Here is a 121,103-nt window from a genome sequence, read left to right on the forward strand (position 1 = left end):
CTATGGAGCTCCTTAACTCAATGCCAGCTTGTCATCGGGAAAGTGTAGCAGGGTCCTGCATTCCATACCATATGAACAACAGAAGTCCATTTAATACAGATTGAGGGTAGCAACCAGAAAAGAGTGAGAGCGTGCATGGGTATATTTTGACACTGACAAAGGAGATCCTGTTCAGAGACTTGGAAGACAGAAGGGACCATTGCTATCATCTGGTCTGACCTCCTGCATAATTCAGGCCAGAGAACATCCACAGAATAATTCCTAGAGCAGAGTTTTTAACGAAACATCTAATCATGATTTTAAAATTGCCAGTGGTGTAGGCAGGAAGTAACCAATTATCCTCTAACACAGGGGTTCTCAAACTGGGGGTTGTGACCCCTGAGGGGATCACGAGTTTCTTACATGGAGACTGACAGCTCATGACCCCCCACCCCAAACCCTGCTTCACCACCAGCATTATATTATGATAATATATATATTATAATAATGTTTGTTTTAATTTTGGGCGGGGGGGCAGATGTCACACTCAGAGGCTTGCTGTGTGAAAGGGGTCACCAGTACAACACATGTGGAACCGGCCCTCCTTGGGGCTGCCAAAATCCATACTGCTCCATTACTTCACAGGTTGTGCCACGATCATGTACGAAAATGGCCCTACAGCCCACCAGTGCCAGGATAGGCTGGGCCATTTACTTTCTGCTGCATGGCTGGTGCACTATGCCTGGCTGTACTAATACCATTCAGCAACAGCCAAGCATTTGGGCACCTTTACACCCTGAAGGACAAAAAACTACCACCACCACCTTAGGCCATGCAAAGCGAGCTCTAAGAAGTAATAAAGGGTGGGGGATGGGTAAGGCTCTATTCCTATAAGGCACAAATGCTCCTAGGCGTATTCTGTATTTGGACCTTTGGACACCATCTGATAACCATAGGATTCATTGGCCATGGTAGTTATCCTAGGTCAGTGTGATAATTACACAGTTATCCATACCCTGGAAAAATGAGCTGATATCGACACTAAAGTTAAATACCAGAATGGTTGCTACCTGTGTTGTTGGAACCTGAAGTGGATTCATATGAAGAGGAATAAAATATGAAGGAAAAAGGACCTCTAAGGAATCATGAGGTTTGAGACAAGGTTATGAGTGAAGGGAACCACTCTCTCCTCTGATGCACATTATGGATCTCTTATTTACAATGCATGTCTCCAATGCCCACCACGTGTTGGTCCCACGCACAGCATTGCCTTCAGTAATAGTTCCAAAGTTGGGTTCAGAGCTGGATTTGCCAGAGAGATATACAGTGTGGGTCAGAGAGGAAAAACAATAGTAATAGACTAAACACCGTTCCCTGCAATTCAGCGAGGACCTGATTTTCAGAAGTGCCGAGGCATCCACCACTCCAGCTGCAATAATTTGGGAGCTGCAGGAGCTCAGCCTCTCTGAAAATCAGGCCCTCAGTTACTTAAGCTACACACTCATATTAAGCTTTTTTTCCCTCCTGCAGCTCAGTCCAACCACATCCAATTTCTTCAGGGCCCTTTAGCTGTATCAGCATGGTAACTGATTAGCATGTAGAGCAAGGGACCTTGGCAAGAGAACAAATGAAAAGTTTGTTTCAACAGCGTGCAATTGTCAGTGGTTTGAGTGGGTGACTCCATGTCATAGGGCTGTGTGAAATGAGCCATGGGATGTTACTACACGTTCCAAGGGACCTTGTCAATCCAGATGGTTCCTTGAGGAAAAAGAACAGCCAGATGGACTAGAGCTAAGCCAATCCGGGGGACTTTTGTATCCTTCTTTCTTACTCTTCTCTGAAAGACTTAACTTCACAATGATCCACTGGTGGTCCAGGTGAGAGATGAAGGTAGCCTTTCTAGAGTCCAGGAAGGAAACCACATGCATCTGGGTGGGGGATGTGGCTGGGGAGCTTGGTCCATTCCTGCAGCTTGAGGGCAGGTTCAGGACATGAGGTTGGATTGCTTTTAAATATATAACTGCAACTTCCTCCTTAGGAAAATGAGATGTTCCCTAAGACTGAAAAGCAAAGTCAATTGTCTTCAGAATCACCCAGCTGCTTGCATGCATCTGTCTAGCTATGCATGTGAGTGTGTACATGTAAAACAGCATGGAGAGAGAGTATATATGGATGTGGTGTCTAGATACTATGGTGATGCCTGTCTTAGACATACCAAAGAGAGAGAGAGCCATGAACACAGTACTTATGTGGTAGAGAGAGTACAATCAGTTGTTTCTCTCTTTGGGCTACTTGTCAATAATATTTTTGACTCTGTGTGGATGTGAAAGCACAGAGCTAAGACAGATTGCTCAACTCACCTCGATTAATCAAGGGATCATTATTTTTAATCACATTGTTTAGGAACCAATTAATATTAATCTTCAGATGTCTTTCAGACCCACTGAATCTTAGACACTTGGCTTGACTGAATTTTTAGTCTCATAGAAACTAGAACATAAGAATGGCCATAGTAGGTCAGACCAATGGTCCATCTAGCTCAGCATCCTGTCTTCTGACAGTGGCCAATGCCAAGTGCTTCAAAGGGAGAAACCAAGAGATAAAAGACAAACAGAGTTAGGTTGAATTTGGGGTAGCCATATATTGATTCCTTGGAGGTCTGAAAGAAAAGCAGTAACCAGTGTGAGAAACCTAGGCATGAAACCACTAGTACTTTTATTTGATAATGATATGCATTTTTGTGCTGTTTTATACATATCTAAATATTGTACTGTGTTTGCATTTAAATATGTAACCGGCTTCTGTAGGTATCTGTGTGTCATGCACTTACTGGAAGGTACAAAAAAAGTTCTCTAGAATCTTTACAAAGAATTGCAAACAGAATTACAAAACACATGTATGATTTCCTAGGGCTGCAATTACATTATGTCGTTATTTGGTTCACTTAAGGTCTGCAGCAACCGTTCAATAGTAAAAAAGATGAATGGGGGAAAAAAATGAAGATGGACAAAAAAGATGGACTGTTCCCCTGGAAACAAAATGATCAGAAAGGTCACTAGGCTCGCATTATCTGCCATTCATTCCTTCCATCCCACACCTTCTACCCAGAAAGGAAAACCAACAAGCAAAGGAAAGAAAACGGCAAGACGGAATGAGCGTGGCCGTTTAAGAAAAAGAACCGAATTTAACTGGCACATGCGCTAATCTTTAGTTTATTTCTGGTTAAAAATAGAGCAATCCAGTGCAGTGTAATAAAGAAATCTGCTGAAAAGTTAGCAGAGAAACAGCTAAAATGTAAGCAAAGCAAAGCCAAGTCCACAAGTCAGGTTGTATCCAACACCCTGTATGTAAAATGACGAGACGGATTTGGTCACAGATAAAATCTAGGTTTGTATTTGGGCCATATATGACCCTCATGACTCCCCCACCCCTCTTTTTCCAATGGACTTGCAGTTGGTGTAATTGTGGGTCAGAGAGGGTTCTGATATATCCTGTATCAGAGAGAGGCAGTTAACCCTTTGAAGTGCACAGTTGACGTATCAGGCAAGGACAGACTGCATGTGGTCTTGGGGATGGAGGTAGGCAGGGAAAACAGTTACATTGTTTTTGGAATGCAACAGGACTTCAGGAATTTCCAAGCAATTGAGCTAAAACCATGCTCTTATCATTGCGACCATAACAGCTCAGGACTGGGGTACTGCATCTTTAATGAATGTGTATTATTGGGGCGGGGGTGGGAGGGATGGGGAAAAAATCAAGGCAGGCATAGACTTATAGAAGGGTAGGATTGGAAGGCACCTCAGTAGGCCACTTCCATTACAAAGATGTTAAAAAGAACAAAATTAAGTGACGTATAGAAAAGAATACATCCTTAAAGGCTGCCGTTGCCAATGACGTTTTTTTTACAGGGACATGTCGGAAGCTGGAATATACATCCTGCATACAAAGTGCAAAAATACTACATGCTCAGAGCCTAAGCATGATGTCTGAAGCGGTCCATGGCGAGATGTAACAGGCATGCTCAGCCGCACTGCTCTGCTCCTGCAGCTGTTGCAATGCTCCTCCCCAGATGTCCTTTGCTGGATCAGAATCGAATCTCCCACCAGACAGCTTCCTTGCATTCTGTGTGAACGCTGGTGGTGTTGTGTAGGTGTGGTTACAGTTCAGGATGAGATACCTGGTGATTGTTTTAGTATCACCGCTTCTGATGTGTGTGTATGGGGGAGCTGGGTTGTAATAAGCTAAAAGGCAATTTATGGGGAGAGTTGGGAGGAAAGGGCAGATTTGTAGCCAGGAGAAATCAGCTTTGAACAGAAAGAGGGTGGCTTTGGGTGGTTTTGCTCCGGCTGAGTGAGGATGGGAGGGTGGCAGCAAGTACGATATTTACACCTTGTAATTCCCCCCGCTCACTACACCAGAACTGAGCAAAATGCTGATTGCGTCAGAATTTTTTTAAATTGTAACAAAAATGGGCCACTTTTCCTTCATCCTCTATCCTCTGTACTTAGGGGGGCCTCTTCTCCTCCCTAAGCACCTCCTTTTCTCCTCTTCATTCCTGCTTTTTTTTTTTTCCTGGTAGCAGAGAGGGGAAGAAAAAAGAGGGTTTTTTTGTGTGGCGGGGGGGTTTGAGGAGGATGGGTGAAATGAGATTTCCCCCCAGGTCAACTTCACAACAATGAGGTTGAGTGTTTACACCAGAGACTCATTCACCCGCCTTTGTGCCCCTGTTCCATCTGCCCACCCTGTTACCTCCATTTTGCAATTTTTGTTGTTTATTTACTTTGGAGGGGGAAAAAGAACTGACTTTTATTTTGCTGGGATCCTGTCTCATCCTTTCTGGTGCTGGGAGGGTCAGAGAGTTGTTAGCATTCTGGCATGCCACACAGCATAGTGTTGTACAAGCAAAGAATTTTGGCTAAAATCCAAAAAACATTACCCAAGAAAAAAAGGCAAACTGTGAGTGAGACTCAATCATTTGTTGTTCTTCTGTGAAAAGACTTGGAAGTTGTCATAGGACAGTTCAAGTTATGATCTTTCCCTTTTTTTGATTTTTTTGTTTGGTTTTTTCCCCCCCATTCGTACACGTAATTCTTATTTTTGCAAACAAGACAGTCTCGAGTTAGATGAAAAAGTTAATAAACAAAATGGCGACGCCAATGTTCAGTAAGATCACCATGACTACCAGAATGGGAGCCGAGCCCTAGAACAGAGAAAGAGAAGGAAAGGAGTTACAAAGCATGTTGAAATTTGGTGGTTAGCCAACTGTTGGTAGGAAGGGTCAAAATCTGTAATTATACTGTAACCCAGCAGGGCATGGTTTGCTGAGGTGCAGAGCACCTGTAACTTCCACTGAAGTTGTGGGCACCTCTAAGCATGAGACAAAACAGGCTGAGGGAGGAGTAAATAAGTACTTTGCACTTAGGTAGCACCTTCCATCCAAGAATTGCAAAGCACTTTCCAACCGTTAGTGACTTTTGCTTCACTGCCACCTTTTTGAGGCAGGTTAAGGATTCTACACGTGAGGAAACAGAGACACACAGCAGGTTTGTGGCAGAGCCAGGAAATGACCCCAGATGTTCTGACTCCTAGGGCTTTGTTTTAACCATAGGATCTCTACCCCCACCTGGCTTTTGTCCGTGTATAATTCAATGCAAAGTCAGCTTCTGAGACCTCAGAGGAGCTTGTTGTTGTCTTCTTCATGATATAAACCAATTCTGTTCAGCTAGGGGCATGCTATGTGCACCCCAAGGGCCAGATGCAGCCCCCGGCAGTCCAATCCTTGTTACTGTGCAGTGAGGACAAAGCTGATAGAGTATGAGACACCTCATTCGGTTCTCAAAAGGGGGGCATTGGACAATCCGGGGCATTGGACAATCCAGTGAATTGGTGCCAACTTGTGACCATGACGGGAGGTTGACTGAGGAAGCTTATACTTGGTGGATCAATAAGTGAGGACAGCACCTGAGCTTGGATTCCCTCCTGTCATGTACATGGTGAATCCTGCCTTAAGGGACCAGCTAAAACCAGGTGCCTATCTGAGGTGACGATCTAAAAAAGATGGCGCAGAATCGTACTCACTATGTTTTGGGACACTTTGGGTGGTCTCTTCAGAGAGTTGGTTGTCTAATAAGTGTGAGCTCCCATGCAGGGTGCAACACACCCTAGAGATGGGCCAGCGCTTGGACATCAGTCTTCTGTGCTTGGCACACTAGGCTGCTGCTCCCTCCTTTAATGCTAAGCCTCTGCGTGGGACTGCGGTGTGGCACTGCTGCTTGCCTCTACCAACATCGTTCGGAAAAATCCAAGTACTGAGCAGGCTAGAGTGCAAAAATGGAGGTGGCGAGCACTGGATGGACTAGCTGGCACCTTTGTCTAAGCTGCTGCAGTTGGGTAGCACAGGGAATGGCATACATAGTAGGAAAGCCAGAGGCCTTGAACGGCCCCCATTCATAGTCATTTTAATTATATAGATTTGTTTATTTCATGAAAAGGTGCAATTAGTTCCCTGCTTCTCCCTCTTCCCCTCCCTTCTTCACTGTAACAAGGCTCATCTGCCTATTCCCACTGTAACAAGGCGGGGTGGATGCCCTCATTAAGCCAGTCTTTGTACCACAGTGCAGATCTATTTAAAAACCTCCTTGCGAGACAGAGATCGTTTCTCCTCCGGAGCTGCTTGATTCATTTCACATTTGGAGAGGTGGGGGCCTAGGGGGAGGAGGACAGGGAGAACGGGGCTCTCCTTTGAAAAGCTGAAGCTTGCTGGAAAGGCATATGCTGTTGCATAGCAACAAGGTCAAAGGAAGCCAACGAAATGGAAGGATTTCTGAGGGAGCCTCCTGGCAGCCAGGTAGCTGCTCTGGACAGGTTTGTGCAAATCTCTTTGCCTGTGCTAAGCCAATCCTTTTGGGTGCCGAATTCCTTCCCTGCTTGCTGCCAAGTTGGAGCGAGGCTAAATACTGTGATGCAGAATGTTATTCACTGTACTAGCTCCATTTCAAAGGATTATTGGGTTTCCTGTGCTTTCCCCTAGGATCAATAGGATAATAGGCTGCTGATGGTTATCAATCTGGTTGTTTCTGCTGGCAGGGCAGCGCAGTGATGCAAAAACCCACTGGGTCTCAGCCACCCGTCAGCCAGTGCAGGATGGCTCCCTAGTGTACATTCTCTAGCCTTTGGTCCAGTCTCCATTTAAATGTCCCAAGTGACAGTGTTTCTGCCTCTTTTCCTATTCAGGTGCTCGGTCTAGTAGGTCAAATCAACCACATAGAGGAGGCAAACTTACATGCCAGCCTGCCAGTCTGAATGCTGCTCAGGTAGATGGCATGTGGTACCCTCTGTGTGCTTCTTTCTCATCTCCCTGAGCAGAGTCATAGAACAGGACCAGATGTGGCTCACCTAAGCATTACTTAATTCTCTGGTCACCAGAGCTTTCCCTTCTTAAATGCGAGAAAACATAACTCTGCAGTCCTTCCTGAGACCAAACTCCAATGGAAATCATGGAGTTCAAGGGAAAGTTGATTGGAATTTTACCTGAATAAGGGCTGCAGGATTAGGCCCTTAACATGTGCACAGGGATACCAAAGTCATGCCCGTGAGAGGTCTGTGAGCTTGTGGAACAGGTGAGCTGGGTTTAAAAATCACCTCTGCATGTCCAGTTGTCTTTGGGGATTCCTTGCAAAGGGGGCAGCCGATGTCTGACATCCTTTCAGCCTACAGCTTCTCTTTGCTTTTCACATTTGCCCTTTCTCTACCCCTCCTGACCTAACTCCAAAAAAGGACTATCCATGTAGTGATCTCTCAGCTCAGAATGGCCCACCCATTGTAAAGATGTTGGAATGTCTTAGCAGAGGGGCCAGATTTCTGATAATATGCTGGCTAATCTAATAAAAAGCTTTGTGACCTTCCAGGCTTTTGCTTCAGCTCCAGTTATAAACTTTTAAATGCTGCTTATGCCTGGGCTTCTGATTAGACAGCTTTGTGCTTTACTCTCCACCAAAGATCTACTCATCCCCTTCCCATCCCCTGCAATCACGGGAAGCTGACTGTCCTGGGATATGTGCCATCTTGCCTGATTCCTCTCTGGTGCCCTGGAGGAAGATGAAACACTCTGATGTGAGTGAGCCCTGGAGGAAATTCAGGCCTGTCCTCAAGCTGGCAACAGGTTGGTAAACTCCCGTGAACGGCAATGTTTTAGAACCAGCAGATAAAGTGACTTCACTGCACTGTCGACCACGCTGGACCTTTAACAAGGGAAACCCACATTGAGACAAAAGCAAAAATCCCTTTTACCTTGAGGCCTTGTGATTTGAGACACCACACACAGCTCTAGCCGCTCAGTAGCATTTTATTTAAGTCTTGCCCCACTTCAGCTATGTGGTAACTGATCATTCGATTGAGAGACAAGCCCAAATAAAAACTTGGGACTGACACGCCTACAGACTTTGGGGAGATGGGACTCCAGAGCCCGAGCTGTTTTGCAGCTAGGACTCACACATCATTTGAGGGCATAGTACTTTATCACAGCACCTACAAAGAGCCACTGCGCAGAACGGTAGAGAGAGATGTGCTGGTTCTAGGCACTGACGCCAGGAGCTGCAAGGGGTTGTTTATAATTTCCAGTCCATATCCCTTGTAAAGTCAGGGCACAGTTTCAAATTTTCACTCCACAGCCCAGCATCAATGCACAGATTTCCAGACTCTGCTCTACCATGAAGTAGCAGTGTAACTACATGCAGGGTGAATAGCTGGCTGACCACATCCTCAGAAGGGAATTATTATATTGAGCCTCCTTTCACTCACTCGCCTTTCCACGCTGGGGATGGTAAATTTCAGCAAGAAGGTGAGGCAGCTGAACAGCTCGGGGGCCTGATTCTCATTTATATGAAGACCTCTTTACTTCTCCCTGGCAGTGTAAAGGGGTGTGGAAGGAGGGGTAAATTCTATTACTGCCAGAGAGGTGTAAATGGGCCTTAGTGACAATCAGGTCTTTGGCTTTTAAACTCATGACTTCCCAGGCACTGGGGCTATGGATCAAGAGGGGGGCTCGGTGAGAAATAAAATGGACCCCTGCTATGAAATAATAATTAATCATATTTTGGTAAACTTTATGTTTTGAACGGAGCTTCCAATCTGTCTGCAGTATCAATGTATTAATAATCTCATCACTGCAGTATCTAAGCACCATAATTTCTGTCTCATTATCCTGTTTGTTTCTAACTGTTGTACAGCAACCCAAGCATCGTTCTGGGAATATGGGGGGCTAGGGAGATGTACCTCACAAATAAAACCGCAGCATTGTTAATTAAAATATTAACAATCCATTGTTATTTGTTATCACATAGTCCGACCTTTGTTATCTCTGCCATGGAAACTGTAGTGCGGTTACCTAGGAATCCCTCTGGGATCTCTTGAGTGTAATTATCAAGGATGCTGCTCAGCAGAAAGCCCCAGCACTGGGAAAATGCTGAAAAATCAGCAGCTGGATGTCATTTTTGCTGAATAGTAGACCCCGTTCAATCTATAGGAACAAGTCCCTGCTAAGTAGTTAAAGAGCATTTACCAAGTAAAACATGGAGGTAAATTCTTATTTACACCCATGCAAAGAGGAACGCCAGTAAGTGAGCACAGGAGTAACCAAGAAGAGAATCTGGCCCCAAATGTAGTTACATAAAAGAAGCAGTCACTTGGCACCAGTGCACAATAAAATAGGGCATTACTGAAAAGCCATATAATACTGCAGCAGAGCGTATTTAGACGGCAAGCAGATCCATTATGGTTTATGGTCTCAGTAAGAAACACTGTCTGCCATTCTATGGGATTTGTACTGATGCCCATCACCTGTGTGTCTGAGCACCTCCCAGACTAATGGCTTGGCATAGCAAGGTCTCTTGTGTATTTTATGGAGTCCACATCCTCTCTCTTGCCTGGTTATAGGAAGGGCTGTCTGGGGTATGGTGAATCGGTGTGTTTCTCCGGAAGTAATGGGAGCCGTGTAAGTAGTAGAAGCTGATAGGTCAGAATCTAGAGATAATAGAAATTTGATCCTCCTGCAGTCCTCACTCAGAAAAAATTCTCATTGAAAAAAATCCCATCAGCCTTTAGGGATTAAGCCCTGAAGCCATGACAGCTATTATATATTTGGGGACCCATCCTGCAAGGTGCTGAGTACCCTCGAGTCCCAATGAAGTCAGCACATCACAGGACGAGAGCCTTACATAATATGCATTTTTATATATGTGAGAATATGTTTTATTTACATAAAAAATTTTAATCTAAAAAAAGTCATCCTGGAGATTTTTACAATAAAACAAGAACAGATTAAGGGGCTACATTTTCAAACCCGTGCTCCTAAATTGTACCTGTGACATTTGTGTGTCTGTGTGTGTGTGTGCAAATGTAGTGTAATTCCATCCTACTTATGAGGGTTGTATGTATTAGTGCACCTGCACGTTCTGCCAGCGTGACCTACATGCCCTTGTTATGAAGATCTGTAGAGCTGGATGTGAGCTGCAGGTTCTAGATCCAAATGCCAATGTTTCCGAAGTTTGGGGGTGATCCAGGATTTTAGTCTGTTGAATTAGCAGGAAAAGGAGCCATCCATGAAGTTGAGATCCAGATCTGGATCTCACTTATTGCATGGTTGGTGTGGGGGTCGGGGAGTGTTCATAGTCAGGGGTTGGGTGAGGCCCATCTCTAAATATTCACCTCGAAAAGACTAAAACACATACACGATGACAATGACAATAAAAATGAGGCTAAATCCTTCAGCTACATCAAAGGCCTCCTGATATCAAAAGGGTTTTAAAAGGACAATGTCAAGTTGAACATCACACTTCTGTCTGAAAACTATTTACCTAGAGTTGTTACAAGTAATCCCTGAGATGGCTGTACATGAAAGAGATTAGAGGAAAAAACAGTATTTCCTCCCCTCCTCCCCCTGTGTTTGCTCTGTGCATTGACAGCACTTTATGCAGAGGCAGTTTATGGATAGTTTTATGGATAGTTCTCCATGCCCACTGATGGGAGAAAAAGAAGTAATGAGCTTAGTTTGTAGCAAGGAAGACTTAGATTTGGTATTAGGAAAAACTTTCTAACTTTAAGGACAGTTAAACAATGAAACAAGTTATGTGTGCCCTCCCAATCAATGGAGGTTTTTAAGAACAAGTTGGGCAGATGCATCAGGGATGTCTAAATACCCTTAATCCTGCCTTAACATATGGGGATGGACTAGATGACCTCTTGAGGTCCCTCCCAGCCCTACGTTTCTGTGATTTTTATAATTTTATAGTTTGTTGTGTGTAGTCGCTGTGACATAGTATCCACTAGCTTTAAAGGGAGCTCATAGAGAAGCCCTAAACCAGGGCATTCTGGGGGATGTATAGCAGATAAGGGGACTAAGCCAATGGCCTGGAAGACAGTGGAAGTCTTTCCATAGATTTCATAGGGCATTGGTTTAGGCCCAGGCAGAGATACAAATGTGAGTGAACTGAACAGCCATTCAGAGTCCAAACAATGTTCTCGTTGACCAGCCCAACCTGCCAAATGACAGTGGTGGGTGGGGGGTGGGAAGAGTCCTTTACGAGCAGCAGCTAGCAGAGATTCCCTCTCAGTGGCCTGTCTTCCTAAACATCAGGTGGAAAGAGTCTCTGTTGGCGCAGGGAGTGGGTGTTAGTTCATTACGGAGGCAGCAACCGGTTGCTATTTTTATCACTTGTTTCATATTCTTTGGGACTCAAGGTGACTAAGTTTTCAGATGCAAATTCTCCATCCCGAGGTGCAATCCCTTTAAAATACTTTGAAAGCCCCTGAAAGAGCCGAGAAAGGAACATTTGTCACCTACGTAGGCCGGGAGGTTCTATTTCTGGGGAGAGCTGCTGGATTCCATCCGCCCCGCTTCCTTCTCCCTTTATGCATTGACTCATATCACCTTCTCCTCTCAGGTATCCTCCCCCTGGCTCAATACCTGGCCAAGCAGCCTTCACTGACACCCCCATCACTTCCACTGTGATACCTCAGCACAGAGGTGCTAATTACAGGCTGGCTGGCTCCCTTTCACTTTCCCCAATGACAGTGAAACATGCTTAGGATATCTCAATAGAGAATGTGCCTCTTAAAAAACCAAAACCTGGCTGCCACTGGAATTTCTTTCTCTTTCTGTTTATAATGCCTTGCCGGTAGCTGAAGTTTAACAGGGACATTTCTGTGGTCTTTAATCAAACAAAACTCCCATAACCTTCACTGAGGATCTGGCTCCACTGAGGACCACAGTCAGGGCCAGCTCTAGGCACCAAATGAGAAAGCATGTGCCTGGGGTGGTACGTTGTAAAGGGCGGCATTCCGGTCAATCTTGGGGCGGCACATTCTGGCAGCCCTGCCATGGTTTTTGTTTTTTGTTTTTTTTGCTTTGGCAGCCCGGTCTGCAGCTCCAGAGCCCCTAGCCGGCTCCCTGTGCTCTGCCAGTCCCAGCCCAGACCTGCAGGGGCACAGACCAGAACTAGCGATCCCCACCGCTCACCATGCCGCCGGGCTTCCCGGGACGCGCAACTCCCCACCACCTGCACCGGCCTCTGCCTCCCGTGCTGCTGTGAGCCCAGCCCGGCTGAGCCACCCTTAAAGCAGCGGCTGAGCCAGCACCTTCTGCAGTCCCCGGGAGAGGCACCCCAAGGCTGGAGGGGGGAGCTCTTCTCGCCTGGCTGCCCATGGGTGGAAGGAGCGGGCACGCGCCGCCCTTCATCCCCCTGTGAGCTGCCTTGACCACCCTCCACACGCTCCCTGCGGCTGATGTTTTATTTATTTATTTTGCTTGGGGCGGCAAAAAAGCTCAAGCCAGCCCTGACCATAGTAGTTGTCCTTAAGTAGTTTGAAATAAGACAAGATTTTAGCAAATAACTGAGAAAACCAAACCAGCATCTGACAATGTCTAAGGGTGAGGGCAAATGTGTTAGAGGTGAACACAGATTTTTGGTAGCATGGGTTGTACCCAAAAGTGGACAGGGCTTTACTAACGAACATCTGTGAAAGGAGAATGTCAAAGGACCAAGTATTGGGCCTGCTGAAATCAACAGGCAGTTTGTCATAGACTTCAGTGAGACCAGAATTTGTCCTTGTAAGCACTTCATCTAAATAAATGTGATCATTCCTGCTAAATTACAATAGTCAAATGAAACTTTTTGGTATCAGTTCATGTCTGAATTCTGGCCTGACTGAGGTCCCAGAGCACTCATTAGCTTGCCTGGGAGATGCAGATGTTCACCCCCTTTGCAACTCAAGTCATGTATTTATTCTCCCCCTCCTAAAAATATGATGAATTTTGTGTTGATGAGTAAAAGGGCTGCTGGCATTTTAAAAACTCTCTCTTCCTCCATACCTCCCCAAAGGTTAGTTCTCTTTTTCAAAGACTGGTCCAGAGGATACAGAAAGCTATGGACCACCCAAATGCAGGACAGATTTCTGCATCATATGGTCCCTGCAACTTGACGATACAGGTGCCAGTACTCGCCCATCCATAGAATCATAGAATATCAGGGTTGGAAGGGACTCATCTAGTCCAACCCCTTGCTCAAAGTAGGACCAATCCCCAACTAAATCATCCCAGCCAGGGCTTTGTCAAGCCTGACCTTAAAAACCTCTAAGGAAGGAGATTCCACCACCTCCCTAGGTAACCCATTCCAGTGCTTCACTACCCTCCTAGTGAAAAAGTTTTTCCATGTCTATATTCCTCTGCCCAAATGGTGGCAATCTACTGCATGTTGATGTGAGGTTGGTCTGCGTGTGCAGGTCCGCACACACGCAGAAACATCAAGGTTTTTTTAAACTTTTATTTTAAATTTTTCATATGAGTTGAGTACTGGCTTGAGAGCCCTGAAGACTGAAATCCCCTGACTACCCAAAGAAAGCACACGCCAAAGCAGCGCATGTTTCCCAACCCCCGCCTCTCCCCTCCTCACACACACTGTTGTTCAGCCCTGGCCTGGAAGGATCACATCTAGACGGAAGGCACAGCCTTCACAGCACTTCAACCCCTTGGGCGCGCCTATAATGCTAATAACAAGGGGTGGGATTAGTGCCAGCTGTGATAATGCCTTCGCTGGGAACTGACCTGAACCCACCCTGTTCACTTCACATAGGCACCCAATAGCTATTGGATGGTCATTACTTGTGGTCATTACTGAGCTGGGCTGGCTCTGGACTGATCATCCAGAGGAGAGAGGCTGCTGCAACTAGGAGCCGGTATTCTGGTTTCATTAGCGGCTCATGCGGAGCTGGTTTATGGTTGATTATTTTTTAAAACCCTCTGTCTTGCAAGGGTGATGCTCAAGGATGTTCCAGGTAGGTAAAAAATAGACCTGCCCAACGAACAGCATCCCTTTCTTCTGCTTTCGGAAGTGGTCCAGCTGTCTTTGAGATGAGAAATGTCCTTTTCAGAAAACAGCTTCACAAATGGCAATGCTGAGGATGGCAGGAAAGCGTGGCCGGTGCGTGGGAGCGCTCAGACTTTTGCAGGAGCTGTGGTTTGCCTTTTGCAAAACCTCTCTACCAGGAGGCTCTGCATCCGGGCTGTCCACATGCTGGAGGCAGCCTCCTGGAAATAGGAAGGCTTGTCTAAAACTGGCACCCTAAGTTGTGCTCTGGGGAGGCTGGATGGACTTAAACCTGCTTTGAAGAACTTAAAGCCTGTCTGGGAAATCCAGAGCGGCAATGCTTTGCACAGGTTTGGGGTTCCCATTCATTAACTCTGTGGCTCTGATGGCACAGAGCTAAAAGGTGCTATGTCCTTTTCCTAGTTCTGATACTGCTTTACTGTGTGATCTTGGACAAGGGGCTTAACTGCTCTGTGCCTCAGTTTTCTCATCTGTAAAATGGAGTTAATCACACATGGCTACCTTTGGGTAAACTGAGGCTAAACTCCCTAATGCTGGTGAAATGTTTGGAGATCCTTGAAGGTGCAATAAGCTATATGTATGCAACATTGTATTGTTGTTATGCTGTGGATGGGTGATGCTTTGTGTCCTAGATAGACTCACTCAACAAGCTCTTGCTGATGACTCCCTTCCTGTCCATGCCCCTGGAATCAAATCCTGTTAATGCAGCAAAACTTTCTAGAACAAAGAGTCGCCAGCAACATGGGTTATTTAAATCCACATATCATCTATCACTCTGTATTTCATTAACTTCAACTCAAACCTTCACCATCTGTTCCACCCTTGGTTATGAATGTGAGAAAACTGAACATGCTGCTTCACAGTTACAGCACTTAGAAATATGATGTGCATTCTAATGGCTTGTCTGTGCATCTTTACATCCAGGCTGTAACTGCTAGTTAGTCAGTAATAACTGTCTTGTATTGATGTTTGTTTAGATCTGAAGCCAGGGTTTGAGTGCCAGTTCCCTGCGTGTGTGATCTATATAGTAACTATATCTCCAGCATGTAGGTTGGGTTCAGCTCCTGCGAACCGCAGAAGCTTGCCTAACTCTGGGGGAGTATATGATGTACTGGGTTTGTGTGAATAAGTAACGTCACCCGCTAGGGCCTAGCCCACAACAAGGGCTGGATTTCACTTTTAGCTTTTGTGACATTGTTTTTTTTTTGTGCATTGGTGCTAACAGATCAGTTGTTTAGGCCCATCTCCCTGCAGATATTTAGGGCCAGACAAAGCACCTACGCGCTCCTAGTGACTTCCATAGGATTTGTGGGTGTTTAGTGCTATGCAGCTCACTCCCAAGAGTTAAACTAGAATCAGGATCATCCCTTATCCAGAAATTCAGAGAACAGTCCTAATTTTCTTGGGCCTCTTCCATGACTGTCGAATAGCACAATTAAAGGATCACATTTATTTCAGGCTTTGCAATGCAACAACATTATGGCACAAGAACATTGCATCACACTTAGTGATACACTGTGATGCAGCAACATAACATCACTGTACATTGATGCAATGGCATGAGGTAAGGATTCAAATACAGAGATGTTGCAACTGGGTTATTTCATACTGTTGGACCAGTACAAGGGTTTGACAGGCCTACTGATAAACTGTATCAACAAGAGCTGCATGGAGCTGCTCTTTTTTGCTGCGTGAATTTTCATGCAGGAACCTGATAATTATTTTGTCGTTTCTGAGGGTGCTGGGTTTTTATTGGGTGGAGGGAGGGTGGTTTGCAATGTTTCATGCATTTGATCAAGTCTTAGTCCTGCTGGGATTTCACTGTGACAAAATTTTACCTTGGAACAAATCACATTTCCCTGTTTATACCCTCTCCTGCCCAATGTGGAAATTTTGCCATTTCCCCAGAAACATTTTGCCAGTAAAGCAAGCTGCAAAAATCACCTTTCAATGTACTTGATACCTTGTGTAGAATGGGAGGCGGGGGGAATTCAAGGTACTAAAGGTGGTTGGTGGTGAGGGGGCAGTTCTTCTCATGGTGTGAATTTTCTTCCACACCTTTCTAACACTACAGTGGTTCTGAACCAGCTCAGGTTCACCTTGGCATCTGCTTCCTGAGTCAGGTTCAACAACACAAGTTTGTCTACTTACCGTACTGGATTTGAGCTCATCCCCATTTTCCTCTTCGGATTCTAGTGCAACAGGTAAGGATTTCTGTGGCGGGGAGAAGGTTAAGTCCCACCTTAATAGCCGGGGTTCTGCTTTGTCCCCGAACCTCAGATTTTCCAGTTTCTGCACTGTGGGCTCAGCAGAGGAAGCTGGCCTGAAATTCTCTTTGTTCTGGGACTTAGACCTCAGTCTCTGAACCCCAAAGCCCCGGTCTTCCCCACGGTGGTCCTCAGCCAGGCTCCTGCAGGGGCCTGTTTTACTATAGTGTCTTTTTTGGGTGTGAATCTCTTGCATATAAGAATCCATCCTCATAAGGGGTTTCATTTCCATCTCGTAATTGCTCAGCTTCTCCTCATCCAGCTCAAGCAACTTGGCACTCCCTGAGCTGTGGTTGTGGGATCGGTGGTGGGAAGTCCAAGAAACTGTGGCTGGGGAATCTGTCCACCTCTCTCTTTGCTTGTGGTTGGAGGCCATATGTTTGTGTCCTCCACTCCGGCCTCTGTAATCTTCAGGAATGGAGGCAGATCCCAAATGACTGCTGCGCAGAGTCCCACTTCTAACGCCATGCGTCCCGCCTGCTTTGTCTTCATTCCAGCTGTTGGGTCTCAAGTAGTCTCCACCTCGTCCCTCCAGCAACATCTGGATCTCCCCACCCCTCTCTTCGTCCACTGAGACCTGTCTGGAGAAATGGGCGCTCTTGGTCCTGCAGGTGGGGCCTAGCGGCGGGGTGGAGGAGGGGCTGGCAGGGAAGCTTTGCAGGGGGCTGTCGTCAGGAGTGAGGTCAGAAGGGGTGGTGCCTTTTCTATACAGCTCTGGGCTTTCTTGCTGGAGCGGGGTCCCTGTGGAGAGGACCTCAATGTCGTCGCTTGAGTTCTGACGCTTTGGCCTCTGGCACTCGAGCCCTTTTAAATGAGGAGAGAGAGAGAGAGGGTTACTGCTATCCTGTGAGAGCATCACAGGGCCTTTCAGGGTAAAGAACAGGACTGACAGTATCCGACACCAGAGGTCAGGTCCATGACAACAACTTTTCCCTGCTCCTAGACCAACAGAATAGACTCGGCTGGTTTCAGACCGTGCCTGACACTACTCACAGCATCTGAAGTGCTGCACATTACAACGAGCTGGAGCCTGGTAGGGCAGGGAGCATGCAGACAGGCCCAACAGGCACCACCCATGTTCTGCAGTGGCTCATGTCCTAGCCTGGTGTGGGATGAGGGAGTGCTGGCTGGGGCGCCGGGGTGATCTGCTAAGCATGTCAAAATACCTTCTTCGGACTGGCAACTCACCAGTGATGGGCAGACTGGCACTCTAACAACATTGATGCTTTGTCCTTGTTATCTTTCCTTTGAGGCCCTTAAGGCACCTGATCTACATGAATGAATTAAGCCTTAAGGTCCCCTGTGAGGAAGGAAAGTAATACCCCTCCTCCCCCATTTCATAAATGGCAGAGAGAGGCCCCCAGGGCAAAGCTACAAAGAGTCCTGTGGCACCTTACAGACTAACACAAGTATTGGAGCACAAGCTTTCGTGGGTGAATATCCACTTCATCAGACGCAATGTTGTGGCTGGATCCCCGATCCTAGTCGTGTGCACTAGCCACATGGCCATTCTCTGCCCGTGTCTCTGAGCATCTCATCCACAGGATGTACATGAACACCCCTTTCTCTTCCCTGCTACTGCACATCCACAGGTGGGACTGAAATCCATTAGACTAGTGGGCTACCTGTCTGAATTGGTTTGACAATACATAGGTCATTTTTTGTCTGGAACTGGCAGGACTAGAGATGAGCTTGAATCAAAACCCCAGATCCAAACAGCAAGGAACTTCGGGAAAGTTCAGAGGCAGATCTGAATTTAACAATTTCCCCCGGTCTCTATGATGGATCCAAACATCCCTGCACTTTGAGAGCATTAAGGTCAGGATTCAGAGCTGAACTTTACTCTGAAGATAATCTAAAGTTGCAGGCTCCTGGAGCCAAATGTTGAGCTCCTGGCTGAGGCAAGACTCTTATCAAGAACTGGGTCCCCGGAACTGGCCCTAGTTTTTTCAGGGGCTTGGCAGTTGTTGCAGACTTATAGGCAGGGCAGTAGTTCATGACTAGCATACTGTGCTTTCAAAGCAACGCACCTGGTGGCCCTGAGTGCCTAGCAGACATGAGACTCACTAGGATGAAATGCCTGTTCACGGTCCATGAGAATCCCTCTGAGTCTCCGTTATCGCTGAATCTAGTTTATAAGGAAGTAAGCAGAATGCACCCCTATGCCACCCCACACAGCATACCCTGAAAAGCGCATTTCTGCATGGCATCCGCATCCTACACACACCCTCATCAGCCTATCAGCATTCAGGTTCCCTCCCCATTCCAAATTTTCAAGCCCTACTGTTTTGCTGGTGGAAGGATTTGGTGTCTTTGATTTAAGTTGTTCAGCTGAACCAGTACTCTGGTCAGTTATATTAAAAATAATACTTTGTACTTACACCTAAGGATCTCAAAGCCCCTCACAAATTAGTTAATTCAGCCTCATAACTCCTCTGAAGTGCCCAGTTTTTATAATACCAGTTCTGCAGTAGGGGGAACTGAGACACAGTGTAGCTTGGCCAAGGTCATGCTGAATCAATGGCAGAACTAAGACTAGAACCCAGGTGTCCTGCCTCCCCATCTCCTGCTCTACCAATTTAACTTTGCTGCCTCCATTGTTTACAGACAAATTGCACACTGCTTGCTCTCCCAATGGGCTTCTCAGAGAAACCAGCATCATCATACAGGACGGCAAGAGGGAAAATGTGACTTTGCCATGCTTGGGCTATGCTGGTGACTGCATTTTCCAACAGGACCTAGTCAAGGGTGTTGGGACAGCAAGATAAATTTCACATAACAGGCTGATTACCCGGCTATGAAAGCAGCATTTTGTTAATCCCTTAACAAACACCTATGAGTCCAAGGAGGCAGTGAAAACCAAAAGTTCTTAATGCTTGTTTAACACAGCAAAAGCATATTTGTTCCCAGCTAAAGTCATGCTAAGTTACATGAAAGATTTGATATATATATTAACTTCCTGACACCCTTCAAATACACCTAATTGCAATTGCTATGGCTAGATGAGAAATGAGTCTCAAAAAAGGAAGAACTCAATTTTCTTGCCTTGGTTTAAAAATAAACACTATGAAATGCCTGCTTTAATCTCTGCCTGATCCTGCTGGATAATTTGCTTTATGTCCTCAAGCACACGGAGAGATACTCTGGCTCAAGAAGGCAAGTCGGGAAAGAAATTATGGTCAGGAAATAGTGGAAGTCTGTTTGCTGTTTCTGAAGCAGTATGGAACCAGACTCAAGCCATCCCCCAGATCAGGGGTAGGCAATCTATGGCACATGTGCCGACTGTGGCACACGAGCTGATTTTCAGTGGTACTCACACTGCCCAGGTCCTGGCCACTGGTCTGGGGGGGCTCTGCATTTTAATTTAAATGAAGCTTCTTAAACATTTTAAAAACCTTATTTACTTTACATACAACAATAGTTTAGTTATATATTATAGACGTATAGAAAGAGACCTTCTAAAAACATTAAAATGTATTACCGGCATGTGAAACCTTAAATTAGAGTGAATAATGAAGACTCGACACACCACTTCTGAAAGGTTGCCGACCCCTGCCCCAGATCCAAGTTGTCTCCCTAAAAGATGTCTCCAAACAGAGGTCACTTCCAGAGCAGAATCTTTAGCCAGGTTTTTGGGAATAGCCTGGATAAGTGATGTAGTATGTTAACATTTTATTGTAATCTTGTTCTAATAAAAAAAAAAAAAAAAAAAAAAAAAAAGTGCAGTGTGAGTTCACCCGAACAAAAGGAAGGCACTCTGATTTCATAGCTTAGACTTGGCAGAATAATCAGATGGTCTCTAGCTCAGCTCAAAGCAGTCTGTGAGCCCATGGTTCCCCTTTTAGCACAGACTTGGATCCACAACGTACCCAGATCCAAATCTTGATGTTGTTGCTTAGAGATTATTATTATTATTAATATTATTTATTATTATTGCAATAGCACATAGAGGCCTCAACTGCAACTAGGGCTTGATTGTGCTAGGCGCTGTACGGACACAAAGTCAGAGACAGTCCCTACCTCAAAGAACTTGCAATCTAAATAGACAAGACAAAGGAAGGATCATTACGAGGGCTGGTTGAAAATTTTCTGTTGAAATTGGTTTTCAGTGGAAACCTGGGTTTTCGATTCAGTGACATCTTTTGTGAAAAGTGTCCACTTTCCACAGAAAATTGTGTTCTGTTGAAAAATGTTGGCTGAAAACTGAAGTATTTCAGCTGAAAATGGGAGCTGTAGTGCCTTAAAGGGGTTGCAGTTTGCTCCTCTTGCCCCCGTTCTCCTCTAGGGGCTGGGATCTCCCATAATGCACGATGAGCAGGGACTCTGTGATGCACAGCTTAACCCAGTGAAGGGGGGGAACCATGATGCATTATGGGAGATATAGTCAAGCTGAGGATCCCAGCCCTCCGAAGGGAATGGGGACAAGAGAAGTGAACTACAATTCCATGATCCCTGAAATAACTTTCACTGAAAGTTGCCAGCCCAAATTATCACTCCTGTTTGACATACGGGGAACTGAGGCACCAACAGATTTAAGTGACCACACAAGAAGGCTGTGCCAGAAATAGGAATTGGACCCAAGCCTCCTGAGTCCTAGTCCACGGGATTAACCGCTCTTTGATATCCTTCCTTCTTACTCTGTCTCATGAGAATTCAGTGAGAATTTGCTTGAGTTCAAACTGAGCAGGGGGAGCTCTGGGTTGATTCCGTATGCAGCGAGAGTGAGGATGTACATCTCACATAGAAGTCCCTTCAGACTGCTGTTAGGAATTGTCAGACTGGGTGAGATCGAAGGTCCATCTAATCCAGGATCCTGTTGCTGAGATGCGCCAGCACCAGATGCTTCAAAGAAGGTGTAAGAACCCTGCAGTAGCAGGTAGGTCTCATCCTAGTCTCTCATACTTAGACATTGGCTTAAGCCCTGAAGCAGGAGATTTACTGTTCCTCCCAGAATGTTTGTTTATTAATTATTCCGACTCTGGATATTCTCATTGTCTGTATAAATATCCAGCCCCTTTTTGAACCATGCTAAGTTCTCGGCCTCAACAATTTGCTGTGGCGGTTAGTTCCACAGACTAGTAATGTGTTAAGTGAAAAAGTATTTCCTTTTATCGGTTTTGCATTTGCTACTTTTTAATTTAGTTGAATCTCCCCTTGTTGGCCTCCAAAGGGTGCAGCTCCTGAGAACAGTCAGCCTAGGCATCTCCCTCACCAAAATGAACTTACCATTGGTGCATCTACAGCATAGAAATTGGATTCCTCCACTTAAGCAACAGAGGTCAGTCTGGGTGAGTAGAGTCAGCTTTTACCCTAACCTCTTTGTTCTTCCTGACTAATCTCTAAAGCCTCCTCCCCCAGCAGATGCTTCTTGAACATCCTTTTCTAGCGAAAGCTTAAAGAAAGGGACAAGATTTTCAGAAGAACCCAGAATCCAGCAGCTCCCTTGGTGCTCAGTGGAGGAGTGGGGAATGGGAATTCCCCAGTGTTCTCCAGGAGAGTCAAGGGTGGGAATTCCCCAATGTTCTCAAAGGGGGGCAAGGAAGAGGCAGGAATTCCTCATTGTTACAAAGTGGGGGAGAGTTGGGAATGGGAATTCCCCATTGTTCTCAAGGGAGGGAGGGGGTTGGGAATGGGAATTCCCCATTGTTCTGAAGGAGAGCTGCTGAGTGCTAAGCACTTTTTAAATATTTGTCCCAAGTAAGTTTCCTTTGAGAGCCATACTGCTTCTTTGATCTTTCATGGACAGGCAATCAGTGTGGCAGAAAGATGTAATCTTGGGTCTTCTTAGACCTTGAGCTTGTACCCACCTTAGTCTGCCAAGCCACTGGGCCCACTCCCCTCCTCCACCTCCCTCTCCCCCCCCGCCGCAAAGTGTCCAGATTAATTTGTTTAGGTTGGGAGTTATTTGGTCAAGTCTAAACAATGTTCTCCATATTGCACATCCAAGTTGCCTGGTTATTGCCGCCTCTTGTGGGAGGTTTAGGTAGCCTTGAAACTTCCTTGTAAAGTTGGAGGTCCATTTGGGAAATCCATGCCTGCTGCATTGGGGTAAATTGTGATTTTCACTCTGTGACGGGGTCGACTAGGTGTGGAGGCCCTCTGCTGGAGCCCTCACAGTCCTATACCACCCATCCCAGAACAGAGTAGCAGAGAAGTCCTCCAGGCAGACTAGAGTGTCTGCAGAGAAGCAACCAATCAGAGGGGCTACTGGAGTGACCAATCAGGGGCCGGAAGGCCATATAAAAGTCAAGCAGGGAAAGAGACAGTGTAGTTGCGGCCTGGAGCTTGAAGAGGGAGGATCAGGTGCATTGTTGGCTGGCTGAATGAGCAGCAGACCTGTGGACAGGTCAGTGCGGGCAGGCTGAGCCTGGGGGACTGAGCCCAGAACCTGGCCTGATCAGCTGAGGGCACTGAGGTGGGCCCAGCTGCTCTGGTTGCAGACTGAGCCCAGGGAGGGCTACTGAAAGGACACCAGCTGTGTGTACCAAGATGGGCCCCGACTGGATTACTGAATGACGCAGGGCCTCTGGGAGGAAATCTTAGAGCTATGGCCCCATACCAGGGCTGGGGAAGAAACCCGAGACTGTACCCCGGAACGAGGGACAGTGAATGCAGCTCAGCCAGAGGCTCGGTTCTCACTCAAAAGAACTGTGATTGCAGGCACTATCGGCCAGAGAAGAGGGTGCTTGCGAGAGGCAGGTGTGGACCTTGTTACATGCACCCAGAGCTGTAATGCTTTACTAGATGATGTACGCAATACAACTGGAGCCAGAGAGGTCTTTGTGCCTCGTGTTACTCTGTTACACAGCATATTGACTCAGCAATCTCTTCCTGATGACTTCTTCCAAACTATTTCAATGGAACAAAACCCTATTACCCCAGCAGATCTTTTGCTAGAGCAAAGCACTGCCAACAGCATGGGTTATTTAAATCTGCATATCCACTCTTCTGCATTAGCTTCAACCAAAACCTTCACTGTCTGCTTCACGCTCAGCTATGAACATGAGAAAACCCAAATGTACTATGGCACCTACAAATCTGGAACCTGGCCCTGCACATTTTTACTCTGTGGGTAGTCCTATTGACTCCACTGGAATTATTCCTGTGAGAAAGGCTTTGCCAGATTGAGTGATGGCCTTAAAGGATTGTCCACCCATGGAAAAACTATGAAAGAGACGCTTATTAAGTAACCTCCCATCTTAGGAGACATCATTAATATACATTTTACTGTATTGAATATAATTCTGCTGCCCTTTTTACTAGCTCAGTTAAGCCACTGCTCTTTCTCAGTACCTTGATTAGTGGTTTAAGACAGGTCTCATTTCTTAGTATGATATTCTCATCTTTAGCCCTTATGTAATATCCAGCATGCCAGACGAATGCACTTTGTCAATATTAACCCACCACCCGGGGTAAAGGCATTCAGTTCTTCTCTGAAATACAAGTGTTGCCTTTAAAAGAAACTTAACAGCAGCACAGTACAATCTTGCCTGCTTGCAGCATCCAAGAATGTTCAACAATTATTATAAGCTAAAATTAGCAGTGGAGCATGTGGTATTCCTGGAAGAACCACTGTGAAATTGCAGAAGAGAACACACAACATTCATGTCTGGATTTCAACGTGCTAGTGGATTTGAAGCATCCTTGGCTGGCATTGATATCTAAAGCCAATGAGCAAAGCACTGAAATGTGCTTTGGCCACCTCCTGTGAGGTGACGCTGAACCCTTTGGTTGTTGCAGTTTCAGCAGAGCGGTTATGGGTCCTGGAGAGGCCAGGCCTTGATGAAGGGAGGTTGGCAAGGGGACAGTGTGGCATAACCTTGTACTGCCATTGCCTGGGCTGTACCTGTTCTAGGAATATAGTGGGATCAGACTGAGACTTGGAATCCCCGGGTTCATTTCCTGGCTCTGCCACATACTTCCTATGTGACCTTGGGCAAGTCACTTAGGCCCAGATCCTCCAAGGTATTTAGGCTCCTGATTTCAATGGAAGGGGGCTGGGAGGATAAAGCTAGGAGGTGTATAGGTACCATTGTGATGAGACATACATACAAGGCTGTCTGCCTGGCACCTTTGACCAGCATTGCTTTCACTTTTTAATAAAATGATGTCCTCTGCAGTTCCTAATGGATGCTAGCTACACTGAAAGGAATTCCACAGTGGGGACTGAATGCTGGCCTACAAGAATAATAAAGGGCATTTCACCTCTAGTTCACTAGCTCAGCCATAACTGGCCTAGATCAGAGAGGTATAATAAAGCCCTGTGTAGTTTGGGTCTTAGCACTAGCCAGGTCCCTCACAACTTCCAGTAACAGCAGAGAGAGCCATGGGGCGATGGAAGAGGCCACCAAACAGATGGGTGGGGGCGCATGCTGTTGGGTGGAGACAGGGCACCCCTCCTGTGCAGGCTGCAGGGATGTATTTGTTTAACATTCTGTGATACTTTACAGAGCTTTAACTAGACAGGAACCTGCGGCCTCCTGTCTCAAGGAAGCGCCACAGCATGTTCTAGGCTGCTGTAGCAGACTGCGTGCCCATCTGTCAAGCGCCTGTGTCTGATAGGAGGAAACTGCAGTTAAGTTGCGTTAGATCAAGTCACATGCTGGGACTTCACACTCCTGAGAGGTGTCCAGGTGTCCTGCCGCACCTGCAATGCAGTGCGCAGCAGCTGGGCTTTCAGGGAGCGGGAGGGGCGAACGAGGGACCCGGTTCCCACGCCAATGCCTGGAGGCAGAAGTGAGCAGTTGATGCCATTTCACAGCCTTGTCTCTGGAGGTTTCACAGCCCGGGAATATCCCCTTCACTTCCATATCTCTTTACATCAATAGATCTGGTGAGATGCTAACCTTGGGTGGCTGTCAAGGGGGGGAACTTGCCCCCCCCAGGTGCATCTTAATCCCAAATTCTAGGGCTTCCCCTAGCCCCAGTTATGTCCTCTTTGTCACCTAAACCTAAACCAAACCCTTCATCTATGCCCAGATCATCCCCTGTATTGGCTAGTGCCTCATCCTTGGCTCTGGCACCCCCATAGCCTCCTCCAGTTCATTCAAAACCCAGCTGTTGAGATCATCTCCCAGCATGTCACTGTCTCCCCCATGCCCTGAATCCCTCCACTGGCTCCTCCTCTTCCCACCGTATCTAGCTCAGGTTTTTTGCCCTCGCCCTGAGCCCCTCTCTGTTTATCTGCTCTTGTGGCTCATTGAGTTGCCCCTGCCCAGCCTCCCCGACCCCCTCATCTGCTTCACCCACAAGCCTCTTGGCACCTTCTTTCCCACCACCGCTGAAATGTTGACTATCCTCCCCCAGCTGCTCTGTCCTTCAAATCACTTCCCAGAGCCACCGCTCCTGTGGTGTCTGCAGCTACCGATGGACCTGTATGACATTTTCATCATCACCCTTATCTCCCTTTTCTCCATCCCTTCTCCTGTTTGTCACGGTCACTTGTCACATCTCGTCCCACGGTTGACTGTAAGCTCTTCGGGGCAGGGCCCCTATTCTCCTATGTGCCTGTGCAGAACCCTTCACTTCAAGTCCTGATTGGTTCATTTGATGCTGCCACAATACAAATTCCTGACCCCCTCACTAAACCCAACCTACCCAGCTAACAATTGCCACAATCTTCTTTCCCATAGAAACGGTCTTATTCCATGCCAGCTGTCCTCCCCAGCCTTATATAGCATCCCCATGAGACAACTGCAGCCTGCCAGTCTCCCATCCACTCACCTGCTAGGGACCTTTGCTGTAATTTTCCCTCTCCCCCAAGCCAGCTGCTTCATTCTGCCCCACAGCTGTTCCTACATCACACCACAATGCTATGACCTCACATTCCTATGGGTGCCTGAAAAAGGCAGGGCTCTAGTGTTGGGTTAAGTGACAGTGATTTTGGACTTTTAAGGGAAAGAAGAGGGGAAATGTAGGAAGAGGAAATCAGGCTAGCTGTAGAAAGGGGAGGGAAGCCTTTTACAGATATATTTTGTTTTGTATTTTAAAAGTTCAGTTCAGACAATAACCAATAATATCACCTGTTTCTGTAGAACTTTTCACCCTAAAGGATCCAAAAGCCCTTGGTAAATAGAGGGATCACTGCACTACTGGAATGCATCCACCTCTGAGGTAGAACGTGGCAGCTGTTTCACAGTGGCTTTGTTACATGACACATTACACAAACATCTGAGGACAGGAAGTGGAGTAGAATGCCACTTCCCTCTGGAGGTGCAGGGGGACTTTTCTGGAGGTAGAATGTGATGTAAGTTAGAAGTAGGCCAGGGCACTGCCTGCCTGCTCTTTTGAAAAGGGCAGTGAGTTCTTTAATGAGCACTCCTGTAAGGGACCTTCCATTTTACTATTTTCCCAATATTACAGGGCCAAGGAACCCTACCAACATTGCCTCCTGCTCCTGCAGCACCTGGCTTTCTCTTGAAGCCTCCCATCCAACGTCTGACTCCATTCAACTTGTGAATGCTGACAAGTTAACACCTGGACGTCACAGAGCTGCAGGTAGGACAAATAGCTGGACTGAGGTATACACTCCTGGCTTTTATCTGCAAGAATTGTTCAGCAGGCACTTCCAGGTTTCATGCCACGTCTTGGTTGGGGTGTTTGGTTTTTTTTCATGTGTTCTAAGTGGAAACTAACACACACACAAGCACACACAAAATCCACCCAAACACCAATAGCAGACACAAACCCCAGCACAAATCAAACGGCAGATCCCTGCCGAGAAACTAATAAAAGAAGTATTACCTAAAAAGTCTTTTTTTAAAGAGGCAATGTTAAAAAGGAACCATCTCTTGGCAATAGGAGATGTAGATACTGAATATCTCAGGGTTGAAAAAGCACCTGGGAGTGGGAAGACCTGTTAAAAAGCTCAGGTCTCTGATATCCGAATTGCAGCTCTGAAAGGAAGTGATAACCCGGAGGGATATTTCAGTCAGATCCGCATTTGCTAGCAAAACGGACATGGTCCTTTTACTGAGTTTTCTTGTTTATGTTATAAGTGGTTCTGCCTACAATGCAAGCCCCACTCTGGCTAGCAAAGGGAAATACACCACAGTAAATATTCAGGGTGCAGGAATGAGTGCGTGTGTGTCAGAGTGGGTCTGGCCCATAACCCCAGCACATAGGACTGGAAGGGACCTCTTAGGTCCTCCAATCAAGACCCTGCTATCCCAGGCAACCCTCTTATTTAATCCCACTCATGAATGTGTCAAGCTCCATCTTAAAACTAGTTTGGTGGTTTGCCCCCACTCCTCCTGTTGGAAGGATGATCCAGAACCTCACTCCTCTGATGGACACAAGATCCAGAACCCATCTTACTAATGGACTAAAACGAAACACATTCTGATTTTTGGGACAGTTCAGATCTAGATCCACATTTCAAACCCCACCTCCCACATTCAGGGGCCTTCATATGAGCTCATTACAGACATGCAGCTTGGCATCCATAATTAAGGTCCAGAGGGTTATTTCATGCTCCTCGCCATTTGAAAGTGCGTGGAATGTACAGGATGGATACAGGGAGAAGGGTACAGATGTCAAGGATGCTGGCTTGACAGCTTGTAAACCTAGGGTAGTGGGGGAGGTTCCTGAAAAGACAGAGAGGAAAATGATCAGGAATGTTTCAGGGCAAAGACAGACAGACAGATGCACACACACGCAGTAGGAACAAAAGAACTAAAGTAGGGAGTGAATGATACAGTGCCTGCTGTACTTAAGTGTGGAGCAGATGCCAAATGCCAGTCCCATCCTACAAACGTGCCTGAGCCAAACACACTGCTCAGTAAATCTGACAGATAAACCGGGGGGCGGTGGGGACGGGCACTGGAGGAGGGGTGGTTTCTTGACAGCAGGAAAAGAAAGCCTTTGAACTTGAAAAGCAGTGACAGCGAGGAGACCAGGAGTAGAGTCTCAGAGTAGCCAGTCAACACTTGGAGGGGAAAAAATTCTTACACCTTAGAGTTAGGTTCTCAGAACTGGGCCATTCTGGAAACAGTCTGCAGCTCTCCAACCATGGATTCCCTCCCCTCCCCCAGAGTAGGAAGCAACGGCCAGCAAATCCCTTGTCCTGCGCTGCTTCCTGCAGCCCCCATTGGCCTGGAGCAGCGAACCACGGCCAGTAGGAGCCACGATCGGCCGAACCTGCGGACCTGGCAGGTAAACAAACCGTCTTGGCCCGCCACGGGGCTTATCCTACACAAGCGGCCGCCCCAGTTTGAGAACCACTGCCTTATGGGGAACTCTGAAAATGATGATAGGGCTTTTAAATCCTCCATTCGAATTTAGTAGAGAACTGTATCCCTGTCTAACAGATGGCCCACCCGTTTAACGTCAGTCAGCCCTGTGCAGTTAGCCCTGTCCTGCTACACTTGGGCAGGGTGAGACTTAAGCAGAAGCCCAGCAGGTGAGCTGGCTAAAGAGAGGAGCAGATGGTGGTGAGAGGGTCAGAGGCAAGCACAAGCTAGGCAGAGAAGTGTGTGGAGGACTCCAGGCAGGAAACCCTGGGAAGGGTTGCTTGTAAGAGAGCAAAGCCCAAGGGGCTGAGGGGAGGATGAAAAGGACAGGATGTAAACTGAGTCCAAAGTGTGCTCAGAGGAGTGCTTGGATTAGAGAAGGGAAGACAGCCCCCTGTGGAAGAGGAGCTGGGCCTTGCTGGAAACTGGGGCAAAGAGTTTGTGTTTTGTTTTTGGAATTGGATACCCTGGAAGGGGTGGATTTTTGTTAATGTCTTAGTTGGACAGCCAAGTCATTGTGGGTAAACTGAGGCAGGGATGCTGCAGGGCCACCCCAGGCCATGGGGGGAAAAGGGACTCTGGAGCTGCTTTGAGGGGGTAGAAGGGATAGCTCAGTGGTTTGAGCATTGGCCTACTAAACCCAGGGTTGTGAGTTCAGTCCTTGAGGGGCCATTTAGGGATCTGGGACAAAAATCTGTCTGGGGATCGGTCCTGCTTTGAGCAGGGGGTTGGACTAGATGACTCCTGAGGTCCCTGCCAACCCTGATATTCTACATGGGTTGGCTATGGGTTATTATCTCTATAAAAGGGACACAGCCAACCTGAAATGTATCTATTTTAAAAAGTAGTAAAAATCACTATCCGAGACCCCTGACAACTTTTGTGGGCTTACAACCCCATTTGCCTGCTTTTAAAAATGTCTCTGTCTCCTGTCTTGCTGTCTCCTGTCTTGCTGTGTGAAATAACAGGGGGAACTGACAGAGTGACTAAAGAAACACGCTATGTACAAATGCACAGCGTGACCACATTAAAAATACAGAAAATATTTTCTCTCTAATTTTTTTTGGTTACAGTTATTTGAGAGGTTAGCAGTAACAAGAGCAGGTGGGAACATTTTCAGGCAGCACTGTGATTTAAGCTGATGGTGCCCCTTTAAATTCAATTGAGGTTCTATAGAAATTACTCTAGAGGCCTTAATTTCTATAGAATTTTCCATAAGGAGTGCATTAAGCTAATGCTTAGCCCCAAAGCAGTGGAGAAATCTCAGATCTGGGCACCTTAATGGGTATGTCTATATAACCCTTGGGTTATGTAACATTTCCATTGTCACCCTGCCCTCAACCAGCAAGCATCGTGCCTGTGAATGTATTTCCATTCTCAGCTGGAAAAGTCCTCTGAGGTCATCTCTAGTCCATCTTCCTGCCATGCAAGGATTTGCACTATACACTAATCTTTGAAATGTTTTATGTAATGTCCATCTAATAGACTGATGCATAATAACAGTGGGCAGGGCTTTCTGGGGCCATCTAAGGTAGTCAAACACGTGATCTCAAGCAGGGCTCATCTGGGCGGTTTCCTTGCAGAAAGGGACTGTGGCTGTTGATTGTTACTAGTACAATGACAAGGACAATGTCTTACATTTGTATGGTGTAGCTCATGCTTAAGCATGCTGAAGGAGTCACAGATTTTACCTAGTGTGGGCAAAAGACACTCCCAGTGTAACTCTGCGGAGTCAGTGGAATCACACGAGGGATGAATTCAGCTTTCTCTCTCTAGATGAGAATTGTGTCAAGTACCAGTGAAATGCAGCCACCTCTTGGGTGGCACAGGTAAGCTGTTCTACAGCTTGCAGCAACAATACCTGATGGGAAGTGAAGATGAGTCTCACATCCAACTGAAACAATGTGAGAACATAGGAACACTTAGGAAAACATATGTGCCCAAATTTGAATTTGGCCAGGATACAACAATTAGCCGTCCCAATGCTTATGAAAAGAACCATTGATCTTTGACTACAACAAGTGGATGGAACATGTTGTCCTAAAGATGGCACAACCCCTTAATGCCACACTGGGGCACTGACTCAGGGAGCCTAGCACCAACGTAATGAGTCACCAACATCAGACACTGAAGTGATTAGAATGGATGAGTAACCTCCGATTGAAGAGCTTGAGAAAAACTGGTGGTAGCAGCCTTCTAATGAGAGTGCAGTCTGCTAAAATTTTTGAATAATACCATTCACATGTTAATTAATGCAGTTTAGACTTAGATCTTCCCAACTACCCCCACTTATACCTGTCCCCTTCCTACTCTCTGGTGCACATGCACACACACTTGAAGGGAATGATCTGCCTCAGGAACTTTTGTGGTCTAATACAACCCTGCCTGGCTTTACTTTTATTTTGGGCTTGGCTTTGCTTTTCCATGAACCTTACATGAGAGTTTTAAAAAATAAAATTTGGCTACTGTGTCAGTATTTTGTCAATGTCACTTCTACTACTTAATGCTGACTAAGTTTGTACATATTTTGACTAGTTTGGGGGCCCTTGAAGATTATTGGGGTGGGAGCAAACTTTCTCTTTCCCCCCTGTAGCTCCAGGCCGCCCTGCCTCCAAAAAGCCCCACAATGCCCCTATGCATTGTACCATTTGACACATGCGCACGCACACACAATGAAGTCATCCTGGGAGACCGGTCGGTTTGGCAGCACAGACTGACCGTTTTCCCTGTGTTGGAAGGAAGGCGAAAACTCTTTGGCAGTGATCCTGGCAATCCGAGCTTCCTCCTGAGCTTTCTGTGCTGCTGTCACAGCCGCATCTGCTTTAGCCCTCGAGTGGGAAGTCCTGCAAGCGAATGAGAGACAAAGACTAATTAGGTATCTCAGTTATTCAAGTGGGGAAGAGGCGTCATTCGAAGAGCTGCAGCAGTAGCAATGATCACTGCCGTCCTAGCTCAGAGCCCCCCTCTCCCCACATCCTCACCTCGACTAGTTACCTAGCTAAACACTGAGCTTTTCTTCTGGTCTAGGCATGGGCCCTGCTGGTGTCCAGCGCCCTGCAGGTGTCTACTGTTCTGTTTGCTATGTGCAAGAGGGACCTCACATAGCAAACAGATCAGCCCCGTTTGGAGCTACAAAAGCCACACTTTAATGGGAACCTCTCCCCATTAGACAGCCCCTACTGTAACCCTTTGTCAGGGTTTTGCTGTGGCACTTGTTCGCAGCAAAGAAATTAGTCTAGTTGAAAATAGTGGATATTAAATGTGCCCTAAAAACGTGGTCCTTTGAAGTACTGAGGAACTCCAGGCTATGGCAAGGGCCTTCAGCTTGCCCAGAAAAGATAGGCATGCTCAGCCTCTCCGGGAGCCACTCAGAGCTTGCCACTTCTGAAACAGATGGGCTGAGAAACAGACAATCAACTGGCTAATGAGCAGTCTGAGTAGTAACCCGACCAAAACGCCTTCATCTCCAAATCAGAACTCGTGGGTCACCTCAGCTGGAGCAGACTTATCCCCTGCAGTCACTAGTTAGAAAACAGGTGTTTCTGTGGAAAACTGACTTTTGAGCAAAAGGTTGTCAGCTGAAAACTTGTAGTGGAAAAGCCAAAGTTTCAATTGGAAATGCCACCACGGTGCTTGGTGGGAGTTTCACAAAACGATGTATTTCATCAAACACAAATCTCCAGCTGACAGTGAGTTTTCCACCAGTCCTATCTACTGTACCTTTTTATAAGTCGTTATCAATCCATGTTTTTAAAGTCCCAAGTCCTGGACATAATGCCTCTTTCCTTGAGGGACTTTTCTACTGACTAATTGTTCATGCAGTGTTCTCAGTAGCCTACATTTTTCTTAATTTCATCCCATTGCTCGAAGTTGCTTGTCCTGCAGTCCCTCCTTGTCCTTGATGTATGCGTCCTTTGACTAATGGTAAACAATTATCCTACCCCCCCACAGCCAAGCTATAGATGTACCCTTAAAATATGATAGTGCCTAGACACTAGGGTAAAGGGAGCACTGGCAATAGACTGACTCTTCCCCACACCCCAATCAGTCCCTCCAGCTCCTTCAATCATTTTTGTTGCTGATCTCTGAATTCCCTCTAAGTTTTCCAAATCTATTTGTCACTGCAAGTGCCTAGAACTGAGTGCAGTGCTCTGAGAAACTCCTATACGTGGAAAATAAGAATGGCAATAGGATACATTCTACACAATATAGTTTAAAAAAGAAGTACTAAGTGTACCCAAAACAAATGTAGGGTTTTTTTGTGTGTGGTCAGTTATTTGAGTCCAGGTTAGAAAGTACCATTATTATGATTTAGTTGGGGATTGGTCCTGCTTTGAGCAGGGTGTTGGACTAGATGATCTCCTGAGGTCCCTTCCAAGCCTGATATTTGATTCTATGCACCTACATCAGCAGTCATTCTGTAACAACAGGGTACTGTGTAATCATATCAGCACAATGCATAACTGCAGGAAGCAGTAATGACCTGTCACTTGTTGACATGTGAAAGAAACAGAACAAGTGCCAGGTTTATATAAATTGGGTCCGCTGTAGCGGCTGATGGAATTGATATGACTGGTTCCTAAAGAGTTATATAAGGTAGCAGTGTGAGAGTAGTGGAGATGACACTGATGGAGGGAGACCAGATGTCCTGATTATTATCAGGACCAGCCCGATATCAGGGGCTTTGTCTTCTATACACACTATAGCCCTCTCCCCCCCAAAAAATTAAAAAAAAAAGGCCTGATGCATGGATGGCATCACTGTGGCCAGTTCCTTAAGGGCTATTTTCTACAGATTCATAAATTAAAAGGCAAGAAGGGACCACCATTGTCTGGTGTGACAGGCATAGGACTTCCCTGAGCTAATTCCTGTTTGGACTCGTACATAGATTGTTTAAAAAAAAGAAAATATCGTCTTGATTTTAAAGCTCTCGGTAATGAAGAATCCACCATAACCCTTGGTAAACAGTGAGGGTAATTAGCCATTGGAACAAACTTGCGGTTATTTCCAGTCTGAATTTGTATAGCTTCAACTTCCAGCCACTGGATCTTCTTGGACCTTTTGTCTGCTATATGGAAGAGCCCATTATCACAATTTTGTATCCTGTGTAGGTGCTTGTAGATTGTGATCAAGGCACTCATTAACCTTCTCTTTGTTTAAACTAAATAGATAGATGCAAGGTGTTCAATCAGGATAAGGTATGTACTCCAATCCTCAGGGCATTCTTGTCTCTCTTCTCTGAACTCTCTCCAATTTAAGGTGCTACAGTGGCAGTAGTTCTGATAATATGCATATGGCCAGTTCCTATACAGTTTCTCAAATATATAAACTCCTTTCTAAAAGTGCTGTAGAAGGAAACAAACGTTCTTGGCCTTTGGAAGAGTGATTAAAACACTTGCTTTGACTAGTGCAGCACTTTACACTCTGCCTCCCATAACATTCTCCAGAGAGCAAGCAAGACACCCAAAGAGTGAGTCTGATCTTGGTGACTGTTAGTGATGATGCTTGAAACAGACAGGGGACAGTTTGACTTCATCAGCTAGTTTGACCTCAGGGTGCAAGGAGGCAAAAATAATGCAATCAACTGAGTAAAGATGACACAGACAGAATGTGTGCAAAGATCACCAACGTTCTGCTTTCCCTTCCAAAGGGATTGAGCCAGAGGAGCTCAGAGTGCAGAGCTCAGCAGATGCTGGGCTCCTGTCTGTCTCAGAGCTCAACACTGCCATTTTTAACTCCATACACAGCCTAATTCAGCAGGGCCCTGCCAGCCGAAGTATCTCTCCAGAAACTGCAGGGCACAATGAGCAGGCTTTCTTCTTTGCTGGTGCCAGGCTTTAGAAAGGAAGCTATCTCCAGGCCGTGCCCAGCCACCTGCTGGAAAACTAGAACTCAGCATGAATCCAGTTCAGCCCACCGGAGAAATTCAGAGTTCAAAATCATGCAAAATGTATAATCACCCCCTATTTGGATGGGTCCCTTTGGGATTTCATATGTGCCTATCGCTAGGCTTGGAAGGATTAGCTTTTTCTCAGTAAATGTTGCTAAACAGTGATTTGGGTGTACACACACAAACTGAGAAAAAACATTTCCATCTATACTAATAGATAGTGACAGGAAAATTAAGAAAAATGCTACTTGAGAACTTATCCTTAAATCAGACTCAATATTTACTTTGTCTATTTTGACATGTGATGTTGACGACAAGTAGTGTTTTAATCATTATAAGGCTTTAACTGTTTGAATCGCAATATCTACTGCCACTGAATATTGTCTGACCGCCCCATAATTTCCTGCAACTGTGAAATTTAAATTAAAAAAAGCTAAAATATCAGCCTCAAGATTAGCTGCTAAATTCACAACAAATAAAAATTCTAGATCTAGCTTATAGTCAGGGCACTGGTGAGCTCTGGTAGCTGCCTAGGTGGGGAAACGCTGAGGTGCCATTATCTGATATAAGTGGCGGTGGTGGTTCATTTGGTGCTTTTCTGTCTGTGTCAGTAATGAACCAGTGCTCCATAATGTTCTGGTCCAGAAGTGAGGACTGAGCTTCTGGAGGACCACCCCAAACACCTCCACTTTGCATTCCAATTGCAAGGTGCGCCTTTTGAATAAAAACACACAGCACATCATCCCCAAAAGTATCCACACAGACTCTCTCTGGTGAAGGTACTACACGTGACAGAGGCTTGTGTAAACCAAACCCTGAGACTAAGAGCGCATCTCCATTGTGATAAAAGCCCCACGGCACCAAGCTACAGAGCCTAGGTCAGCTGACTTGGGCTGAGGCTGCAGGGTTAAAAATTGCTGTGTAGATGTTCAGACTGGAGCCTGGGCTCTGAGACTCTTCCCCCTCAGAGGGGTCTCAAACCCCAGGTGCCAGGCCAAGCCTGGATGTCTACACTGCAATTTAATAGTCTCGCATCCTGAGCCTGCAAGCCCGAGTCAGCTAACTTGGGCTCTGAGACTCAGTGCCATGGATTTTTTTATCAGTGTAGACGTACCTCAAGAGTCTCCTAGAATTGTAGGACTGGAAGGGAACTCAAGAGGTCATCTAGCCCCATCCCCTGCACTCATGGCAGTGGTAGATGAAGTGTACAGTGTGCATATTGGGTGGTTTACATTTGGGATCCCTTTGGAGCGACATATAAATATATCAACTACACTGTTATGTGAGAAAATAAGGACTAGGGACCAGTCTTTGATAGTAAGTGAAATTCATCGTTTTCACTTTTATTATTACAGTACTGACTCGATTCCATGATCAGGACCCTGTTGCGCTAGGCACTGTATTCATAACCTATGTACATATTGGTCCCGGCCCAAAAGAGCTACCATATAAGTAACAGACCTGTAGCATATATAGGGCTGGATCATCAGCTGATCCAAATTCATACACCTCCACAAAGGATCTGTTTCAATTCACGTTGGCTGAGGATTGGCCTCATAGCTGATTCTCATATCGCACTGAGGGCTGATGGTGCGTGGCCAGCCTTGGGATATAATGCCCATAGTTGCACTGACAACTAGAGGTTGGTTTTCAGTCCAAGATGCAATAATTTTCCTGATGCCCTAAAACCTTAGCTGCTATTTATTAATCATATTTATTTATTAAATCGTTATTAGTTCTATAGTACCAACTGTGAGCTAGCCACTGTTCACACAAGTCTGAAGACATGGCCATTCCCTCAAAGACATTGTAGGGCAGATGTGATGCTACCTAAAGAAAATGATTAGCCAGGAAGTTTAGCAGGGCACTTGTTAGTTCCATTATATTTGTCCAGAGTGTTGATGTTCTTTAAATATATATATATTCTCGCCTTTCTTCTAACTGTTCTTAGACGTGAGGACTAAGGTTATAGAATTTATGCCCGCCCGCCACACATAATTGTCAATATATAGTTTGCGGCTCTGTTGTATCTCTTGAGAGAACTGTTGCACTTTACTTACAGATGTTTTCAGAGCACATGCTGCTTTATTGTTTGTCCCCTGACTCTTTTGAGATTCAACCTCCCCCTGCAAAGACCTCTCCTCTTGTTCTGCTGTTGTGCCCTTCATAATTGTCTAAATTAAGAGAGGGTAGTTTTACAAAGCAGTACATTAAAGGTGGGATCGAGTGCCTGTGAGAACCTAATCTGGGCCTTGGTCTTGCTTCCATTCGTTCTTTGCAATCACACCTATATCGTTTTCAAGCACACACCCAGGCAGAACAGTAGGTTTAAATAACATTACATTGTGTCTATAGTTAGCTACTGCCAGGGAATGCAGGGTCTCGGACCAGTGCTGCGTGATGCCCATTGACGTCAGAGCTCTCGGGAACTCCCATTCACTCTAAGGGGACCCCACAGAATGGAAGGGAAGACTTATAGAGGACTGTAGACTTGGGGTTCTGCTTGGTGTACCTGGTTTGGGGTGCAGAGGTGGCAAAATTTCTGCTCCCCTGATCCTACAGGCCAAATCACTGCCGGTCAAATTGGACATTGAGGGCACATCTACACTGCAAATAAAAACATGCAATGGGCCAATGCCAGCTGGCTTGGGCTGGGGCTGTGGGCCTGTTTAATTGCAGTGTAAACACTCAAGATGGAGCCTGGACTCTAGGATCCTGCAAGGTGGGAGGGCTGCAGCCTGAGCCTGAATGTCTACACTGTAATTAACTAGCCCCTTAGCCCAAGTCTCAGGAGCTTGAGTCAGCTGGCATGGGCCAGCCACTGGTGTCTAACTGCAATGTAGACATACATTGGGATGCTGTAACGTCAGCTGGAAAGCCCGCTCAAGACCACCACCAGCCAGGATCCCAAGTACACAGTGTGCTCCAGCTATTTCCCTGACATGCCCCACAACACCCCCTTCATAGAAGAGGGGATGGAGAATGGGTGGCACAGAACCAGCTACACCAATGGTATGTTACTGTGGGATTCCCCTCCATCAGGGAAATCCCAGGTCCAGGGGCTCAGTCTGGGCTGAAGACCTGGCCCCTCTGTAGTAACCTGCACTGCTTTGCCCTGAGGATTTGGGTGGGAGAATGCAGCACAGCCTGGTCCCCTTTACTCCTCTCTCAACCCACAGAGCTGGACCACTGCAGAACCCCCGTATGGGAAGAAGGACAGCACCCCCTTCTTCTATACACCACTCCCCCCTCAGAGATCCAAATGCTCAGTCTTCCCTCTCTTCATGGAAGAGGATGGGAATGTCTGGCCATGAGGGTCGGACACAAGACACACCAAAGTCAACAGGAGTTTTCCCATTGAGTACAATGAGCTTTGGATCATACCTTGAGCGTGGGCATCAGGGGCGGGCCTAAGGCAGCTATGGTTGCTCAGCCTCTTTTGGGATTTGGCCCGGGTAAAGTAAAAATAAATGATATTAATTAAGTGATCTCCATTATAAAATATATCCAATTCCCGCAAAGCGGATACAATGCACGCTGCTGCGCAGAAGCGTTGGTGGGCTTAATTGTTTGTAATGCGCTCTAAGATGCTTGGAAGGAAGGCAGCATTGAAGTGAGAAGTAGAATTATGATGATCCATACATTGCATAATAAAATACATAAGTATACCCAAATCAGTGCTAGTAATCCAGTTAGTGCTAGCATGAGTTTCTCAGGCACTATATTTAACAGCTGTCTCCTTGATATATGAATGCTGTCTATAACGTGCACTAGATCTTAATTCCCCAGTTAATTGCTTGATTTTTATTTCCTTGTACAGCAGGTCCTCCTACATGACACACACACACACACACATTTTAATTGCTCTTCTCCTGCCTCACATGGCTGAGTCTAACTTTAAGTAACCTGGGGCTAGCTGTGTGTAAAAAGATGAGCTCTGTATGTATTACAAAGAACACATGGTCCCCAGCTGAACAGCAAAGCAGCAGTTTCAGCGTCGCATTCGGCTGTTTTGTGAATGGAACTCACTGAGTTACAAGACTGCATCGACTTTGGAATGTGATCTGGAATAGCTATACTGCCACCCTGTAACCTCCTAGAAACCACTGTAAAAATAAGGTTTAATCTTTCCCTTTGGCATAAGCTTAACTCTTACAGCAGCTTCTGTGTTGGGCTGGAGCTGCTGGTATCAGGTATGCAGCGAATTGTGTTTAAAAATAAAGGGTTGGGGACAGATCTAAATGTGGGATGGGGAAGCTGAGTGAGAAAGAAAGGGGGGGGGTGGAGGGGGGCAGAAAAGGTCATATAAATGGACAGAGATGAAAATATACAAATTCCTAACCATGATCTCTGATCAGAAAGCTGTTGATCACGCACATAGCTAAGTTACGTGACCACATGTTCCGATAAAGGCTGGCTACCATTGCTCTTCCTCTTCCATTTGTTATCCCCACTTGTGGTCTCTTCTTCCTGCTCAGTCCCGAAGTTCTTCTGGACAGGATCTGTCTCTTAGTAGGTTTTTATACAGTGCCAAGCCTGACCTCTGTTGGGCCCCGAAGGTGCTACTATAATATTAACTTGACAAATAAAAAATAAGATACACTGTAGTAATGGCTCCAAATATCAAAGCTAATTGTAGAGTATCAGGCCAGTATGGATGTTGGCTGGGGCAGAACTGGCAAGGGCAGCTGAGGTTGGAGGTCAAGGTCATCCCGCATCTGAACGCTCACAACTGGGTAGAGTGATAGCTCTGGTTTGGTTGAGGCAGACAGGGGAGCCAAATTTGGGGGTGGTTCTGATTCTTCTTCCCTCTCCATCCCCTTCCTCCCCAAAACCTTATCCTTGATTACTGGGCAACTTGTAAAATTGGAAGGCAGAACTGGCAGGGGGGAAAATACCAACCAAACAGATTTTGGTAGATCTTTTCAGATCTGTTACGATTTGGCTAACGCTAATGAGGGGGAAGGGATACTAACTAAGAATGAACTGTAACGCCAAGCTTATCTGCTCTAAGCTATAAGAAGATGGAATAAACTGATTTGAAAGGAAGAGTCTGGCTTTCAGGAATGCCAACAGGTCAGTCTGGGCTTTCTTTGGGGAAAGAGCCATTCAAGATGTTAATTATATATCTGAAACTTGGCCCTGGCTTTGTGTGAAAGGATTAGGGCCTCTGCAAGCCTAGGCTGATTTTATAGCAGATCTGGGGAAATTCATGGTTTTAGGAGGAAACTAAGCAAAATCTAAACCAGGCAAGACTTGAATGTTTTTAGATCAGTTTTGACTTGGTTTGAATTGAAGGGCAAAGGCAGAGTTTGGGGAGGGAAAATTGTAAGCATGCAAAAGACTTGGTCTCTAGTTTCTTTGCATTTTGTTACCAAATGGAAAATAGATCTGTCTCCAAATTTTTTTCAAAGGTAACACATTATCTAAGCAAAAATGGGTCTGTGTTCAAATGAGTTGGCTCTTTGCTAAAAGCAGGAGACAGGGCTGGCTCTACCATTTTTGCCGCCCCAAGCAAAAAAAACCAAATCACTTGGACTGCCGCCGCCCAAACTGCCGAAGCGCAAAAAAAAAAAAAAAAAAAAAAGCTGCCCGGACTGTGCTGCCCCAAGAATGTACGGAATGCCGCCCCTTAGCATGTGCCGCCTCAGAAACATGCTTGGTCTGCTGGTGCCTGGAGCCGGCCCTGGCAGTAGGCAAAATGTATTTTTCACACTTTTGATATGAGGGGAAAAAGCCATTTGGTCAAATATTTTGCATTGGGTGAAACACTGATTTGCAAAATCACATGGAATTAAAAGGCCACGCCTCTCATGTGCTTCTGCATCTCTCAGGCAAACAAACATTTTTATTTTTCCTTAACCCTAAGGTGAGCCTAAGCAAACCCAAAGCAAAATACATATGGGTGTTATCAGACAGCCCTTCCATAAAGGCACTGAGGCCTGCAAACAGGGTCCAAAACTCTGAGCTTTATTGGTCACATATATTTGGAGTCAGTGCTCTGTGAATACTCCTGCAGTAAATACTCTCACCATGTACTGAGATCAGTATAGAACCTGTCAAAGAGTAAAGAGGGGATAGACTCTTTGTGGCCCCAACCCCCACCTCTGACTTTCACACAATTCTCTGTACCTTGCTGATTCCTGGTGTTCACCACAGCGCCAGGACCAGGCCTTAAGGCCCAGATTCTCAAAGACTTTAGGTGCCTCTACAGCCCACTCCTGCTCCCTGTGGAGTCAATAGCTAAATTCCCATTGATGTCAGTGAGGGTGTGACGCTTTCTCGGGGCATCTAGGACTGGAAGTCACCTTGTTACCCTCCAGTGTGAGGGAGACTTTCTCAGGTAGCTGTCTGTCAGCTCTTTGACATTGCCAGCCCGTCAGCCACTCAAACACTCTCCGCGGGGCTCTGCCAGTCCCTGCTTTGCCTTCCAAGTTAACACTCCAGTCCCCACACTCCTCAGATGTGTCCCCTTATACTACCCAGCCCTGTTATTGGACTCTGTCAGGTTTATTATTCCCAAGAGAACGGTATCTACACCAGCATGTTTGATTCAACTGAGGATATGCACTCTGCTTACTACCACAGCAGTGAGATGCATTTATAATAAAAACAAGAAGTTTATTAGCAAAGAACAGAGATTCAAATGGGTAGTCAGTAAGAATACTGGAAGCAGAACTGGTTACATATCCAAAGCGCAATCCTAAGTCTAGAGGCCTCACTGGTTTTCAGTCCTAACCATGTTCCTGGTTATTTCATGAACACCACACTCCCCGTAAGAGGTTTCCTCAGTAAATGGCTGCTAAAATGTCTTCTTGCTTCTCATTGCTTTGTCCACCAAAGACAGGATGTCTCCGATGTCTGGTTGCTAGGCATCCGGTTTTCGACTGGAAGACCCAGTCGAAAAGGGTCCCTGGCGGCTTTGGTCAGCACTGCTGACCGGCCCACTAAAGTCGTTGGCAGTGCAGCAGGGCTAAGGCAGGCTCCCTGTCTGCCCTGGCTCTGCGCAGCTCCCCAGATGGAGATGGCATGCCTGGCCCCAGGCGCAGGAGTGATCAGGGAAGCTCCATGTGCTGCCCCTGCCTCCAGTGTCTAGGCACTGTGCCGGACTGCCTCGCTGCGCCTCCGCCTAGGTGCTGGACATGCTGGCCGCTTCCAGGAGCAGCGCGGAGCCAGGGCAGGCAGGGAGCCTGCCTTAGCCCTGCTGCACCACCAGCCAGGAACTGCCTGAGGTAAGTGCCCGCCAGAGCCTGCACCCTGAACCTCCTGCCCCAGGTCAGAACCCCCTCCCACACCCTAACTCCCTCCCAGAGCACATACCCCAAATCCCCTGCCCCAGCCTAACTCCCTTCCAGACCCTGCACCGTCATCCGCACCCAAACTCCTTCCTGGAGTCCGCACCCCACACCATCTCCCACTCTCCAACCCTCTGTCCCAGCCCTGAGCCCCCTCCTGCACTCCAAATCCCTCTGACCTGGCCTGGAGCCCCCTCCTGTACTCCAAACCCCTCATCCCCAGCCCCACCCCAGAGCCCACAGCCCCAGCTGGAGCCTGCACCCCCCCAGCACCTCAACCTCCTGCCGCAGGCCTGAGCCCACTCCCGCACTCCAAACCCCTTGTCCCAAGGCCAGAGCCCCCTCATTCATCCCAAACCCCTCATCCCCAGCCCCACCTGAGAGCCCGCACTCTCCTGCACCCTAATCCTCTTCCCCAGCCTGGTGAAAGTGAGTGAGGGTGGGGGAGAGTGAGCGACAGAGGAAGTGGGGGCTGGAGTGAGTGATGGCAGAACCTCAGAGAAGGGGCGGGGCAGGAATGGGGCCTTGGAAAGGGGGGATGCCGGGGGCAGGGAAAGGGTGTTCGGTTTTGTGCAGTTAGAAAGTTGGCAACCCTACTGGTCCACATATTTTTCCTGATGACTTTCACATGTAAATGAGGCTTCCATTGTGTTGGCTTTATAATGCTTAATTCACTTTAGGCAGGGTTGGCGAATAAACACACTTTGGCAGAAAACCTGTATGTCAATGCTGGCTGAACAGATTTTTAATGGGTATACAACTCCTTACACATCAACTGTATATACATCTTGCAATGCTTATGATGACCAGTATGATGTAAACTTCCATTTGATGCCTTGCATGCCACCCTTGATAGATAAATACTATGACAGCAGTGTGTTAGGTGTGGTGAATCTGTCAAGACAAACAGACACAGCTGGTACAGAACAGTGAACTCTTTGCCAGTTGTCACTGAGACATAGTGGCATAGAGAACCTGAGCTACTCCATCATCTTTATACTTCGCTTCCCCCCACCATCTTCCATTTGCTTAGCTCTGATTCAGCGTTGATTTCACTGTTCAGGGCTTAGTAAGCTGAGACCAAGCCCCTGCTTGGCAAAAGGTATTTAAGATTAATCCCCCATAAGAGAGCGCAAAGCACCTGCAGTGTTGGGGAGCTCCCTCATTGGTCTCTTGCTGTGTAGCGTATTGAAGTATCAGATTCTGTAGCAAAGGTTTTGTGGCTCCATCCAACGCTGCTGTGCTCAGTTGAATTAAACGATTAAATTAAAAAAAACGTACCTGAGTCATTACTCGCAACAGAATCACTTTTTCAGAAGAATCTTAAGAGTCTCATTGTTTACAGAGAAGAAGCCGAGATTCCTTATTGTTATGGGCCAAAATATGCAAACTTGGATGCTTAAAGTTAGGCACCTAACTCTATATGTAAGTACATAAGAAAAGTGGCTGAATTGTTATAGGTGCCAAAGCCCCATAATTCCAATTTCCAGCCTCTCTGAAATCAAGCCACCTTTATTAGGTGTCTACATGTGATTTTGGGTTCTTAAAGTTAAGCACCCAAGTTTAACACTGTATCCATTATTTAAGAGGTGTGATGCCCAGCCAGGATCATTGTGCGAGGTGCTGTACAAAGACACAGTCCCAGCCATGAAAAGCTGCTGGTTTAATTAAAGCTTGAGACAAAGATGCAAGAAGTGAATGTGACCAACCAAGAACTGAGGCTGGTGCATTTACAGTACAGCGGGCCCATCCACTGATATGGCAGGTGCATTTTGCCAGCATGTACCTGGGACATTAAGTCATATGATCGATGCATTCTGTCTGGCTTAGAGTGTTAACTGGCAATTCAATAGCGTGCCAGAGTCTCCTGCTTGTTCAGACTCGCAATATTCACCAGCAATTAAGCAGTTAAGGAACAAGTGGCTTCATCATGGAAGATGAGGAACTGTCTCAAGTTTTCCTAAGGGACCAGGGCTGGCTCCACTGGATTCATTTAATCTATTAGGTCAATATGTAATCAGGATGGGGTTTTTTTTAAATGCATTTTTATCTTCCTAGGGGAGGAGAATATCTTCTTTCTCCATTCCCTGGCTCTTCGGTGCTTTTTTAAAAATTTTTTTATTTAAAAAAAAAAAACAGGAATATTCACTTAGATACAAACTGTAAGAAATGTTTTTAAGGAAATTTAAGAAGCTGCATTTCCAGGGCTTTTAATATCTATATCTTTCCCCTGGAAATACCAAAAAGTAAGCCTAGCACACGGCTGGATTTCATATTTTAAGATCAGTGCTAGTTTTAAGTGTGCTAGCTACACAAAGGGGTAGAAACAGCCTTAAACCCTTTGTGTATGGAACGCTTAGATTGAAGCTCTACCACATTTATCAACTCTCTGGGCAAACTAGTGGGAACTGTAGGGAAAAATCCATATCCAAGAGGTTCTAGCTGTGTAAACCTGTGCTCCAAACCAGAAGAGCTCTGCTAATGTAACGGTGAAGGTGCCATTTTGTAGCAGGGGTGTGGGAGTGGTGTATTCTCCTGCTGTTGGTTCATTATTGGTAATTGATTATGCAGATTTTTCTATGGTGTAGCTCCTGAGTGACTGTCAGACACAAATAACATGTAGATCTGATAGCCCCTATGTCAAAGTGGTTTCCAAAAGATGGTCACCATGATTATCCAAATTTTACAGATGGGGAAACTGAGTCACCAACAGGGACATGACTTGTCCAAGACAACATAAGAGGCCAGTGGCTGGGAACAGAAAGCAGATCTCCTGAATTCCTTAACTGCAGGAACATCAGGGATCAGCTCCTTGTCTAACTCCTAAGGACTAAACACTCCCAAACTTTGGGGAAGTTCAGACCATGGCCTAGGTCTGAATTTTGCGTCCTTCTGTATTGGCTTGTCCATGGAAATCGTTTTGTTCCTTCAAGCTCATCTGATCCTGTTGCTTAAAACTTGGCATTTATATAGGGCTTTTCATTGTCAGTGTGATTTCAAATATTGATGAACTCTTGATGTCCCTGTGAGGTAGGGGAATACCATTTTACAGGTGGTAAAATTGACCCAGACCCGTGAAATGAGTTGTCCAAGGCTACAGAAGCGACTCATTGCAAGAGCCAGGGTTGTTAGTATTATTTATTAAGCCCTGACCGTGTGCTTAGTGCTGTCCATAACATAAAGGAAGATACAATCCCTTCTTTGAGAAACTGACAATCTTGAGACAATTTAGACAAGATTCCTGATTCCCAGTCCTATGTGCATGCCACTATTCCATGCCTCAGTCAGTAAGCCACTCCCCTTTCACTAGACATCCGCCTTCCCTTTTGAAGTTGTCATAATCTGTCGGATATCACAGTTTGTTGCCATGGGATAGCAGCAATGCCTCCAGGAGGGAAGAAGTAACAGGTGCAGAGAAGCTTGTAGGATCCAAACCCAAAGCCAGTTTTCCTGCAGTTATCTCTTGAAAATAAACAACAAAAGGGGGAAGATGGGGAGGAAATATCTAACTTCTCTGGAGTTAGTCTGGATTTATACTGGTGTATGCTGAGAGCAGAACCCAACTCCTACTCCATTGACTTCAGTGGGTTCCTCCAGATTTACATTAATGTAACTGAGAGGATAATCTAACTATTAGAGCTCATCTATATGGAGAAGCTATTCTGGATTAAGGTAGAGTGTAAACCTAAAGTGCAATAGCTATTACAGAATAACTCTCCATGGGAACACACTTATTCTCTAAGTTTCCACATAGGGATCTGCTCTGAAGTAGACATTCTGGTCAGTGGTGCCATATAGACAAGTGCTTACCCCACTGACTTCAGTGGGGTTACTCTGTATTAACACCAGTGTACATGAGAGCAGAATCTGACCTTAAATGCATCCAACCTACAAACACCAAAAAATGAAAAGCGAAAGTCTCTGCTCAGAGCTGATAAATGAATCCCTCAGCAGAAGGGAGTAGGGTGAGGGCCGTGTACATGACGTAACCCTCTCCAAAGGGTATCTGATTATCCAAGAAATCAGCTAATGAAGGAGAAACACTGCAGCAGGTACCTGCTTAGAATCGATACCTCCAGACAGCCATTGGGAAGGCTTTTGCCTGCCTACGGCAATGCTCAGTAGCAGCCCTTCTGTTCTCAAGTTCTGTCTGGAAGCGACTGAGGATTGATTGAGATGGCAGCTTTATCATCTCCGCACTCTCACTAGAGGGTGCAAACTGGAACTGAATTATTAATAGCCACTGCAGACTGCCAGGCTTCCATCTCCAGCCATCTGGCTTCCTCCGACTGCAGGAGCAGCTAACTCAAATGTACCTTTGCGGGGAGGGGAAGGAGAAAGCAGGAAGCTCCCTAGCCTGGTCACACCACCCTACCCTGCAGATACTTGCCAGGCCCATGATTCTGTCCCCTAGTGTATGCCAAGTCCCTGCAGCTGTCTCCTGGGTACCTTCAAATGAGCAGGCCATCGTCAGCCAAATGCCCATACCCCTCTTCAGCCCTTTTGATGAATAACTGTAGTTTATTTCTTCTCTTTACAGCGTCCCCTGCCTCTGGGGCAGAAAGGGAGGTTCCATGAAGGGGAAAGATACACGCTACCATTATAGACTATGCTATTATAGACTATGCTATAGATACAGGGTCAGATCCATCCCTGGTGTAACTCCATTGAAGTCAAGGCACTTGCCCCATTCAGCTCAGCACCGCTGATGATCTCCCTGCAGTGGCTTTAGGGTAGTGTGTGAACTCATCTGGGATTCCACCCACCCGTCTATGACTGAGGACACTGGATACTTCTTCCTCCAGCACTGGCTTCCACTGTTCCTGGCTCAGCTGGAAGAGGTTCTCCAGGGCAACATGAGACACTCTGCCCACTTCAGAAGCAACCTAGGACTCAGCAGGCCACTTTCCTAATACTCCCAGAGCCTACTGGCCCTGGAGAAGTGGTTGCGGGGTGGGGATCTGAATTCAAACCCCTTGCACTGAACTGCCAGCAGGCCCATCAGACCATCCATCCTTCTTGCATTTTACTCCTGCCATCCCTCCCTGTTTTCTCCTGATCTTCTTCACAACTGTTCTTCTCCCCCATGACTCCTGTGCTGTGAACATTTCCTAGCTGCTCCCAGAGGCTCACATCCTGCAAACTAGCTTCCCAGAGATCTACGAGCCTTTCAGGGAATAACTGTTAGACGGAGGAGGTGCTAATGGGCATTAATTCACAGCACAGGGAGAATCTATTCCAGAAAAGATTGCAGCTTTACAGCCAGAGGAATGGGCAGAGCAGACACAGGGCAAGGGGAGTGTGTGCTTCCTGGATAGACCTGTTGGGTGTACGTCACCAGTTGTCAACCCCTTTCCTCCTCTGATGCTACAGTACAGACCCAAGGGATGTTATCACCTCCTCCCCTGCCCCAAGGATCCTGTCTGCTCAGTCCAGTTCTAATTCCTTGTACATAAATATCATGCCTCTGTCTACACAGGCTCATCATGAAAAATGCAATGGCTAACACCCTGGCTCAGCTGAGGGACCTGCCTCATATGAAGTGTGAACTGCAACTGGAGTGTAATTCTTAAAGTAAGAATTGTACCTAAAAATGCAGCTCAGGCTTGCAGTCCACTCTGACTGCACCTCAAAAACCTCATCCACATCTCAGTTCTTATCTCCGGCAGCAGGATCATACGTGGGAGGAACGATGGCTTTGAGTATGAAGGTGTGGGACCAGGATTAGGAGTTAAAAGGTGTGGGTCAGCCCTGACTCCCTGGGAGACCTAAGGCCAGTCATCTGATCTCCTGCTGTGTCAGAGACGACATGTAGGGGGGATCTGGGGTTATGTCGTCCCCTCCCCGATTTGCCGCTTAGCTTGTATTGAGCATGCTCAGTAACACTGCTGAAGCCAGCTGCCCTCACTCTGCACCGTGCCCCACCCCACTATTGGCAGACAAGGGTGATCTCTGTCTAGTTGTGCCTCAGTTTTGCTGTCAAAAAGCCATTCGCTGACAGGGTCAGCATGAGATCAAGCAAGGAGGGGCCAAGGGAGGGAATGTGCTGGAAGGTTTTACACTAAGAACCTGATTCTCCATGGCCTTATTTCATTGCTTATGGATGTGCAAAATTAGGGTTGCCAGGTGTCCGGTTTTCGACCAGAATGTCCAGTTGAAAAAGGAACCTAACAGCATTGACCGGATGCCAAAGCCCAGTTGGCTGCAGTAAGTGGCCTCCAGCCACTGTGAGGCGGAGGCAGGAAGATCGGCAGCTGTTGCTGGAACCACATGGAGGAGCTGCTCTCTGCTCAGCTGCTGATGCCTGACAGAGAGCAGTGGCTATTGGGAGATAGGTGCTGCCGCCTGGATGGGGGGAATCCTGTCTGCCCCCCATTCTGCCCCGCCGTGCCCCAATTGCCCCCTCCCCATCCCCTTGCTCTGGCGACCAACCCCTGCTGTGCCCTGATTGGGCATGAAACGCTCCCCAATCAGCACTGTCTTCTCACCCCAATGGTAATGTTTGACACCCAGATTGCAACAGGAGGGGCAAGGCTGGGGAGCACCAGGTCTTAAATGCAGTTCTAGGTGTGTTTGGGGGGATGCTTGCTTACTTCTGCTCTTGGAGGAGGTGTAATTTGTGAGCCTACACTAAGTGTAATGTCACTGCCTACACCAGTGGAATGTCCTTTCCTCTCTTCCCCCACCACTTTCATTCTCAGTCTCGCTTTTCCTTTTCCTGCTTTAGGGCAGGTCATTTGCTCCACTGTGTTGCTTATCATGTCTCAATGCCTGAAATGGCTCTTCTGGAGGCATCAGTTCCCATCTGTGACCAACTAACGGCTCTGATTCAGGTGAGACAGCTTTTCTGGTCTCTGTTAGAACTGGGCAAAACTTTTCGGCTAAAATTTTTTCAGAAAAATACATAGATTGAGTGACACCAGTCCATTTCACCACAGTGTTTGTTTTGGGGGGGAAATCCCCCCCACCTAAAAAAAAAGTCTAAATGTTTTTATTTTGACATTTTTATGTGAAATATTTCAGGGTTTGTTTTTTTTATTCAAAACAACTTTTTTTCAGTGTCTGTCAATTTTATTTAAAAAAAATTTAAAACATTGAACACTCAAAATTAAAACAAAACATTTTGTTCTGGGCTGAACAAAACATTTCATTCGACTGGAAGTGAATTTTTAAATATTTTTTTTGGAACGGCAGCAAAGCAAAAATTCCACTATTCACCCAGCTCAGATCTGTACTTCTCTGTAGCTTTTTCCCTGTGTTCTGTCTCCTACTCACCCTCACCCTCAATGTGTCTTGATTTTTCGGAGGAAGGGAGATGGAGGGGCACCAGTTTTGCAGGTTAGTCTCACCTTCCTTACCATTCCCCTGAACCTGCTGGGATGACATACTGGAGGGAGGGAGGGATTCCATACCATAGGTGAAGAACTGCTGATGTAAGTTACAGGCAGCAGATCGTGTGATGAGGCCAAGATGAATAAAAAATGGGTACAGTAATCTGAACTAAACTCCATATTCCCCAGATGAGGAATGGGCAAAATGCATTTACCCTTGACTACACTACTGTACTGCCCTCTGCAGGATGGAACAGGTCAGATCTGCTCAGGTGTAGAAGAGTTTCCTCTAGCTGCTGAGCAAGTTGAGCTGTTCCTTTAAGACCCTGGGGAGAGAGGCCTGCCTCTTTTTGGAGCCCAGGTATGAATCCTAATATTCCATGGATACAGTTGGCAGACAAATCTGACTGATGCAAGCTACGCTGTGGGAAATTTCTTCAGGATTTTCCTACCAGATGCTGGGCTTCATTCCAGCATCCTGTGCTATCATTAAACAAACAAACAAAAACCGGACCTCCTATCTGCTATAATATTTGCTATAATATTTGCTCTCTAAGGGGATGATGATGTGAGGTGGTCATCACCCAAGAAAGAACTCAGTGTCTCCTAGGATCAGGCCCTAATTCCTTGGGAAGCTCTGGTCTTCAACTTCAGACTTATCCTGCTTTGGGCACATGCCCGACACTGAAGGGACAGTATGAAATCTATTCTCGAGAGCCTGGATAGCAGAAACTCTATCTAGGCATCTCCTTTAGGAAATCAGAGGAATCCCTGCAGTTAACAATGAGTTTGTTATTTTCCCATCAGGTGTACATTGCCCTGCTAAAACTCATTCTCAACTCCAGTTAGACTTTTTTTTCAGCAGTCTCCTGGCTGTTGCACCAGGGACTGCAGTCAGTGATTTATGAAGGCAGTAATACAGTGCCTGTACTCAGGCGTGAACTATTTACCACAGCAATTAACTAGCTGTGGATAAATTCCAGGTTACCTGCTTGTCATGTAAGTTTGACTCACTTGTTACCTTTGTGCTATTCCCTCCCCACCCCCACATCAGGCACTTTTCCTAATTAAGAAGAAAAAGCAGCTACTGTGACCTCTGACATGATGTTATTCAAGAGGAAGACACCTGCTCTGGCTCTTTGCAGCCAGAGGAAAAACAATGCTATGAAGAACAAAGAGGAAGCCTCCCTTTCTGCTGCCACTGATTTCCAAGTCCTAGCTCCGTTGACTTACTGGCCTAGTGAATGGGGGGAAGTAGTAGATGTGATAGAGCTTTGTTTTAGTATGGCTTCTGACCCGTCCCACATGACATTCTCATAAGCAAATGAAGGAAATGTGGATCTAGATGAAATTACTATAAGGTGGGTGCACAACTGGTTGAAAGGCTGTACCCAGAGAGTAATTATCAATGGTTCAGTCTCAAACTGGGAAGGCGTATCTAGTAGGGTCCCACATGGGTCAGCCCTGGGTCTGGTACTATACAATGTTTTCATTAATGACTTGGATCCTGGGGTGGAGAGTATGCTTATAAAATTTGCAAATGACATCAAGCTGGGATGCAAGCACTTTGGAGGACAGGATTAGCATTAAAAATGACCTTGACAAATTAGAAAATTGGTCTGATACCAACGAGATGAAAGTCAGTACAGATAAGTGCAAAGTGTTACACTTAGGAAGGAAAACTCAAATGCACAGCTACAAAATGGGGAATAACCAGTACTGCTGAGATGGATCTGGGGGTTATAGTGGATCACAAATTGAATATGAGTCCACAATATGATACAACTGCGAAAAAGGCTAATACAGTATCCTGCTGGGAGGTGTTAAAAGGAGTGCTGTAGGTAAGGGAAAGGAGGTAATTGTCCTACTTTATTCGGCAGTGGTGCGGCCTCAGCTGGAGTACTGTGTCCAATTCTGGATGCCACACTTCAGGAAAGATGTGGACAAATTGAAGAGAGTCCAGAGGAGAGCAACTAACATGATAAAAGATTTAGAAAACCTGATCTATAAGGAAAAGTTAAAAAACTGGGCGTGTTTAGTCTTGAGAAAAGAAAACTGAGGAGGAATCTGAGAACAGTCTTTCAATATGTTAATGGCTGTTATAAAGAGGACTGGGATCAATTGTTCTCCATGTCCACTGAAGATAGGAAGTAGTAATGGGCTTAATCTACAGCAAGGGTTAGATATTAGAAAATGTTCTAACTATCAGAGTAGTTAACCTTTGGAATAGGTTTCCAAGAGAAGTTGTAGAATCCTCATCTGTGGAGGTTTTTAAGAATAAGCTGGACAAACAACTGTCAGGGAAGCTCTAGGTTTACTTGGTCCTGCCTCAGCACAAGGGGCTGGGCTTGATAACTTCTCAAGGTCCCTTTCAGCCTGACATTTCTATGATTCTATGATAAATTTTCTGTCTAACTTCTGTCCACACCTGGCTGCAATAGTGGAACCCATACCTCTGCTCACAAGGCAGGATGGTGAGTGGGCCTGGGCAGGCTCCCATCGGCAAGCGGTTGATACACTGGAACAAATGATAACTGATGCTGCTGTCGTGAAGCACTGCAGCCAGGAGAGCCACTTGCATTCCAGTGTGGTGCATCAGAGAAAGGACAGGCTATAGTTCTTGCAAGATCAGCCAGGTGCTTTTCAAATTTAAGATGAGCTGAGTGTGCATGATTAAGCTGTTGTCCCTGCCCCATTCCACAGGCATGCCGCGGAAAAAAAGACATGCTTCTCCCCTGGGAATTGGCATTTGTCTTAGACAGGCTCGAGAGGGTGTTGACTGGCCAGGAATGAATACACAGCTCCACTCCTTGATAGAAGGGGTGGGGTACCTGCCAGATGTGTGATGATTGCCAGCAGAAAGAGACTGTTTTCCATGAACTGTCCACTTGATCATGGGGAAAGGTGGGAGTGGACTGATTTACCTTCAGTGTAAAAAGCAGTACTTGATTACAGTGGATGACTCTTCAAATTTTGGGGAGGTTGATGCCCTGCCTGATACAAGAAGCAAGTCAGTGACTGGTGCACTTTTTGAGATGCGGTATTCTGGACACTGTATTCATCCACAACGGACTCCCATTTGTCTTGGGAGAATTTAATGCATTTGCATGCAAATGGAGAGTTTGCCCCACCACACCTCCTCTCCAGCATGCCACAGAGTAACTGTAAGGTGGAATCAGCCGTTAAAACAGCTAAGAGACTGTTACACAAGGCTGTGTCTTGTGGTTCAGGCCCCTTCTTAGCATTTTTGGAAAACAGGAATATCTCATTAGAGGGGGTGCCAAAACTGTCCAGCACAGGCACTGAGGGGATGGAGGACCCCAACCCTGCTACGAGAAAGGGAAAACCTGCTGCAACCAGAAGGATGGAGGCACTGACGAGAGGAGATGGCCAATGATCAGACAAATCCAGCACTAGAAAGCCAAAGGTCAGTCCAGGGCCGACAGGCCCTCCTGTGAGGATTGAGTGGTGTACGGAGGAGTACGGGTGAAGGAGTTGAGAGTGCGGGTGGTGATCTCTTTAACCCTTCCAGTCAAGGGTAGGGGCCCAGGCAGAGACAGATGCATCCTGGAGGTGAATACCTGGCTGCGAGGATGGTGTTGCCAGAAGGGCTTCGGCTTCCTTGACCATGGGATGCTGTTCCAGGAAGAAGGAATGCTAAGCAGAGATGGGGTCCACCTATCGAGGAAGGGGAAGAGCATATTTAGATACAGACTGGCTAACCTAGTGAGGAGGGCTTTAAAACTAGGTTCAAAGGGGGCAGGAGACCAAAGTCCACAGGTAAGTCAAGAACATGGAGACCTAGGAGAAGGGTCGGAATTTGGGGGAAGCATGGGCTGTTATAGCAGGGATAAAGAAGAGATAAGACAGAAATGAAGCGGGAGGGGGAATCAAATCAGTATCTTATACGTCTGTGTACTAATGCGAGAAGTATGCGGAATAACCAGGAAGAACTTGAAATGATAGTAAATAAACACAACTATGACATAGTTGGTATCACAGAAACTTGGTGGGATAATACATATGACTGGAATATTGGTATAGAAGGGTCAGATTGCTCAGGAAGGACCGGTAGGGAAAAAAGGGAGGAGGTGTTGCCTTGTATATTAAAAATATGTACACTTGGACTGAGGTTGAGATGGAAATAGGAGACAGACTTGTTGAAAGTCTCTGAGTAAGGATAAAAGGGGTAAAAAACAAGGGTGATGTCATGGTAGGGGTCTACCACAGACCACCTAAACAGGAAGAAGAGGTGGATGAGGCTTTTTTAAAAAAGCTAACTAAATCATCCAAAGCACAGGATTTGGTGGTGATGGGGGACTTCAACTACCCAGACATCTGTTGGGAAAATAACACAGCAGGGCACAGATTATCCAGTAAGTTCTTGGAATGTATTGGAGACAGTTTTTTTTATTTCAGAAGGTGGAGAAAGCTACTGAGGGGAGGCTGTTCTAGATTTGATTTTGATAAATAGGGAGGAATTGGTTGAGAATTTGAAAGTGGAAGGTAGCTTGAGTGAAAGTGATCATTAAATGACAGAGTTCATGATTCTAAGGAATGGTAGGAGGGAGAACAGCAAAATAAAGACAATGGATTTCAAGAAGGCAGACTTTAGCAAACTCAGGGAGTTGGTAGGTAATGTCCCATGGGAAGCAAGTCTAAGGAGAAAAACAATAGAAGACAGTTGACAGTTTTTCAAAGAGACTTTATTAAGGGCACAAGAGCAAATGATCCCACTGCGTAGGAAAGACAGGAAGTATGACAAGAGACCACCCTGGCTTAACCAGGAGATCTTCAATGATCTAAAAATAAAAAAAAAAGAGTCCTTCAAAAACTGGAAACTAGGTCAAATTACAAAGGATTAATATAAACCACACAAGTATGTTGGGACAAAATTAGAAAGGCCAACGCACGAAATGAGATCAAACTAGCTAGAGACATAAAGGGTAACAAGAAAACATTCTACAAATACATTAGAAGCAAGAGGAAGACCAAGGACAAGGTAGGCCTGTTACTCAGTTGGGAGTGTGTGGAATAATAAGAGAAAATGTGGAAATGGCAGAAGTGCTTAATGACATCTTTGTTTCGGTTTTACCAAGAAGGTTGGTGGTGATTGGACAGCTAACAGTGAAAATGAAGTAGGATTAGAGGCTAAAACAGGAAAAGAACAAGTTAAAAATTACTTAGGCAAATTAGATGTCTTCAAGTCACCAAGGCCTGTGTAATGCATCCTAGAATACTCAAGGAGCTGACTAAGGAGATATCTGAGACAGTAGCAATTATCTTTGAGAAGTCATGGGAGACAGGAGAGATTCCAGAAGACTGGTAAAGGGCAAATATAGTGCCATCTATATAAAGGGAAATAAGGACAACCCAGGGAATAACAGACCTGTCAGCTTAACTTCCATATCCGGAAAGATAATGGAGCAAATAATTAAGCTATCAATTTGCAAACATCTAGAAGATAATAAGGTGATAAGTAACAGTCAGCATGGATTTGTCAAAAACAAATCATGTCAAACCAACCTGATAGTTTTATCTGACAGGGTAACAAGCCTTGTGGATATGGGGGACACGGTAGACATAGTATGTCTTGATTTTAGTACAGCTTTTGACACTGTCCTGCATGATCTTCTCATAAATAAACTAGGGAAATGCAACCTAGATGGAGCTACTATAAGGTGGGTGCATAACTGGTTGGAAAACCATTCCCAGAGAGTAGTTATCAGTGGTTCAGTCACGTTGGAAGGGCATAACGAGTGGGGTCCTGCAGGGATCAGTTCTGAGTCCAGTTCTGTTCAATAACTTCATCAATGATTTAGATAATGGCATAGAGAGTACACTTATTAAGTTTGAGGATGATACCAAGTTGGGAGGGGTTGCAAGTGCTTTAGAGGGTAGTATTAAAATTCAAAATGATCTGGACAAACTGGAGAAATGCTCTGAAGTAAAGAGGATGAAATTCAATAAGGACAAATGCAAAGTACTCCATTTAGGAAGGAACAATCAGTTGCACGCATACAAAATGGGAAATCACGGCCTATGAAGGAGTACTGTGGAAAGCGATCTGGGGGTCATAGTGGACCACAAGCTAAATATGAGTCAACAGTGTAACGCTGTTGCAAAAAAAGCAAACATAATTCTGGGATATTTTAGCAGGAGTGTTGTAAGCAAGACATGAGAAGTACTTCTTCCGCTCTACTCTGCTCTGATTAAGCCTCAACTGGAGTATTGTGTCCAGTTCTGGGCACCACATTTGAGGAAGAATGTGGACAAATTGGAGAGAGTCCAGAGAGGAGCAAGAAAAATGATTAAAGGTCTAGAAGACATGACCTATGAGGGAAGATTGAAAAAACTGGGTTTGTTTAGTTCTGAAAAGAGAAGACTGAGAGGGGACATGAAAACAGTTTTCAAGAATATAAAGATTATTACAAGGAGGAGGAAGAAAAATTGTTTTTCTTAACCTCTGAGAATGGGACAAGAAGCAACGGGCTTATATTGCAGCAAGGGAGGTTTAGGTTGGACATTAGGAAAAACTTCCTAACTGTCAGGGTGGTTAAACGCTGGAATAAATTGCCTAGGGTGGTTGTGGAATCTCCATCACTGGGGATTTTTAAGAGTAGGTTGGACAAATATCCATCAGGGATGGTCTAGATACTTAATCCTGCTGTGAGTGCAGGGGTCTGGACTAGATGCCTCTCAAGGTCCCTTCCAGTTCTGTGATTCTATGATGAGACACCCGAAGGAGTGGAATAAAGGAGTGCTGAGGGGTGCAGTGCCACCTAAATCATAGAGGGTGACTATGCCAGAGGGACAGGTGATCCAAAGGAACAGGAGGGACTTACAAGCCAACAGACACAGCATATGGAAAGAGTCTACAGAGATCACCACGAATCAGAGACACAGAACCATCTGGAGGCCAATCCCACAGGGAGGGAGCAGATTTCACAAGCTTGCTAGACTTGGAGACAGAGATCCTGACTTGTGGTGCGGTTGCATGTTGAGGAGAACAATCTAGCTCAAAGACTATGTGACCAGCTGAGTCTGTGGTAAAGATGAGCCTCCAACTCAGCTGTCTAGCAACCTGAGGCTGAAGGGACTCAGGATGGAGGTCTGGTCACCAATTCTTTGTTTTTAATGTTTGAAAAATAGGGGCAATGTATCACGATCAGTGGAACTGGAATCAGAGGGCCCATGTTCCCTGGAAGGGTCTGTTATTGAGGGCACAGCAGCAGAACAGGGAATGTGGAGAATTGGGCAGGAAGCAACTCAGCCATGTGGACAGAGCAGTCCACAGGATTGACTAAAGTTTCGCTTGTTCAACTTAACCTGCATTCAGCTTCCCTGTATGCTCATGAAACAATGCTGATCTGCCCTCCCAGGGGTTTCATTTCTTTGCTCCTTTAATGCAAAGAGGATGTAGGTATGCAGCACTGCAATGTTATTTACCAACTGCAACGTAATTAACATCTGGAGAGGCAGACATGTTTCCAATCACCTGTCACTTCTAATGAAGCTATCTGAGGGCACCAGGCAAGCAAGCAACTGATTAAGACACCTTGTGTTACCCGCCTTGTCTCTCTAAGACAACGCAGACAGGAAATACTTGGCTACAGGAAATCAAGACGCTTAGCCTATATCCTCAGCCCAAGTTCCTTCTGTCTTCTCCCCATCCCCCAGTCATCTTTCAGGAGCACTACAAGCCACAAGGAACTGCTGGCAGGGTGGGGGTGGCATGCACTACTAGGACATCCCTTTGCACACACTCCTCTCCTCCTCCTCCATTCCACAGACAGCACAATTAACAGTGCAACAGCTAGAGTTCTGAGGAAGGGAAAAAACTGCTTGCAGATGGGCTCTTGCAGGCAGTACAGCCTGCTTCAGGGTGCCTTTGCTAGCTGCGCTGTTGCTCACCAATGCACCCAGAGCCTCCCTGGCTAATAAGAGATGTGACCCCCCACATGCACTGACTCCAGAGGTTCCAGAAAACCCCAACAGCACATGACCGGATGGGAACCCGTGGGCATGGTGCCAGCAGCCAAAGGGTTACAGAGAGCTGGGCATTGGGCTATGGAGTCCATGGCAGCTGCACAGCTCCTGGATGGGCTCTGGTTTCATTCCCAGGAGGCTGTAATTGATTGGAAGGAGCCAGAGATGCCAACCCTGACCCCCTCCCCCCCACAATTAGCAGCATAACAACTCCAGCAGGCTGCAGCCTCTGTATAGCAGAAGTGGCAGCTTGTTACAGGGAGGGGGAAGGGGGGGTGCCTATGCTCATGGCAGCAGCCCAGGATGCCGTGTAGTGTTAACAGAGCACTTTAAGGAGAGGCTGTTGTATCTGGAAAACAGCCTTCTCTATACGCTCCCCAAAGCCTGCACAGAATAAACAGGAGAGGAAGATGGGGGTGAACCTTTGTTCTCAACAGCGTGCCACTCCCTTTCACCCCTAAACCCCTGCTCACCAAAATATCTATGCTGCAAGCAGAGGTCAGACCCAGAATAGGGAAATGTGTCAGTGGTGTCATGAAATATACCAGAGATTTTGCTGTTGCTGTTGATTTCACCTGGAAGATGCTCAGATACCACAGTGATGGGTGGCAGGATAGAAGCCTATGATAGATAGAGGGGTGTGTATGGGGATATAAAGAGAAAAGGTATAGCAGGCACCTTCCAGGCTGTGGAGGGGTGAAAATTCCCAACTCACATGGGAGTGTGGTGAAATGAGTGTCTGTAAAGCAAGGGCTGGCAATGTACAGCCTTACCCAGAGCAGTATTATTATTCACAACGACAGTGTGGGGACTGCGTTGGAACAGGGCAACAAACACACCCTTCCGTGCTGCAGATTCAGTGCACCAGACAGCAATGCCCCAGCGCTTTGTTCGGAAGTCTGAACAGGAACTGGAAAGAGCTAGCTGCAAGAGGTGGCCTGTCTTACTTTCTGACTCTCTCTTGTGGTTTGGGGAGAGCAGGTTTCCGTGACTGTACTGGTTATTCGTTGTGCATACAATGGTTGGCTCGGATACTTCAAGAGTAAATGTGAAATACAGGCATTCAACCTGTTTCCTACTCACAGCCTTTTGCAGAGCGGGGTGGGTGGAGAGCCCTACACACTCATGCTGCTTGCATGCACACCCTTTCAAATACACCTCTTCCATACGTGCTTCCACAACTCTGTGCAAAAGCAGCATGTTACAAAGCGCCCGTAAGCAGGAGGCAAAATGTTGGGGAAGAAATCACGAGCAATCCTAAAAAAGAGGCCAAGGTATAAAAGGTCTGAGGAACCCGAGCCGTGGTGAATGTGCCATACGCTGTGGATCTATATAGTCTATATTAAATACAACCCACCTCCCCCACACACATCAGTGCAGCATTAAGATAGAGATTTTCAATGCACAAAAAGACAAAGTTATAGTTCCCAGAGCAGTCATAACTCAGCCTGTTTGGACATGTGTAGCATTTAGTTTGGCTGCATATGCTGCTGACTTTAATGATTTAGGGTTGGATCCTGAATTCTTTTCACATTCCAAAACTCCCACTGGCTCCAAGCAAGCCTGGTGTAGGCTTTGAATGAGCCCACAGCCCTGTGTGCACTTTCACATCAAAAACCACACAAAGTACATAGCTTCACCTTTAGGATTTTGTAACAAAACCAGCTGAACTGTCACTGTTTTGACTGAAGGCCCCATGCAGGGGATATTGACACCCATAGAGCTAAGCCTGCGTAGATGCATTGCACCAGTTGACCATGTGGCATCCCCCAATTTGAAAGCAGAGGTACAAACAGCCCTAATATAGACAGGCCTTGACTTCATTTTTTTTTTTTTAATTATTTCAAACCTGAACCTGCAAGGAAATCTCCATGGAAAACAACATCCAAAGAATCGCAGCAACAGTCACTAAACATCCTCTGTTTGTACAGCATTACATTCTAACACAGGCACTAATGCACCTGCCACTTGGCTTTGCAGCTCCCGGATGCAAAGAAGACACCTCCTTGAGGAAAGAATGCATTGTTGTTCTCAGGTTTGCCTAACTTTCTGAGCTCCAATTGAGGGCTGAGCCAGCCCCAGGGGCAAACTGCCATATCATTGTCAGAGACACAAATATTCCCAGCTGAATTCAGCAGGAGAAAGGGAGCAGGGAACCAGCCTTCTGTTCCCACAGGCCTTAGGACAAAGGCTGGTATGTACCTTTTGGCTCTCATGCTGTGATCTCTCCTAGGCATGGAGACAGGGTTGGCCAGAGCCACCTTGAGTTAAAGTGCTGGTCCATAGCCAGCCTCAGTGTGGAAGATCATCACTGTTGCCATGGCAACCAGCAGGCTCACTGGCTGCTTAAAACTTCAGGCTCCCTCTAGATGGAGTCAGTTTTCCTATCCCTTTATCTGGGTCCTTCCCTTCCTGCTGCGTTTAAAACAGAGACGGCAGGGGGCATATCCCAAACACAGCTCCAAACGCCCTGGTACAAAAACAATCCTGGCATTCTGACTGGTCAACCAGTGTGTAACTGGAAGGCAGCCCCTTGTGGCCTAGCAAACAGTGTGTTTTGGCCTCTGATTGTACATGTGGAAAAGGTGAGAACGCAAGCAAGGAAGAGGGGGAAAGACTGGGTCATTCTTTAAATCCAGGTGAAAGGAAATTCCCACTGTGGTGGAGCAACTGCCCCGCCTCCATGTGAGCAGAGGCTAGAATAGGCCAGAGAGGCTGCGCAGGCTGGCAGCCAATTAAAAAAGGGCTTACTGAGAGCCAATCAGGGCTGACGTTAAAGCCAGCCAATCAGAGCTAGGCTAGGCCCTATATAAAGGCTGCCTAGGAGAGGAGCAGGTAGTATCTCCCAGACCTTGAAAGGGGAGAGTTTGTTTCCTGAGTGAGGAGACCAGCACCTGGGACACTGTGGTGCTGGGCAGGCTTGGGGGAGTAGAAGGGAACTCCAGCCTGCAGGCCCTGAGGGAAGAGCCTAGCTGGTACAAAGGGGCTGAAGGGGAAGTGGCCCAGGGAGAGAGGTGCACAAGGGGAGAGAAAGAAGGAAGGAAGGCCATCACCAAAGGGTCCCTGGGTTGAGACCCAGTGCAGAGTGTGGGGCTGGGTCCTCCCCCTTGCACAAACACCCAGCCAGTGGATGTGGTAATAGTAGACTGCACCAGACCCCTGACACTAGGGGTTAGACTTTAGGGCTGTGGTTGACCATGGTGGCTGGGGCGCAGAGAAGGACTGTGGATAACACACACCCGTGGAAGTGGGTGAAGATGGACTAGGGGGCACTGCCGGAGGGCAGTGGCTTGAAGAGGATGCTGCAAGTTGGGAGCAATGCGGGTCCACGTGCCAACTGAGGGTGATATGATGGATGGGACACCACCAGGAGGAGACGCTCCACTGGACTGAGCTAATTCCTGGAGTTACCAGCAGGAGGTGCTGTGGTGGTGAGTCCCAACACAGTTACACTCATGCTGAAGCGCCACTGACCAGCTGTGGAAGTCCCCTTGCCTTGTGACTAGGCTCTCCGGCCAGCTCACATTTTACTCACCGCTTTTGGGGTAAGTCAGAGTCCAGTCTAGCAGCCTGATCACCAGCCCACCCTAGGCCTGCTAGTCCTTATGACCATTGTCTGGAGCTTTCTCCAGACTGTTCCCTCGTGGCCTGCAGGGGAACCCAGCACCACCCTCTACCATGGGTTCCAGCCCAAGGCTCCTGTAGCAGGTGGTGATGATCTGTTTCTTCAGACTTTCTGTTTCTTCCCTGGGCTATGTCCTGCTGCAGTCCGCCTCGCCTTCTTTCCCAGCCCCCTGCAGGCCTTGGAGGAAAGGCATCAAAGGAAAAGCACAATATCAGAATAGTCCAAACATGTCCTTTCTTGGGCTCCTCCTGTTGGGAGATACGTGATGAGCCATGGCCTGGCTTAGGGTCTCAGGGCTATTGTGCAGTGCTTACAGGACCCCCAGACAGCTCTGTCCCACCTCAGCACTCCTGTCTGGGAGCTAACAGGGAGAGGTCTGTCCACCTCCCAGGCTGGGCCCTTCTGGATTTAGCTTCTCCCTTTTAAGGCTCCTTCTTCAAAACTGGCATGCCTAGTAGGTGTGGCAGGGCAGGGCTGCCAGAGCCCAAAGCTGTTTTAATCTTTCCTTGCCTGGATGGGGGTTTCTACATCTATCACATACCAACCTCCTCTCTAGCCATAAGGAAAGAGAGGGTGGTCATGATCCACCTTGGACCTATTCGCAACCCTCAGGCTGAGCACAAGTGAGACACTTAAGGTGTTTGCATTGGCAGCAGAATGCCTCATTTTACTGGAGTCCGTCCTGAATCAGGTTGTTTTGAAGTGGGTTATTAGATTAGCAAATTAGTTAATTAGCATGGTTCCCCCAAGGAGTTCTTAACTACAAGAATAAAGTTCTTAGGGCATATATGCAGATTCAGAACGCTCACGTTGTCGCTGAACCAAGTAATTGCAGATCAGTATTCACTAGTGAACATATAGAATCATAAACTGTAAGACTGGAAGGAATCACAAGAGGTCATCTAGTCCAGTTCCCTGCACTCAAGGCAGGACTAAATATTATCTAGACCATCCCTGACAGGTGATTGGAGATTTTTAAAAGCAGATTAGACAGTGATGGAGATTCCACAACCTCCCTGGGCAATTTGTTCCAGTGCTTAACTGCCCTGATAATCAGGAAGTTATTCCTGATGTCCAACCTAAACCACTGCAATTTAAGTCTATTGCTTCTTGCCCAGAGGTTAAAGAGAACAATTTTTCTGCCACCTCCTTGTAAACAACCTTTTATGTACTTAAAAACTGTTATGTCTCCCTTCTCCCAGTCGTCTCTTCCCCAGCCTAAGCAAACCCAATTCTTTCAATCTTCCCTCATGGGTAAGGCTGTGAATCATTCACGGAGGTCACAGCTTCTGGTGTGGCTGACCCCAGGATCACCCCAGCAGCTGGGGAAGCCCCAGGACCAGCCACACTGGCTGCTGCTCTGGCAGCCCCAGGTGGCTGGTCCCCAGCACTGTCCTGGAGCAGCGGTCGGGGCCAGTAGTGGTGGGGCCCTGGGCTGCCCTCCTCCCACAGTGGCAGTGGGGCCCTGGGCCATCCCCCACTCCAGTGGCAAGGGGCCCCAGGCTGCCCCCCTAGCAGAAGCATCACCTGCACTGCCCCCTGTCCCAGCAGGTAAGATTTAGTCACAGGTATTTTTTAGTAAATTCATGGACAGGTCATGGGGCTGTGACTTTTTGTTTATTGCCCTTGACCTGTCCATGAATTTTACTAAAAATACTTATGAGTAAAGTTAAGCTTTAGTCACATGTCATGTTTTCTAGACTTTTAATCATTTCATCATATCCTCAATTCCTATCAAAATAGTGCTGTCATGCAGTGTACATCCAAAAGTTGATCTCCTTTAAATTGGTTTGAAGCTGGTACTGGGGGAAAGCATGCCCTCTGAGGAAGAGTCAACATGGTTTTAGTAAAGGGAAATCACACCTCACCAATCTAATAGGATTCTCTGAGGGGGTCAACAAACATGTGGACCAAAGGTCCCTCACCAAAGGCTCTTATTCAAAGTAAGCTGCCACGGGATAAGACGGAAGGTTCTCTCATGGACTGGTAACTGGTTAAAAGATAGGAAATAAAGGGTAAGTATAAATGGTCAGTTTTCAGAACGAAGAGAGATAAATAGTGGTGTCCGCCAGGGGTCTGTTCTGAGACCAGTCGTATTCAACATATTCATAAATGATCTGGAAAAAGGGGTAAACAGTGAGGTGGCAAAATTTGCAGATGATACAAAATTACTAAAGATAGTTAAGACCCAGGCAAACTTCAAAGAGCGACAAAAGAATCTCTCAAAACGGGGTGACTGGGCAACATGGGGGGGAGGGATAATTCAGTGGTTTGAGCATTTGCCTGCTAAACCCAGGGTTTTGAGTTCAGTCCTTGAGGGGGCCACTTAGGGATCTGGGGCAAAATCAGTACTTGGTCCTGCTAGTGAAGGCAAGGGGCTGGACTTGATGACCCTTCAGGGTCCCTTCCAGTTCTAGGAGATAGGTATATCTCCATGATTAGATAATGGCAGATGAAATTTAATGTTGATAAATGCAAAGTAATGCACATTGGAAAGCATAATCCCATCTATATATATAAAATGATGGGGTCTAAATTAGCTGTTACCACTCAAAGAGATCTTGGAGTCATTATGGATAGTTCTCTGAAAACATCCACTCAGTGTGCAGCAGCAGTCAAAAAAGCAAACAGAATGCTGGGAATAATTAAGAAAGGGATAGATAATAGGACAGAAAATATCATGTTGCCTCTATATAAATCCATGGTATACCTACTTCTTGAATACTATGTGCAGATGTGGTTGCCCCATCTCAAAAAAGATATATTGGAATTGAAAAAGGTTCAGAAAAAGGGTAACATGATTAAGGGTATAGAACGGCTTCTGTATGAGGAGAGAGTAAGACTGGGGCTTTTCATCTTGGAAAAGAGACAGCTAAGAAGAGATATGATTGAGGTCTATAAAATCATGACGTAAAGAAAGTAGATAAGGAAGTGGTGTTTACTACTTCTCAAACACAAGAACTAGCGGTCACCGAATGAAATTAATAGGCAGCAGGTTTAAAACAAATAAAAGGACGTATTTCTTCACACAATGCACAGTCAACCTGTGGAACTCCTTGCCAGAGGATTTTGTGAAGGCGAAGACCATAACAGGGCTCAAAATAGAAATAGATAAATTTACAGAGGATAGGTCCGTCAATGGCTAATAGCCAGGATGGGCAGGAATGGTGTCCCTAGCCTCTGTTTGCCAGAAGCTGGGAATGAACGACAGGGGATGGATCATTTGATTACCCTCTGGGGCACTTGGCACTGGCCACTGTCGGAATACAGGATACTGGGCTAGATGGACCTTTGGTCTGACCAAGTAGGGCCATTCTTATGTTCTCATGTTATGTTCTCTAAAATCCATATTCTTTTAATCTACCATTTGGTTGACAAGACTGGAAATATGTATGTGTGTTTATATAGGCCGTACAGTGTTTCTGCTCTGCTCCTGCAGAGCCAGCTAGCAAAATAAGCACATGTGAACATCAGTCTACTTTCCCAGAACTGTGCTGCTATCATTAGTGATGCTGTTACTTAGACAAGAAAGTAAGAAATCTGAAGGCAGCCATGCGCCATCAAAAACATAGGCAAAGAAATTAACATTTGCCATAGGGAGAGTGAGAACATTTGGTAGGGGAAGAAATGTTGTTTTTAAGCTCCTGAGAGGTGGCTTCAAATAGAAGAAGTAATGAGCCAACATGAAAAGTTCTAAAACTGGGATTTGACAGTGTGGTGTCTGGATTTAGTTTCATAGATTAAAAGACCAGATGGGACCACCCAGCCTGACCCCCTGCATAACACAAACCACGAGACATCCTTGAATTAATTCCTGTTTGAACTAGAGCATATCTTTTAGAAGAACATTAAACATTTCCAGGGATGGAGAATCCGCCACCACCCTTGGTAAACTGTTCCAGTGGTTACTCACCCTCACTCTTAAAAATGTGTGCCTTATTTCTAGTTTGAACTTGTCTAATTTCAACTTCCTGCCATTGGATCTTGTTATACCGTTGTCTTCTAGATTGAAGATCCTGCTGTTACTAAATTTCCATTCCCAGGTAGATACTTATAGACTGTGATCAAGTCACCTCTTGATCATCTTTGTTCAGCTCTGTAGATTTCACTCCTTCAGTCTGTCACTATAAGACACACTTTCAAATCCTTTACTCATTCTCATGACTTCTCTAACTCAGTTTTTCAAGATCCTTCTTTAATTCTTGATCAAAACTAGACACCACACTCCAGCAGTGGTCACACCACAGCCAAATAGAGGGGTAATATAACCTCTCTACTAAGCTGGACGAAGCACTGAGCACATGGGAGCCCTGCTCTACTTTAGTGGGGGGCAATAAGTGTCAGTGTGATAGCCTTGGCAATGGTAGATCCAGGAAGTGGCAGGGGCCTGTGCCCGGAGAGCAGGTGGATCTGAATTGTTACCCCTGCAATCACTGTGGGGTTCAAGCAGCTGTGGCTGGTAACACAGGGGCACACGCGGAAGCTAAGTAGCCATGGATGGGTTGCCCTGTTAGTATTAAGAACTGGGAAAGAGGACAGAAACCAAGATAATGACACTTGCCCTGGTGACACTGTTTATCTGAATGTGCAGAAAGGCTTTTCCCCAGCAGTTCTACCCGCTAGGCTTCTGCTTCAGGGAGTGGCAGCAGGAAGAACCCGGGGGAAAGCTGTGAATGTGTAGAAAGTTTGGGCAAAGGACGGAAAGCAGGGAGCCCTGGCAAGGAGGATACCATCTGATGGGACACATGCTGGGACGGTATCTCTGTGGCCTGAGTTGCATAAATGACCACCCTAGGGAGATAGGCTCCTGGCTTCTTCCATTATCTGTCGGTCTATCTGTCACCGCTCTCTGATCTGTCTCATCAGCATAGCATGGAGGCGAAGGATCCATAATTAAAAGCACAGATTCTCCCTGGAAGGGACAGATTCCCCACCTCTCCCTTGCTGTGGGGCTGGCTCTCGGCGTGGAAATTTTCCTTGGTTCTGCCTCAGCAGGCAGAGCAGCCCCTGCTAGGCTGCAGCCATTGGCACTGCACAAGGTGACAGGTTTTGCATGGAATTGGAAAAGTGGCACCCAAAAATCAGTGGCCAGTGGGATGACTGGGCTCTGGCACAAGCATCACCGAGAACATTAACTGGAGATTAGGTATTGAGGGCTGCTTTCCCACTTCTCTGCACCGGTCTTCCATATCAGGCTTCTGAAAGAATGCTTCATGAGGCTTTGAATGCTGGAAACAGCATGGGAAAGGCTCGGGGGTGTAAAGAACTAGTGCCAGCGTCAACATCCTATCCACTGAACCTGAACCAATGGCTTGTGAGTCACTTTGTCACCAGGTCCCAACAGTATTTTCTTTTGCAACGTGGGGTCTGTTGTGATAACTGGGCCTAGAAATTTACCCTGATTGCGAGCTCAGCTGTGAGGAGTGAGTGAAAGTTCAGAGTGTCACAAAAACCTATAACAATGGATGTGGATGGGAAAAGGTGAAGTAGTGACCGTATTTTCCTAAAGGGAAAAGGGACACTGCACCGGGCTGGCATGAGGCCTTGCCTCCCACCCCTGCACAAGTGCCCCAGCCCTCCCTGCCTCCTGCCCACCCAGGACCGGCGTAAGGTTCCCCCTCTCCCTCCCACCATGTGCAGGATTGGCCTGAGGCCCCCCGCTCCCTCCCCACTGCCTGCCTGCATGGGGCTGGCCCAGCCCAAGCTGCTCTCCTGAGTCCTTTCTCCTATGAAGGCAGGTGCTGCTGCTTGCCCGCTTCTCTCCACATGTTCCTCTGTGCCCCCTAGGGGTTACACCCCATTTTTTGGCAAAACTGTATTTGTCCAGTTTGTTTTTGCCAGCTGGTGATCAAATGCCCAGTTTTGCAACAACAAAGGACAGCTAGGACAGGGCTTAAAAAAGAGACTGTCCTGGCCCAAACGGGACATACATCACCCTGACTTAGTACAAACAGAAGGGGCTCTGGATATAATTCAAAGACTGTGTTAAGATCACGCCTGGTAAATAAGAGACATGTGGAATCAGACATCAGTGAACCAAAATTGGTGTGCTGGAAATGAAGCCTAGTCAGTGGACAAAATAATGAAGGGGTGAGCTATTCTTCCCATTACTCTCTTTTGCGGCACTTAAAAAAACAGACTTTGAGGGGTAAAAGATGGATGGACAGAGGGATGTGAATAGGGCTGAAAGGCAAGAGAAGGGGAAGGAGCAAGCATAATTCTCATGGCTGCTACCCTCACCATCTCCTGGGACCTCAGACCTTCTTCATGCTAATCCTGAGAGATGTCCTGGCGAGACTGGGCCAGCAAGTGGGAGCCAGATGACATCACCACCGGCTCCAGCTAAATCCCAAATACCACGTGGGATGTGAGATCTATAGTCTCCCACCCTCTGTGTCCTTTTCCTTCCCTACTTTATTTCTTAATTTCCTAACTCTCTCTCCTTTTTCCTTCTGTTTAAAGAGTCTGTCTTAGCCTGCCAAGACTGTATTTTGCAACTCTGCTGTGAGCCTGTGGCCAGAAAAACAGCTAAAAGCAATGCCTACGTAGCCTGATGCTGGTACAAGTTTGCCAGGTCTTGGAGGGTACATCTACACTGCAGTTAGACACCTGCAGCTGGCCTGTGCCAGCTGAGTCGGACTCAGGCTGTGGGTCTGTTTAATTGCAGTGTAGACATTCTGGCTCCAGCCGCAGCCTGAGCTCAGGAACCCTCCCACCTTGCAGGGCCCTAGAGCCTGGGCTCCAGCCTGAGCCCAAATGTCTGCACCACAATTAAACAGCGCCTTAGCCCGAGCCAACTGGCACAGGCCAGCCACGTGTCTTTAACTGCAATGTGGACATATCCAGAGTGGCTAAATAAGACCCTGTGATGGGCCTGTGTTTTCTCCACCAGAGATAAAAGCTGCATTTTCTATCTTTGCTGTTCTTTTCCTTCCCCTTTTGTTTGTCTCGTTTTGCCTTCTAGGAAACAGGATCAAACTTTAACAATCGCAACAACAGCAGCAGCTCCGGCGCCTCTCAACTGACTTCTTTCCCCCAAAAGGGCAGTTATGACCAGCTAAGAGACTGTCAAACAAGTGAGATTACTTTCTGAAAACTCACCTGCTAAAGGGAAATGGAAAAGCCTTATTTAAAGGACTGCCTTATTTCATACTTTCCATTTCAAGTGCTTTAACTGCTCTTCCTATTTTTTCCCCTGTATCTTTAATAAGAGGTTAAAAGGATTTCTCATTGTTTGCCATGGGCTGAGGTCTCTATAAACCAAATTCCAAAAAAAACCACCCTGTTCAGTGTTGGACAAGTTACAGGGTCATGTAAAGACCTTTGACTCTTTGAACCCACATATTGCATAATCTAAATTAATACAACAGGTGACAGTATGAAAAAATTTAAGAACCACCAATGCCGTCAAAGGAGTTTGTTCCCTCCATATGCTAGGGCTGAATTTGGTCTATTTTTGGCAATTTTGCACATCTGATTTGTGTTCACTAACCCTAAAATCAAGCCTTTGTTCTTCGAAGAATTCTGAAATGGTTTCCACCAACTTCCAGTAAATAAACAGCCTCTCAACAGGACAATAATAACTAAGAGCAGAGAAAAAACATAATGCTCATCCTAGTCTCTAATTGCACCGAAGAAACTAATTTTCTAAAGATTAAAAAGCATGAAACTATCTTTCAAAAGAAAGTGAGCAGCAGCCCAGATGCTAGGTTCTGACCTGACAACGTCAATGTTATTTCACATGCTGGAAAGAAAATCACATCTGGTTAGACTCTGGATTGATAATATTCTATAAAATCCATGGCCACCTAGAACTTCAACCAAGAGAGAACCATGATCTTCCTGCTCCAATAGCACACCTACAGTTGGAGCCAAAGAAGAAGCTGCAGTAGCAACGAGCAATAGAGGGCTTAGGACTCATCATTTAGCCATTCTGATTCTACCCGGTAGAGGTTAGTAGTGTGCAGACACACACAGGTCAAGCAATATTTGTTTGTGCATCTGCAAACTAGACATAACCTTTGAAAATAGACACTTGTGAAGTTCAGCTTCTCAAATTTGAGTGAGCCAGTCAATGGAATAGGCTTGATTCTTCACACCACACAGTCACTGACATGAGTGCAAAGTGGGTGTAAAACAACTGAATGCATTAATAACATTCTAGCCCAGAAGACAAACATGGATGTGGTGCCTGTGTGGAAACATTAGCTGTGGTCAGATCTGGCCATTTGGACTGGGGGAAAGGCCAATTTATATTCAGGATGGAAAAGATTTAGACTTTTGTTACAATAAGAAGCTCACATCCTAACTGGCAGCTGACGAGTACTTCTGGTTGCTATATACCCCATGATAAGGATTAGGGGATAAGACCTCATCTGTCCCCATGCAACGTTCTGAATGCTGCTTCTCCCCTAATTTCATTGGGAATTGAGGGCGCTCAGCACCTTGGGACTTTTCTTAGTCACAACATTAGAGGGATAATCAGTCAGATCTACGGGTAAATCCCCATGGGATTTTCTGGGGGATTTGCTGAGCTGGGTCTATAGACAAAACCTTTCGTTTCCTGGATTATGAAGTCACAATGAGTGGTCGTTTGTCCTTTTAAGGAGGTGGCAGAAGCCTCATCACTCAAGCCATTTAAAATGAAGACAAAGCACTGGAAAAATGGGAACTACTTAGATTCCCGCTCCCTCCAAGCCCTACAAAAACCCACCTGTAATAATGCAGGAGGCCAGATTAGGCTATGAAAATGGTTCCTTATGGCTTGAAGATCTAGAAATCTATGACTATGGGGACTCCTGGCAAGCAAAATATTTTTGCCCAGACACTGTGAAAACACCCCTGCATCTTCATCTATACTGTGCTTCTTGCATTCCTTCTCCTCCTCTCTGGATGTGAAGGAAATCAATCGGGTCCAGAGGCATCGGTGTATTTGGGTCGTTACTGTAGAAAAGAAGGTGGGTGGGGGATTTAGGGAGGGGAACAGTACCATAGAGAGCAAAACGTGCCTGGGCAAAAGAAAGGGAACAGGAAAAGAAAGAAGCATCTCTGGATCTCTCAGGATGGGAGGGCAGAATAAATCACGCCAGCCTTCTGTACCCTATACACCCTAAAGTTCTTCACCAACTGTCTGTGACTCCCTCCTCTCACCACCTAAATGCATCCCTGTCTGCGGTGCAACATGGCAGCTGTTTGATAGCACTCAGCAACACAGCTGAGAACAGAAATCCTCTATCTAGTGGAAACTGCAGGGGGAATTTAGGGTGTCTGAATATAGTTGCTCCAATGGGAATTTGGCCAAGACACTGAAGTTAATATGTCTAAGATCATGAAAAGTGTCCTGTCTGGGATTTTTAATGCACAAAAGAGAGAAGGTCGTCCGTGAGACCAGCCCCCCCACCCCGCCCTGTTTCTAGTGTTTCACAGTAGGCCCTTTCCCCACCCTGTGGTGAAGAGGAAGAATGGGGACAGTGGGACGTAGAGGCATATGCACCATTGCCATGATGCCCGAAAACCAACTGCACTGGGTGTGGGAGGTTCTCTATGTCTCTCCTCTAGACCACAGAGAAAAGCAGCTCTGCAGTCTCTGTTCTTTGCATAGGGAAAACAGCTGGGGAGTCATGTGAGGAACTTCTTTTACAAGAAGCCACCTGAGAGATACGACCAGCGCACCAAGGAACGCAGCACAATGCAGCTGCAGTGTCTGATCTTGCTCCCACTGGAGGAGGAACTGGTCCTTCTGTCACATAATGCCCATAGCTCAAAATGCTTTAGAGAGGTAGATAATGCACATACAGAAACAACAGGCAGTCCCAGCACTGAGGGATGGTCCAGGGAGAAAAGGTCAGTGAGTCAATAAGGCAGAAAGAAAAAGAGGCTTTTCCAGGAGCTGTGGAATAGAAGGTTCTCACTCCAACAATGGCAGGTCTGTGGACCCATATGTCCCACAGGGAGGTCCTCATCCACCCTGTCTGTGCATGTTCCCCTCCGGGTATGCCTAACTCCACAAGCCATTAGACCCTCACTCATTGCCCCAGAAGGGTGTATGTGAAACCTGCTCTGCAGAGACTGGGGGAAGCTGGAGACATCGGGTGAGGTGAGCAGAGATGATCCCTGTCTCAAGGATGCCTGAGAAGTTGAAAACTTCCCAGGGGAGATGGGGCGAGGTGGGTGCTATTTGCCCAGTGTGTTTTGGCCATGTTGGATGTCAGTTGTGTGTCGGTGAGGCACAGCCTGGCATCAGAGGAGACGTGCTCGTGTCACACACACCCTTTCTCCTTCCCCCCACCTCACCAGCAGGAGAGTCACAAAGGCCACTGTAAAAATGTCTCCAAGTAGCAGTCACGTGATGACAGGGAGTGTTAGTGCTTTAAAAGAACAAGGAGAGGACAGCTGGAGACATCTGTGGTCCCTTACTCATGGGAGTGATGCTCACTCATACAAGTAGTCCCACCGACTGCACTTGGGGACTGAGGGTTACAGGATGGGAACTTCTGAGCTATCACTGATCTGTGTTGTCTATACACTGAGTGGGCCAAATTCATCTATGGTGTAAGCCCACAGAAGTCAATGGAGTTACACTAGTGAGGTGTTTGTCCCAGTAGGCTGGAAGTTATTGTGTTCCTAATGCCTTCCCTGCACTCCTTGCCTTACCCTGCCAAGCGATGTAGCCACTCCACGGAGGTGATAACCTGTCAGGCTGTCCCACTGGGTGAGAAGAGGAGGCTACAGTGATTCTGCAAATTCTGATCAGAAGGGGCGATTCTGCAAAGGAGCCGGTCCCCAGCAGAATAGCGGTGTTATTAGCTCAGTACGTGCTGTAAGCCTTTCACAGGCTCGGATTAGATCAGACAGAGCATCTGGTCTGGGATGGACTGCAGTGTCTCTGTCAGGCAAGAGCAGCAAGTGGTGATGAGGAGGAAGGACAGGGTGAGGAGGTACAGCTGGCTCCAGCAGCTTTTCGTGCAGGAGAAGGTATTATATTTCTCTCTAAAAGCTGGCAGCTGAACCCCACAGGCTGCCCATTCCCTCATGTTGTTTCCTAGTCCCTTGGAAGTGATAAGTGCCAGGAATGAATCACCCTCAGATTCTTCCTGTCTCACTACCGTACTGTGTCATCTCTGCCTGTTCCCAGCTGGCCCCAGCGTAAGGAAGACTGTTGCACAGGGACAGTACGTTCAGCTTCCGACTGTTCCTTCACCAACCAGGCCTTGCTCACACATCCACCCCATCCCTGACTACATGCACCACTAACCAGTCTCCACCCTTGCATTAGCTTCACCCTGACAACACCCCTCCGCGCTTTTAACTCCTTACTGTGCCTTCATGACACTTCTGCTGCTTAGCTGTAAGGTGAAAATGGCATTTCCATGTGTATCACTGTCAGGCATGCTGAGATATAACAGCACGGGGCCTCCTCACAGCTCTCGTACTCCAAAGGAAGATGTCAAACTGGTGCCTATGTCAGAAGATACTAGTACCAGATAACTGTGATAGGAGGTAATTAACCCACATCCCTTATTTATATATCACATGACACAGTAAAAAATATTGAAAGGGTGACTGGAATGATGGTTCCACTGAATAACATAGGACAAGTCAGCTTGAAAAAGGAAAGGATGAGGTGCACAGACACAGTGTACAGCAGGGGTAGGCAACCTATAGCACGGGTGCCAAAGGCGACACACAAGCTGATTTTCAGTGGCACTCACACTGCCAGGGTCCTGGCCACCAGTCCGAGGGGCTCTGCATTTTAATTTAATTTTAAATGAAGCTTCTTAAACATTTTAAAAACCTTATTTACTTTACATACAACAACAGTTTAGTTATATATTATACACATAGAAAGAGACCTTCTAAAAATATTAAAATGTATTACTGGCACTCAGAAACTTAAATTAGAGTGAATAAATGAAGACTCGGCACACCACTTCTGAAAAGTTGCTGACCCCTGGTGTACAGGATACTGAATGGGACAATGGCAGCGCCTAATTAAATAGGACAGTGATCTCTGATCTCATTATGTTATTTCAATGAGCAATTGATGTAAATGATCAGACAAACACATGTTTATTATAAACCAGTGCTACGTATCTTGAGTGTGTATGTTCACATTCTACTTAGTGGGTGCAAAACATTTCACAGCTGGAAAACACCAAGTCAGAAGAGTTTAGCTGTAGAAAGACATGATAGACATAAAAGAAAGAAAGATACCACAATATTGTCCTCTCAAGAACAAGTTAATAGCTGTTTAAACAGGCAAGTTAAATAAGATACAGCCAAAGTGAACTAGGCATTTAGCTTCCTGGTGGAGGGGTTGTTTATAACAAAATCATTTGCTGTAAAACTTCCTGAGGATTTTCCAGCAGATTCATTTCTGAGCATATAAGCAAAGCAATCTTGTATTGTACAGCTGTCACTCCATCCCCACCAAGAAAGTGGAATAAAACTCTGCCCTTATGCAGATTGCTAAGTGCATGCGAGTCCAAGGGGCCATCACTTGAGACCACGCGACTGATTGGGGTGTTCTGCAGCAGTAATTCTGTATTCTGTGTGGATGGCTTGTTAACACAAGGGCTTCGGGTAGGAAGGTGGCTTTATCCCTGCATAAGAGTGACAGCTAGTACAATGCTACTCTGTTCTGATGGGTCCTTGTACACAGAGCCTATCACCGTGGTATCTGAGCATTTCTGCTAAGATCCCACATAGAATACAGTCTCTAAGTCTGGTCTAAGCAGGAAGTTACCAGCTTTGCCTTGCACGGGAACTTGACCAGAGAGGGCACACCTTGAGTGCCAACAATCTCTGATTATGTAATTGTTCTATCAAGACTCCCTTAAGTGCTCCTGGGATCCAGCTAGGGATCCTTGCCTTCCGGTGCCATTCATCCAGCTTTCTGGCCTGGAGGTGGACGTGCTGGCCGCACAATGAGTCAGACGGCACCCATGTTATCCAGCCTGACAGCTACACAGTTTGTTATAAGGACAAGAGAGGAATAACAGCTGATCTTAATCACATCCAACTGTGGTATCTTCTGACCTCCTGTCAGTAAGAGGTGGGCTGTGATGGGGAGAGGGAGGAGAGAAAGATAGAGGATAGAAAGGAGACAGCACTAAAGGAACTTCCTGTGCTTGGCATTTGCCTGAACACAGCTCTTCCATTTGTAACCAAACACACAGTGACCCCCTCACCTGAAACCGACACATGGGGGCCGGGTCTGAAAGCACAATAGCTATTGCTGTCTGCAGTAAATGCTCATTGTTCTGGATGGAAGGTGGCAGTTAAATGTAAAATAGGAAGATGCAGAGAACCACTCTTCTCCCCCCCAACTAAACATAGCCTTCCTCTCCAAGTGCCCTGCTTCCCAGTGCTGGGTTTACAATGGCTCCAGTGGCTCTATGGAGCTAGGCCCATGCTGAGAAGGGCCCTGACCTGCTCCGCTTGCACTGTGCCCTGAGACCCCACTGGCTTCCTCCACCCACCATTTGCTCCTTTCCGAGGCCTCCTCTCCACCCCCTGGCCCCACCCCCTGCTTCTCTCAGCCCCCAGGCCAGACCCCAGTCCACCTCCGGCTCTGGGCTGTCTCTGCTTCCCACCACCGGAGGGGCTTCACCTGTCTCCTTGGCGCTGAGCCACCTGGGACGAGCAGAAGCCTGGCCAGTCTCGGCCAGATGTGTGTGTGGGGGAAGACAGTGCAGAGGGCTTGGCTGGGCCCCTCCAGGCAAGTGGGTCCTGAGGGAACCTGGCCGGGGCAGCCCCTGGCCTGGCTGATTGTGCCACTCCCAAAGGGCTGGAGCGATTCCTGGCCCTGGGACCGGCCCTGGCTGCGCTGTTGGCTCAGGGGGAGTGGGTCTGTGGGGCGTCTGGCGGGGTGCTGGGCTGTGAAGGGTCGAGGAGGATCTGTGTGTGTTGGGGCACTAGGGAGTGGAGGTTCTGTGGGGGGTGCTGGGCAGTTGTGTTGGGGCTAAGGGCAGGGGTGGTGTTGTGCAGGGCGGTAGGCATAGTGGGTCTGGGGGGGCTCTGGCCATAGGGGGTCTGAGGGTGTTGCGGGAGGGGGGCTGTGTGATGTGGCATGGGCCCACCCCCAAAGGGAAGGGGTAGGCTGGCAGTACAGGGCTGGGCAGGCCACTATGTGTCTAGTAACTGCCGGTTTGTAAATAGTGCCCTTGCATTGGGTGGGGCAGGGCCACCCCTGCCATGTCTTGCCCCATTGCCTCTGGCTGGCCCCTCTCTCCAGGGTCTGACCTCCCTGTGCCATGCTCCATTGCCTCTATGGGGGCCCACAAATATGTTTGGTGCCTGGCCCACAGAAGGTTAATCCGGCCCTGCTGCTTCCCGCTCCCCTCCAAAGTGCTGCAACAAAAATGCCTGATTTCCCTGTCACTTGGGTCAGTCTCTTGTCTGATCTGTGTTCTCCCTCTGCGCACGCCCAGGAGCCATGGTCAGGAGCCGCCACTGGGCTGAAATTAGGAGCAGGGCCAAGGCCAGGAGCGGAGCCACGGCTGGGAGCAGGGCCACATCTGATGCTGGGCCAAAGTGGAGCTGGGGACTGGATGGCACTCCCTCCCTGTCCCCCGTGGGGACTGGCCTGGAGTTAGATCCCTCTTTGGGAAGGTGACTGGTTGGTAGTTTTACTCTCTCTTCCCCACTGCACTAAGGGCTGTAAAGGAAGGATTTAGCTGAGAAGTTGAGAATGCCTCAGGAGGCATCAGACAAAAATCTCCCCACAATGGTGCTACTTTGTTGGCTTTTTACTTCCTCTTGGAATCTCTGGAGACTCCTGCAGTATCTCAGACTTTGTGAGGGCTGGAAACCTTGAGGTAGTTGAGGAAATTAGAAGGAACTGATGTTCAGAACTCATGTTCTGGGCCTTTTGGGTGCTGACTGAAGAGAGAGGGAATGGGGTCTCCTAAGAGGGTTTGGGAAGCCACTTCCTCAGAGCTTTTGGCCTGGAGAGGTCCTTGGGACAGAGAAGCAGCTGTGGTTTTAGAACAAGATGGATGACAGAGCTACCCTTAGGATGAAAACCCCTGACTGATTTCCTAATGCAAGTGAGTGGGTGGGCAGAAGGCCCAAACTGGATCAAGGACCAGGCTCTTCCTGGTATATTTGGGCCCAAGTGAGTTGTCACCACAGCAGGCTTGGGGGAGGGGTTGTCCCCCACCATGGACATTTCCTTCCCCTCTAACTGAGCTGCTCCTTGAATCCTGGAGCCCCAGTCAGCAGTGGATAGAAGCATTACTAGCTGAGGAAAAAGCCAGGCTCTGCCTCAGAAACCTGCCCCCCAAATGGCCATTTCCAGGGCTGCTGCAGAGTGGGGGAAAGGTGGCATAATTCCCACTCTCCTAGCACAGGGGCCATCCTGAGAATTACACGGCTCCCTTTGCTGGGGTGTCCACCCCTCACGTGCCCTGAAGGGATTAACGTAGGCTAAGAAGAGGGCCAAAGTTGAGGGGAATAGGCCGCGTAAGTAATCCTCTGACTGAATAATGTGGGAGCCCAGCTGAGGAAGGCGCTAGCTGGGCTGGGTTTATAAGGCAGGAAGTTGGCAGCAGAGAAGAGGCTGCAGGGAAGGAGTCTGCAGTCACTTCCTGGGAGAAGAGAGGTGTGTTTGTGGGCTACAGAGCTTAAGTACCCTGCAGTTACTCCCTGGGAGGAGGGAGTTTTGAGGCTGGCAAACTCAGAGAAGTGGCAGAGCCAGAAGGTGAGGAAAGGCTTAGGGAAAAGGCTGCAAGGTTTAAGATGGTGCAGACTTTGCTGATTAGAATGTCCCTGAGCTGGAACCTGGAGCAGAGGGTGGGCCTGGCTTCTCATACCAGTAAGGTTGCCAAGCCTCCAGGATTGGCCTGGAGTCTCCAGGAATTAAAGATCAATCTTTAATTAAAGATTATGTCATGCGAAGAAACCTCCAGGAATATGTGCCACCAAAACTGGCAACCCTACCTACCAACCGCTGGGGAAGTGGCACCGGCTGGACAGTGCCTGTTTGTAAGAAAAGACTTTGATATGCTGGAAGGGGAGGACACATGTAACTTGGTGAGAGGGCTAAACAGTGAACACAGAGCATCTCGCCTCGCTGACAACCAGGAAGAAGGCAGGGCATGTAGTGAGGGGCAGAAAGGCGGCATCAGATCTGGAATCAACTACTCTCAAAAGCGACCAGCAGGAGGCACACTAGTGGTGAGCAAACCCTATGACACTCCCCCTTGCACAGGCCATTTCCTTAGGAGCACCCGGCTTCCTGCTCGCTTTTCACAGGCATCCCTGTACAGGATCACATGGTTAGCCCCTTCTCACAGGCACATGGTCCCCTCATTGCTCAGGCCCCATTCTCTAAGAACACTCCTCTCCCCTACTCACTCAGGCTCTGTCCAGTGGCAGGTGGTTCCCAGTCCCTTTCCACAGGCTTTGTTCCATTAACATATGTGAGTCCACACAGGTCACTTCTCAGGACACTGCTATGCCCTCTAGCTTGTGCCCCTCCTCCCTCAATTCACAAAATCAGGAGACAATTACAGCATGAATTATGAATGGCCGCATTTTCTCGTGCTCACTGCTTTAGGTAATAGCCGCTTTTGCTATTTAAAATAGGTCAGTGTGGGAAACGGCTCGCTGCAGCTGCTCCTCAAAGTTGAACTTTCACGCTCAGTCAGCCTCCAACATCATATTTAACCATGACCCATTTCAGCTTAAATCTGTTAGCAACAAATTCCCCTCCACCCTGGCCCCAAATGGTTCCTCACCAAAGACAGGAAGCAGGAAATCCATCTGTACGTGGACCATTGCTTTCTACCACCAGTTCAGATTCTTTACTGCTCTGCTGTCATCTGTTACAAAGATACGTCTGATGACACACACATAAGGGGGTAGGAATAAACTCAAAAAGAGCCCCATAGATAGCCCCCTGAGGCATCAAAAAAGCCAGCAGATATCTTAAGTGCAAGTGTAAGTACAGCTAAGTACAAATATAAGACCCTGTGCATAAGCTTTACAAAGAACTAGAGTAGCATTGTTATAACTCAGTGCACTGCCTGTAGTAACTTTATTGTAGCTTTAGAATGTTTTGGACCGTAAATGCTCTGTTCCACTGGTTTCATTCAGGCTGGATTTTTGAAGGAGACCTGTATGGCTCAGATAACCTTTTGCACCTTGCCATTTAACTATAGAGGGATTTTTCTTGCCTTCCAGCTTCCTTCTTTGTGTCGGAGCGTGCAGGCCTTCTCTGACTCTGTTATGGCACCCTGAAGTAGCAGCAATGCAGAATCTAAGGATTTTAATACTCATCTTTGTCTGGTTCTTTTAGACTGGCTTGCTCTTTAAAAAATATATATATATTCATTCAATTTCCCCTTTCTAAAGTTGAATGTCACTATTATAGATTTTGGCCCAATTCCTCTGCTGTGGATGGCAAATTTAATTATATTTTTCTCACCATTTTCTTAGTGGCTCAACTGTAATATATCTTGAACCAACTCCTGTGCTGTACTTGGAACTAGCTTGGGAGTAGCATCACCTGTTGAGTGGTTTAGAAGCTGTTGTTCCGAGGAGCAGTTGGTTAAAGTATTGGCAAAATTCTTTCCATAAGACATGTCCTGACATGTGACCAGTTTATATGCTGAATATCTCTAGTCTTTGAAGGGACTAGGACCCATAGTGTAGTCAGTGGTCCCTTCCATGAGTGGCTAATCCATTCCAGGAATTAGGGAGACCCTGACTGGTGACAGTGGGCAGCAGAGGGTTTTGTTGTTCATGCTACAAGATAGTCAAGGAGAACTATGGGGCCTGTGGGCATGCAGTAACCCCAGCAAAGAATTCCCACCCATTACAATCAAGTCCTGTATCTTTTCAGCAGTGAGGGATACTACATAACCCAGCTCAAAATCTTGTTTGCTTGGACCCACCTGTATGCTTAACCTATTGGAGTCCATCCATCACTAAGTGACAGAGGGTCTGGTGTCTAGTTCTGCTCCCTTCTAGGCTATGGAACTGTGGAGTAAAACTAAGTAGTGAAATATGAATGAAACATCCCATAATACAAACAGAAGTTTCTTCTGGGCACCACAGAAATGCATTCTAAGTAGGCTTGGAGGGATTCCATGTTTATTATTATTTTTTTAAATGAAATCCAATTGATAATGTCAATGTTAATTGCCAAACACATAAGACCTGATCCCTTGCTCTGGTACCCCATTGACTTCCTTGGAGCTACACCAGCATGCAACAGATGTAAGAAAGTGGCGAATTAGAATCATATTCTTTCATTTTAATTGCATTAAAGGAAATCTGGAAAAGCTCCATCCCTAATTTTTATTTATCCAAAGTTTAAGTTAAAAACATTTGAAACAAACTTCCTTTCCTATGTTACCACTAACTGCGGTTTGTTAAAACTGAAACAATGTTGAGAATCCAATTGACCTGTCACTAGTTATGCTGCATTTTTACTTTTTTTTCCATCTTCATTTCTCTGTTTGGACAGTGAAATTCAGTGAAGAGATTTTCATTTTTGGTGACGGTTTCCTTTTCAGGTTCCACTTACTAACATTGCAATGTCTGAGCTGCAGATTCTGCAGGGGAATGCTGATGATTTTAACAAAATTGTAATAAATAAAGATGTTTAAATAGATAAAAACCATGAAAACATTTCTAATTGCTCTTAGGTTTTGTAAACTGTTTGCAGACTCTAAATTTTGGACCATCTTGGAGTTAAGAGTGGCCTGTTAAAGGCTGTAGAAGCTGAGAATCATAGCATTCAGAACAGGGCCGGCTCTACCATTTTTGCCACCCCAAGGAAAAAAAAAGCTGCTTGGACTGTGCCGCCCCAAGAATGGACGGAATGCCCGCCCTTAGCATGTGCCGCCCAGGCACGTGCTTCCTCTGCTGGTGCCTGGAGCCAGCCCTGATTCAGAAATGAAATCATACAGGGCTCGATTCTTAGCTTGTGAAAATTGGCATAGCTCTGGCGTACTTCAGTGGAACTACACTGATTTACATGGTGCTGAGAATTTAGCCCATAACATTTCAAAGGAAACTTACAGGTACTGTCCGCTTACAAGGTAGTGAATGTACACTGGGCTAAATAATCTCCAAGGGTCTTTTCAATAGGCAAGCAGTCTTCACACCTGAAACAGTGTTTGCAAAATAAAAAGACCACAGCTTTCACTTCTGAGTGAGGCCGTGCTCTCTTTCTTTCTTAGGGGCCTATTGAAGAGCAGGCTAGATAACAGCTGAATGGGAAAGGTGTTGGGAGCAGTCCTACAGAATGCAGAGATCAGACTACCCATGGCCTCCTGGTAGCATTACTGTTGCTGGCTCTAAAGGGAGTAGGGGAGTAAGCTGTGACTAAAAGTACTCTGTCAGCTGGCATCTCTTAAAAAATTGACTATACCCCAGTTTCTGACAGACTTTAGCGTGTCCTACTTGGTTAAAATTCCTTTAAAATTGCAAAGGCTTGTGTTTACTCCTTTTTGTGATGGTTGGAGGTGTTTTTGAGGGTGCACTCAAAAGCAACACTCCCAGAAATATTCTGGCTCCTTTCTCTCTATCTGTGTGTATACTTTCTGGCTGCCCGTTCACTTTCAGTTTTTGACTTTGCTGCTGCCACTGTTCCTTTTGCAGAGCATGGGAAAAGGCACGCACTATCAAATAAACAGTGAAACTGACTGTACACACAGTGCTGTCAAAATGCACAAAGCAAACCAGAAATAGAGAACAATCTTTTTCTTCATCTCTTTCAATTACAGAAATTCTAGGCATTAAGTGCAACAATAATGGGTACAAGATTTTCAGATGGGAAAATGATTTTTAAGTTAATGGTGTCTCTTTAAACAGCTAAAAGATATATTGCCACTGTCATCCAAAGATCTCAATATACTTAACAAACTTTACAAGTGGAGTGTTTACACAAGCTGTGGTATATACTGGGTTCCCTTGACCCATTACTGAAATGCAGCCACCTCTGGGATGGTGTACATCAGCCATTTAACAATACACAGCAGCAACAGCACAGTTCTGCACAAAAAATAAGTACCATACTCAGGTTGGGAGACAGAATGTAGTTACCTAAGTTGGGATTTGTCCAGAATGCTAGAGTTAACCCCCCCTACTGTTGGGGAAAATACTGTGGGATCTATTAATGAGCAAGACAGGTCAGGAACTCAGTTTTGCATCTCACCTGAAAGATACAGGCCCCCCCAGTGAGTGGCATTGGTTCAGTACTAGGAGATGGAGTCACCAGCAGCCCTTCCAGTACCCTGGGTTTCCCTTGCAAGCCTCCAAGCTGGGCATTGACCAGGGTTGATCCAGCTCATTTAGCAAGGTCTGATGAGAAAACCACCTGTGGGTTCTACAGCTGCAGATCCCATGCACTTACAGGGAGCTTGTTCCCCAGAGGGGCTTGCTCCTCCGGGGCAGAGCTCAGGGCAAGCTTCCTTCCATCCTCCATTCTCTTGGCCCTGGACTTCTGCTGCACTGAGTGTTTTGGGGTGGGGAAGAGCCAATTACAAACACAAGCACACTTGTTCAGTTCCATTTTTCCTTCCTTTAAAAAAAAATAGAAGCTATAACTTTACATGCCACAAGCTAATTGAAGCATCACCAGCTCTGAATTATGTCTCCTTCATCTCCAGCACTCCTGCATTATTGGTCTTTCAGGACAGATCAGTCACCCACCCCATTCTACGAGTGCATTATCACCATGGGATGAAGAATTCACCAATGCTCAGATAAGGCACCTCCTATCAGAACAAAAGGTACAGCTTTTCTACTGCAGCCAATACTTGCTGCAATAGTACATGATATTGCTGGGGACCTGCAGGTGGATCAAAGCACATTGACTGATCTGGACTTGCTTGTGTTCTACAGTTCTTTTCTCTTTCTTTTCTAAACTTTGACAGTAATTTGATACTCTCTAACTCATGTTGTATCATCAAATGCAAATATGCTCAAAAAACAAGCCCAAGAGGCTCATTCACACTCAGATAAGAGATCCAGACCACTTTCTGATAAAGCGTTTTTAAGTGTCACTTTGAATGAATGATTGAAACTTACAGTTTGTCTAATTTGGTTACAGCTGGGTGGCACCAGACTTCTTTTCTTTTTCTCCCCCCTGTCCTTTCTAATTAATTTCACTCAGAAAACGGAGAGGAAACTCTACGCTGTAATAAACAATCGCTGCACTGCAGCCTTAAGGCACTGAGCAGTAATATTAAGGGACATTTAATCAATGGAGGAGCCTTTTCTCTCCAGCCCTCCTCTCTTGCCTGGAGTAGGTTCTGAGTCATTAGGCTCTCAGGTAGATTTTGGGAACCAGTGAGTTAGCTGTATACATCTGTCATGCACATTTGTATAAATCTAGCTAGCTGGCTAGAGAGAGAGAAGAATTGAATTTGTCTCTGGAGGATCACATTGTTCTGAACACATCATTAGCACATGTCCCTCCCTCTTCCCCACCACTGCTCCACAACCAAGCTTTCATAAGTCTAAAGATTTCTATTAAGAATGGAATGGGAGAGAGGGCACTGGCACAAGGAAAGGAATAAATGGAACTTCTCATGGGACGAACATAGGGTTGGAACAGTGGCTACTTCGCAAGGCTTTTCAAATAGTGAGGAGACTGGGTAATGGGAGGTGCTGGATAACACTCCCTCATGCTTTTGCCTGGTCACTGGGCTGCTGAATGGGCTGGGAATCAATGCCATTGTTACTTTATTTAAATCTGCAGTGTCCATTGAAAGGAAAGCCAGCAGTAGAATATCAGAAGGAGTGGCAAGTCAGGATGGAGGAATATCAGCAGAGACATGGAGGGAGCCCAAAAGACTAGAATCGTATGGGGAGTGGCAGATCGGGACTGAGGCGCACAGGAAACCTCAGGACTGGAACAGCAGGGGCGGTGGAGTGGGTCAGGAATCAGGGGCATTGGAGGATTTTTATGGGGATCCCACATCTGGAATAGCAAGGGGGCTGCTGGTCAGAACTGGGGTTCATTAGCACAGCTCTGTTAGAGCTGCAAGAGCACGTGTGCTATAGGTCTGGACTGTGGGACATTAGCAGAGATTGGTGGACATGCTTGCACAGTACCCGTACAACAACTGCTCACCTCAAGCCAGCTCTGCTATCCCCATGCTCACTGCCAAGAGCTCTAAAATTCACCCCCTTTGATATACACAAGCATGAATGCCTGAATGAAAAAATGCATGTCAGGGTGGAGTAGCCGAGACCTGAACTCCAAACCACCTCTCAAACTGTTCTAACTTGAGGGGAAAGTGTGTCCACTGAATTTGAAGGGTCACAGCCTCCCCAATGAATTCTCTAGGGTTCCACAAGGGACATGGGGCTGAAGGATGTTTTTTTGCAGAAGGTGTGGGACTGGTACTGAGCAGCTCTGCATTCAAATTTGAGTTGTATCGCAGACTTCCTGTGTGACCTTGTTACGTCCTCTCTGTGTTTCAGTTCCCCAGCTGTAAAATGGGCGTAATGATCCTTCCTTTCTCCTGCCCTTTGACTGTGTTGTCTATTTAGACGGTAAACCGTTTGGTCGCAGGAACTGACTCTTCCTATGTGTATGGACAGCACTTTACACAGTGGAGCCCAGATTTCAGCTGGGGCCTCTACGTGCTACTGTAATACAAGCAGTTTATAATAATAATAGAATTTGACTCCAAATGGTTAAGGAAAGAGAGAGAGAGAGAGGACTCTTTTTTTCCTCAGCCCCAGCATTCCCCAGGCATTTTCAGAGATTTGAAAATAGGATAATTTATTTCATATAAAGCTGAAGTGTCTTTTGTTTAGTTTGTTTTTTTGGCAACACATATATTCTAGCCCTGGGATGGATATTTTCCAGGTGGCAGATCCAGGGGAACATGGGGGAGGCACAGATGAGATTTCCTCAGCCAAGTGACTGCAAGGCCATCATCCCTGCATTCCAGCAGCCTCTCAATTGGGTGACACTGCATTTCCACCTCACCCTGATGAATGAGTTTTCCCTTGATTGACAGGAATTCTCTGGATCTTGCTAAAAGTCTGGTGGGTGGCACAGAACAGGCACTGAGCTTAGCAGTGCTATGAGAAGCATGAGATAAGGCACACGCAGCTCCCGTACCTGAGATACCAGCACTATGCCACCCAGGTGAGCCATGCAGAGGGAAATAGGATGAGAGTGGGTAGGAGGGAAAGGGGAAAGTGGGTCACAGTGAGGCCTTCCCCCTGCGCACCCCACCTGCCTGGCTTTGATGGAAATGTCCCCACCACCGAATCATTGAAAGCATTGTGACTATCAGTGACTGGCATAGCATGCTGGTCTTCAAGGGGCTCTGCATTTAATCACACGGCCTAGCAAACATCTGCCAATATGTACCCCAGAGCAGGTCCGCACTGGGAAAGAGAGAGAACGGGAAAACAAAGTCTAAGAGAGAGACACACACACAAAGGCCCAGAGAGAAAGAGTGGAAAAGGATGGATGGATGGATGGATAGATTAGGTATAACAAACACAGGCCCAGAGAGAAGAAATTTCAAAGTCTAATTAAAAACTAAAACTGGGTCTTTCCCTCAGGTCCCTTGCACTGCTCTGTGATTAATAAGAAGAGCTTCAGGAAGACAGTCTCTAGGCTGAGTGCCTGATTTCCTGGGGCTTGCAGGAATTCCTTGGGTACACGGAGCCTCTGCTCTCCACGCAGAGAACAGCCTAGCAAAGGGCAAACCCTTCCCAGAGCCGCGGCTGTAATTAGGGATCTGTCTCTTCCCTTTGAAATCTTGTTTATCAGGGGCAGCGAGAAGTAAATGGGAATCCACACGGCACCAGCTAGAACCCAAGAGGTTTCTCTGAGCTGCAGACCAGCAAGAAAATACTTAAAGGAGTAGCTTGTAGAGAACCCTTCTGTCCAGTATTAGAGATATGATCCCCATTAATGCAGGGCTTCAGAACAGGATGCAGAGGAAAGAAGCAGCAAAGGGGTTAATGACACCCAACACCACCTAAGAGACAGCTGTGTTGTCACTGTGTCCCATACAAGTGATGCCGCTTTGTAAAGAAATAGAGAGAGGAAATTAAACACCAAGGCCATGCCACAGTATTGACAGTGAGTGGAGTGCCTGGAGACCGAGCTGCTTGGCTCCTGCTAGTTTTAATGGTAATTGCACAGTTAAATCACTGTATACCAGGATGAAAGAGTCACTGACTAAGAGGGTGCCTGAGCCAGGAAACCGTGAATCACAGCTGATGCCCAGTTCCTTGACAACCAGGGATGCAGCTTCTCAGCCTTTGTCCTGCAGCAGGAGATGCAATGCTCCAAAACATGGTCATGACCTTTGACCCACCCAGTGTAGGTATTGCTATAGATTTTGCCTCATTGGGTATTGGCGTGAGGTCACCACCAAATGAACCTCGGGTTCTGCCACTGTCCTGACTGCTACAGGGGATGATGGTGCCAACAGCATCACATGGGATAACAGCAGCATATGTAGCTATATCCCCTGCTGCCCAGTGTTTGTATATTAACTAAGATTTTGTTTTGCTTTCTTCACTTAGTTCAACACCCAGCACCAGTTTTTGGACCTGAGAACATCCTTTGAACGTGCCACTGGTGTGGCTGAGCTGCTGTGACTTTGACCTTTCACCTCAGGGCAGAGTTGGCTTCAGATGAGAATCATCTATTCCGTGAGTTCAGCACGAACAATTAACAAACAGAACCCTTAGCAAACAGAGGGATGTTGATATCTATGCAGAGCTGAATTCTAGGCGGGTTTAGTGCAACCAACTTATCACATTTGTTCACCTTCATAGCTTTAGTGCCCTGAAAGATCCTCTCCATACACCTGACCAGGACTTTGGAACATGTAATGTTGAGACAGCCCTTGAAGAATCTATCCTGGTTTTATATGAGACCCAGTTTATGCAGGGCCAGGATATCTGGGAACATATGTTAGGTTTCTAAGCTGGCTGCATATTGCCAATAAAAACTACTACTTCTTTACCTTGATAACACTGGCCCAGATTTGCAGTCACACCCCAACCTGTCCTCCACTTTTGCACAGTTTTGCACAGGCTGCTAGAATCTGTCACCAATGCATGCAGGCACCATATTGGTGCAGCAAACTGCACACATCAGTGTGGTGGTGCAAAACTGCAGTGGTAAGCCAGGGACTGAAGATCAGGTACATTAAGCTTTGTGGCCTAATCCTGCAACACCTAAGCCCCAACATCCAGACGAGTGTTGCCTGCATTTGGATTGAAGAACTGAGCCCTTTTTGTGCAAATTAAAGGCTCCCAGTTACAAAGCACTGGGGAAGGGAGACCACTTGGCTAGAGTGACCAGACAGCAAATGTGAAAAATTGGGACAGGGGGTGGGTGGTAATAGGAGCCTATATAAGAAAAAGACCCAAAAATTGGGACTGTCCCTATAAAATCTGGTCACCCTACCCTCGGCAAACGTGCTGGTTCAGATAGGTGAGGGGCCCTCACTTGTTGCTTTGAATAAGGTAGCGCAGTCAAAAAGTCAATTCCATTATTGAAAAGTCCAGCCCAGGACACAAGGAACCCTGGGTGACACTGAGCAACTCAGGCTGTGTCTATCAGCAGGTGAGAGCTGGAGAACCAGAGAGAACCACAGGCTCTATCTGTGTCCATCAGCCACAATAAAGGATCCCCTTTCTATTCATGAAGGCCAAACCTTGTCTCTCCTCCAACATGAGAGACACCACAGGTCACACCGAAAGCCATAGAGATCAGAGTCACAGCAATGGCCCTCTGTCATTCTGCCAGCCAACATCTCCCCTGACCTCCCCTCATCTCCATAATGACCAGACATAACAATGAGGCAGCCTTACCTGGAAGCTGCAATCTCCGCTTTCTGCTTGGCGATGGTGGCCGCCCTCTCTGCCGCCTCGGTGGCCCGATCCACCTTTTCGCGGATCTTGCTGGCCCTCAACGGGATGAGGTTCTTCCGCTTGCCGCTCACCAGGACATTCTGTTTGTACTTCCCCTCCTCCTTGGTGCCATCCGGGAAGGTCATGCAGCCGTAGCCATGGCGCTTGTTGTTGGCCCACTCCCCCTCGTACTTCAGCCCATCCGAACGCTGGCTGACCCCGAAGCCCGAGCGCTTGTCGTTCTTCCACTCGCCCACATAGATCTCGGTGGTGGTGGCATCAACGTCGTCCTCGATGACGGACAGCTCAGCCTCGCCCTCGCCCAAGCTGATGGTGGAGTTGATGTCGCTGGCGGTGGAGCTGACGGTGCTCATGCCCGCCTCGCTGCGGAAGGAGCTCTGCTTGCTGCGCTGGCTGGCGAGGGAGCTCTTGGACTCAGACTTGCGCAGCTTAAGCCCACTCAGCAGGGACCGCCGGAAGATCCCCTTCTTCTTGCTCTTGAGGATCTCGGCGTCGCTGTGGGCCATGAGGACGAAGCCGCCTCTGGAGACAGCAGGACTGCCAGCCACGGCAGGCGAGGAGTCGGGGTGCAGCGCCGTGCCGTTGGTGTGCTCGCTGCGCAGCGAGTTAATGGATGTCCTCAGGGGCGACCTGATAACTGCAGCCATGCCATAGGGGACGCTCTGCCGGACGCCATAGCCTTGGCGCATGCCACCAGCCCACTGACCCTGGTACGTCCCTATGAACAGAGATGCCAGAGGGAAAAAAGAGAGAGAGCTTGATTTACGCACTGCACAGAGCCCTGCCTAGTGGGTTGTATACAGGAGCTGAGCCATTCATTGCTGGGAGGATGGGAGCCCAACGAAGGACAGATCCAGATTCAACCCCCCTCCCAAGCCTGGAGGTGTTCTTAGTCCAGGCCCATCTCTTTTTGTGGGGGCAGCCAGTGTGTTGGTGGGGGAAGGAGGAAGAAATATCTTAGCAAGATTCCAGGAATGCATTTCATGTCCCTTGGGAGATGGGCCGGAAACAATAGAAAACAGCCAAGGCACCACATCACATGGGCCTATCCTTCCAGGAATTGCCTATTACACCCACGCCCTAAACTGAAAGGAAAGAGAGCAGGGAGACAGAGCCCAGGAACTCTTATCCTAGAACCAGGGGCGGCTCTATGTATTTTGCCGCCCAAAGCAGGCAGGCAGCTTTCAGCGGCATGTCTGCGGGAGGTCCGCCAGTCCCGTACCTTCAGCATACCCGCCGTCAAATTGCTGCCGAAGCCACAGGACCGGCAGACCTACAGGCATGCCGCCGAAGGCAGCCTGACTCCTGCCCTCATGGCAACTGGCAGGCCGCCCCTCCACGGCTTGCCACCCCATGCACGCGCTTGGCGCACTGGTGCCTGGAGCCGCCCCTGCCTAGAATAGAGTAAAATCCCATCTATTTTGGTCACCAGCCGCTGTCAGTGATCAAAGCTGGCTGGTACATTACAAAAGATGTATTTATATACATAGCGCCTTCCATCAGAAGAGCAGTGGAAGGAAGCAGCAATAGAGAAATAAAGGCCACATGCCTAGGGACCCATCTGGATATTACATTCAGAAATGTGCACCCATCTGCACTCCTGTATTTGCGTGGGCATTTACCTGTGTTACTTTACAGGTATTTAGGAGCCTATAAGTATACATGGGCACTTGCAGTAATTGTAGGTACAAATGTATGTGCAGTTCTGAGGGCTATAAGTAACTGTCCATGGGAAGGCATAACATCCTTATTACATTTGTAAGTGTGCAATACTCGGCTTGGGGGGTGGGGCGGGAGGCCTGTCTTCCTGCCCTGAGCTGATGTTCATTCATGTCCTGAACCACTGGGATCAACCTCCTTTGTAATTTTATCCCAGGCATTTTAACTGCAGATCTTGGTCTTAATTCTTAGTGGCTTAATCCTTTCTGTGCCCAGAGTTTCTAAGCTGACTGAGTTCACAATGAGGTATTTATGAACACGAGTAAACACTCTGTTCTTGCTTTGCCAGCAATGAAGTGATAGTGGGTGTAGGGCAGGAATTAAGTTTTTGTTAAGAAGCCATCCACCTTATTTCATAGAAATTTGAATCATAGGACTGGAAGGGACCTCAAAAGATCCTCTAGTCCAGTCCCATGCACTCATGGCAGGACTAAGTATTACTTAGACCATCCCTGACAGGGGTTTGTCTAACCTGCTCTTAAAAATCTCCAGAGATGGAGATTCCACGACCTCTCTGGGCAATCCCTTCTCTCAGGGCTGATCCGTCAATGTGCTGATGGCCTCCTGAAAAGTGCTCCACTCCCTGCACTCCTTCTAACATCAATGGGCTCTGCCTAGCACCACCCTGGGTACACTCAGCACCTTGCAAAATTGGGCCCTTCCTTTGTACCATACTGATACCTACGCTGCAAGGGCTTCAGAAAATGGACTTGCTGGAACAGTGACCCCTCTCTGAACCAAACTGAAACTAAACCTTGATAAAAACGGCCCTGGTAAAGCCCAGATTATGACCTCGGACTTAGTCTGATAAAGTCTTTCTATCCTTTCTGTGTACAGCAGGACACGTTCTTTGCCCTTGGTAATAATCATGCAGAAATTAGTGACATGTTAGGTTTCTCCCAGCCCATCCCTGTGGCTGGTGAAAGGTTGTTCCCTGCAATGTTTTCCAGTGCTAAGTGTCCTGAGCAATAGGGCTTCTACTGCTTCTACTGTTAAGGCCAGAAGGGCTAATTAGGATATTCTAATCGGACCTCCTGTATATCACAGGCCATAGAACTTCCACCAGCTCAAACCACTAGGAGATATTTCCTAAAATGCAATCCTAAATTTCCCTTTATTCCCTGTTATTGGAAATTCCCTACAAAATTCTGCTCCTTCCTTGAAATCTACGCTGGTCAGACGCTTCTGTGCAGTTATGGTTATCACCTTCTCTTGCTCATCCTTTGGCCAAGCCTTACAGTCTGAATATTGTTGCCATCGGTTACATCAATTGTTTTTTAAATAGTCCTGTCCTACTGTATTTGTCTGCCTGAGTTGAAAAATGGAGTGGGGGAAGCCAGGCCACTTATTTGCATTGCCTGCTTGGTGTGTTTTAGACAAGGAAAACAAAAAACCCAGCCTGCCTCAAACAATTCAAACCGAAACCCTTTCATTTTGGCCCTCTGGATGGTATTATTTATTTGTGGCACATTCACATTGTGAAAAATTCCTGTCCTGGGCTCTAGGGGCCAGACTATCCAAGGGATTCAGGCACATAAGGATGCTGCTAGGCATCTACAGGGATTTTCAAAGCACAGCAGTGTGTTAAGTGTCTAACTCCCATTGACATCAATGGAAGTTAGACACCTGAGCTGCACAGACCTTGCCAGCTAATCAAAAATATAATCCAAATGAATAATAAAAAACAAAACAGGAGATCACAAAATAACAGCCAGTCACGTCCCTCAACCTGAGACTCCCAAAGGAATGCCCCCACGCTCTCATGAGCACCTCAGTTCTCTTCAAACACTTTCAGAAAGGCCGCAGATCTGAGGCTACCTGGGACTGAGAGGAAGTGAATTCCAAAATGGAGGGGCCCGCATAAGAAACTACCTGCCATCAGTCCCCTCCCTTACAGGGCTTGTCTACATGGCAACATCCAGGAAAATTAATCTAAATTAAGTGAAGGTGTAAATTTGAAGTGAATTAGTTAATCATATTAACCACAGTGTGAACATCTTCATTCAGAATTAATTAAACTAAACCAAATTAAGTCTGCTTTAATTCTGAATAGCAGCATCCACACAGAGATTGAATGTGATTTAATTAATCCCCTTCAAATTCACACCTTCACTTAATTCAGATTATTTTTCCTGCATGTCCTCATGTAGACAAGCCCATAAATCAAAGTGAGGTTCCAACATGAGCACCTCCGTGCTGGTCACAATCAAGTCAATGTGGCACATGGAGAGAGGTGTCCCAGGTCAGATGGTTCCAGGCAATTTAGGGCTTGATAGGTCAAAACCAATACCTTAAACGGCAGCCAGTGATGATCACAGAGCAGTGGGGTGGTGTGATTGGGATGGGCTATGGCATTTAACAAATGAGCTGATGTGTTCTGCACTAGCATTAGCCTGTGAGTGGGGCTAAGGGGCAGCCCCAATTAGAGCACATTGCAGTAGTCCAATCCAGAGGCGATGAGTGGATTTCAGCAATGAGATATGAAAGAAAAGGACACAGCGCTGTAACCAGATACAAATGAGAAACAGCCACCCTGGCTAATGATGCTACTTGTTCGCCTGGGAGCCACTGGGAATGTAACCAGCCCCCCAAACTGTGAACGTCAGTAACAAGCAACGGACATAAACCTCAGCAAAATTCTCTGCTTGCTTCCTCCCAGCACATCATCACCACCTCCCTTTTATCTCGATTCTCAGCAGCACTCTGAGCTGGACGAGACAGAGATATTAAGCTGACTGTTATCAGCACGCTAAAAGCATTGTAGCTGTACCATATCTCTCACTAAAGCCCCAATCCAGCAGAGCACTTAAGCATGTGTGTAACTTTAAACACCTGAGTAGTCCCATTGACTTGACTTAAAGCTGGATCAGGATCTTACTCTCCTTAAGAGTCCATAAGGACATTGAGGAAGAGAGGTGACAGTAGTGCACCCTGTCTCAAAGTCGCCAGAGAATTTGGATGCACTTTCTGCTTCTGCTTTCCTTAGCCAAAGGTAACAGATTTGTGCTTTGAGCTTCCAAAGGCTGATTTATCCTAAACAATTGGGACTTGGGAGACCTGGATTCTAATCCCGGCTCTGCTGCTGGTCTGTTGGGTCACTGCCCTGCTCTGGGCCTCAGTTTCCCCATCTGTACAATGGGGCTAATGATATTGACCTGCTTTGTAAAGCACTTTGAGATCTACTGGTGAAAAGTGTGAGAGAAGGGCTAGGTGGTATTATTACCCCAACGTGTGAGGATCAACAGTCCTTGTAATTTCGTATTGCTCATCCTTTCTGAAAGACCTTACTAGGCTATTTGCCACATAGAACTTCCAGATTGGAAAGTCTGGTAGAGTCTATCTAGTCCTTCCCCTAGAGCCAGTGCTGTCTATTTTCTATAATAAATTAAATAACATGTAATAATAATTGGTACTTTCTATCTAAGGATTTCAAAGCATTTGATCCCTGGACTAAGGCACAAATAGGTTTGTAGTAGAAAGAGAGAGCCTGAGACATGAGGCCTGGTATAGGAGGCATGAGGCCGAAGGCCTGAACTGAAGTAGTCCAGCCCTGCTGTTATAAAGCAAAGTTAGCAAGAGTCAAGCTATGAGTAAAAGTCAGGCCCTGTACAATGCATACCTACTTGCAAGTTCACAGAACTTGGCAAGAACAGGGCTAGTATTGCAAAAATGCAAATCCTCCTAAGAAGTGCTAGGCACAGGACACTCACATAAACACATTGCAGAGCACACCGATTCAAGATTGTGGTGTAAGCACACTCCCCGGAGATGGGTCAGGGACATGCTGACTCCTCTGAAAAATAAGGTCAGGATGACAGGGTGCTGGATAGAGATGTTTTGCCCAAACCTACATAGACAAGGTAAAGGGTGGTAACTAACCACGTCAGAGGCGCAATATGTAACTTGTTTGTATCAATGTATAAAAAAGGGGTCACAGGTGTCTTTGTCTAGCCACAGGGGGGAATGGAAAGTCCTGTCATTCACTGAACCACTTCCATTGTCACAGGCGTACATGTGCTAGTGTAACAGTAGACATTGATCCGGGGAGCTAGGACCATGCTTTGTGGTCAATAAACCTGGCCGAGTGCCTTCACTATAGAAACTGAGTCTGTGGTCTTCGGGGCAGTTCGATCAAAGCCTGCTGTAAGGGCTCTCTAGCCAGAGCCAGTGTAGCACACAGCTGAATACAAGGTTAATGCTAATTTTTTCCCCAACGCTAACAAGCTGTTCCAAACAGCCATTTGTGCCTCCAGTTAGAGGAGCCTCCAGTTAGAGGTTTCAGTTGGAGATGAGCATGCCAGGGCTTTTCTAGTTGCACCCAGGTTATCTGGGCACCAAGGCAGTGTTATCTGGGGGGATGTGCACCCAAATGGCATTTTCAGAAGGCCCCCACTGGGGCACATGGACTGCTCCAGGGGCTCAAACGTTAGTTATTGCAGAGGCATTCCTGAGCCACGAGCAAAAATGAAGCAATGCAAGCAGCAGCCCCTCACCATCTGCACTGTAGTCAGAGAGAAAGGATCCCACCCAGACTAACTCCAAGAAGGCACAGGGAAAGTGTCAGCGACAGACAGAGGATTTACTTAGGGTTTATTGGATTAGTATAGGACAGGAGGGAGGAGAGTCAGGATTATGGGTGCGGGGAGAGGTGGGAGGGAGAAAGTGGAAAGGTCAAGGTCTCATGTTGGCGTTTGGGGGTGGGAAGTTCAATGAACAGAGAGGAAAGCTGCATGTCAGGGCCGTACACCATGGGTATGTTGACACTTCCATAAAAGACTTGTGACATGTCAGTTGACTAAGGCTTCCAGGACTCGGGCTGCAGGGCTATAAAACTGCAGTGTAGACCCTTCCCCCCTTGGGAGATCTCAGAGCTTGGGCGCAAGCCCGACCCCAAACGTCTACATTGCTATTTTTAGCCCCCAGCCCAAGCCCCGTGAGCTCGAGTCAGTTGAGTCGGACTCTGAAACGCAGTACCGCAGTGTAGACATACCCTATGAAACAGCTGAAGAAAAGAAGGCCAGTGCTCTGAGTAGGACATTAAGAGCCTCAGGCCCCAGTTCATCTCTCTCGCACACTGCTTCCCAAGGCTTCCCGTGGGCCCTGAGATGCAGAGAACAGCCAGTGCCCTCTGGTCATCTCCCCTCCTCAGTCCTGATGTGACTCTTACCACAGGGGCTGGCACAGGGCCATTTTGGCTGTTCACCGATGATGGGAAAGGTCCCTCATGCAGGGACTATTCTTGGGGCCTATCTGCCCTTTACAGGTGCCTTTATGGCACCAGCGTGATGTAAAGGGGCCTTAGCACAAGAGAGATTGGCCCCTTGGGATCAGCAGTTCAGTGGCAGAGTCAGGAAGAGACCCTACCTCTTACTGCTAGCCCTCTGCTGCATCCACAGGACCACACTGCTATCAAGGAATGCTCCTCACTTCAGTATGAGTGGTATATCCAAGAAGGCCTAATGTCAGTTCTGTTTATAGTTACAGCTGTACAGGCACCGCGCAGTCGCTCTCTTTCCTGCATAGCTGACTTGGCAGTGAACTCCTCCCTGGGGTTGTCCCTGTGAGAGAAAGCTCTGGGGAACATGATCAGGGAACACCCTAAGGAAAAAGGAGTGAACTCTCCCCAAGCCCTCTCCCCCAAGCATCACACTCCCTTCTTTCAACCCTAAGGATCGCAACCTAGCCACAAAGCCTCTGGTCCCTGCTTCCTCCTAGAAGCAGGATTGAGAGCAAAATGAGATCCTAATTTCTCCGCATTCCAGGCTGCCTGGCTCCCAGGTGCTGGTATAGACCCATCTTTGCTTCCTTCCTACATTCTCAACTGCAAGAGCGGGTGCAGAGGAGGATGCACACATTGTCAGTGCAGAGAGGGGGACGGAGGAATAAGGCAACTGTAGGCTTCTCTGCTCAAGTTCTGAACTCTCCCCCTCCCGAGTCACTTGACTCAGTTTCCAACCCCACACAAGTCACTTGACCTGTCTGTATCTCAGTCAATCCCCAGCTGAAAAATTGGATTAAGCCAGATAATAATAAAAAAATCCAGGTCTTTGCTGAAAACCAGAGGCTGCACTGAAGAGCAGAACGAAAAACTATCAGGGAGTGACAGAGCAAATCTCTGAGGGCCCTCAGGGAGCAAATTGGTTGCACCAAGTTACAGCAGAGACAATTGTTTGTGTATTTCTTTATCAACTTTAAGGACCCAGTGAGACGGCAGCTGCTTTTTCCAGAGATGACCTGGCCAATGTGTGGCCTTAAAACACATTTCCAGAACTGCAGGTGGCCAGGAACAATTGTTCTCTGCTCCTTAGTGGGTTTGGTTTGGCTTTTTTAACCAAACCCCTAGAGAATGGGAAGACACAAGGCCAGCTTTCCCACACTGCGGTTTCCTTCTGTCATGCCATTGCTAGCGCAGCAGAGAGTAAAACACGAGCCGTGTCACCCTTCCCTTGGATGGTAGCTTAAATTTATATTGTTCCATGGTTATATCCTTTCCCGTTGGACACAGGCATCCCGGATTTTGCTACTGGGGACTGGCTGGAAAGCACAGCTGCCAGCATCTCAATCAGCTGGTGGGTGGGAACGTGTAATGGCACTAATGAAAAAGAGCAAATAAATCAGCTGAGGCTGGGAGTGTGTTTTGGGGGAGCCGAGCTGCCCTTCTAAATGAACATTCATTTCTTTGTCAAGATTCTAAGTCTTTTAGAAAACCTAAACATTCCAACACCTCGGCATGAACAGAGGATGGGTGCAGCCTGTTACCCACTGCCATATGATCTCCTGTCACTCCCTACCACCCTGCTCACATCGCCCGCCACCAGCTTGACTGTCACCCCCTAACATTTGCAAAAATATGCACAAAACATCAAATCTCAGTTGGCTAGGAGATTGTTGGAAATGGAGCTCTTTACAGAAAATCTCCTGAGGTTTCTCTAGTTTTCACGAGGGGCAAACCAGGTTTTTGGACAGCTACAGAATTGGGGAGCTGCAGAGGGAATGTAAAAATTTCCCTTCCTCTCCCCGCCCCCACTTTCCCTCTCTGTAACTCGGGTCCTGTGCTAAGCACAACTCGGCTAGACAAAAAGATCAAGGCCTGCATCTTTAAAATGCCTTTTATGATTTGTACAAAACTCCCCAGCCAGGCCCTCTCCTGGGGTGAGCTGTAGTGTGTGGAATTCCAGAAAGATCCTTTTGTGGGGAAGTCAGATGAAGGAGTTGAAAATTGGGCTTAAAGTTGGAAGCCAGCTTGAACCTTTACTAGGGTGTGGCTGCTGCTGCCCCATGATGAACACAAAAGGAGCCCAGCGGTCTCTGAAACAGATTTTACAGACCTAAAGCCTGATCCTATGCGGTGCTCTCTGCCATCAACTACACAGCCACCATGGATGTCAGAGGGGTTGTATATGGAACCGGAATTTGGCCCTTGTGAGGGGATGTGTACCCCAAGCAGGGAAGGAGAGGGCTGAGGTGCGTGCACCTGAGAGGCCAATTATGCTGCCTAGCTGCACCTGGAGGATGGGCCAGGCATTATTGAAGATGAAGCCTGGCTGGAGAAGGAGTTGGAGGGTGATTCTAAAGAAAAGCCATACAGATTAGAACGAGGCACAGGGAGAAGGAAAGAACTTTGCAGTCCATCTCTGAATAGTAGAGCATGGAACCCAGAGAGATATGGAGATGCCCCCAGGGTAACACATGCTCCAGTGATGTGCCCTGACAGAAGGGCAAGACTTGGACCTCCAGGGAAGAAACCCAGGAAAGCATTCAACTGAAGAGCATTGAGCGGGAGTCTACACCCTGGGATGGGCTCTGATGGGAGAGGGCAGCAGGGGTGAAGGAGACTCCTGGAGCAGACTTGGGAGAAGGCCAGCTGACAGGCAGGTGGCGTTAGGATTGGACTGGAGTGAAGGACCCACAGTGGGGGCAAGTCTCCTGTGGGGTCACAGTTCTGCAGAACAACAGAAAGCTGGAGAGGATCCGGGATGGATTAAGTTTAAGCCCTTGTGAGTTTGGTGAAAAGGCTCCATGGAGGAGACCTGGGACCACTGCCTTGACAACCAAGTGGGATGGAAGGGGAGCCTTGGAAGGCGGAAGATGACAGCCTGATGACTGGTGTAGTGTAGGACATTATCTGTTAGGGACACAGATACCCTGGAAGGGGAGAGACTTCAAAGTGAGTTGGCAGGGAGGGGATGTCAAGTCATGAGAAGAGAGACCACCACAGGTCTGGATTGCCTGTCAGCATGAGGCACTAGAGAGGAAAAAGCTGCTACGCCATGCCCAGCACTGAGCAGGAGCGTCGTCGGTGAGTCAGGTTTTCTACACCCTATGTATAAAATTCCAGAGCATTCTTGCTGCCATGCAGTCATCTCTAGGGCGGAACATGCCCTCCGTCTGACAGTGCCCAGCAATGCTGCCCAACAGATTGGGGTAGGAAGTGGAGAAGAAACCAGCAGGATTTGGGCCGGGGCTGGAACCGCTCTCCCAATAATGCGAGATGCTCTGGCCCTCTAGAGAATTTGGGTCCACGCTGACCACCCAATGTGCCGGCCTCCTGGGGCAGAATAGCCAATTAGAGCTGTTGCAGGCAGAGCTCTCTGCCTCTTCCTTCCCCACAGCCACCAGGAAGGGTCGGGGAGCCAAAGAGCCCAACAGCTCAGAGTAGGTCTGCCCCCTCCTCCTCTCTGCCCTCCTCTGGGCAACAAGGTCAGGACAGTCCCTCTGCTCCTCTCCTCTCCCTCCCTGCATCACCTGGCCTGGGCAGGCGCAGAGGGGGATGAAGAGCCCCTGGAGCTGCCCCCCTGAGCCTGGAAAGGGTGGGGGGGACCCTGCTGTCCTCCCAGCCTGGAAAGGGGGGTGGAGAACCCCAGGAGGACTGAACTGATGGGGTGGGGATTGAGGGAGCTGAACTGGTGGCGGGGTTGAACTGCTGGCTGTGGGGGCAAAGGGGGGGCAGAATTAATAGCTGGGCGGGTGAGAACTTTGTCTGATGGGGCCACAATCACCTTATTCAATAAATCTGGGAGAGTGGGAAACACTGATTGTCTCATACACTGTCTCTCCCACTGGGGATGGGCAGGGACAGTTTGAAAATCAAATGACAAACCAAAAAACACAACATGGTCTTTAAAATATAGTCGGCAGGACTGAGAATCCTATATCCAAATGAAACTGCATGGGGAGTTTTAGGTATGCCGAATGTGCTGGCATTACCCAAGACTGGAGTAAAGGCAGGACACTTGGGCTGATCCCTGTACCCCACTATTGCAAAATGTGCCATGGGATTATTTCAGGGGCCCATAGGGCCCCCTATTGCCATGCTGAGATAATGGCTCAGTATTGATAAAGGATAAACCACCACTCACTGAATTACTGGCAACTCTTCCTGCAGCTCCCAGGTTATTTGTGATGGTCTTTCATTGACCTAGCCTAATCCCGCTCATATTTCATGAGAACTGACATGATTACACTCCAGGGCAGGATGGGAAACAGTTCTGAACCAACACTGCTAGCAGGCAATCGGACATGCCAATGGCACAAAATAACTAGAGGGTAAGAATGCCCCAGTCACCCTCCCTTGCACTGCTAAGCCACCCCAGACCACCCCTTGCACTGGAGTCTCCTGCTAGAATGGCCCAGGGGTTGCTCTGCAAGTCCCATGGCTCCCACAGACATGCTGCTCTTGTGCCAGGAATTATTCATTCGATGGGGGTTCCAGGTGGCTGCTTTGTGGTCTCTTTGCACGGGCATATCCAGTGCAAAAGGGCAATGGAGCAACCATGAACCAGCCCTGTGGGCTAGAATGCTGAAAGGAAACGCTCTCTTGCTACATTTTTTTGTCAAAAGTCCAGTACTTACTTTGATAATATAACTAGAGCAACAGCCATTTGCTTTGTAGCACTTTCTGTGTAATCAATCAACGCAAAGTGCTTCCCGAAGCATGAACGGCATGAGAGTAATGGAGTGAGTGCATTTAGGAAAATGCAGCGTCCATTATGCGGTCAGCAGCATCCCGCAGGCTGCCGTGGACACCAGGGCCATATGCTTGGGGCTAATGCTCGATGGCAGTCACTAAAAGAACAAATGCATGGAAAGAAGGTGAAAGTTGGGAATCTGAGCCAAGGAATCCCAACCACCACCCTTGTGAAAAGAGCCATGGGAGTCAATGGGAGTTTTGCCATTCACTTCAGGGGGAGCAGACGCAGGGCCAGAATGAATAAATAAGCAGGCCAGATTCTAATTTCACGCATGTTGGCTTTCCAGGAGAGAGTGTGTGTGTAAAATCTCTTGCATTCCACTTCTTGGCTGCTGCCTCTCTCAGTGCCTTGCCTCTTGACATGACTGGAGTGTCAGAAGGTTGGTAAACATCACCCTGGCTAACAGCATCAAAATGGAGGAAGGGGTCATTTTTTCCCCACTAGGCCATCATAACCTTATATTCCCTGTCTGCAGTTCCCTCTAACTCTTTCCCTCTGAATCCTGGCTTGTCCAATCTCTGTTCCTGTGTCAACAAGCAACAGGTTTCTGAGAATCACAAACCAGCCGACAAGATCTCACACGCACGCACACACATACACAAACCAAAATAATTTAGGAAGATAATTGGAGGTCGGGGAAAAAATTGACATGCTGAAAGACGGATTGCTGAGAATATTCCTCCTGACAATTGCAAAATCTTCAGCTGCATCCACAGCAGATGGAATGCAAGAGAGGAAACTGACTCACTAGAAGTAAAAAAAGAAAAGATGGTGGGACACGAGGTGGGGGGAGAGAAGAAAATGGCTGATTCATTTGCTTTTCCTTTTATCAAGGAGGGGAAGGATGGTGAACTGCCCTGCAGCAGGGATCCTAGTTCCTGCTCCGGGAAGGAAAAAATTAGATGGTGTGTGCATCGAAGATACAGGAAATAACAGAGATCAGCCGCTCCAAAGGCTAAGGCCAGATAACAGCCTTTGCCAAAGGTTAAAGAGCTGCTGTTACCTTGGGATCTGCTCCAAAGACAGGCAGAATTTTTTAATCCAGTATGACCTGGGAGCAAACCCTTAGTAGTCACACACTGAACAAACACTCTTCCCACATTATTAACAAAAACAGCAATGAGAAGAATTGTAAAAAGTCAAATGACTTCCCTCCATTTATGCTCTATTCTCTTAGCTTGGGCTGTTACAGTCAGGGAGGTCAGTTTCATTGTTGTTTATAGTCTTTGGTTGTTTGGGTGGCCAAACCCTTAGGTGAAGGTTTTATTTGTTTCACAACTGGTCCAGAGTTTTGGTTTCTTTTTTTAAATCTAGAAACATTTCTATTGGCCTTAGGTTTTGTAAACTCTTTTCACACAAATCCAAATTTGAATGGACAGTATCTGTTTGCAGGCAGCTAATGAGGGAAATGAGTAGAGTCTGACAGGTCATTTTTGGTTGAAGTTCTAGGATACAAGGGTCCACATTCCTGAGAACGGGAAAGTCGCAAAGATAATATTGCTGGGCCTCGTTTTTCAGCCCTTTCTTGGCATCTGACCTGGACTGCTGATCTGGAACTCACCCCTGGAAGAGATATTTGTGAGGCCACAACTCCCGTACTAGAGCTAGATGGAAAAACGACAGAACTATTGTCATAAAAAAAATTCCATTCATTTTTTTTTCACCTTTCATCAAAATTTTGAAAGATTTCAATGCACTTGGCCCAACACCTTCCAAGCAAAATGGAAAACCTTCTTCCCTGAGCTGGCCTGCCTGTCAGAACAGCAAACACTAAATAAATAACATGCCAAACTGCAGGCCCTGCTTGTTGGGGTGTGTGGTGGGTGGGAAGCAAGAGAGAAGCTATCGCTTTGTATCCACTTCATACTTTTCAGAGGACCTTACATAGTAGGGTGATGGATGTCATATAAGAACCTGGACAGATTTGTAACAGAGTGGCCTGTCTCCTATGAGCTGGAGCTAGCCAACCCTGATTACAGAATGCACCACACCTGAAAGGGCTCAGGTGATCCTCCTATAAAAAGCTGCCGGGAGGCAGTGGGAGAAGCTCTGGAATCCATGGCAGAGTTTGTGGAGGGAGGAAAGGCTTCTCCAAGGAAGACCCTGAGACCAGGCGGGGATGTCTGGGAAAGACTCTGTCCAACCAGGGGAGGGATTGCAGAGACCCTGGGCAGGAAGTTCTGGGAGGAGGAAGAGAAATCTTGTGCTGTGTGGACTTAGGGATGGACTTGTTTTTGGATGTTGAGTTTCATTTGCTGTTTATTTTATATTAATACCCTGCTCCTCAAAGAGGGGTGTTATTGACCAAGAAAAGGACTGAAGAGACATTTTATTTGCAAAGTCCAAGTGGGGAAATTGAGGCAGACTGCCTGTAGCATGACCCTAGATTGTGAGGGGATGCATGGGAGGCAACTGACTCCAGTTACACGATTATTCAAAATGGCCAAGAGAGGGAGAGCAACAAGTGTTTCCAGGGGGATGAGCCCCCACATCCTTGATGGGGGAGATACTGGTGATGCATTCTGCATACTGCTGTAGTAGCCACAGAATGGCTCCACTGGCTCTGTGCTGCCTGCAGGTGAAGGGGGAGGATTCTTTTACCTCCAGCATCACCGGACACTCCTGCATGCAGGCACAGAGCTGGGCTGGGCAGTGGGTTTACCCCTGACATAGCTGTTGATGGCAGTAATAAATCAGTTGGGTGCTGGTGGGAGTCTAGCAGCAAGTTCAGCCCAGCTGATGGGTTTGACCCTGGGTGAAGCCGGAGGTTAAGTGGGAGGTGTATCAAGTGCAATAACATGGTGGGGTTCATCATGACACTAATGGGCAGAGCTGTCCGGTGGGCTGAAGGCTGGTGAACAGTTTTATCTCATTTCTCTGCCGCAGCAACTTATGTGTTTTCTGCTGAAAACACTCCCAGCATCCCCTTATGAGGAGCTGGGAACAAGCACTTAGACAGCAGAGTTGGTTGCTTTGAAACTGACCCTTCAAGGGAAGAGCTGGGGTCCAATCTGACCCCTGAAGTGTCATGTCCCTTGAGCATGGTTCTGAAAGCAGGGATCAGAATGTACCTTTAGGTGATGATCCTGCCAGCAGATCCCCACCTGTGCAGGGGTCACCTTGCACAAAGCTGATTAGAAGAGTGAACCTGGGCTCTGGAGCGCTAATTCTTGGCGAGGTGGGGAGGCAGTGTGGCCTAGTGAACAGAGCAATAGGTTGCAACACTAGAGAGCTGGGTTCCATTCCCAGTTCTACCACTGGCCAGCTGGGTGATCTTGGACAAGTCACTTACCCCCATTTTACAGCTAGGGAAACTGAGGCACCAGAAGGGGAACAATACTGACCTCCTTTTTAAAGTGATGAGATCTCCAGATGAAAAGAGTTAGGCATTGTTATAATTATTCTGTGCCTTGTGTCAGTCATGCATGAACAATCTCTCTGTGCCCCAACTTTCCCAACTGAAAAGCAGGGATAATACTGTAATACCTGAGCAATTCATAAGGGTGTTGGGAAGATTGATTAGCTCCTATTTCCAAAGTGCTTGAAAGATCTGAAATGTTACAGACTTGATAAGAACGCTGATCTGTTCATGTTGTTTTACTTCGCACTCAAGTGAAGGTGCTCCTTTGTTGACGGGAGAGCTTCTTTCATCAGCGTAGTTAATCCACATCACTGAGAGGCTGTAGCTGTGTTGACGGGAGAAGCTCTCCCATGGACGTAGCGCTGTCTGCACTAGGGGGTTAGGTCTGTATAACTATGTTGTTTAGGGGTGTGAATTTTTCACACTCATGAGTAATGTCATTATACCAATATTAAGTCTGTCGTGTAGATCTGGCCTTAGGAAAGGTATTTTTACAGCATATCCCAGGGCAGCGTGACAGCAGGGACATAAAGGGCACCTGCTTTCTGTCCTGGTGTCCCTCTCATTTCAGAAACAATCTCTCCCTTCCGTCCGACTTATCCGAACCATACATTCTTCCTTCCACTTGAGTGGATGGGAGAAGCAACCTTCTCAAGTGCCCCTCCATCAGCCCTGCTACCTAGAGACTGTACTCCTTTGACCGCCAAAGACTCCAACTACGGGAAGCGGTAACAACGACTTGGTGGCGATAGTGCGTTTCTCCCAGAACCAGTCCTGCACCAGTGCCTCAGTTTGGCACTGGGACGTGCTGTGCTGCCTTTCAGGGGAGACCTAAAACCTGAGGTCTAGACTACATGTAGTTATGGAAGATTCCATCACAATTTAGTAAGTGAAGGGATGTTAAAAGCCCTGGCTACGTTCCAACTGGGGCACCACTTACTGGTATAATGCCCACTATGCACTAAGCAGTTTACAGGCAGATATGAAGACAAGGGGCCAGATTTTCAAAGGTATTTAGGTACCTAAAGATGCAATTAGGTGCCTAGTGGGATTTTTGAAAGCACCTAAATTCCCATACCTTTAAAACTGTGGCCCAAGGTGCCTACCCCAAAGAGCTTAGCATATAACCAGACAACTTACAAGGAAGGTGCAGGGGAAGTTGAATATCTAACTAGCCAAAAACATTCCCATGGCTGGGCACACCTCGAGAGGAACTACACATGTAAATGACAAGCTCCGTATCACATGTACAATTTTAAAAATCTGAGGCACAGTTTGAAAGAAGTTATTCAATTGAGTTAATTCTTATAAATGTGTGTAAAGAGATGTACTCTAGGCCCATTTTATCGACATGAAAACAAGAGAGGGAAAGCATTTTGGAAAAGAGGTTCAACTATTCCAAAAAATGCATCCCTCCCCTCCCCTATGATGAAGAGAAGTGTCAGACTTATGTATAATAACTGATACCATACTCAGCACATGAATGTAGCTGTAGCCATGTGATGTGCAATGCAGCGATGACTGTTCAGTGTTGCCGTCTGCTACTTCAGGTTGAGTGGCCTGCTTTCTGTTGTTTGTTTTGTACTGGAGTAAGATTGCATGAACGGCATCCCCTGGGAAACTCGCAAAAACAAGTTCTTACTCCTCAGAGGATATCCCAGTGAGCCTGAGTTTCGAATAAATACACGGCGCCCAAAAGGTTCTTTATTATAGAGCAGGGGTCGGCAACCTTTCAGAAGTGGTGTACCGAGTCTTCATTTATTCACTCTGATTTAAGGTTTTGCGTAGCAGTAATACATTTTAACGTTTTTAGAAGGTCTCTTTCTATAAGTCTATAATATATAACTAAACTATTGTTGTATGTAAAGTGAATAAGGTTTTTAAAATATTTAAGTTTCATTTAAAATTACATTAAAATGCAGAGCCCCCTGGAACCGGTGGCCAGGACCCGGGCAGTGTGAGTGCCACTGAAAATCAGCCACCTTTGGTATGCATGCCATAGGTTGCCTATTCCTGTTAAAGAGAGTATCAGAGCAAAATGCCACATCTGGCACATTAAATTGATGCACTAGCATTGCTCATCTATTTTACCCAATCAAACATTTAGAACCAGCCTTTATCCCTCTGCATACACAGTTCTTGTGGATTTCATTCACCAAATGTGGTATCTTTTATTTGACTATAAAATCTGGCACTTCCTGTCTACACCATCAGAGGGACAAAAGAGCTCAGGGTTTTTTTAAATGGCTGAACCTTTCTTCCATCAAATTTTTCCTTCTGTGAAATGGGCTCATCAGATATGTCTGAGAGCTTGCAAGTTGCTGAGCTCTCTAGCCTTGATCCAGTGAGTAGAGCACTTAAGTGCATGCTGTACTTTAAGCACATGGGACTACTCACATACATGCTTAACTTTCAGCATATAAGTGCTTGTCCTGGATTGAGGCCAGCATGTTCCACACCTTCCAGGGATTGAGTCTGAAACATTGCAATAGGAATAAAACACTCTGATTGGTTTGTGGGCCTAGCACTTGCCCTCAAAGGTCCTTAGCCTAGCTCTGCCGCAGTCTCCAGATCTGTAAAATGGAGATAGATACCTTGGTAAAGTGCTTTGAAATGTATGGCTGCAGAGTGGCATCCGAGTGCTAAGTGTTGTTGTTCTGACACTGTCACATCAAAAGAATCATGCATTTAGAAAAATATTCCTTCCCTGGGTTACAAAAATTGAATTGAAGAAACAAATAAAAACAGCCCCCAATTAAGTGCCAGTTGTTTTTTAGTGCATGTAATAGAGTGGCCTGCCCCTTTAAGGACCTGGGGCCAGCCAGCCCTGTTCACTATTTAGATGAGAAGGGGACGGGTGTTCCCCATAAAGAGCTACAGGAAAGATGGGACAGCCAGGAGCTGATGCAGTGAGAGACCAGGCCTGGTCTGTTTCCCAGCTATCAGAGAGCTGGAAAAGACAGTGTGTTAGGGAGGAGGGGTTGAGCCTAGCCTGAGAATGGGGTGACAGTTTCCCTTCTAAGAGTAGGGGGCTGTGAGGATTTGCACAGTCCAGAGGAGAAGGACTGTGGTGTTTCTTGGTGAGGAGAGCTGATGGAGAACAACAGATCCTGAGGTAGGAGGAATTGGGTCTAAGTGAAAGGTGGGGGGGAGATTTTAAGGGTTTTTGGATGTCATAAAATAGAACCGTAGCTGGGGAATTTTGTCACATAGCTTTTGGACTGTGTGGAGTTCTTAAGTGGCTCTGAGACAAGGGGAAACTGAGGCAGGGTGCTGCAGTGCCACCCTAGGCCATGAGGGGGTATAGGGAAGGCCTATACTGTTACAGTGCATGCCAGGTTAACAAGGCTGTATCTGTGCAAGGTATTACCATCCTGGCTGTTTTTCAGGTTGCATAAAATAGATGAACAGATATGGGCTCTTGGCCTTTTGCAGAGGTTGTGAGTGGCAGGCTTCAAAAACTCAGTTTCTTTGTTGTTCCATGCGCTCTTTGAAGTGTGGCCAGACTTGCATGGTATGAGGACTATATCAGAACAAGGCAGCAATCCAAAATGTGGATTTGTACTCGGTGGGGCTTTGCAATTAGGTCTGAATGGCCCAAACTGCCTGTCCACATTGCAAAACCAAATGGAATGAATTGTACCTTGCAAGTTGCTAGTTTATCTCATCATTAATCCTTCTGGTGCATTCACCTTCTCACTTATCTGCAGATTCTGTAGTATTCTAATTAAAAGACTCTAATGACAATAATCAGGCAGATCTCTCTGCCATATCTTCTTCTAAGAGATCTTCTGAATTATGACACAAGAAAGCATGTTGTACAGATATCCATTGCCAGCAATTCAATATCAGAGAGGCCTGGGCCTCTCTATTTATGGTAATATTCATGCAGGTTGTTTTAAAAACATATTTAGCATCTCAGAAAATATGTCCCGAGGAAAAAGGAGACTGCCTGGCCCAGTTTCAGGACCCAGAGCCTTTTGCCCCTCATTCATTAGTTCAAATTCAGCTCAGGCTGACAGTAAACAGAAAATATTACTCACTGATGGTTGGGTGATTTATGTGAGATGAGCTGGGAGGTCTCAGCTTGGGTGCTGATGGTTAGGTAGCCCTGTCACAGAACCCACCCTCATTATTTATAATTGGCGTTAATTGGTCTGTGTATTGGCAGCAGAGAGGTCAAGGAATGACCGAGCCATGGAGATTGCATTCCCCTCTCGCCCTTGAAAGTGGCTCCTCCAGAGCAGATGGCAGTGGGGCAAAGGTTGCGTGGATGCTACCCAGGCTATGGCTAAATACAGGCCCCTGCTCTCCCATGCTGCCAGCCCAACAGCTTTCATGAGCATTGTCTATTTTAATGTACAATTCAAACATCTCAATAGATGCCTTTGTTCATCGCTGATGGGAAACGCTTGGGCTGATTCTTCTCTTACTCATGGAGGCATGAATCAGGAAGGTGATAGAACTTCTCCAGGCCAAAAGCAGTGCCAGGCAGAAGGAAACTAGGTCCAGAGATTCCCAACCTGCTTGCAAGCAGAAGGTGAGACCTTCTTTTTAAAAAGAAGCTAGTGACAGGGTGTGTAATGAAAGAGCTAACTGGAGATAGAGACATGAGTGTTTCTGGTGGCACCTGGGGGGGAGGGGGTGGTCAGGCCCAAATGAAGATGAAACTTAGGCCAGGGAGGTGTTGGGTGGTGACCATAAAGGGACGAAGCTCAGAGGAGACGTCAGCAGGGAAAGGGAAAAACTCTTCTAGTTCTCTCTGGTGACTAGAGTGGAGAAAAAGCCTACAGGGGGCAGAGGTACAGGAAGCCCAGGGAGGGGCTGTTGGTAAAGGCCTGAAGGAAGGCCAAGATGGGAGGAGTCCAGGGAAGCAGTAAAGCATATGAGAGAGCAGACCTTATCTACCTGCCATAGAGTCCCTGGACTGGAGCCCAAAGAAGAAGGGCCTGGGTTCCCTCACCGGCTACTGGAAAGGGTGGTGTGGAAACACGCTGACACAAGGGGGGAGAGAACTGTTGAGTTTGGTGCTGAACCGCCAGGAAGAAAGCCCTGGGAGGCATCCCTCTGCACAACAGCAGAATAGCCACTCTGCGGAGCTTGGGGAGTGAGTCAGAGTACGGGTGACAAGTTAAGTTTGCTTGAATTTACTTCATTAGGCTCTTCGTTTGCTCCAGAAGTGGGGGGACTGAATGGGACCTGGCTAGAGAGGTGAATCACAAGCAGAGCATTGCAGGGTAGGAGCAGCTGTCAGTCGGGGATGCTAGTGAAGGAAAGCTGGCCACCTCCAGCCCTGAGGGGGTGCACCAGCGGTGAGTCAACTCCTAGACAGCCTTAGAGAACATGGACAACACAGACAGTGGCAGAATGAGGGTCCCTCGCTCCACATCCTCAGCACCGTGTCTCAGTGCTGACTCAGTGATCGCCCTACAGGCAAAAGGAGTAGTTCATTCAGCACATCCACCCACCGGGTCCGGTCTCTGCTAATGCTCTGACCAAGGTGCCAGAGGAGAGGGGGAGCATTTTTAAACGTTGTCTGTTTTGGATAGTTTTTAATTGTCTTCATAGTCATACACATACACGTGTGTGTATACCAGAAGCATAAAATGTCAAGTGGCCACCTTATTTGGACAGTGGCACAAATACCCTGATGCCCCATCCATCTGTGTGTGTGTGGTTTTTGGTGGGGTGGGGTGGGGTGGTAATTTGGCTTGTGTGTTTAAGCTGCCGTTTGCCTCCAGGGGCACCCTTCCCTTTGTGGTCAGGGCATCCCACGACTGTCATTTAAACCCAAGAAGTGTTGCCCAGTCTCACTTCTGCCTTCGAGGCACAGGGGGCTTTGCTCCACTCTAAAAAGTGAAAACAACAAGGAGTCCGGTGGCACCTTAAAGACTAACAGATTTATTTGGTCATAAGCTTTTGTGGGTAAAAAACCTCACTTCTTCAGATGCCTGCATGCATCAGAAGAAGTGAGGTTTTTTACCCACGAAAGCTTATGCCCAAATAAATCTGTTAGTCTTTAAGGTGCCACCGGACTCCTTGTTTCTGTGGATACAGGCTAACATGGCTACCCCCTGATACTTGACACCGTTCTAAAAAGTGAGAAAATGACACCAGTCAATTGCTTGTACCTTCTCCCCAATATCTGCACCAACCACAGCTGCTGAATTGACACACAGATCTTTGATCTTTCTGTTAATAGATCCACTTAGGGAGCAGTCATTCCAGTGCCTGAAACTGCACTGTAAATTCTACCAGTGGGGAACACCTGCCCTGCAATAAACAGGCAACATGGGACTAACAGGATGCTGCTGAACTGCCCACGGCTAACAACACATAGGCAGCTACGGAGGGCTGCAGAGCTCCACCTAAAATGGTGACCTAAGCCCATCACTGGAGTCACACAGAGGTCTGGGAAGAGCCACGAGGGATGCTTGAGGCAGTGGATGAGGTTCAGTGGCAGTACAGCATATGCAATGCCAAGTAGACATGGAGCCAGCTGCAGACTAACCTCCTCCCAGCCCTGCATTAGATTATATATGTTCAGACCATGACTAGATTTACTGAATATGGCCACAGTTGGGAAGAGATTCCCTAACACATAATGCTATTAAGTCGCTAACCGGGTTGGGTATATTTTCCCCCAGGAATATTTGGCAGAAGCCACACCAGAAAATGACACACAAATTTAGCTAGGCTCACATCTGTGATGGAGGAATCCCTGCAAACTAATGTATACATTTTACAGCATGCCTGACAATGGCTTCTAAGGCATTTAGGCTCTATGCTTTGAGAGGCAAAAACTCAATTTTCTCGCCACCGTGTACTGTAAAATAGAAATACATTCTTAGCCTTTCTGCCCACCCTACTGACCCTATAACTATATCCCATCCTCCCCCATGAATCTTGTGTTTGTTTCATTAGCAACTTCCTCTTCCAGCCAGTGTTTAGAGGAGAATAAGTTCAAAAAAAATTGTGGTTGCTAGCTCTGGTGAGTTGCTGCACTTCTTAAAGTCTCAGTTCCTGGAGTCATGAGAATCTCAGCTTTCATTTTATAAAAGGAAATCTCTAGCCCTCTATTTACAGAGCAAAGCTGGAGGAAAATGATCCCCCTAAAGGCAAATCAAGTCTATTTATGGGGAGAGGGAAATTTTCATGATTTTAAAACCAATCTCATAATTCTGGGGGCCTGACTTGGGGTTTGCAATGATTGTTGAATGCTTAGGGTTGAGAGCACTGGACTACTCAGTTGTGTTAACTTCATGTGAAGCTAGTGGGAATTAAGCAAGTTAGGCAGCTTGCAGAAATAAGACCCATAACTGTCCCCAAGAATAGGCTGACTGCTCTGGGGGGAGCTCACATGCATGCTTTGCTTTGTTAGGAAGCATGGATTGGAGCAACAGCCCTACAATCAGAGCTATGCAGGTGAACCCTCATGGACCTGTCTGCATGATGAGGGCCAAAAAAACATATTGGGCTTTAGCATGTAAGATGCTAAATGCATTAAAATGCCTTCAGCCTCCTTAATATTTCTAATATGCTTCTCTCACAAAATATAGTAGAATCTGGCTAATTCTCACTTTGCTAATCCTCCAACCCTATAATCCTCCTCAAAACTCTGTGATCTCACCTCACTTTGCAGCAAAGCTTTCATAGCAGATCACTGTAGTAAAGTCTCATGTTGCTAAGGGTTTGTCTAAATGCGAAAGTGGTACTGCTTTAACTATACTGACACACTCCTTCTTAGTATGGTTGCAGATAGATCAGTATAAAGGTGCTTTATACCAGTATAGCAGAGGTCCCCAAACTGTGGGGCATGCCCCCCCCCAGGGGGTGAGGAGGACCATTTGGAGGGGCACAGCTTGGGCTTGGGCCTGGACCAACCCTTATGGGGGTGGGGAGGAGGTGCCACCGAGCTTGGCTTCTGGTCCCGGCGGTTGCCCAAGCATCAGCTCCCTTACCCCTGTCTGTCTCCCACTCCCCCAAGCTGCAGACCCACTCCTGGCCCCAGCTTGGGGAGGGGGGTAGCATGGATGGGGTAAGGGGGGAGTCCAACCCTGAAAAGTTTGGGGACCACTGCATTAGGGCCAGAAGCGCCAGTGCTCCCACTAATTTCAGCATTGCTGGAGGTGGGGGGAGCAATTGGCTGCCATCGCCACCTGTTCCCCTCCTGGGAGAAAGCAGCCAATCAGGAGACAGGCAAAGCTCTTTTCCCCGTCCCCTCAGGAACTGAGAGGAGCTTTTTGAGGCAAGGAAGGAGGGAGCAGAAAGAACGCAGCAGCTGTGCTTCCCTTTGCCCTGCTGTAAACAATGGGTCAGTCTGCTTCCTGCCCTTACCAGGCCTGGGAAGGGGGAGTGGGGTTAAGAACCCTGGGAACTGCAGCGGGGCACCTGATGTAGAGGCTGAGTAATGAATGGCTGCGGCCGGAGAAAGGGCAGGGGTGTGTGGTGATGGGGGGTGCAATGCATGAGACTTTGGGGAGAAGCTGGGTGCTCTTCACCCTCAGGCAGCCACGAGATCCTGCAGCGGGGGCCAGACTCACTCAGTGTATTTGGGAGAGCTGCAACACGAATTGGTGCACTGCTTCATGCAGGAGTGGGGTGGGGGAGTTCAGTCAAAAGACAAACCAAACCCCACAATCCCATTTTTTATAACTCACTCATTATTTTGATTGTTGGAGGAGCGATTTGTGATTTTTTTTTTTTTAACTTTGGGGCTGGCTATCCTGAAGACTTAAGTACGTGCTTAATGGAATGGGGCTACTTGTGTTTTAAAACTAAGCACATCCTTATGCCTTTGCGGGATCTGGGCCTTCCACCTCCTGATTCACGCCTACTGCCCAGGGCTGAAGCAGAAAGAGTAGCTGGGGAGAGAAAAAGCACAGTAATAAAATCCTAGACTCTAGGGATGAGAAGGACCCTCTTGGTCCATCTCCTTGCCAGTGCCCAGGACCGTTGTGTATGTGTCCACATTTGCTAAGGCTTAATTTGGTCCAGCTTTAAATAAACCGAGAGACAGAAGCTTCCACCACTTCCATCCTCAAAACTTCCTGCTTAGTCCTACTGGATCCAGTGGCTGGAAGTTGAAGCTAGAGATTTTCAGACTGGAAATGAGGCATAATGTTTTTTAGCGGAGAGTAAATGACCATTGGAACAATTTACGAAGGGTCTTGGTGTATTCTCCATCACTGGCAATTCTTAAATCAAGACTGGATGTTTTTCATAAAGCTCTGCTCTGGGAATGATTTGGCGGGCAGGTCTCTGGCCTGTGCTATGCAGGAAGTTAGAGTCAATGATCACAGTGGTCCCTACTGGCCTTGGGATCTATGAATCTCTCTCCATCATCATCTCCTCTCTTACACTCTCCCCCAGACCCGCACTGACTTTCTCATTCCAGTGCATCGAACCCCTCACTCCCCATTCAATTCCACCAACAGAGACTCGCAGCTCTTGTACACACTAGCCCACCTCAGTGTAATACTCTCTCCAGCACAGCATGGGCATTATAAACACACACACACACACACATCTAAGTGGATGCTATCATCTGGGTCTCATCTTATCTACATCTCGTTGTTATGCTGGAATCTCTTTGGGAGAGCCAGACCCTTAGCTGATGTAAATTGGCATAACTCCATTGGAGTCAGCTGTGGAACAGGCTCCATCTCCTTATTTTTGTGGTTTGTACAATTCCAAGCATGTTAGCATTCAGTTAACTAATAATAATTTTACACATTAATATATCTCAGTGTTGGGGAAGTGTTGTTTTTCCCCAGTAGTCAATTACCATTTCCTCTTTCTTAGTTTCCTCTCATTGGTCCATTGTCCAGTCCTGAATAATTCCTCTCCCTCCCTGGTGTTTACACCATTCTGATATTTTTCTTCAGTCATGTCAAGGGTAAAGCAGAACATAAATGTTTAATCAGTAATGCCAATCCCAGATATTCAAAAATCATGAGCTGGGTTCCCGCCTCCTTTCTCCTTCCCCACAAAAAATCATGATTGAATAAAAAACCATACCATTTTTTAAAATAATAAATATTGGGTTCTTTTAAGTTTCCTGAGCATTTAAAGGTCACCTTTTCAAGCATTTCTCAAAACCATATGGTCAACAAACTTACTTTAGGAAAAAAACAAATGAAGCTGAGAATCTCACATAATCACTTGATTCCAGAAATTGGGGCTTTGAGGAAAAACACCAAAGATCACAAGAGTCACAATAAGTAAGCGGTGGTAAGGCTGCTTCATAAAGATGTTCCAATCTGCCCATTTCAGTTGTTCCTATGGTAGATTATGCACCTGCAGAACACCCTGTGCTCATGTGCTTTGACCCTGATTTGAAGGGATAACCTCTAGGAGTAAGAGGGAAGTTCCATTTCCAGGTCTCCTTGTGAAAAGTCCCTCCTAAAAAAGGAGCCATGAAGCCCCACTAGTGATATATGTACAAGAGGAACAGGGCTGGGCCCAGAGGACAATGGCAAAGCTCCCACGGACTTAAATGAGGCAGGATCAGGCCTGACATTCTGCTGGAAAATGTGCCCTAATTTAAACACATGTGGTCCTTTTAGACAAAGCTCAGTTGAGCTGCTCAGTTAATAATGGACTTTAGTGTTTAAAATATAAAACCCACTGAATGAAATTGATAAAAAAGTACTTGGAAGCAGCATGGAAAGGAGAGTACCAGCTTCTCTAAAATGCCTGTAATTTCCTCCTTGCTCTCAGCCAAAACTCAGAAGAAGCAAGTGCAGCATCAATTTAACATCTGATGCATTGTGTGTCAGGGGACTGTCTCCTGCCCTTGCAAGAGCACAGGCTCAATGATCTAATAGGTCTTTTTCTGTCTCTAATAGCTGTGATACTGTGTGAGTTGGCAGCACTCCTTAGCCCTGATATTGCAGACAGGGAGGTGGTCTGGCCTAGTAATTATGGCACAAGAAACCTGCCTTCTAGTTTTATGCTATAGTCTTGACTCTGACACTAGCTCATTATGGCTCCAGTCCTGGACCACTGAAACATGAGTAGTCCCACTATAGTTTGGGGTCTCTGTGACCTTAGGTAATTCATTCTACACCTTAGTGACTCTGTTTCCATCAAACCCTGTAAAATGAAGATAATATTTTCCAACCTTGGTAAAATAAAGCACTTTATCTTATGTTCCAAAATGGTCATGCTGCAGGGTTCCAGCTGAGCTCCTGCAGGGATCAGCAAGGGTTTCCCCCATCCCGCAAGTCTTGTGGTGTTGCCGTAATTTTTTAAAATCTGCTTCCACTGAAGCATCAGGGATGGCCATGGCCAGAGACAGGTCATTGGATTGTGAGGTGGCACTGCGCATTCTTTCGGGTGCTTGGCTGGCTGGTTCTTGCTCACATACAGAGTCTAACCAATCACCATATGTGGGGTTGGAAAGGAATTTCCCTCCAGGTCAGATTAGTAGTGATCTTGAGTGTGATTTTTGCCTTCCTCTGCAGCATGTGGGTGCAGGTCACTTGCCAGGATTATCTAGGTGTATCTAACATCATCATTTCCCTGCTGTTGCAGGGGTCTCAGGTGCCTCTGTCCTTCCCATTCTCTGCCTGTGACGCACAATAGTCTAGTCTCCTGTAGGCTGTAATACTTTGGTCTAGTTTCAGATGCTGGGTTTAGTGTGTGGATGCTGGGTGGTGGCCTGTGCTATACAGGAGGTCAGACCAGATGGTCTGGTGGTTCCGTCCGGCCTTGAACTCTGACTTTGAGATCTTCTGAATAAAAGCTTCAGTCTCTGTTATAATAATAATAAATATTCAAAAAGGGATTGGATACTTCTGTGGATATCTAGAATATTCAGAGTTAAACAATTAACAATGACAGATTTTGGAAGCAATATTAAACAGTGTGCTTCAGGCCCCAAGTCTGTCTCTGACTGTTAGGTCTCATCCTGGTCTCTGTGTGGGGCAGATTATCCCACGTCTGCCTACTGCAGGATTCTTACACCTTCCTCTGAAGCATCTGGGGCTACTCCTTGTCAGAGACAGAACACTGGGCTAGTCTGATTCTGTCTGCAAATTCCTATGTTATTGTGTTTGTTTGTTATTACCGGGCCAGACTCCTATTACTTCAGTACCTCTCTGTGCCTTGAATGAAGTAACACGTTATATGTCTCATTTAGTATTTTGATCATTTTTCTGTTCTGTTTTAATTATTGTTCACTTATTATCATTGTATTTTAAGCGTGTACCATACCCAGTAAACTTCTAGGCAGCTGGGTGCTTTATAAATAAAGCTATCATTGTAATGAAATTAACAATAATTATTTTAAAATCAGCTTATTAGCATCAATTAGGTCTTCGCCTTTGGATTCTGTAGGAACCTGAATATTTAAAGAACACTCAGTATTTGTGTTTGTTTCCCACTGACTTTTTAAAATGCTACAACAAGCCATTTATGGGAACAAAATAACTTGAGAGCTGACACTTCCATGGCACTTCTGCCATCCAGGATATGAACAGCTCTCATGTAAATTTGTCCTTGTGGGTGGTTGGCTTCTTGCAGCATTAAGAAAACCTGTGGAAAAACATCAATGCAAATAGCAATACAATACAGACACTAGATTCTGCAAGCACCCTTAATGGCAATATGAAAAGTTAGTTTAAAACAGACTGCCTCTACGTTAAGGCAAATGGATCACATCCTCTTCTCTGTTACATTAACTTCAGGAGGGTTTGAATGGACGTAACTGAGAGCAGAAATTAGCCCTACATTTGTAGATATACAAGGTAAATGTGAGCCCAACACTCCTGGTCCATCTCTGCTGTACCCATTTACACCATTATTTCATAGGATTTACAGGGCAAGGACTTAATTTCATTCTCTGGCTTTTGTGGGGGAGGAGTATTTTGTATTTTCTTATAACAACACTTAAAACCTTTTTTTGTAGGTCTCAAAGCACTTGACAAAATCAGGATTATAAGCATCACTATCTCCATTTCACAGATGAGGCTTGAGGTTGGGACTCTGCCATGTTTAGCCTGGCTTAAGACTCTTAACATCTCCATAACTCAGTTTCCTCACCTCCCATCCACTGAACCAAGCTGCCCCTTGGGTGGTGATGAGTCACTCCTGTGCTAGGCTCCAGCCAATCCAAAAGCCAGGAACTGGTCTTGTGACTCCCAGATGAGGTATATAAGCCTCACAGGAGGAACAGCAGCTCAGTCTGCTCGACACCACTCTGGGGCTTGGAACTCATTCCTGCCTGATAGTGGCAACAGACTCCCCAAGCCTTAGTCCTCCTCCGACCTTGCACCAGCCCCACCCTGGCCTCCTGAGTCTGGCTCTAACCACTAGGAATGACCATCCCCAGGACAATTTGACACCTCCCTCTTTTTTTTTTCTTACTGGTTGCAAAGCACTCTACACCTCTATGGCAGTCTTCCAAAACAGTCATGAAAACTTGCTAGCCCAGGCACAAAATCAAATTGCTCATCTGTGCCTAGTGAAAATACAAATGATATTTCACTTACCCATGAACTAAATTATTCACCCCAGGCATGTGGACAAGAACTTTGCAAGACTGATATAGATGATGATCCTTTTGGTTAGGGATGGCTGTGTAGATGTAAGTGGTTTATAAGACATACAAATTATTGGGGCCCAAACAACCTCAAATGTTTGCCCTGAGACTTCAAATACCAGACTCCTATATAAATCCTGCTAAAATCACCTACGTATAGCACAGAAGCATTCTTGCATTTAGCCTTCTTTTGGTCATTTATCCTGCCCTTCTGTTAGTGGTATGATAACAGATGGAGAGAGAATACACTGAGAAACATTGCTTATTGCATGAAGCATCCTACATGGAGTTTATGATGGAGCACGTTCTCTGGAGTTAAAAGAATGCTCACTTGATTTATGCAAACTCTTCACCCCCAGGTTGTTGGCTTGTATGGGGTTTGTTAAAGAGAGACCTGGAAGAGCTACATAGACCCTTTTGTAAGTGTCCCACTAAGAATGGAGGAGTAGATATTCTCAGCATGGGCTTGGGGACACGTGCCCATTCGGCACAGTGCTACTGTCTCTCTCCAAGGTCCTGAAGAGAGAAACAAGCTGGTCTTCAGAGACTAGATTGATGGAACTGTGGGGTTTTTTTCCCCCTGAAATTTGGCAAGGTTAATTCAAATTGTGAACATCAATAAGGCCTAATCACTACTGTATCACTTCTCTATTTTAAGGGGGTGCTGGTTCTTGGTGGTATTTACCCAACGCTGCCTCAATTTCCAAATATAAAGCAGCTAAAATAGAGATGAGTAGGAAAGAAAATAGCTTTTAAGGCTATTTTTTTCAGTAGCCATTTTTAGGCCTGAGATTGGCAACAATTAATTTGATATTTTATTAATTTCCCCAACCCCATCTCTTAGTAACCATTGTTTTAGCAACTAGAAAGTCTGCTTCAAATCACAAAGCTTTTCCTGCTAGTTGGGGTGTGTGTGTGTTTTAAAGGATTTATGTGGCAGTACTTTTATTTTCTATTTGAATTGTTTTTATAATTTCTTTCCTTTCTCTCCCCCCCCCCCCCACACACATAGTTCAGCTTGGGAGAAATTGTTTAACATTTTAACCAAGCTGTACTGAGGTTTCAATTCAGGAATGAACTCAATGGGACAATTCGCTTGCTTAAAGTTGTGCCTACAGTAACGTTTCTTGATGAATCGGGGCCTATGCCTTCAAAAGATTTCTGATCAGCAGCTCCATACACAGCAGAACTGATTCACTTCTGCATTAATCCAGTTTAATGGTGGTATACTTCCAATGAAGTGACACTGTTGTAAAACTGGAGTAACCCAGCAGTAAATCAGGCCCAGTATCAGAATCTGACATAAAGCAAACAGTAAATCAGTCATTTGAAGCCTGTATAAGTAAGAGTCCAGGCTAGAGGGCAGGAAGGGTTTGGATTCAGGGGAGCTGGGGTGTGATATCTTTCCAAAATATGGTTTGTGTGGGAGTTATATCTATAGGACTGTGCATGGGATATGCATGGAAGTGAGTATATCTATATGCAGCAGGTGTGTGAGCGTGTAACTATCAGTGTGATATGGGGAAGCATGTGTTTGCAATGCACATGGTGGGGGCACATGTTACATGCATGTGGTTCTGTGTGTTTGTGGGATGTAATTATGTGGTCTGAGTGGATGTGTCAGGGAGACTGAGCATCTGTATAGGGCTGAGGGACTACGTGGGTATGTGTGGCAAGACTGAGCATGTGCCTGGTGATGAGTGTGTCTGTGGGAGGTGTGAGAGTCTGCGATCTGCATACGGGGGATGTGTGTGAGAGACAGGTGTGACTACAATGTGTGTGTTGGGTGGGGGAAAGACACACAGGTCTGTGAGCAAGACAGGAAGAGTGGCTGGTGGAAACAAAACTGAATTCTTTGTATGCCATATCCTAAATCCAAGCTAAATGCACAATACATTTGTGCATTATTCCATGCAAAAGATGGCTTCCCAAAGTCAGCACTGGCAGGGGTCACTGGAGTTCTGAGATTTTTGCTGATGCTTTGCTGCTTTTCTATCTACTGTTCAAGAAGAAGTACAATTTTGAGGCAAACCCCCCCATTCACTAGCATCCTGCTTTTCAACCCCTGCTTCCCATTTGGTGACCCATCATTTAGCACCAGTCGATTTTACCATACAATGCAAGGGACTGATGTTTAGCATTGGTGGCAAGCAACAGATGATGGGACAATGATTGCAATACACCTGAAAATGACTACACTAATAATTTGGCTAGATTAATGAGATGCACATAATTTCCAATAGCTGCCTCTTTCTTATGATATCCAGACAATTATTCTTTCAATATAATGACCGCACACATCTGGACCCAATTACCCAAATGTATAATGATCATTTAGATTTAGTGCCAGGAAGCCGGGAGATGCCCAGATGTGGCCTTTTTGCCCAGACAGAGTGGCGACATCCATTCAGGAAGGGACCATGGCTGCTTGGTACCCAGGGATCCTGGAGCAGAGTTCACCTAAGTGTGATTTTTATTGGGTTCAGTCATCCCAAGGTGAGCATCAGAATGAGATGTTATGATGAGCTGTGCTTTGAAAAGAATACAACCAGGTCACACTGGAATATTCATTTTGTGCTCTGTATTTTCTCTTGGTAATTACAGGCCTAACCATAGGTACCACTTTATGTAGTTATCTATCACATCCTTTTCCCTACCCTTATAATTGAAATAACTTTGCTACAGATGCCATCCTATTTTTTTTCCCTAGCAATTTTCTTAACCTTTCCTAAAATAAGATTTTTTTTTTTTAATCGCAAGCAGTGACTAGACGGGGATGAAAGCTTCGTTTCTGGTAGGTTCTTGAGAACTATGAATTGCTCATAGTCTGCCCCCAATTTGGGTCTTGTGCCCTCGCTTCTCAAAGAAGTGTTCTGCTGCAATTAGTCACAGGCATGCATTGCTGGTGATTGCATGTACGTATGCATGCATGCACACTCTGCCAGTCTGATGACATGCAGTTCACCGAGCCGCGTAGTTTGAGACTTTTACAGCCTGACTTCTGTCTCTACTGAAAATATTGTTTATCAGGGCCTAGATGTCACGAGGGGCATAGAAAGGCAGTACTATGATCAGGCACATACAAGATCTGGACAGATTCTGTCCTAGCATTAAAAGTGCATAAGAAAAAAATCATTATTCCCCAAACCTAGAATACCTCTGCACAGAAGACTGTCAGTAGTTAAAGATTGCTTCACAACGCAAACCAATAGGGTGACCAAATGTCCTGATTTTATAGGGACAGTACCAATTTTTGGCTTTTTCTTATATAGGTTCCTATTACCCCCACCCCGTCCCAATTTTTCACACTTGCTGTCTGGTCACCCTACAAACCAAACGGATTTAAAATGCACTCCTGATTCTTTCCAAGCTATGTGAAGCAGAAGGCTGCAATTGTATTTTCTTTTGGGGGAAAACCCTAAGAATGTAAAATTAATTTTTTAAATAGATCATTCCATTTCTTTTTTGAAAAACTAAAAGCTGTTTCAGGTAACATTTAATGTTGCCTTCTTATCTCATCATAAAGCAGTGAGCTCTGTTTGTAAGACATGTCTCTGGAAAGAAGAGTTTTTTCCCAGCTTCCAGGAAGACCGAAAATTGCAATGTTTATGAGACCTCTCTCAGTCTGAGAGTTCTGGAAAAGAACACCATTGGAAAGCCCAGTTTTGATAGACACACACCCAACAAAAACAGGCTAGCCTCATTAATTCCATTGGCTTCTAACAGATAGGCCTGATTCTTTTTATGGTGGCAGTTAGATTAGATGGAATGATACAGCCACTTGCAGCAGAACTACAGCTGTTCAGCCTTAAAGCCTGTTAGTCTGACAATTTTTGATCACCCTGAGTTTTCTTGTTTTTATTTAATCCTCATTTCCCTTCAACATTTTATTAAGTCCTATTGAGGGAAGAGCTCTTTCTATCCCTCCGGAGCGCCTACAAAATGCATTATGCTGTAGTGAAATAGGAGCATAAGAATTCTATTTGAATTAAAGTCTCTTGCCTGGTATTATCATGTGTAGGTTTGTGTTTGGAGGGGATAGGAAGGCAATACATGGATATAAAAGATCTGACCCTTGCTGAGAGCATTTGCCATCTGTTTCTTATAGCTAGAATTTCAAATATCCCTACAAGATTTTGCAGCAGTGCAATGTCCATTCTACCCATGGCTGCTTCAGAGGCTTGGTGGAGATCCTACAGGTTATGGTGGTGCAGTCATGACTCTGAATCCAACTTGGCCCGTCTCCTTTCAACTTGGCTACACTGCCTCCTGCCTCAGATCTGTGTCCCTCTTCCTCCCATACCCTCCTCTGAAAACCTTTGGTCATCTTTAGGGAGAAAAAGCTTAGAGCCCCATTGAACATATGGGGCAGCTTGTGTCAAATGGCTGGGATAATGCCATGCTGGGCTGGTTTCCTGTACCCTGTAGGAAATTGGTGTGATCATCACTCGCTCCCAACTAGCAGGCTGCAAACTCTGAAAGTTCAACCCAAACAAAGGGTCCCTCTTATGGGGGAGGCAGGGAAAATTTCTTCTAACCTCTTATTTCCATTCATCACAGCTTGAGCTGTCTCAGAAGATACTAATGCATCACCTACCTCCATCTGAGTAGGTCTCTGTCCCGTAGCCATCCTGTAATCCATTGCTCCAGGTGCCTTCGTATTTGGCCCCATTGCCACTGCATTCGCGGACCCCATACCGTCCCTTAAATCCATGAGTCCACTCTCCTTTGTACACCCACTTCCCCTTGCTCTCCAAACCGATGCCATGGCGCTTGCCCTGTGCCCAGGTGCCCTGGTAAGTGTTGCCACTGGGCCAGGTGTAGACCCCCAGCACCTCAAAGCCGTGACTCCAGGAGCCTGTATACTCGCCTTGACCCTTCGGGCCGGTACAGATTCCATGGCCGTGAGCCTTTCCGTCCTCCCAGCCTCCACAGTAGGAGCCTCCATCGTCAAAATTAAACCTTCCCCCACTGGACATGCATGTAATTCGGTTTGCAAATCCCCAAAAAGGTGAAAAAAGAAAATGGCAAAAAAATTGAATTATTATTTAATCAAATCTGCATCCTGCATTGGATCTAGGGTGCTGCTTAAGCCAATGTCTTGGGGTGGTTCATTCTTGAGGAGGATCCTCAGGATCAATCCCTTCTTCTTCTGCTGTGGAAACAGTATCACACCAAAAAAAGGGAGGGGGAGAGGGCGTGGGGGGGAATAGCAGCAAGAAGAGCAGCAGCTATAGGGTTTTGGTGCAAACGACTCCACCTAAAAATCATCCAAGGCAGAGCCCAGGAAAGGGAAATAAAGGGGAGAGGGGGAGAAGATGGGGGAAGAAACTGCCAACAATTTTTTTTAAATCCCTGTCTCAACTCAGAAGAAATCAAGGGTCTCAGCCCCACAGCTGTGACCTCCACCTGGGGCTGCGCGCTGCTGATACTGACTCGCGCGCCCCAGCCCTGGCAGAAGCGGCAGCAGCAGCAGCATATTGGAGACTCGTGGCTCAGCAGCAATGCAGTGTCTGTGTCTCCCCGTCTCACGCTCGCTCACACAGGCGCACACACACACCCCTCAGCCGAGAAAACAAGTGAGCTGCTCTGATTCCTCCCCCCAGCAAACCTCACTCCGTTCGGCTTCCGCTCGGGG

At 46.7% G+C, this 121,103-nt stretch overlaps 1 protein-coding gene across 1 annotated transcript; it reads right to left on the minus strand.

The window, feature by feature from the left end:
- Window positions 1-531: 531 nt before the first annotated feature.
- Window positions 532-120,775, minus strand: JPH3 (junctophilin 3). Its single transcript, XM_050922600.1, has 5 exons — window positions 120,063-120,775; window positions 86,809-87,586; window positions 31,576-31,700; window positions 16,512-17,431; window positions 532-5,179 (listed from the first exon to the last, which is right to left on the minus strand). The coding sequence occupies exons 1-5, from the start codon at window positions 120,442-120,444 to the stop codon at window positions 5,099-5,101; spliced, it is 2,286 nt and encodes a 761-aa protein (XP_050778557.1). The 5' UTR covers window positions 120,445-120,775; the 3' UTR covers window positions 532-5,098.
- Window positions 120,776-121,103: the final 328 nt, after the last annotated feature.

Source organism: Gopherus flavomarginatus, chromosome 14, assembly GCF_025201925.1.
Source record: "Gopherus flavomarginatus isolate rGopFla2 chromosome 14, rGopFla2.mat.asm, whole genome shotgun sequence".
Lineage (NCBI taxonomy): Eukaryota > Metazoa > Chordata > Testudines > Testudinidae > Gopherus > Gopherus flavomarginatus.

Bases quoted from the DNA above. Each gene is read 5' to 3' on its own strand.
- JPH3 (XM_050922600.1), bottom strand. From the start codon at position 120,444: ATGTCCAGTGGGGGAAGGTTTAATTTTGACGATGGAGGCTCCTACTGT. The intron at 31,701-86,808 runs GTAAGGCTGCCT...ATTCGCTTGCAG, and splicing joins GCGGAGATTGCAGCTTCCAG to GACTTCCCACTCGAGGGCTA. The intron at 17,432-31,575 runs GTCAGTCTGTGC...CTCATTTAAAAG, and splicing joins CTTCCAACACAGGGAAAACG to GGCTCGAGTGCCAGAGGCCA.